General features: G+C 36.6%; 8 protein-coding genes and 1 non-coding gene across 10 annotated transcripts; 3 read left to right on the top strand and 6 right to left on the bottom strand.

Annotated features, from left to right (window-relative positions):
• Positions 1–9,895: 9,895 nt before the first annotated feature.
• On the top strand, positions 9,896–11,250 carry LOC106061584 (probable G-protein coupled receptor frpr-1). The gene has a single exon (XM_013219765.2). It carries the CDS (start codon positions 9,896–9,898, stop codon positions 11,003–11,005), a length of 1,110 nt encoding a protein of 369 aa, XP_013075219.2. The 3' UTR covers positions 11,006–11,250.
• Positions 11,251–16,618: 5,368 nt separating this feature from the next.
• Positions 16,619–25,626, bottom strand: LOC106061586 (cysteine and tyrosine-rich protein 1-like). The gene is made up of 4 exons (XM_056027330.1): positions 25,452–25,626; positions 21,494–21,596; positions 20,913–21,070; positions 16,619–19,569 (listed from the first exon to the last, which is right to left on the bottom strand). The coding sequence occupies exons 1-4, from the start codon at positions 25,519–25,521 to the stop codon at positions 19,328–19,330; spliced, it is 573 nt and encodes a 190-aa protein (XP_055883305.1). The 5' UTR covers positions 25,522–25,626; the 3' UTR covers positions 16,619–19,327.
• An 8,211-nt stretch (positions 25,627–33,837) lies between these two features.
• Positions 33,838–38,567, bottom strand: LOC106066793 (cysteine and tyrosine-rich protein 1-like). Its single transcript, XM_056027229.1, has 4 exons — positions 38,396–38,567; positions 37,325–37,421; positions 35,350–35,501; positions 33,838–34,595 (listed from the first exon to the last, which is right to left on the bottom strand). Exons 1-4 carry the CDS (start codon positions 38,463–38,465, stop codon positions 34,357–34,359), a joined length of 558 nt encoding a protein of 185 aa, XP_055883204.1. The 5' UTR covers positions 38,466–38,567; the 3' UTR covers positions 33,838–34,356.
• Positions 38,568–42,231: 3,664 nt separating this feature from the next.
• Positions 42,232–52,564, bottom strand: LOC106061583 (protein shisa-5-like). Its single transcript, XM_056027422.1, has 4 exons — positions 52,408–52,564; positions 50,598–50,703; positions 49,413–49,549; positions 42,232–46,631 (listed from the first exon to the last, which is right to left on the bottom strand). Exons 1-4 carry the CDS (start codon positions 52,463–52,465, stop codon positions 46,408–46,410), a joined length of 525 nt encoding a protein of 174 aa, XP_055883397.1. The 5' UTR covers positions 52,466–52,564; the 3' UTR covers positions 42,232–46,407.
• A 10,437-nt stretch (positions 52,565–63,001) lies between these two features.
• Positions 63,002–81,444, top strand: LOC106076601 (alpha-aminoadipic semialdehyde synthase, mitochondrial-like). The gene is made up of 10 exons (XM_056026446.1): positions 63,002–63,511; positions 64,859–65,035; positions 67,599–67,751; positions 70,108–70,254; positions 75,664–75,742; positions 75,907–76,034; positions 76,992–77,266; positions 78,742–78,853; positions 78,992–79,051; positions 81,238–81,444. The coding sequence occupies exons 1-10, from the start codon at positions 63,101–63,103 to the stop codon at positions 81,313–81,315; spliced, it is 1,620 nt and encodes a 539-aa protein (XP_055882421.1). The 5' UTR covers positions 63,002–63,100; the 3' UTR covers positions 81,316–81,444.
• Positions 81,445–84,921: 3,477 nt separating this feature from the next.
• Trnai-aau (transfer RNA isoleucine (anticodon AAU)) lies at positions 84,922–84,995 on the bottom strand. Its single transcript has one exon. It is a non-coding gene; the product is annotated as a tRNA-Ile (tRNA).
• A 1,065-nt stretch (positions 84,996–86,060) lies between these two features.
• On the top strand, positions 86,061–110,202 carry LOC106072931 (alpha-aminoadipic semialdehyde synthase, mitochondrial-like). 2 transcript variants are annotated; one of them, XM_056026444.1, is made up of 23 exons: positions 86,061–86,228; positions 87,513–87,896; positions 88,962–89,138; positions 89,548–89,700; positions 90,065–90,211; positions 91,151–91,229; positions 91,351–91,478; positions 92,590–92,864; positions 94,077–94,188; positions 94,508–94,567; positions 94,739–94,809; positions 96,269–96,390; positions 97,838–97,967; positions 100,422–100,532; positions 101,075–101,183; positions 101,971–102,047; positions 102,251–102,314; positions 102,583–102,750; positions 103,449–103,544; positions 103,825–103,940; positions 104,278–104,366; positions 105,368–105,544; positions 107,190–110,202. In XM_056026444.1, exons 2-23 carry the CDS (start codon positions 87,627–87,629, stop codon positions 107,303–107,305), a joined length of 2,847 nt encoding a protein of 948 aa, XP_055882419.1. In that variant the 5' UTR covers positions 86,061–86,228; positions 87,513–87,626; the 3' UTR covers positions 107,306–110,202. The 2 variants fall into 2 exon arrangements, with proteins under 2 accessions (XP_055882419.1, XP_055882420.1); XM_056026445.1 differs by lacking the exon at positions 86,061–86,228 and adding an exon at positions 86,343–86,430.
• Positions 110,145–119,661, bottom strand: LOC106072933 (MTRF1L release factor glutamine methyltransferase-like). Its single transcript, XM_056026447.1, has 10 exons — positions 119,513–119,661; positions 117,701–117,883; positions 115,343–115,425; positions 114,388–114,481; positions 113,825–113,947; positions 113,131–113,251; positions 111,475–111,577; positions 110,789–110,884; positions 110,375–110,485; positions 110,145–110,267 (listed from the first exon to the last, which is right to left on the bottom strand). The coding sequence occupies exons 1-10, from the start codon at positions 119,615–119,617 to the stop codon at positions 110,219–110,221; spliced, it is 1,068 nt and encodes a 355-aa protein (XP_055882422.1). The 5' UTR covers positions 119,618–119,661; the 3' UTR covers positions 110,145–110,218.
• A 721-nt stretch (positions 119,662–120,382) lies between these two features.
• LOC106063339 (uncharacterized) lies at positions 120,383–141,887 on the bottom strand. Its single transcript, XM_056027880.1, has 11 exons — positions 141,782–141,887; positions 140,581–140,782; positions 137,581–137,632; positions 135,532–135,696; positions 134,170–134,276; positions 132,294–132,447; positions 129,594–129,769; positions 128,098–128,184; positions 126,517–126,589; positions 123,982–124,347; positions 120,383–121,498 (listed from the first exon to the last, which is right to left on the bottom strand). Exons 2-11 carry the CDS (start codon positions 140,716–140,718, stop codon positions 121,476–121,478), a joined length of 1,341 nt encoding a protein of 446 aa, XP_055883855.1. The 5' UTR covers positions 140,719–140,782; positions 141,782–141,887; the 3' UTR covers positions 120,383–121,475.
• Positions 141,888–144,179: the final 2,292 nt, after the last annotated feature.

Here is a 144,179-nt window from a genome sequence, read left to right as displayed (position 1 = left end):
AAATAAATATGTGTGCTTGTATTTTTGCCTTGAATTAAAACCTTTAGAAAATAATGGTACTCTTTTTTTTTTAAATATATAATATTAACTTATTATATAACGGAAAATCTTACTTATAAAGTTTAAAATCTCATTAATTAACATATATCAGTAGTCCCAAATTTAAATCTAGTATCCCAAGAACTAGAAACGAAATCATTGTAGTTTTTAAAACATTTGGCCTGCATAACTATTTTATAGTGTGAAATACATGCTGGACTAACCATGCCGATGTGCTATTTTCTTGTCTGACCACTAAAAATACAACGAACACTATTGCATAACCGTTAAACGGCAAGGGAAAAAAAATGGGTGGTCTTGTCATTATGGAGTGCACACTCAGTACACTATATAGGCCTACATGTGTACGTCTATCTGGCCAGGTTGTTAAAATCAGTCGGACACACTGTCTATTTACTTTCTGGGCAGGGAGGGTGTATAAATATTTTAGTGTAAAGATATATTTACGAACATACTTGACTAGCCACGCCAGTGTGTTACTTTCTTGTCTGACCTCTCCACATTAAGCAAACACTATTGCATAACGCTTAATGCAGGGTAGTCTTACAGTATAATCGACTACACACGTACAGTACACTAGGCCTACATGTGGTCATGAGTATGTCTAGCTGACCAGGTTGTTAAAATCAGTTGGACACAGTCTATTTACTTTATGGTCAGAGAGGGTGTGGATTAAGATTTTTTTCTAGAGTTAGTTACCCTAATGCTTTTAGATCTATATAGGCCTAGCTGTTGATTTAGACTTAATAGATCTCAATAGTAAGTCTTAAGACTATAAAAGGATGTACTTGATGTTCCTGCAGTTAAAAAAATATTGTTTGCCGCAAATGAATTGATTAAAACTAAATATTGACCTAACTCACTAATCAGATTCCCAATAGAAACAGAAATTAAACACCTCCACGTGGCTCACAAAAAAATTCGGAACAACCCCATTCATATTACTGCATAGAGGCTTTTGGCAAAAAATGTTTAACATTTTATAATACTGCAAATATTTACTCCCATAACTTCTACCAGGATCTTACTTAATTACTTTACCCTCTTCAAATGCAGACTGTCTAAATAGTTGTTAACTGCATCATTTTGATAATTAAAGTTATTGATATCACATGACCAGAAAACAGGAAGTGCGTTTCAACCCTGACCACATGTTGAAAAGTTTTACAAATTTTAATTAAACTTTTTAGTTAGTAGCTAAAAAAAATTAATTAAACTACGATTTTAACTACACTTTTTTTTTTAGTTAAACAATGGCCTTAACTATTTTTTTTTTAGTTAAACTAAAAGTTTCTAACTTTTTAGACCTAAAATTTTTAGTTAACTTTTGCCCATCACTAGTTATGTGTTTAGCAGTGTTTACAGAAGGTCTGAGTAGGAGAGAGATCGTAACAATATATTCGTTTCAGGGCGTTTTAGGCATAGACAAAGTAGTCAATGGGTGCGCGCGGTGGATGATAGTGTAAGTGCTTGGCTTCCGAACCTGACGTCCCAGGTTCAAATCTCGGTGAGGATTGGGATTTTGAATTTCTGGATTTTTAGAGTCCACCCAAATCTAACGGGTGCCTGGCTTTAGTTTGGGAAAGTAAAGGAGGGTGGTCGTTGTGCTGGCCACATAACACCCTGGTCTTTAACCGTTGGCCAAAGAAACAGTTGAACTTAACATCATCTGCCTTATTGACCGCAAGGACTGAAAGAAAAATTAAACATATGTAGGCTGTTAAAAGTACAAAGACACACAAAACCAAATGGATAATTTACTACCTATTTGATCTATCCACAATTATATCCGGTTTATCGGACCTATCGTTTATTGGCACCAAATCTATAGAGACTTATAGAGACATATAGAGACCTATATATAGAGCCCTATAGAGACCTATATATAGAGACCTATAGAGACCTATATATTGAGACCTATATATAGAGACCTATAGAGACCTATATATAGAGACCTATAGAGACCTATATATAGAGACCTATGAAGACTTATATATAGAGACCTATAGAGACCTATATATAGAGACCTATAGAGACCTATATATAGAGACCTATAGAGACCTATATATAGAGACCTATAGAGACATATATAAAGAGATCTATAGAGACCTATATATAGAGACCTATATATAGAGACCTATATATAGAGACCTATATATAGAGACCTATATATAGAGACCTATAGAGACCTATATATAGAGACCTACAGAGACATATATATAGAGACCTATATATATAGACCTATAGAGACCTATATATATAGACCTATAGAGACCTATATATATAGACCTATAGAGACCTATATATAGAGACCTATAGAGACCTATATATAGAGACCTATATATAGAGACCTATAGAGACCTATAGAGACCTATAGAGACCTATATATAGAGACCTATAGAGACCTATATATAGAGACCTATAGAGACCTATATATAGAGACCTATATATAGAGACCTACAGAGACCTATATATAGAGACCTATAGAGACCTATATATAGAGACCTATATATAGAGACCTATAGAGACCTATATATAGAGACCTATAGAGACCTATAGTGCGGAAGGTCTGAAAGGAAAACTTTACTTTTCTTAAACCAGGCAATACACAACGGCCAGTTGACAGCTTGCATATACATGTCTTTGTGAAATATGATTTATCTTTTGCTGGTCGAAACAACTACATTCTACCAACCAGATTGATAGGGGTAGGCAACTCTAATAACCTCGCGATGATAAGCACATCTGATTCCAACTGAGGTGTCATTTGACCAGCACAGCAGCCAACAGTACACAAAGCGATTGCACCAATGGTCTTTAACATGAAAGTTGTGCTGTACTGTCTGTACAGAAACATTTTTCAACAACAAAAGCATATTTTCAAAAAGACAATATCTCCATTATTCTCCATTATCAAACTTCAAATATAATAAAATAATTAAAACGAATAATTAAAATTTTTTGGTTCAATTCGTTACACCGTTATCTGTTATAATCTGCTGCTTCGGCCAGAGATATTATTTATTGGCATGTTCATTATATGGACTGTAACACTTAGACTTTAGAAATCCAAAATATCTGGTATATATCTAGAATCTAGATGTAATGTACATTAGATTTACGTTAAAATACAAGCAACGGTTATAAACTTAAATTGATGCAACTTTAAATTGACTCAGTTTCACATAATTACGGTAATACGGCTGACGACTCTATGTTGGCTCTAGACCCAGATATAGTATCCAGACAAATTTGCAGACGATTGCATAATATATAGAACAATAAAAACAACACAAGATACAGAAATTTTACAAAGAGAATTAGATGAATTACAGAAATGGGAATCAAATTAGAGCATGTCTTTACACCCAGAAAAATGGCAGTTGTTAAGAGTAACAAACAAAAACTAAAACAAATTAATTCCACTTATCATATTCCTGGTAACCAGTAACACAGACTAAAAACGCAAAATACCTAGGTGTTATAATAAATGAAAAACTGTCATGGAATCCACATATTGATGAAACTGACAAAAAAATCAAGCAAAGCATTAGGATTTATTAAAAGAAATTTCTATAAATCAAATAAGAACATAAAACTAAAATGTTATTTAACCTTGGTTAGGCCAATAATAGAATATGCTTCCTCTTTCCTCAACTCATGAAAACATTAAGAAACTGGAACAAACACAAAATAGAGCAGTGAGATTCATAACAAACGAATATTCACATATAAATAGAGTAACACCTTTAGTAAAATCACTGAAAGATTCATAACAAACGAATATTCACATTTGACTAGAGTAACACCTTTAGTAAAATCACTAAATTTAGAAAGCATTCAGGACAGAAGACTCAAAAGTAAAGTAGCAATTATACATAAAACACGGAATCTTCAAATACAAAAACAAAATTTAATAAAATACTCAGAAAGAAACAAAGATAAAGGTACATACATTGTTCCATATGCTGGGATAAATTTGTACAAATGCTTTTTCTTCCCTAGTGCTATAAGGGCATGGAATGGGTGGCCTGAGCTAGCCAGGAAAACCAGTGACTTGGCAGAATTTAGGTCAGAATTTAGGTTAATATGCATGACTGAATGCATGACGCGTATGACGTAATCATCTTCTTTTTCATATAAGATAAGATATTTACATTTATTTATTTTTTTTACTTTTAAAATTATAACGGTCAAACTAGAGTTTTCCCCGTGTGGCCAACGCGCTAATAATTCTTTTCCCAGCGATATGCATCAACTGTTAAATCTCTAGGAAAATCGTTAGAGACTTTTCTGAGATCCGCTGTCCAGGTATTATAAAAAATTATCAGTCATGCATAGTCTCATGCCCACTCAATGTCCACACGGTGACCGTCGACTGACCATTCCTATGCCTGAACTGCTTGTTGGTACACACTAGAACTAGTGTTTCGAATCAAAACTAAACAAAACAGTAAACTCCATATAATTATGTTACTTTTAGTTAAAAATTATCCACACTGGGATTTGGTCTTCAGTTTTGTAACATTTTACCAGTTTGACACTCCATATCCCCATATCTGGGTTTGTGTTTTACCAGTTTGACACTCCATATCCCCATATCTGGGTTTGTGTTTTACCAGTTTGACACTCCATATCCCCATATCTGGGTTTGTGTTTTACCAGTTTGACACTCCATATCCCCATATCTGGGTTTGTAAAATGTTTTACATATCTTCTTTCAGATTTAGGCCTAAAGATAATCTACATCCTACTCCAAACCTCACAGGGTTTGAACCCGGGACTATCAAGACAACCGTCCAGCACTCATATCACACCACCAGGCAGCCATTGTCAACTATATTTTACGATTGCTTTCCTACCTGATAGTGTGATTAAACAGATTGGATTTTTTTAGAAAACTGTACATTCCTAATTATTATTTATGTCGAATTATTAATAACTGTCTAGTAACAAAACGTAAGCTTACCTTGTGCTTATTCCCTGACATAAGCGCCCCAAGATGTCAAAATCAATCTGTAAAAAGGAAAATTAACAAAATCTTTTAAAAAATCACATTGATAATTATCCTTTTGTATTTTCTGAATTTAGTTCAATTGGAAACAGTTATCTGACTTCAGCTATCATCCAGATCATTTAGGAATATATGTTTTGTAGCTAGCAGATGTGTCTTGTTTCATGTGCCTCTAACATGTTAGATTATCATGCTCTTCAAAAGAACTTAAATGTGGGATGGCTGCCTTCCTGGTCGTGTAGTATGCGCTCTGGGCTGTAGTTCTGTGGTTTCGATGGTCCCGGGTTCGAACCTTGACCACCGCCATCCACCCACCCCCCTCCCGTCCTGCTGGAAACTTGGGCTATGTTGTGATAACCTTCTGATATGAAGGAACATCCTAAGCATGTAGAAGTCAGAGACGCTAATCCAGGGAGTGCCAGAGCTCGATAACTGAATTGGATATCCTCCTTATGGCAGGTTTAAGTCAATTGACCGTTGGGTGTACTGACCAACTCGCCATGTAGGTGATATGAGATAAAACCATTCTTTTGCTTCTATTTTCATTTCACCCGCACGGCAAGATGGTCTAGCAAGAGCGTTATATTGAAAAGCGTGTCAAGAGGACTCTTCATCGTCGCAAGTAAGAAATAGCCGAGTGAGAGAAATGTTTTGACTGTGAAAATGTAGAAAGTACTCCATCTTCCCTTATAGTTTTTTATATCTTAATATATCTTGTCTTATTATATCTTGTCTTATAATATTTTATCTTATTATATCTTGTCTTATTATATCTTATCTTGTTGTATCTTGTCTTATTATATCTTGTCTTATTATATATTGTCTTATTATATATTGTCTTAGTATATATTGTCATATTATATCTTGTCTTATTACATATTTTCAGATCCAATTTTCTTGCATCAAACTTTTTTTGCATCCAATTTTTTTTGCATCAAACTTTCTTGCATCAAACTTTCTTGCATCCAATTTTCTTGCATCAAACTTTCTTGCATCCAAATTTTGCATCAAACTTTCTTGCATCAAACTTTCTTGCATCCAATTTTCTTGCATCAAACTTTCTTGCATCCAAATTTTGCATCAAACTTTCTTGCATCAAACTTTCTTGCATCCAATTTTCTTGCATCAAACTTTCTTGCATCCAAATTTTGCATCAAACTTTCTTGCATCAAACTTTCTTGCATCAAATTTTCTTGCATCAAATTTTCTTGCATCATATAACACGTACAACATCCTAAACACCATCCCAAACCAAACTCAACTACCTCTAGCCAGATCCACTCCTGTTAAATCTGCTAAAACTAATACAACACCCTCATGAAATAAACCTACTAAAGCATCAATAGCAACTTACCTTAAAACCCTAACAATAAGTTGTCAAAGCATTGGGAGCAAATCAGCAGACTTAGAAATCTTATTAGAATGTGAGAAGCCAGACATAATTGCAGGAACAGAAACTTGGCTACATCCTGAAATTTATAATGCAGGAATTTTCAATAGCAATTATGAAATTTTTAAACAAGATAAGACAAAGAATCACGGAGGATTTCTTTTAGCGATAAAAAAACATCTCTAGCAGAAGAAATTACCTACCTAACTCAGAAAATATAGAATCAAGATTTTGTAAAATTAACACCTCCTCAACATCCCTTATAATAGGCAGCAATTACAAACCATCAAATTTTAGTTTCTTATCAGAAAAAGACATTAACCAACCAGTCGATGACCTCTGGAATTTCATTAAAAACAATCTTAAAAACATTATAGAAAATCATATTTTCCATCTCAAACAAATATACACCTTGGCTAGTCCAATAATAGAATATGCATCCTCTGTTTGTGACACCTCAACTCAAGAAAGCATTAAGAAACTGGAACAGACACAAAATAGAGCAGTGAGATTCATAACAAACGAATATTCACATTTGACTAGAGCGAAAACTTTAGTGAAATCACTAAATTTAGAAAACCTTCAGTAAAGTAGCAATTATACATAAAACACTAAACCATAATCTTCAAATACAAAAACAAAATCTAATAAAATACTCAGAAAGACACAAAGATAAAGGCACATTCCTCGTCCCATATGCTAGGACAAATTTGTACAAATACTCCTTCTTCCCTAGTGCTATTAGAGCATGGAATGGGTTGCCTGAGCTAGCCAGGAAAACCAGTGACTTGGCAGAATTTAGGTCATTTGAAGAATATGCATGACTAAATGCATGACGCGTAGGACGTAAGATCTTTAAACAAAGTTTTATCAACTCACTATGTCTGTCTATCTGTCTGTCTGGTACAAACTTTGAACACGCTATTCTCCCCAACTTTACACAAATATGTGGGGGGTTTGTCCCCTTAGATAATTGTACACGTTATTTCTCCAATATCCATTCTTGGATCAATATAAAACTTTACAAGAATATTTACTGTACATAATAAAATATGACTTTAAAGTTAACAAATTAGTAAATTTATTATTGGTAACTATTAACTATTAATTATAAATTATTTGGTTTGATATCGAAAAAGAAACATTAATTCTACCTAATTGAGATTTATATAGCTGTCAATGTTGAGTTCTTCCCCTTAGATCACCTTTTTATTTTTGTAAAGTATTTTTCTCACTTTTTACATAGTTTCTTTAGCATCAGATATTTATACATAAGATCTTTTTGCAGAACATCTTTACACATCAGATCTTTAAACATCACAACTTTTATATCACAACTTTACACATCACAGTTTTTCACACCACATCTTTTCACATCACTCTTTAATGTATCTCAATTTGTTTTCAAAATTACCTCTTTCACAAATTACATCTTCTCATATTTTCACATCACATCTTTTCGTACTTTCTTTTATGATATCTTTTTACATCACATCTTTTTACATCGCAACTTTTCACATCACATCTTTTTACTTCACATCTTTTTACATCACAACTTTTTACATCACATCTTTTTACTTCGCATCATTTTACATCGAAACTTTTTACATCACATCTTTTTACATCACATCTTTTTACATCACATCTTTTTAAATCACAACTTTTTACATCACATCTTTTTACTTCACATCTTTTTACTTCACATCTTTTTACATCGAAACTTTTTACATCACATCTTTTTACATCACATCTTTTTACTTCACATCTTTTTACATCACATCTTTTTACTTCACATCTTTTTACATCACATCTTTTTACATCACAACTTTTTACATCACATCTTTTTACATCACATCTTTTTACATCACATCTTTTTACTTCACATCTTTTTACATCACATCTTTTTACATCACATCTTTTTACATCACATCTTTTTACATCACAACTTTTTACATCATAACTCTGCTCGAGTCGGGTGTCGAACCTCGAGTCCCCTTTATAGGTATACAAACCAGGTTCAAGCGTACTTAACCTCTAGACCACAAATTCTTAAAATAAGTTGGCAAGATTTTAAAAAAAAACAACAATGAGGGAAGTGCTGTGACGAGTAAGGTGCTAGGACAGCCTCGCTTTTATCAGTAGCAGACGCCTTAGCTGGCTTGGACAGAATTCCACAAGATCGATTTCCACAAGACATTCTGTATGATGATCTAATAGAAGGCACAGAGTCGCAGGTCGCTGACTTTAAAGGCATACTGACGTACGCTAGCACGACATGAAACTCTTCAATATCGTCACCATCAGTTGGGAGAAAGAAGCACTGGAGATCTTAACATGGAGAGCAAGCAAAAAGAAAGTCTACTTAATTGCAGATGGTGTACACACCAGAAGCAGAAAGAAGAGTAATAATGCAGCAGTGTCTGGTGTTACAGATGCCCAACCTGTGACTTGTGTATCCATGGCTGGCCTCTTTAGGCACATCAGAATTTGCAAAAGGAAACATCGTCCCTCGAGACGTAAAATGCCACAGACAGAGATATATGTAAAACATTTCAAGATCTTTAAAAGAAATGGCTCAATAATAATGATAATAATAAGACTTGTCTTTGATTCCCAAGATTCTTGAGGAATGCAGTATTTCCCGTGGCTATGCAGCCCCAGTTGCGACTTACATACTTTGCCACATCCAGCGCAGACATAACCATTTTCCGCCGGCGATCGATTGGGATTTTCTTTTCGACGTCTACGTGTTCGGTAGTGGATTCTCTTTGTGCTACAAATGTGTAGTCCACTACTAACTGAAGTCTATGAGGTCTTTAAATTTACTGGTATCTAGACCTATGTGTGTCAAGTGTGTGTGAGTTAAGAATCAAGCTCTATCGTAAAATTGGATGTAATATCTACTGAATCTTTGTTTTTTTTTAACTTTATGTTGATGGGTGAATTTAAACATCGTATATTAACAATCGTTTTACCAAAAGAATATATCGCTTTTGCTTTGGTTTGGCTTTCATCACCTACAATTAAGTTTTCCCTGGCCACTATTTATAGGTAATCGTCTGCTGACGATACTATGAAATAAATGGGACAACAAGTCGATTAGAATGTAGGTCAGCGACAAACTAATGCCTTGAATCTCATTTTTAATTCACGATTTGATGAAATGTCACAGAGTTCTTTTGTAGTAGCTATAAATTCTGGTGTAATGTATTACGATTTAGATGCAAGTATTTAATTATCTGTTTGAGAAACCACAATAATGCCATCTAAGGCATTGAAAACGTAGCCCTACTAGTCAATTAACACAGAGAATAGAGAAACGCTGAACACAGTTATAGAGCGCTCCCAGTGAGTCTGACAACGTTAATATGTCTGTCGTGCTTCTGATTTGGATTTGAACGGTGTTTGTTGTCTAATGTTAAACTAAGACAATGTATGCTAAAATTGCCGAACTGGGCTATCAGAACCAGAGTTATTTCTCGTGGGATGAGCTGAGTTATTTCCCTGTTTTTATTTTCAACTCTGACATCATCACACGTTTCAATAACGTTACAGTCTATGTCTTAATCCCAGCCATCTCTTGTATGGGCATCTTCGGCAATGTAATGAGCATCATCATCCTGTACCGTCACGGCCTGGAGAAATGCTCCAACATTCTTATCTGCGCTTTGGCCGTGGCCGACAGCATGTACCTGGTAGGAATCAACAACTTCTCTCTGTTCTTGTACCGTATCCTCAATCATTACGGCTACTTCTATACAGAGATCCTATCCGGCTTCATCTACGCTCTGTTCCTGAGCTTCGTCCTGCTGGAGACTGTCGGTAAAGTCGTCTCCATGATCTTACCGGCTCTGATCATCATCGAACGTTTCACTGCGGTCTTCTTTCCGCTTCACTTCTCCACCATCGTCACGGAAGGGAGGATCAAGGCTGCAGTGGTGCTCATGTATCCCCTGGGGCTTACGTCCTTCCTGTTTTACATCTCCACCCAGCAGTACGCCTACGTCTATGATGCCAGCATCAACGCCACTGTCGGCTACATTCTAAAATCAGAGTCGTATGTTAAAAGCTACCCGATATTCGGCAAGTCCACGCAGATCTACACGACTCTCTGCGGCCCTTTTTGCGTGGGATTCGTCGTGATGGGCTGCGTTCTAATATCAGTCAAACTTCAAGTGCAGTTACATATTCGAAAAAGAATGATTACAACAGGGAAAAGTAGGTCAATCGATAATACTAAGGATGAGGTGAAGAAAAAGCTCAACTCTCAGGTACAGACGAACAAAACGACCAAAATCCTTCTGTCCGTCTGCTTCGTGTACACCGTCACTGGCACGTTCAACTTCCTGTCTGACATGGTGTTCACAATGGAGAGTCTGGGCTTCGTGACAGGCTTCATCATCCACAGGAGCGGGATCATGTTCCTCTGCGTGAACAGCACGGCGAACTTCATCATCTATGTAGCGTTCAATCGGAACTTCAGGAAGACTTACCGGGACTTATTTCTCAAGTGCTGTCGTCCCGGTAAGAAAATGAAATAATGGAGACACATTGCTGCCAACTTTAATTGAGAGAGCGTAAAAAATAATTTATCATTGTTGCCAACTCTCATCCAACATTTATGGGTACCTGACATTATTTGGGAAAAGTTAACGCGATTAGTCGTCGTGCTGGCCTCATGACATCCAAATTAAAATTGGTCATAGAAACCTATGACCCTAACTTCATCCGCCCAATAAGATGACAAAGTCTGAAAGGGATTATTTTTTTTTTTAAATCAAGTTTAAGCTACTGGAAAGTAAATTACATAACTATCTTTAACACTCAGAATTGATTAGTGGATATATAATTTATTCATTTGATTCCTTATGTTTGACAAAAATATTTGACGGGAAAATGTCACCTAGTACAAACTTAAATCTAGTTTTGCTTAGCCATGTGAAACACTGCACTCATTCTTAATCTATGAAATCGAAGACATTGCCAAAGACTGAAATGAAGTATAATACATCTCTCTCTCTCTCTCTCTCTTTTTCTTTCTCTCCCTCTCTCTCTCTCTCTCTCTCTCTCTCTCTCTCTCTCAGATGCAATGTGGGCAAAAGCAAAATATAATAACCTTAAGTCGCTTTGACAGATGTTGAAGTAATTCCGTTTAAGGAGCCAGCCAGGAAAACCAGTGACTTGGCCGAATTTAGGTCATTGGTTAATATGCATGACTGAATGTATGACGCGTAGGACGTACTCATCTTCTTTTTTGAATTAACGTCTGTATCATATAAGATAAGAAGATACAATAGGGAAATACAGTCATCATCATCATCATCATCATCATCATCATCATCATCATCATCATCATCATCATCATCATCATCATCATCATCATCTTCATCACCATCACCATCATCATCATCATCATCATCATCATCATCACCATCATCATCATCATCATCATCATCATCATCTTCATCACCATCATCACCATCATCATCATCATCATCATCACCATCATCATCATCATCATCATCATCATCATCATCATCATCATCATCATCATCAAACTCCATTGGCCTGCTGTCTTACGTAGTGATTGTATGTCACCCACACAGATCAAGAATGTGGTAGCTTCCCAGACCATATCTGACTCTCACACTCGACTGCTGTAAATCTGCTGGTTTTGGGTTTGGGTTTGAGAAGTGCTGAGCTCTAGTTGACATGATTCTTGCATGCTTGTTTTTGTGTAGGGCATGCGACTGTTAGGGCCTAAAGCCAATGTTTAAACTGATCAACCGATGACATGGAGACTAGTGAAGGGTCAACCCAAATCTGTAAGGTCTAAACTGTTGGTTTCGAAAGATCTCCTGCGCCTCATTCCCCTTTCGTGGATTCAAACCTGCGCATACGGTTGAGTGGCTGAATTAACCAATCTTTGACCGTTTTATTCGCCATTGTTAACCCTTTCTCTCCGTTATTATTTGTCCACGTTTCGAAGATATTCTTAATTTTGTTCATTACTATTTCACTCACCTGTTATGATTAAGCTTCAATAGCTTTCTTATTTGTTATCAGAAAGTTTTTAATTTGGTATAGAATTAAATGGAAATGCATGCTTTTTTTATACAACACAAAGTCAGTTTAAAAAATTAAACATTAATTTAATTTAATGAGGTCAAATCCACGATGGAGGAGAGAAAGAGTTAATTTCTGGGCAGTCTCCACTTTCCCCCTCCCCCCCCCCCCCTTCCCAAATCTCCTACCTCTGGAGGAACCCATACTATGTCGAGAGAATATAACCAGACTGTTATTGTATTGTATTGCCCAAACTAGTTAGCGCGGGCCCCCATCCAGCACATTTGACATTTTGTCCAAAGTGCACAATCAAGTTGCTATACATGTTCCGGGCTCAACAATTTCCTGTGGTAATGTCTTGCCATGACGCACTATCGTAAATGGCAGAAGAAGATCGTCAGAGAGAAAAAAAGAGAGGGCATTGACACTGGCTCCAGTTGGAATAACCTGCCCAGTGTGCGGCCGAACATTCCGGCCTCACATAGGTCTCACCAGCCACATAGGGGAGGCATAAAACCCCAGTGCAAAGCCCTCAGCCACCTGGATGACAAAATTGGTCATCATCGAACCACGATGGACGAACTATACATCTACATATCGTAAATTTATAAGGCCTACGAGTTGAAAAAGGTGGAGCTCCACTGCTTTAAATCACTATTATTTTTTTTTTAATTATAAGTGTATGACGAATTAATCTTGGTATAGAGAAATACATCATTCCAGATTTTTATCTATCTCTGAAAAATGCTATTTAAAATTTATACAATACTTTTTGTTCACTTTTTAACGTAGCAGAATAAAATTTTCTAGGCTCCTCTGTTTGTTGCTAAATCTTTTTTTTATTCTGTTGGAAAGTTCAATTTAGTATCCTGGACATCGTTTAGTTTGTGTAGAAACACAAACTCAAAGTCGGCCCCCAAAGTGGTCCATCCTGGCAGGTAAAAATGCAGGTATCAATATATTATAGAAAGATCAGAATGAAATTCTTTCAAAGGCAAATGACAGAGAAGAATGGAGAAAGAAGGCTGACAGATCTTGTGTGGTGCCCGAACGATCCAGCAGATCAAGGTATAGGTGAAGGTGAAGCTAGGTGTGAACCTGGACTAAATGATGTCATATACAGATGATCTAATTGTTTTGTAAACGGTCGATCTCTTATTCAAAGCCTCGAGAAAAAATAAAACATTACCGTAAAAAAAACAACTTTAGTTAAGTGTCATATGGCCGAGAAGTGGCAAAGGCGAGCAACTGGCACCTAAACCAGTAAGCTTCGGGCAGGAGGGGCGCGTTAACCTTGGTTGGCTACCCATCTAGCAAAAGGAAAACTCCGAATCCAAACCTCCGCTGCCTTGCGGCTATACCCAAACACGGGGAAGGCTTCGAGAGACAACCCTGAGGAAAAATCAGGAGCTGGTGACCCTTAAGCAGATTGTGGCACACCGTGCTACAGCCTGGCAGAGCCTGCGGCGTTACTGATCCCAAACTGTATCGGATATTCCGTTCCTTTGGTCACATCAGCTGCGCCGTGAGGGGGGAACTGCTGTGTGGGCGACATCGTGCCGACCATAAACAATGCCCAGGCTTTCATCTCACTTTGTGCGAGATAAACCATAGTCGTTCTACGACTGAAGGAGGCCAACAAAACAATATGGCCGTGATGTCGTGCTGCAGTTCTCGCAATGATATGAGAAACTACTTATTAATTGTTTTTTTTTTAATTGTGTTCCACTTATATGCATACTAAATATATTTTTTTCTCTTTAAAAAAAGTAAACATTTTTTTTTAAATGTAGTAAATTAGTATGCAGAACCTATTTAAATTAGCAATACAATTGTTATGAACAATTTTATTAGAGAAAAAATCTAATTCGTTTGCATGAATGTGTTAAACATATGGTTAATACCCATCTCCTTTACTAAAAAGCCTCTCGTGTTTGTTACTATTAATAGTGAATAGTTGTAAAAAGTGTGTATTTTTTATGAAAAAAAAAACTGCTTGCATCAGAACTTTGAAAGGTCTAAAATATCTTGATGTCGAATTTTCAATATCTGTTCTAGTTTACGAGATATAAACGGGACGGACGGACGGACGAACAGACCATACAAAACGAAAAGGGTCTATTCCCTTTCGGGGGCCGCTAAAAATGAGTCGTTGGCTAGCTAACGTTCTTTTAACCCATTTGCAGTGAAGCAACGTCTGTGTTTTATAAGATAAGACAAGCCAGGAAATGCAAATGAACCAAAAAATTACAGACTTTAAGACTGTGAACAGGTTTCTTATGAACCTACAGAGATAAACAAGCCCATATTCATGAAACAGTTTTTTTTAAGGGCGCCCCTGAGTCTATACAACTTAGTTGGGGAAAGTAAAGGCGGTTGGTCGTTGTGTTGATCACATGACACCCTCGTTAACCATTGGCCATAGAAACAGGTCGCCTGCCCGATTGATTACAAGGCCTGAAAGGGAAACTTTACTTTTTTAAAACTCTTTATTAAGGGGTTACTGGAGTGCGAAATTTATTTTTTTTAATTTTGCTTTAACTTAATAACTTTTTTTATATAAAATCATATGACAACTCAATAAAAAAAAATATATATTGAATGTTGTCTAATGTTTGCGGGTTGCCATGGTAATGGCGGCCATCTTGAAAATAAACAAAAATTAGTTCATATAGGAAAATTCTAAAATGTTTCAAAATAGATAAATTTCAAAGCTAAAAATACTTACACCTTAAAGTATAAAGGTGGCTGGAAGGAGCTAGCTAGATTTTATACATTTTCCCTTAGTATTGTGCATTTTATGATTTTTCAAAAAAAAAGGGTGATTTTTTTTTCCTGTAAAATGCATCCACATTTTTTTTCCCAAAAGATCATATTTTAAAAACTTCTTCAGCTAAAGTCATTAAAACTAGCTGATTCTCTGTATTATTTATCTCTGAATATGTGTACCAAATTTGACACATTTATCTCTATTAGTTCTAGAGATTTTAGAAATATGTTACAGGGGGGAATCGCACGAAAATGCAATCACTCAAAAACAGTGAATTTGTATTAAGAAAAATATGGAAAATAGTGTTCACCATGCATCATTAAAATGCTTTTTTTCAATAAAAAATGCTATTTTTTAGAAAATTTTTGGTGCCGGTTTATAAAATACATGTCCACCTATTTAATTACACCAAAATTGAAAAATCGATTTTTTTTACCCAAAATCGACTCCAGTAACCCTTAAGCTTAGTCAAATGGTTTTGATTTTTATTCGGGACATACACCCATACATACAATACAATTATATATATTAAATGGAGAAAAATTTTTCCCAACAGTGGAGTCAGTAAGAGTACACCAACAAAGAAATCTAACGTGAGTATTCCATAAACATACATAAATATAGACTGGCCGAAGGAAGTAACTTCATGTAACTTGAAAACATGTATATCTATTGTATTCGGATTTCCGAATTATGAAAAATTGCATGATCTTCATTCTTAGAGATTAAACAAAACTACACTGCCTCCTTATTTACAATCATAGACATAAATAAATATAGACTGGCCGAAGGAAGTAACTTCATGTAACTTGAAAACATGTATATCTATTGTATTCGGATTTCCGAATTATGAAAAATTACATGATCTTCAGTCTGAGAGATTTAAAAAAAACACTAGTGAAAATAATGTAATACTTGTATAGGGGTGTGGCTGAAATAGATATGAATACTTAACTTTTATACTGCTCATAAATGCTGTATAATAAAGTACACAAAATTGCAAGTCACACATTTTCGTTTAATAAAACTCTTTAATCGGCCAGTCTATATTTATTTATGTCTATGTTTACAATATATATAAGTGTGTGGCTGAAATAGATATGAATACTTAACTTTTATACTGCTCATAAATGCTGTATAATAAAGTACACAAAATGGCAAGTCACAAATTTTCGTTTCATAAAACTCTTTAATCGGCCAGTCTATATTTATTTATGTCTATGGAGTATTCCTAAAGCTCTTCTCAAAATAGAACGCCATTACTTTCGGTAAACAGAAAATGTAACGCAAAACAAATAAATGTTACGAAACAAAACGATCATTACGACTATCACAAACAAACCATTTTATTATTGTCGTAACAATTGTGATTAAAAAAATTAATATTAAATAGCTACATATTTTATAGTGGATATTACACAGGTTTATTTACAAATTAATACACAATGTGAAATACCCACGATACATAAAAAAGTAATATTTAACAAAATTAAATCAATTCCTACGTTTTACAAATGGTATGGTAATCTAAACATTCATTGAAGATTCTTTTCTTTTTTATCATTGAAAAATAATGAAAAAAAAAATTGATCAATATGGGGATCGAACCTAGGACATTCGCGTTACGCTCAATCAACCTTAATAAACATACATACATGTGAGAAATCTCAGCTTGAAATAAATAATTCTTTTTTTTTTACATTTTTGACCACCTTCCACCATTTTACTCTCTTTTGACAATAAAGAAAGTATGAGCTTATAGTAACGGGTTAAGCTAAAGGATAAAAGTAAGTTTAACTCTTTCTCTCCGTAATATAATGAAATTTGGTTCTGTTCCAACGGAATTATTCATTTCGTTCATTTGAAGTTCCATTCCCTGTTATGATTAAACTTCTATAACTTTGTTATCAGAAAATATTTTATTTGCTATAGAGTTGAAAGGAAAGTAATCTCTTTTTATACAACACAAATTAGTGTTAATAAAAAAAAAACAAATGATGGGGTTAAATCAACGATGGTATCGTCGAATTGGAGAAAAAAAAGTCTGATGGGGTTAAATCAACGATGGTATCGTCAAATTGGAGAAAAAAAAGTCTGATGGGGTTAAATCAACGATGGTATCGTCAAATTGGAGAAAAAAAGTTTGATGGGGTTAAATCAACGATGGTATCGTCGAATTGGAGAAAAAAAAGTCTGATGGGGTTAAATCAACGATGGTATCGTCAAATTGGAGAAAAAAAAAGTCTGATGGGGTTAAATCAACGATGGTATCGTCAAATTGGAGAAAACAAGTCTGATGGGGTTAAATCAACGATGGTATCGTCAAATTGGAGAAAAAAAAAGTCTGATGGGGTTAAATCAACGATGGTATCGTCAAATTGGAGAAAAAAAGTCTGATGGGGTTAAATCAACGATGGTATCGTCAATTTGGAGAAAAAAAAGTCTGATGGGGTTAAATCAACGATGGTATCGTCAAATTGGAGAAAAAAAAGTCTGATGGGGTTAAATCAACGATGGTATCGTCAAATTGGAGAAAAAAAGTCTGATGGGGTTAAATCAACGATGGTATCGTCAATTTGGAGAAAAAAAAGTCTGATGGGGTTAAATCAACGATGGTATCGTCAAATTGGAGAAAAAAAAGTCTGATGGGGTTAAATCAACGATGGTATCGTCAAATTGGAGAAAAAAAAGTCTGATGGGGTTAAATCAACGATGGTATCGTCAATTTGGAGAAAAAAAGTCTGATGGGGTTAAATCAACGATGGTATCGTCAAATTGGAGAAACAAAATCTGATTGGGTTAAATCAACGATGGTATCGTCAAATAGGAGAGAAGGAGTGTTTTTTCTTAATCATCGTTATAACATCACTAAAACTAAACTGATGAAGATTTAAGTTTGAATTTCTAAAGGTCACCAGTTTGGTTAAAATTGTTGTTATAATTGCTTATAATCAATCTCTATAATAAAAGACCTGGCAGCTTCTCACAACTAGTTTATGCTAACGACGGTTTATTAAAGGGAAGCTACTTTAACATAACTTATACCATTCAAAATCCCTAAAGAAGAGAAGAGTTATGTTTTTTTTTACTCGCGATTGAAATTAATCTTGTAATACAGATACATGCCTCACATATAAACATTAAACCAGTTTATATTAATAATAACAAGTTTTATATACATATGCATTAAATGTGTACACTGTTCAGCCATGTATATAGTGTACAAACTCTGCCATGCGCACTGCCAATCTGAACAATAAAGCTCACGGTTTAGAACGGGGTAAGAACACACTAATTAGATGCAGGGTTTCCTTCTGCTGGAGTTAGGGAGCTGAGAAGTTTTGTGAAGGCGGACTGCCCTATTTGTTTCTGTAATTCATTTTGGTCTTTCATAGCTCTTATCATCTTTTAACTCCCATATGTTAAGTCGCTTGCCCTAGAGTTATTACAATATATGACAGGCAACACAATTGCAGACTCTTTGGCCCACCAGGGAGGGCAAATTCCACCCACTGAACAGGCTGTAAGCTTTCATCAAGCCCTGGCTATAATACAAAACAAAACAGAAATGGAAAAGTGGTTTGAGTGCTGGGACAAGTCCCAAAAAGCCCGTGGAGTCTGGGAGCGCATGAGGCGCACTTCCCCGTGGTGGAGGCTGTCCAGGCCTGAGCAAGCTATTATAGCATAGTGCAGGACAGGCCACTGTCCTGTTGGCTCATATTTCTCGCGGCTATGGCCAAATTGATTCACGGTTTCCCCGCTGCGTGGAAGAAGAGGAAACCGTGCCTCATATTCTGTTTGACTGCCCCAGACTTGCTGATCTCCGTCTCGACAGGTCTGGAAAACCCAAAATTCTCGACCTGTATGGCGACATTTATGCACTACGCAAGACAGCAGGGTTTCTGTCCAGGGCTTTTGCAAGAGAGGATTTGAGCCTCTCCAACCCTCACTCTAATGGAGTTTGATGATGATGATGATGATGATTACAATATATACACAAAAAAAGAATGAGCTATTGTCTTAAGTCTTAATGTTTGAAAGCTGCGTTGTCTACTCCGCCTTGATCGTGATAGACGTTCTCGGCAGGCGCACTGGGAAGGTAAGCTGGGGGAGACAGGTTGTCGTAGCTAGGGGGCGCCGGTTGATAATATGGGGGCGGCTGCATAATTTTGTCTGGTGGATATGGATATGCGCCATATGGTTGAGGTGGGTAGACAATCCCTGGAGGCATGTTGACTGTGTTGACTATTTCACCCTGAGTCGTGGTACCTGTGGGATCATTGACAAAAGATTTAGAAATCCAAAATAAAATAAAATGTTTATTACAGATTTAATGGGTACCTGACATTAGTTTGGATAAAGTAAAGGCGGTTGGTCGTTGTGCTGGCCACATGACACCCTCGTTAACCGTAAACCACAGAAACAGATGAAATTTACATCAACTGCCATACAGACCACAAGGTCTGAAAGGGTACTTTTATAACATATTTAGAATTTTCGTCACGCATTTATGAATAGTTTTCATCTAGATCTAGATCTACACCAAGTATTAATCTTATTCACTGACTCTACGCGATAAATCTGTTGTAAGGAAATTATATTTGCGGTTGAGGGACAGACTCGCTCTAAAACAGCGGTTCTCAACCGCTTATGCTCGGCGACCCCTTTTTACAATCCACCACTCTGCTGCGACCCCCACCCCCCTACACACACTGACACATACAGCAATAGAAGAGTAGATAATTTTCGATGGTCTTAGGCGACCCCTGGCAAATCGTCATTCGACCCCCCAAGGGGGTCGCGACCCACGTGTTGAGAACCCCTGCTCTAAAAACCTTGGTTGGTAGCCGTGTAGGAGATAGAAAGGCAAAACAAAAAACTACAGCGATATGTTGTCCACAGCCGTCTCAGACTATTGGGCCACTGTGGTCGGCATTAGGCCTTAATAACGGTTTAGGTCTACGCAATCCTCATTCTACTAAAAAGATACATAGTGCATGCTGGATGACTTACAGTGTTTCACTAGTCCTAAGTAATTACATCTACTACATAGATTAAATGCTGTCAAAACAAAGTTAAGTAAAAACTATTGATGATTTTCAGAAAATGGAGCAAATCCATAAAAATGAAGCTTCTTGTTGCATCCGGTGTACAGAATACGGAAGCCCCCAGATAAATTTTTACATCCTTATACACACGCTAAAATGCTAGCTATTTACACAAGTTATTTTCCTATATCGAAATCTCCAGTAGGGTAAACAGGTAATCCACAGACCTATTTACCGGCATTTATATATTATATCTAGACTGGACACACCGATCTTTTAACACTACACACAAATATCCTGAAACAGTTATAGTAGTTATAAGAAGCTTACGTTATACATGATAAAATATATAGTTCTGTGATTAATTGCGCATTCTATTTGAAATGGGAATGTATTATTTCTAAACTTTGAAAACTTTGAAAACTAAAGATCATTACTTTTCTGAGACAGGAGAGCGATTTCCAAGATTCATAAGAGTTACGTACATAACGATCTGATAGGAAATCTGGCTGTGTCTCCAGTCTAGACATAGTATATATAGGTAGGTCTGTGAGGGGAACTTACTTTGATGATAAACCATGGCAGTTGTCGCCCCTGAACTTTGTATGATAACTCCAGGTTGACGCCTTCTTCTGCGACACAGACAGATTGCAAGTATAATAATGAACAGAGCTATACCACCGCTGACCACGGCACCAATGATTGGTCCGAAATTGTAGGCTCTGATGATTAAAAAAAAATACATTATAATTTTAGTAAAGCAGCCAATAACGTAACTATTAAACAAAAGATAATAAAAATAATGTCAGTACAGTTGAGGTCAAAATATATAATAATAACGCATTATTCATTACACTGAGATTGGCCTATTTTGACCGGTGGCTTTTAATCAAACTGGTTTACTGTTTATTGACAAAAATGAAAAAAGAACGCTACTATTATTGACATTTTTTTTTTACGCTTTTCTTCTGTCAGCGCTGTTCGCTTGTCCTCTGCAACTTGTGCTCCAGTTGCTACGCCATGATGCTCTATCATGTGCCTCTGTGTTTTAATACCCAATTTCGATTGCACCCTTTCGCCTACCCCCCCCCCTCCATCGATACGCCACTACCTAAATTTTCTAAAGCACACTCGGAGATACTCACATGGCAGTTTCTTTAAAAGGGCAGCAGTAGTTATCACAGCAACCAAAATCACAGGTTTTGTATGGTGTATAGCTGTCAGGGAAATAGCAGATGTCTGCTTGGACTGGAGAAAAAATAATATAGTGTCATTATGATCCTAAATTTAGACTTTAGACCAGTGGTTCCCAAACTTTTTTGTCTCGTGGACCACTTGCCATATTTACCAGTTGTTTTTTTTTGTAGACCTCCTGCTTAGCTTATTATGCATTTTTTTTCAAAATTCATCAACTTCAAATGTGTATTCTTTTCTCAATTATATCTCTGTTGTGTATATCTATTATGGCAGTATTTCCTTTCGGAACACGCTGCACAATCTGGGCATTTAGCAGAATTTTTTTGAGAGGATAATTCACGTGGTGGCCTACTAGTCAATTATTCCAGTAGTTCGTGGAACACTTATTTAGGCTTCACGGAACGCTAGGGTTTCGCGGAACACAATTTGGGAAACACTATGTTAAGGAATATGAAATTTAATATGAAGCCAAATAAATAAAATTTGATATTTATGACATGAATTTACCAAACAAAACATTTACGCCTATTAGTGGGATGCTTTGATATTAGAATTATAAAATTAGGCATCAATTTTGGTTTAATAATAAAACTTCTTGGTTAGTGATGTCCAGTTTTTTTTTAATTATTATTAGAAGATTGGCAACCTTGCTGATACCCTTTTCCCACTAGATAAGAAGATGGAATAACAATTAGAAACTTTGTGATGATAGTCTGATAAGTATCAGGTATTATCTTAGTGAAGCTAGAAGAGCTAGTTTCTATTTTTTAAATAGTACTTTAAGCTCTTCATTAGTACTTATTCCAAACAGTTCTTGTACTGTTACATCCGTCGCTCCTATATCATCACATGGATTTATTATCTATCGAAGTATTACCGAATTTAGACTATCCTGAAATTTTAGCTGAAACTATAATTGAGGACGAAAAGAAAACTGAAATTGACCGTCGAGGGACAACGGCTTTTGTTTGCACGAGATCGGAAAAATATGTAGGTCGCAGCTGGGTTTGTGTTGCCATGTGACACACTGCACTCATCCTTAATCTTTGGACTCCAAGACATTGCCATTGTTATTATCGTCTCAAAGATCCCCATGGTTTCATAGCGTCATTTCTTTGTTGCATAATAGACACACGGGCAATGAAGATAGGAATGTAGTCAAATTTCAAATAACGAACGACTGTGCTGTCCACATTTCTTTTTGGATTCGGCCATGTTTCACAAAAAAAAAAAAAACTATTAAGATATTTAAATACGATGTTAACATTTACAAATTTAAAAATTCATTCGAATATCAGGGTTGAAATTCAGAGGATTAACTAAGGTATAAATTATATGTGTATATGAGCTAATTCCGTTAATAGAAAATATATAGAATCACTGCTCTAGACCAAACAAGAACATTAAAATTAAATGTTATTTAACCATGGTTAGACCAATTGTATAACTATCAACCACAGTTTTAGAATTTTCCAATTCAAGAAACTTTTCGTTTGTTAACCAGATTAATAAATGGCTTCCCAGACTGTAGACTCAAAGTCCAGGGCTCGAATCCCGACCATTGTTAATTTGGGGTTTAAGGGATTATCTATAAGATGATTAAATGAACAACAGGCTTATTATTAAAAGTTATAGAAAGATATGTGTTAAATTTTATCTCCAGTGTTACATTACGAATATAAATTTAATACGCCTACATTAAGTAGGGGCGCGGTGGCTGAGTGGTTAAGTGCTTGGCTTCCAAACATAGGGTCCTGGGTTCAAATCTTAGTGAAGACTGGGGTTTTGAATTCCGGGACTTTTAGGGGGCCCCTGAATTCTCCCTACGGTAACGGGTACCTGACTTTAGTTGGTGAAAGGTAGAGGTGGTTGACCGTTGGTCAAACAAACAGGTGATCTTAACATTATTAGATCGCAAGGTCTGAAAGGAGAACTTTACTTTACTACATCGAGTAAGCAACACCCTTCCCGCAACAATATATCTGTGCAATTAGAAATATTTTTATTAATTGTTTATGTTTAGCGCTAATTCACGCTTTTAGCTTTCTTCAGACGCTATGATCCTATCACTTTTCTGGACCAGTTGGAAAATGGGAAAAGGGGTGGGGTGGGGGAAGAAAAGGCTATCTGGGTGAATTTGATTTACCGTAATCACTTTTTAAAAGCATTTGTATTTTTTAAAAAAGGGTGGGGGGAGAACGACCTGAATTCGATTTAATCGCTCAAGCCTTACCAAGCCAACATACTAACCACTCTGCTAGGGAGGTGATTATGAAAATAGAAGATTGTTTACTTCAAACTTACTTTCAAGCGGCGACCTAAGGAGACTAATTAAGCTTCTACCACATCTTCAGTCAAGTACAATTTCTTTCCCATGTTCAAGATACCAAACTAAATAATTAATAACCAATAGTCAATTAATTAATTGTTTTTTGTTTTTGTTTTTTTTTATTCTTGTGTTGTCAGGTACAAGAAATAGTTGTGCGAAATTTCAGCTTGATCCGACATTGGGTGTCGGAGAAATAAGGTGTACAAACTTTTTACCAGACAGACAAACAGACAGACAGAATGAGTTGATATAAGCTTTGTAAAAAGATCCGAAATTTATGACGAGAAAGTTTTGATACTCTAATTATAGGCATACGTGATAACATGAGTGAACTATTAGGGAATAAACAGGTCAAGCTTTAAACAAAATTTATTATGCTGCATTAGACAACCAAAATAATAACAAGATTTATGTTTTGAAAGTAACTTGATATTTAAGCATTTATTGTGAACGGCAATTTTAAAAAGTTTACAGTAAAATAAGTCATATAAACATGCGCTGCTATTGCCAGGTATAACTGAATAAAGTGAGCCAATGATGCTATTGAGACTAAGATACCGACAAAGACTTGCTTAACTCTTTCTCTCCTAACTGACGATACCAACGTTGATTCCACCAGAACTGTGGTAAATAATTACGGAGAGAAAGAGTTAATTGATCCTAATTGGAAATTCGTTAAGGGTTACTTGGACACGTTTTCCGTTCAACCGAATCAACTTTCCTTTCAGCACCAGTTCAACCCCAGTTGTTTTACAGGAATGGAAAAAGACGTTCAGCGGATCAGGTGTGGTGCCCCCAAATGTTCAACAAACTAGGTGATAGGTGAAAGTCTACATCTAATAGGCTTGATGGATGTTACAATAGAAATGTATGTAGAATGCATTTGTGTTTATTTTTTTTATTGAATGTTCAAATGGTTTCACAAACAGAGTTGTTAGTCGTTGACTGTTGTAGGTTACTGTACCTATCTTATAGATTATAGACGTTAATTCAAAAAAAAAAATAAAAATAAAATAAAGATAATTAAATGAGGATACACTTTCTTTTTAACATATAATCATAGACATACCAGGGAAACAATTTAAAAATGGGCATCCTAAAAATCGTAAGTGGTAGGGTATTTTTTTTTTTTTTGAGAGTTAAGGACAATCTAGGGTTAAAATTATATTAAAAGACATTTAAAGTTATAATTTTATTAAAGGTATTCTAAAGTTTAAAATATATTAAGGCCATAAAGAGCAGTCAAAAGTTATATTTATATGAAGTAATATTCAAAATCTCTTAATTGTGTTAAAGGACATTCTAAAGTTACAGTTATATCAAGGATAATTGTAAAGATAAATTAGTCTTTTCTTATTTCGTCAGTCATGACAGTGTTACCTACTGTGATCATAATAAGAGTACAAATAAGTAATGTTTTTGTTTGATAACAAAGTGGTTAGTTTAGGACGGCATATATTTTTTTGTTGTTTAGGTTTGAGGCTAAAAATACTCTCCCACTTTACTTCTAGCTTAACTTAAAAACCTAACACCGAAATAAAAAAAAAATCCAACTGTTGCTTTGTTTACAGACTTACTTGGAACAAATATGTAGAGCAGAAAGGACAGAAATATGTTCCTCATGCTTTGAATTACACTAACAGCCATTTTGTTCCTTTTTTGTTTTTATCCCAGCTACTGTATGTCGTAAGTTGTCGCACCCTGAACTAATACCAAGGTGTGCTGGCTGACACGGTGATACCTTCGTGTACCCCACGATTAAAGATTTTATTGGTTATTCCCCCTTACACTTTCTGTCTCGCTTTTAAACGACAAAACGGTTCTCAAATTAGTAGCCATGGCATTGGACTCGGACGATGTGAATGGTCATTAAGAAATTAGGTTTCATTTTTCTTCAAATCAATTAAAACATTAATTACAAAGTGTTGGGAATGGAAAGATCGAGGAAGGGGGTCGAAATTTGAAACGGTAATCGCCTTTTTAAATCTCGTACAACTATTTGAGAATTGTCATGGATTTATTGAACATCCACTCATGACGGAATTATCCTGTCGATTTAAAAAGAAAGTTTTAGACCCGGATACTTTTACCGTTCAGGTAGACCCGGATACTTTAGTCCTTCAGGTAGACGCCATAAATTATTATAATGTGTAGTTGTTTTTTTTTCCGGTTTCGGAAGGGTCAAAGAATTTGACAGCTGCAATATTGTGTACACTATGTTTTTAAAGCGAATTATATTTCTGTTAGTAAATTTTACTTTAGCATTCTAGTTCTACTGAAGAGAATGTAGGCGCGTGGAAAGTAAAGGTTGTCTGTCTGGCCGTGTGGTATGCACGCTTGAGAGCCATCACGATAGTTTCGAGTTCAAACCCCACCACTTCCTGCAGGATGTATGTGCGTGTCGTCACATCAATTTTTATGGCCACATGAAAATGAAGTCACGTGGATATGTGGGAGATATGAACAGGATGACTGGCTGGTCTTGTGGTTTGCGCTCTGGGCTGTCGTCTTTATGGTCCTGGACCAATTGCCATAGGAGGCCTGAACACTGACCTGCAACGTCGCAACTTGTGGGCAGTGGATACAAATAGCTCTTTACCAGGTCACAGGCCTGTAGAACTGTCTACACTGCCCACGGGTTGTCCAGTCGCAGGTCAGTGTTGATGCCAACTATAACCAATGGTCGCGTATGATCCCGCATTCGAAGCTGCCGTCTTGGAAGATGTTTAGGTTAGATGTAATGATCTTCTGTGTTGAAAGGGAAAAAAAATTAAAAGCTACACTTCACGAAGATAGTACATTTGGTGAGCTTCAGTCAAACATAACAATTAACTGACGATAATTTAAGCGCATATATTTTAGAGTCTCGTAGAGCAGGTACTAATGGGTGTCCATGATCTTCTCAATAAATGTAAAGCTTTTTGAAAGATCATTTTATTGTATAAGGTTTGACTGTCAATAAGATGCTTGCCTGGTCGTGCGGTATGCTCGCTGGACTGTCGTTTGGACTTCTCGGTGGTTCCGGATTCAAACCCTGCCCGCTCCCATCCATTCTACGAGAGGTTTTAACTAGGAAGTAAGTTATTTTCAACTCTGAAGGAACATTCGAAACATGTTCAAACATTTTACAATAAAAATTTTAATACATGGAAATCAGCTAATTAAAATGTTTTATTTGTCGTTTACAATACAAATTTAACAAGTGTCATTGATACCCCGATTAGAAATATAACTTTTTAAAAATTATATTAAAATTCAAGTATTGACTCTGAACATCAGAGAACTTATACATTTAGCTATTTCAAAGTTTTCCTAGACTCCTGTAACCAATTCAGATTGAGGACCACTCTTTAGCCAAACTCCGTTCTTGGTGTGTACATTTCTACCTGACCTCAGCTGCTACTTGGAGCCACTGCGGCAATCGACTGGGTAGAAGGGGTTTGTATGTGTAGCTGTGTCACTGGGTGGAGCCTCCAGTCGACATGCATGGATGATTTTCGCCCCCTTTTGTATTCTACTTCGCTACAGCGGACAACTTTGTCTCAAATGAAAGACGATCTATTTTTAATCGCTTGTTGACATAATACTAATACTAATACTATTACTACTAATCTGTATTACCCTTAAGGAAATTTGCGTTGCATTTTGAGCATTAAATGCATAATTATAACTATAGAAACTAAAGTTAACATTAAAACTAGTTTCACTCAAACATTATATGAGAATTATTAATGTGGAGTGAGGATCGCCAGTGGAAGAAAGGAGTTTTTATGTCTGCTTATGTAAACCGTAACGGTATCTTGGTGTGATGCTAAAATCTTCTGCCTAACAGTCTAATCTTCAGTCCACAATTTGGCCTTAATATAATATACCGTATAAATCTAGGTATTGATTTAGAAAAGTCTTGAGTCCGCGATCCAAGGTAGGTGGGTGGGGGGCGAAAAAAAAGATTATAGAATTGCCTATTGATATGTTTGTTAACAGAGTTCTATACATTAAATTATTATTATTATATTGATTATAATTATAGCGCAATTCCTTTTTTTTTTTTAGTTGGCATCAGTGTACCCTTTAGAGCTGCGTGGACTCAGAGGCGCCCTATAAATTCAGAAATCTATATTCCAGACTTCACCAGGATTCGAACCCGGGACCCATCGTTTAGGAAACCAAGCGCTTTACCGCGCCTTTAAGTGGCAAAATTGCTTTTACCTAGATAGATACTATGGCGCCTCTAAAACTGAAAGTTTCTTTAGCGATGGAGCTGGTCAGCTTACACTGGTGATTCCTCTAGATACAGAAAGGAACTTCGATTCTAAGCATTCGCTGCTTTACTGTTAGAGTAAAAGCTTTAGGAGTTAACAATGTAAAAATCAAAAGGGAGACTATTTATTGAACTTCGGGTATATACACAGCGGTATCGATTGTTTTGTATTGGAGTTAATGATCTTTGTTATGAATGGTTCTCAAAACAGTAGACGCCTGTGGGGTCACGTTTAAACTGGTAAAAAAGCTTGTGTTGTTTTTTTCATTTGACAATGGTCAGAATGTTCGATCGCCATCTTCGTTCTGTTTTGTTCGGGTTTCCTCATTTGTGATACGGCCTTAGCGGCGACACATAGAATCCTAAAGTAGATGATAATATATATATATAATAGTTGTTGCTGGCCTCCTTGACCATATTGAAAATATAACCAAAACATCTGACTACATTCCAACAGAGCTCAAGAAAATAGCGAACTCATTTCTACAAACTCATTATCATCAATCTGTGGATCAGAGTTTACACGGATGGCTCATCTCATAAAGCCACCACAAATGGAGGAGCTGGAATTCTCATCAAATGGCCAGATGGAGAACAACTAGAAAAATCCATTGCAACTGGAGAGCTCTCTGACAGCCACAGAGCAGAAAGGGAAGCACTAGCACTAGCTGCTACCATACTAGCAAATCATCCAAGTACCCCACACAGTCAGATTGTCTTTCTAACCAATGCGAAAAAAAAATCCTCATAAGCTTGGAAAACTCGGATTCCTCCTATACAAAACAACTCAGGACAGCACTTATAAAGCTCAACAACACCAGAAAAAAAACTGTTATTCAGTGGATACCAGCTCTTATAGAACTAGAAGGGAATGTGAAAGCTGACACACTGGCTAAGAGTGGGAGAACAAACTCATAAAAAAAAAAACATTGCACTCTATCCAGAAGAAAAATAGAAACTAATAGTAAACAAAATAAATGAGAAATGGACGGGCTCTCACCCGAATCACAAGAAAGATGATGCCTCTTAAAAGCTATCCCGACAAGATCAACGTCTGATCTTTCGACTCAGGACCGGACACAACAGAATGAGACAACATATGTACCGAAAGCTCAAAATTGGAACCAGTGAAATCTGCCCATGTGGAGTGTCCCCAGAGAATGCCGACCATGTCTTTCAAAACTGTTCTCTTTACAAAAACACGGGCCCCAAAACACCCCAATAGAAAGAAAACTATATGGAGAGCTCCCTGATTTGGAAACCTCTGCGCAGTTCATCTCATATATTGGTCTAGTCATCTGAACGCTCCAACATAAAAATGAGAACGAGAAAGAAGAAACTGTCCTCCTTCAGTCATGTTGTCTCCCCTCATATTGCAATGTAAGGCAGTATTTCCCAAACTTTTTCCTTAACGGATTATTTAACAGAACATTGCTTTTTTTTTTTTTTACAGAGATTAATTCAGGTGGTGGCCTACTAGTTAATTATTGCAGTAGTTCGTGGAAAAACCTATTCAGGCCTCGTAGAACACTTGGGTTCCGCGGAACACAGTTTGGGAAACACTGGGTTATGTCTTCCTATTGAACATCAAACAATTTCTCTACTATCTCTGCTACTGAAGAAAAGTCATCCAGGAGCGAGCAATCTTTTATCAATCAACTGATAGTTGCAATACACAATCGTAACGTTTGTTGGTGGATACTGGTACAACTCTGGCACAACTCTGATACAACTCTGGTACAACTCTGGCACAACTCTGATACAACTGTGGCACAACTCTGGTACATCTCTGGCACAACTCTAGGGTACAACTCTGGCACAACTCTGGTTCAACTCTGACACAACTCTGGTACAACTCTGGCACAACTCTGGGGTACCTCTGGTACAACTCTGGTACAACTCTGGTACAAATCTGGCACAACTCTGGTACAACTCTGGCGCAACTCTGGTACAACTCTGGCTCAATTCTTGCACAACTCTGGTACAACTCTGGTACAACTCTGGCACAACTCTGGTACAACTCTGGTACAACTCTGGCACAACTCTGGTACAACTCTAGGGTACAACTCTGGCACAACTCTGGTACAACTCTGGCACAACTCTGGGGTACCTCTGGTACAGCTCTGGTACAAATCTGGCACAACTCTGGTACAACTCTGGTACAACTCTGGTACAACTCTGGCACAACTCTGGTACAACTCTGGCGCAACTCTGGTACAACTCTGGCTCAATTCTTGCACAACTCTGGTACAACTCTGGTACAACTCTAGCACAACTCTGGTACAACCAACTCTGGAACAACTCTGGCTCAATTCTTGCACAACTCTGGTACAACTCTGGTACAACTCTAGCACAACTCTGGTACAACCAACTCTGGAACAACTCTGGCTCAATTCTTGCACAACTCTGGTACAACTCTGGCTCAATTCTTGCACAACTCTGGTACAACTCTGGTACAACTCTGGCACAACTCTGGTACAACTCTGGTACAACTCTAGCACAACTCTGGTACAACCAACTCTGGAACAACTCTGGGGCACAACCCATTTATTTATTACATGTTGAATTTACTACTTAAAAACAAAGTGATGGACTTTATAGCAATAGGCATACAATACGTAACCATGTGACTTTGACAAACTAGGTCATTGTGAGTCAAGCTTGATCAAATCAGGTCACCATGTCAAATATGGTATATCTAGGTCATCGTAATTCAAACTTGATCGAACTAGGTCACCATATGACTATTGTGATATGATCTAACTTGGTAAACGAGTTTCCCCAACAAAATAGCGGAAGTCAAAATAGCGCAGACGAAATTGCTAAGACAAAATAGCGCGAGACAAATACAGGGCTTTTTTGTTTGTTTTGATATATAATAAGTAACGGATTTTAGTAACTGAAGGGCCTCGGCAGGATTTTCAGTAGAAGCCCCTACCCTGTTCAAGCTAGATAGATCTAAAAGTATGTTAGATTTATTACCTATAAGCTGATCAATCACTTCCTCGGAGAACAATACAAAACTATACAAAATCGCCTAACATACGGAATAACTTGTTGGCATCTAAACGGTTGCGCCACCTAGAAAACATTATAAATAGGACATCAAAAATCACACGCACAATATTTCCATATTTACAGGAACTTTTTGAATAGAAATGGCTAAGAAAAATCGCAAAAAAAAAATCTTGAAAGACAACAGCAACTCACTCCATCATAACTAGGTCAAGTCGTCGCGAAGTGGGCGACTTCTGTCAATCAAGACAAGAACGGAGCGGTACAAAAACTCGTTCGTGCCTCACTCGGTCAGACTATATCAAAGCCACCCTTCGATCAGGAAACATGAAAAGGACCAAGATGCCTGTGTGTAGTCGCTGAATGAGCTCTTTGTTGTGTCTGTTCTATTTATATGTATGTTTCTGTTGTGTTGTCTGTATATGAGAAAAACGTTCGTGTAATTGCAACCAATTTCCATAAGGATCAATAAAGCAGTCTTAGTCTTAGTCATAATATAGTTCGTCCATCGTGGTTCTATGATGACCACTTTGTCATCCAGGGGGCTGAGGGCTTTGCATTGGGGTTTTATGCCTCCTCATGTGGCTGGTGAGACCTATGTGAGCCCGGAATGTTCGGCCGCACACTGGGCAGGTTATTCCAGCTGGAGCTAGTGTCGTGGGCCTTGCTTTTCTTCTCTGGCGTTTTTCTTCTGCCAGCGATGTTCTCTTTTCCTCAGCAACCTGTGCGCCAGTTTTCACAGCGCGACGCCATGATGCTCTGTCATGTGCCTCTTGTCTCCCAGGTGCCTAGGTCTATGCTGAACGCCTTCAGAGAAGCTTTGAGGGTGTCCCTGAAGCGCTCATAATAAGAGTACACCGAAAACATGATTCTTGAATCTTGGATACAGTTCTGGATAACGGAGCCAACTGCGAGCCAGACAGGGTACCTCCAGCTTAACAGACGTCTGCCAGCTATATGGACAACGTATGGAAACAACCTTCTACATTTCCTTGCCTACACTTCGACCTTGTGATACTCCATTTGTAAATCTGACAAGTATGGAAGTATTATTTTATGTGCCATTTTGCTTGCTTGTTTTACAAGTGCATTTTTGGACTAGAAATGAATATGAAATACAATGTATTGTAATAACGTAAGTGAGGCAACTCAACGAGGACATAGATGTTTATTTACATAGAGACATGACAAACACAAAGGGGCATCTGCCTTGAGTACAGCATCTCCATATTGGCTCTCCACTTAGGCGGAAATCGTTAGTCTCTTATGTCAACATCCGACTTGTTTAGTCACAGATAGTGCGCACCTTCTTTCTGCACTATCTTGGATGGCGGTGCGCATGACAAAGTCATAATAGTATGTTTCATTTATTTATTTTTTGCCTATACTGAACTGTGTTCCGTTATGTTCGCCTATTAGTATTTGACAATAATTAGCATTAATGAAAAAGGACTGCAAAAATAAAGATAATTAATATAGGCGCTATTTTGTCGTTCGCTATTTTGTCAGCGCTCTCTTGTCGCTATTTTTTTTTCGTTCGCTATTTTGTCGGGTGTTTAAGACGGCCTAAGTTAGGTCAACATGGGTAAACTTAGGTGAGCCCAGTGATACTTGAGATACTAAGAGTTATTGTCTATAGTCTATAAAGTTTTAAATGGATATAAAAATTGTAATGGCAGTTAAATAAACATTGAACAACAAAAGAAAATGTTATTTTAAAAAAGTTATTTTGTTTTATAAAAACACGTTTTAAAATCTTGACAAAATTCCATCGTAGACAATGTTCATTCACTTACAATATGTTTTTTTTTTCTAAATATCAATGTTTGATTGTCAATGGAAAGTAAATTATTAGACCTAAATATAGAGGGTGTACAGTAAAATATATATATAATTAAAAGTAATCCTATTTTAACTCTATTTTTTCTTGGGTCGATATTTTTTAAGCGAATACAAACTGAAAGAAAAAAAAATACCGGTGTTAACACAAGTTTTGTTATAGGTAAAACCACACCGTAAACCTGAAATTATTAAACCTAAATATAGAGGGTGTACAGTAAAATATATATATAATTAAAAGTAATCCTATTTTAACTCTATTGTCTCTTGGGTCGATATTTTTTTAATGAATACAAACTGAAAAAGAAAAAAAATACCGGTGTTAACACAAGTTTTGTTATAAGTAAAATCACAACGTAAACTTGACATTATTAACAGGAATACGGCAGAGAATAGAAAAATTAGGCCTATACCCTAAACCTAAACATTTTATTATATAACTCTAGATTCGCTACAAGATCAAAATGAAATCACCAGCAAGTATTAAGTTCAAGAAGTAGGACTAAATGTCCAGACTCGGAGGACTATTCGGAAAATGTTCCCGAATGTCTGTTAAATTATTTCACTCTTTAAAGAAGACGTCTTATCTTTATATTATCTTATATATTACAGGCGTTACTTCAAAAAGGAGGATAATTACATCCAACAAATTTCATGTGTTTATCTAGCCATGCATGTTAATCAATCACTTAAACTCTGCCAAGTCGTTGATTTTCCTGGCAGCTTCAGGCAACCCGTTCCATTCTCTGATATCACTAGGGAAGAAAGCGCACTTGTAGGAATTTGTTCTAGCGTATGGAATAAGAAATGTGCCTCTATCTTTATGTCTTTCTTAGTATTTCATTAGGTTTTGTTTTTGTGGTAATGCTGTAATACCCGACCCTTTGACGTATGTTTGTTCAAGACAGTTCAAAATAAAGATGGTCTAGACCTCCAGGCAATATCTAATTATTATTATTATTATTATAATTTCCAATTAGCTAATAATTCGTTTCTCAAAGATTTCGAATTTTTAGGAAAATAGTTAGAGCCGTTTAAAAAATACGAATTTATGTTAGGATCATGACTGTAAGACGAAACTTTCTGTACGCCTAGATCTAGATTAGGGGTTCTCAGCCTATGGGTCGCGACCTCCTTGGGGGTCGATTGGCGATTTGCCAGGGGTCGTCTAAGACCATCGAAATTATGGATTGTTATTGTCTTCTAGTGCTGTATCTGTGTGTCTGGGGTGTGGGGTCGCTGCAGAGTGGGGGATTGTAAAAAGGGGTCGCCGAGTATAAAAGGTTGAGAACCGCTGATCTAGATGGTTTTGTTCACGAGAAATGATACAATGACATACAAATTCCAAAGTCACTATGTTTACTGTTTTAACTTTTAAAACCCAAATTATCAACTCCATCATTATAATAGGCAGTTCCTGTTGATGGACTTGCGGGGTATGCTGGAGGAGGCAGGTTGTCATAGCTTGGGGGCGGTTGTTGGTAATATGAGGGCGGCTGGACAGTCTTGTCAGGTGGATAGGGGTAGGCTCCGTACGGCTGTGGAGGGTACACACTCCCTGGAGGCATGCAAGCTGTGTTGACCATTGCAGATTGTGATGTTGAATCTGTGGACAAGTTTTCAAACATTTAATTTAAGTGTCTTGTTTAACCTCTGAATACTTCATCACCTGAAAATAACTTGCCATCTATAGTCGCAAAACAGGTAAAGCTTATCTATTTCTGTGCTAGAGGGTTGATGAAAGTGTCTTGTGGCTAGCTCATCGATTAGCCGCCTTTACTTCCCTTAGACTGACTTAGAGTTGAGTGGGACTCCTGGGCATCATAAACATACCGAAGTTAAACATTCTTCATCGGGTTTCAACAGAGCTTTAACTCTCAGCCTCTCGCCACTAATGTCAAAGGTCTTTTATAGAAACAAGCAAAATATAAAGTAAAAATACTTTTTAAAAAGGGGAAAGCTTATCTAGGGGAAGAACTCCACATTTACAACAATATATTTCAATACTGTAAGATTTATTTCCTTTTTCGTTGTCAAATCAAAATGAATGAATTGCCACTATTTAATTATCTAATTCGTTTTCTTTTAAATTCATGTTTTATTAGGAACAATGAAAAATTGGGCAAAGTTTCAACTTGATCCCAGAATATGAAATGGGAGACATAAAATGTTGGAAAATCGTACCAGACAGACAACAGACAGACAAATTTGATGTAAGCTTTGTTTAAAAAAAAAAGTGAAGTTTCCAGTTATGTTGGTCTATATAAGTCTATAAAGCTAACCTCCCTAGCTCACGTGATTAAAACTAAAGGGCGGGGAAGGAGTTGGTGAATAGGAAAACAAATCCATATAAGCCTTACTCTGACAAATCACTGTAGGGGGCGCTCCTGGGCTATGGATGATAACTCCTGGCTGACGACGTCTTCTGCGGCATATGCAAATAGCCAGAATAATGATGAAGAGGGCGATTCCTCCACTGACTACAGATCCAACGATAGGCCCAATGCTGTAGCTGTAAAAATACACAATTCAATAACAAACTGTTATGTTAATTAATAACAATATTTCCATTAGTACAAATATATTACTTTTAATCGTCTTCTTCCTCGTTCTCATTTTTATGTTGGAGCGTTCAGATGACTAGACCAATATACGAGATGAACTGTTGGAGCGTTAAGATGACTAGACCAATATATGAGATGAACTGTTGGGGTGTTCAGATGACTTGACCAATATACGAGATGAACTGTTGGAGCGTTCAGATGACTAGACCAATATACGAGATGAACTGTTGGAGCGTTCAGATGACTAGACCAATATATGAGATGAACTGTTGGAGCGTTCAGATGACTAGACCAATATATGAGATGAACTGTTGGAGTGTTCAGGTAACTAGACCAATATATGAGATGAACTGTTGGAGTGTTCAGGTAACTAGACCAATATATGAGATGAACTGTTGGGGTGTTCAGATGACTAGACCAATATATGAGATGAACTATTAAAGTGTACAGATGACTAGACCAATATATGAGATGAACTGTTGGGGTGTTCAGATGACAAGACCAATATATGAGATGAACTATTAAAGTGTACAGATGACTAGACCAATATATGAGATGAACTGTTGGGGTGTTCAGATGACTAGACCAATATATGAGATGAACTATTAAAGTGTACAGATGACTAGACCAATATATGAGATGAACTGTTGGGTTGTTCAGATGACTAGACCAATATATGAGATGAACTGTTGGAGTGTACAGATGACTAGACCAATATATGAGATGAACTATTAAAGTGTACAGATGACTAGACCAATATATGAGATGAACTATTAAAGTGTACAGATGACTAGACCAATACATGAAATGAACTGTTGGAGCGTTCAGATGACTAGATCAAAATATGAGATGAACTGTTGGAGAGTTCAGATGACTTGACCTATATATGATATGAAGTGGCAGTGGTTTCCAAATCAAGCAGCTCTCCATGTATTTTTCTTTCTATGGTTGTTTTGGGGCCAGTGTCTTGTTCGGGCCTTATGGTAAAGACAACAGTTTTGAAGGACATGGTCAGCATTTTCTGGTGACACTCCACGTAGGCAGATTTCACTGGTTCCAATTTTGAGCTTCCGGTACATATGTTGTCTCATTCTGTTGTGTCCGGTCCTGAGTCGAAAGATTAGACGTTGATCTTGTCGGGATAGCTTATAATAGGCATCATCTTTTTTGTAATTTGGATGAGAGCTTGTCCATTTCTCATTTAATTTATATACTATCAGTTTCTTCATTTCTTATGGATCGGGTGCAATGTTTAATTGTGAGTTTGTTCTCCCATTCTTGGCGAGTATGCCAGCCTTCTCATTTCCTTCTATATTTTTAGTCAAGATCTATTTTAAAAAGATACAAAATTGATTCAAAATAATTGATTTAGTTTCACTCAAGATAAGCGTTCTGCTTTGTTTGTTTTTTTAAAGTCTGTGTGTGTGCTTATTTTTTTCGTAACACCACTAGTAAAATCAATAAATTTAGAGACACTTTAAGACAGAAGAATCACAAGTAAAGTAATCGTCCTAGAAGGCCTAAACACTGTCTTGCAACGTCACAGCCTGTGGGCAGCGTAGACCAACAGCTCGTTGCCGCGTCACTGGCCTGCACGACGTGGAGACGAGCGTCTCGTTTCCGCTGCCCAGAGTTTGTGACGTAACTGGTCTGTAACGAATGGTCTCGCTGCACTTGCCACACAGGATGCGACGTGGTAGGTCAATGTTGAGGCCTGCTATGATGACTGGTCTCGAGCCAAACGGAAAATGTCTAATCTGAATTAACTCACAATGTTGTGGGTCTTGGACAACACGACTCTTTACAACAGCCGTAGTCACAGTAAATGCTATATCTCGAATCTTCACTACGACACATCTGTGTAGAAGCTAATGAACAAAACAAAACCAAAATTCATTAAGGCTCATTGAAAAAAAATAATTTAATTAATACTAAAAATAACGATCTTTAATTTTCCATATGAATTTCGTTTTAAAATTTACAATATGCACAGCACTTATGCATTGATTAAAACATTAGTGCATAGAATTGGTTGCCTGAATCAGCCAGGCAAAACCAATAGGATACGCGCAGGACGCAATTACCTTCTATTTAAAAAAAAAAACGCCTGAATTGAAAAGATAAGTCGATCTACATATTATACTATGAAACAGTGGCGTAGCTAGGGGAGGGAAAATAGGTATATAATGTTGCCAGGGAGTTGATTTTTTTCGCCTTATTGAGTCACAAATTAAATTCTTTTTACAACATTATAAAGCATAAATAAGTTGATATAAAATTAGAGCATAATTTTATTGAATAAAACAGAACTATGTTCAACATTTTTATTATTGGTGCTAAAATATGTAATCTAAAAGAACTCCATTGGCGAGGCCATCTTTAGATAATTGAAGACCCAAAATGAAATTTAAAAAAAAAAAAAAAAAAACAGTGAGAAAAAATAAAATTTAAAAAAACCTGCCCGTCTATATCTAAATCGACGAATAACCGAAATGTATATATCGCATATTTCCCAAGTAGAGATAGAGTTAGACTAGTAAACATTGAGTCATAGACAGTCATAGTTGTTTGTTTGAGATATGATCCAAGTTCTGCATTTTTTCTCTAAAATGTTCCTTTAGTCTCGCTTAGATACGCTAAGAGGCTGCCTAGTTTGCCTATGCCTAGATAAAAGCTAAACAAAACAACAACCAAATAAACAAATCAAATGTCAAAGCCTTTTACGATCAATACTATTTTTTAAAGAATCCTTCGCCAACTCCCTTAATAGCTGCGTAAATCTGAAATAAACTTTAGCATGTTCATCTTATAAGTCTAACAATTTGAATAGTAATCAATTTACCAGGCACGATAATGTGAAGCAGAAATAACAAAGCGATCTTCGTCATAATTCGATGCATTTGATCCGCCATTTTGGTTTTCTTTTCGATGTATATGTCCGCCTTGTCAATGAAGCACTATCATGAACTAGATCTCCTGTGTATTGGGTAACTTAAACGCGTCACTGAGCGCGAGGTGGAGGTGTATTCTTTTTACGTCTTTTATTATTTACCTTCGTCTCTGGGGATATGATTCTCAAAACTTTGATAGTAGACCCAATGACCCTTTCGATCCATATTATCCCTATGGCTCTTTTGATCCATATTGTCCAAATGGCTCTTTCGATCCATATTAGCCCAATGACTCTTTCGATCCATATTAGCCCAAGACTATCTTTACAGCCCATTAGCGAACATATTCTGAAATAAAGGGTTAGTCAAGATTTTATCTGGTTACCTTTTTAAGCTTCGTAGGCCGCGGTACACACGTACACACGAGACCAAAATGAATGCTGCTATGGAAGATGGGCGAACATGGTGAAAAGAGAACATTAATCGACCCAGGGAAGACAATGGCTTTTATATGTGGTTACGTGGCAAAATATGTAGGTCACAGCTGGGTCTCAGTAGAATCGTGAACTTGCACTTTTTAAATCTTCGGACTAGAAAACAATCCTTGATGTTATTGAATATTAGCTGTAGTAACTTTTAAACTGAATACAACTAAGGCGCCTAGTGATTACAAATGCCCAACCTGTGACCGCAACTGTGTATCAAGGATTGGCCTGTTTAGTCACACAAGAAGTTGCAAAGGGAGAATATTATCATTCGGTTTGCATCGATTTTATATTTTATTTGGGGCCAACTAATTCACTTTGCCTAGGGCCTCCTATTACACAAAGCCGGCACTGGTAGATGAATCATATTCAGTTACATCTATTGAAATCGTATTCGTAAAATGTTTGTTTTGTGTTTTACATGTTTCGGATGTTCCTTCAGAGTTGAAGATAATTACTTCCTAGTCCAAACCTCCCGCAGGACGACGGGGGATGGGAGCGGGCAGGGTTTGAACCCGGGACCATCGATAAATCTGAACGACAGTCCAGCATGCAAACCGCACGACCAGGCAGCCATCCTATTCGTTAACAATATCTCTTCGCCTTTTCTTCTGGGATTGTCTCAGTCTGATTTCCTAAAAGTTAAACTCATCCTATCTCCCAAGCAACCGTGTGTTATACGTGTATGTTGGGTTATTTCGGGCTGTCAACATTCTACGTTCCATGGTCGTGTGTACATTTGGTTCTAAAAATCTTGTTTAACTACCTCTGTTCAACATCACGATATTTCGGGGTACGACCCAATGAATGGAAGGGACCCCTGACTAGGAAACATTGGTGACAATTTTAGGAAAACAAGATTTGCACGGTAAGATAAATGTTTTGGTCTTGCATGGGTGCATTTTATATTTAGTCTTGACCTACTTACTCTTAAAGGACACATTCTATTCTAACAATACCTCTATTCAAGTCACACTTTCTCGTAGTGGAACTTTCCGGGTGGGTAAAACCTGGGTGGGTAGAAGCGATTCTCGAAAGCGGCTCTAAACTATTTTCCTAGAAATTTGACAGTTGATGGGTATCGTTGGGTAAAGAATTGCTAGCTCGTTGGCCACACTAAGAAAACTCTTTGTTTGACCGTTATAATTTTTCAAAGTATAAAACCAAATTAAGTTAAATTTGGCTAGAGAACTAAAATATTTATCTTTGAATTGACTACGTCTTCGGGTATTTCCGCAAGTAGGCCCTCTTCATTAAAGAGTTTCAAGGGCGTACTCGCTATACGGGCAGCTAGGCAAATACCCGGTGGTATCAGATGGGCTGGTGAAGTCACCGAACGGGCCACTTTGATTGATGAAAAGTACCGTAAATGTGATTGGCATTCTTATACCATTTATAAAAGAACTTTACAAGTTAAACTGTGTAATACTGAACACCTTTACCTATCCCTTAGTCTGTTTGACCGTTGGGGCACCATGCAAGATTTGTCGATCGTCTTTCTCCATTCTTCTTAGTCTTTTTCGCCTTAGATTTTCTTTTAATGCCCCTGTACCTTAACGAACTGATTACTCCATATGCCCTCCAGAGAGCCCTGCGCTCAATGGACTCAACGCTTTGAGTGGTGCCACGTTTCTCCCTCAAAAGCTACGGTCTGCGGGCTTTTTCAGTGCACGGACCAAAGGTTTGGAACTCACTCTCTATTGATTTCAGACAGACAACAGGCTACACCACTTTTAAGACGTATCTGTTTAAAACTTTTTTAGATTAATTGTCTAATCTTTTGGTTTGTGATGCGGTCTTTAGATGCGGTAAAAATACAAAACATTAAGTTAGACCTATCTGAACACATGCGTGCGTTCAATTTTCGATGCGTTATCAAAGCTTTAAATTATTATGAGGGCAAGTAACAATAGATGTCCTGGATGTCCATTATATGACAATAGATATCCTGGATGTCCATCATATGGCAATAGATGGATCCTGGATCATCTTCTTTTTTGAAGTAACGTCTGTATTATATAAGATATATATAAGATGTCAATCATATGGCAATAGATGTCCTGGATGTCCATCATATGGCAATAGATGTCCTGGATGTCAATCATATGGCAATAGATGTCCTGGATGTCAATCATATGGCAATAGATGTCCTGGATGTCAATCATATGGCAATAGATGTCCTGGATGTCAATCATATGGCAATAGATGTCCTGTATGTCAATCATATGGCAATAGATGTCCTGGATGTCAATCATATGGCAATAAATGTCATGGGTGTCCATCATATGAAGGCCGGATGGTATGGTAATGCCTAGGCCAATTAAGATACCCAGTCTCCCCCCTGGAGACTTAATTAAGTAATGTTCAAGAAAACTTTACGCGCCATCGTCCAAGTCTAAATCTAAATGACCATCATTAGAATATTATAAAGTGTACTACATTTATACATTTGCCTAGCCAGAATTTTTTCTCGGTGGTGGTGGGTTATAGATACACAGCGTGCACATTTTTAAGTGGTGGCCATAGACATAGATAAATATAGACTGGCCAATAAAAGAGTTTTATGAAACGAAAATTTGTGTACTTTATTATACAGCAGTCATAGACATAAATAAATAAAGACTGGCCGAAGGAAGTAACTTCATGTAACTTGAAAACATGTATATCTATTGTATTCGGATTTCCGAATTATGAAAAATTGCATGATCTTCATTCTTAGAGATTTAAAAAAAACACTAGTGAAAATAATGTAGTACTGATATAGGTGTGTGACTGAAATAGATATGACTACTTAACTTTTATACTGCTCGTAAATGCTGTATAATAACGTACACAAAATTGCAAGTCACAAATTTTCGTTTCATAAAACTCTATAATCGGCCAGTCTATATTTATTTATATGTAAGACAGCAGTGTAGTTTTGTTTAATCTCTAAGACTGAAGATCATGCAACTTTTCAGAATTCGGAAATCCGACAACAATAGATATACATGTTTTAAGTTACATGAAGTTACTTCCTTTTTCCAGTCTATATTTATTTATGTCTAAGGTGGTGGCCAATTTCTCTCTACAAAGTATAAAGCGGACTAATTCAACTTAAACCATCACAACAGTCAAGTGCAATTTCTTCCCCTTGTTTGATACCAAACCAAATAATTAATTACACAATAGTTTATTAACTAATTGTTTAATTTTTTTTATTGATTCATATTAAATAACTGTGCCAAATTTCAGCTTGAGCCGAGATTGGGCGTGGGGAAAGTACAAATTATAACAACCAAAAAAAAAAGAGCAAAAACTAATGAGGTAAAATTATTTTAATAAATCTCAAAGGCAAATGAGCCAATACAATCACTAGCATGAAATAGCTGCATCAAAAGTCTTTATAAAAAGTCATGGCATAATAGACAGAGCTTAGCAAGTAATACAGTCTGATGAGGTCAACCATAAGTGTATTAATGAGATTCTACAATTGTAAATCTGTTTAAAGAGTTTTAATCTGACAAATATAATTATAAATATTGTTCTGGGGTTTGCACTTTCGAGGTAAAAAAAAAATTTAAAAAAAAAACTGTAGTGGTGGTAAATAGAGAATAAAAAAAAAAAAAAAAAAATTTATTACCCCCCCCCCCCATACAGTTTTTTTTTTTGGTAATGTACTACTTGCATAAAATTGTTAAAATACACCAATACATGTGTTAATGCAAGCAAAGTACATTATGTGTGGTCGAGAGAGGTTTAAACCATGGCACGGCAACAGGTTGCAATGTCGTAGGTCAATGTTCAAGTCTTCTATTAAGATTGGTCTTGACGGAGCAATCTATAAGCCTAAAAGTTGTGCTATATGACAGCTATTAAAAACATGGAAAATAAATACACACTAGGCTTACACTAGGTGACAGAAGTGTGTCTGGACATAAAGAAACATTAGGGTCTTTTGATTTTGAAAGAGAGTTGGCTTGTCACTACAAAAAAATAAATATTCATTTTTAGTGTACCAGTAAATAAATAAAATAAAAAGGCAGCAGACTAGTTCACAGCAGTTTAAAATGTTATAAAACAAAAAACAAATTATAGAGTTGCAAAGTGTATCAGTGCGTCCATTATCATTAAATAAAAAGTCTTTACAGATTTAAATTTTCAATAAATAAATCTATGTATGCATGTCTGTGTCATTCTAGACTCTGTTCTTTCATGGACACACCTATTGGAACACTATGTCATGCTTAACAAAATTCATAGCAGTTTGTGCAGCAGTTAAATATTTAAAAAAGAAAAAAAAAAAAAAAAGACGTCAAAGATAAAACGAACATGAAAGTTGCTAATGCAATAAAAATATTTTTTATGCAAATTATTGCTTTATGGCTTCATATCATTTTCAAAGCTTCAGACTTTATTTCAGGGGAGACGATTATTACATCTTAGCCCAAGGTTACTTTGTTTCAGGGGAGACAATTATTACATCTTAGCCCAAACTGACTGTTTCAGAGGAGACGATTATTAAAATTTTAGCCCAAACTGACTTTCTTTCAGGGGAGACAATTATTACTTCTTAGCCCAAACTGACTTTCTCTCAGAGGAGACAATAATTACAATATATCTTAGCCCAAACTCCACCAATCAATCAAACTATCTTGACTCATCTGAACAGGGAGTGTCCTGTTGTGTTGACAACATAGATAATGTACAAAAGAACTCATCAACAAAAATTATAATCCCACTATTAGAAGTGAATTAGGTAAGAGAGAGTTTGACCTCCATTTTGTCTGAGCTTAGAGACCATGTGGCACACACCACAAGTCTGAATAGCTCAATGGTTGTGCGATAAGTGCTCTGGACTGTCGCTAACTTGTCTCAATGGTACCAGGTTCATATCCTGCCCATTGCCATTCCCGTCGTCCTGCAGGAGGTTTGGACTAGGAAGTGGATTATCTTCAACCTTGAAGGAATATCCGAAACACAGGAAAACATTTTACAAAACATTGTCATGTGGTATGCACTCCGGATTCTTTGTGATGGTCCTGTGATCAAACCCAAGCCACTTCCAGGAGGTCTTGGTTAGGATATAATAATCATCATTTGTGAAGGAGCGTCTGAAGCGTGAAAAAAAAAAACTAAAACAAAAAAAAAATGATTGAAAGACAACAAAATAAATACATAAAGGAAAACATTTTCCAACCAAGAAACAGGTCAAATAAAGTTTAACAACGACTGAGAAGGAGCACTAACAAGAGTTAAATTACCACCCCAGACCTTTTCCAGAAAAAAACACAACAAACTAATGGGTCAAAAAAGTAGGATGCATTTAAGAAAAAATTCAAATTGGAATCAAATAAAAATGAGTATTATACAGTCTTACATGGGTATAATATCAAGTTGACATTAAAGAATGTGCATACACGATTTGGACCAAAAATAAAACTAAATGTATATAAATATTCCATAAACAAAAAAAATAATATAAACCCAGGACTAGACACAAAATAAAATTAAATTGAACCATTTGTAGGACATTACATTAAACATGTCATTTTAACTGATTGTATGCTTTTCGATATTGTTTCTTCACCAAACTATTTCTTTTAAATGTTTTCCAAAAAAAGAAATCATGACGATGGTTTGAAGTAATTCTTAAGTTTAAAAAAAGTGATGAATAAGAAATGAACACTAGGAAATAGTTGTGGGAATAGATTGTCTATCAGGACAAAAGATGTTTTCTGGAAAACATCGAAACATCTACACATGATTAAGACTGGGATTCTGAATTTCTAGATTTCCGAGGACGCCCAAGAGTGTACCCAACTTTAAGGGTATCTAATATTCGTTGCAAAAGTAAAGGGGGTTGGCAATTATGCTGGCCACATGACACCCTCAATAACTATTGACCTTAGAAACAGATGAATTTTATATCATCTGCACCCAAGGATTGCATGTCTGAAAAGGGTACATTCACCATACTAGACTAATGAAAATATTATTGGTCAAACTTCACTTACTTTATGTTTATGTGTGTAGAACTTTGTATCCCTAGTTAATAAGTTTCAAATTCCCAATGTACATCAGCAGTCTTAAATTTAAAAATTATTTCATGAAAAATATAATAAAATTAAATCTCACTACATAAAATGTGAACAAATAACATTTACAAATAAAACAGTATTATGTTACAATTGTAAGTTGAATTATAAAAGTAGTATTTGAAAAGGTCTTTGTTAACATAAGGTAAGCCGATAAGTCAACACCACGACTACAAAAAGTATTTTTAAAATTAAAGCCCTTCTTTTCAGTATAAATAAAATTACTTAGTTATGTGTGTTTGAGTGGCCAAAACCACTTGGCTACCTATCAAGGGGGGTCAACTTCCTAACCCTACTTGAATTGTCTTTGCCGAGATTGGAAACCTTCTCTAAAATACCTCCTCCAACCCCCAAGTCCACAAAAGAGTGACCATAGTGCACTGAGCATGAAAGCTGTGCTATACAAAACCAGTTTTAAAAAAAAATTATGCCTTAAAAATAAAAATGAGATAATTGTAACATCATGAAAAAAAAATATATATATAATATTTATGTCAGTCAAAACATTGTTCTTTACAAACAAAAATTTGTTTAGTTGCATTTGTGATGAATAGTATTTACATGTTTTTGAGTCGCAATACATATTTTTTGTATCAAACTATATCAAATATCAAGTGACATGAATTGTTTTTAGACCAAACATTCAGAAAGAATTATGAACTACCAAGAGAAACTTTGAATGCTGCCAAATAAATTGTTTTATCAGATCTAAACAAAAAAGATTTATTGCTGATAATATAAACACCTATCTGACAGTATAAATCTTTTCTTTTAGCCTTTAAAACTACTACCAGATGCTCAGCTAATTAATGTTTCTGAAACGTGTAAGGTTAATTGTTATAAGTTTCCAACAAAACAAGGGTCAGTGTACATCAAACTTTATATCATAAGCATCGAGACGATAGTTTCCGAAAAAACAACAACTTTGTGATTTGTAATTTAAAACATTTTTCTTGATTTACTGATGAGTTCAAATGTAAACAAATATTTTGGTGACCATAAACAAAAGAGGTGTTGTGTGAAAATTAAAGCCAACAATTTTTTACCAGTAAAAAAAACATTTTAAGTACACTGTAGGTTTTTTCAATGGACAGAAGCAAATCATCTAGTACATAACATGCTACATGTTAGCAATTTCAATGTGAACCTTTCAACTGTACTTAAAGTAAGACAACACAAAGTCAAAGCAGTGTCTGTGTGCGTGTATCAATAAGTACACTGGTGCCCAACATGTGGGTTGTGCTCTGATAGGTCTAATAGAATAATAGTTGCTACAAGTACAGTTATTTATTTTTTTTATTTTTTGGAGTACATTTGAGACAAGCAAATCCAGTAGAGGCTCTATATAGTTAGTGACAAAAACAAAGTATGGTATTATGTCAACAAACACATAATCACAGTTTAGTTTTTAAAAGGTGCGTCTGCCATTGGTTGTTGGGCTGGGTTGTATTCATACGGTGGGGCGCTGCTTGTTGGGTAAGGCAGGGGATAGTTGGTCGGGTAATAGCCAGGCTGTGGGTATGCTCCGTATGGCTGAGGGGGACATCCATAGCCTTGTGGTGGGTAAACAACACCAGGCTGAGCTGCCCCTGGTACTAGTACTCCTCCTTGAGTCATCATAGTCGCTGAAAAGTCACAAGAAAATTGAATTATTGTTTTTTTTATTATAATTTAAAGTTAACTATACTATAAACATTTAAAATAAACTATACAATAGTATGGGAAATCCCAATTCCTAGATCATCATGACTTATTCAGTAGGTAATGAGAAATTGTGATATCATTAAGTTCTTGAATTTACAATACTATTATAAATGCAACTGGCAACAATGGTAGGGGTAGATAAGTACAGGCCAACACAGGTAACACATAGCAGTGTACTGAGAGTGGTCATTCTTGAATTCATTGTCATGCACATCTGCACAATTTAGCATTACCAACTCCTTTCTTATTGTTGTTATGTTTTGATTATGCAATGTATTCTTCCTTTTACCTTTGAAGTTGAAAGTCGCTGGCTGTTTTGTTATTGTGTGAGCCTTTTTGAGGCAGTACTGTTTTTGTTCCCAGTTCTCAAGTAAGTTTATAGAGAGTGAGAGTGATCATGTGGCTGCATGGTTTGATTCATCATAGTATTTTTTTTATTATTATAGCTTTTATATAGCGCTACTTTCATGCTTATAGCATGCTCAGAGCGCTTTTTGGTCCAATCTCATTTGTGGACCAGTGGGGGGGAGGGGGTATCTAGGAGTTGGTTTTCTGTGCTGCCTTTAGGTGCTCAGTAAACACAACTCTGCCCGAGTCGGGAGTCGAACCTTGAGCCCCCTTCTAGGTAGCCAAGCCAAGCCAAGTTCAAGCGCACTTGGCCTCTCGACCACGCTTCCCACCAGTAGTACTTTGAATAGTCTTCAGAAGGGTGACTTATGGGGGGCATTTGTCTGTATTGTTTTAGGGATCCAGGTTGGGGCCAACTGAGAGACTATGCAGAGTTGTGACTGTATCCACCAGTACAAACCAAAATGATTGCATGTTTGCCAGTTTATTAATTCATTGTGTAACCTATATTATATCATTTTAAATATTCATCATCAATTAAATGCTTGATAAGTGTCACCACCTCAAAGTTGGTGCCATAGAGTAGAAACCCTAATTCTGTATTGTGTATGTTAATTCCATATTGTGAATCTTATTCACAACCCATGTGGCACTAAGGTGAACACTTTTGACCTTAGGTGAACCAGGGAGTTAAAGGCAGTCAGTCCACATAGAGATCTTGTAGCAAGCACTTGTATTGAGTCACTTAAGATATAAGCAGTAGGGTTAGATGTTTAAAGTAGTTGGTTATAGAATAAGTACTAAGTTGTGATATTCGTATATTACTGTTGGATTAATACTGACCACTCCTGGGTCGAATTGTATGGTGTATTCACTATGTGGTGTTATATTAAACTTATTGTGTCTGCTACACCCAGCGTCATTTCATTATTCTGTGATTTGTAACAAGAACCCAATGTCACCACCACGCCTACATTGATAACCACAGCCACATTCATAACATATAAAATAACCCGGTGACAATAAGTTAACACTTGTTGTGCAGTGAGATAATTAATTAAATATTGCATTAACTGTTTATCCTAGTTAATAACTGTCAGGGGTGCCCGGGCAGATGAGGGAAGGCATAAAATACACCCCAGACAGTGTGGGCATCGTCCGTTACTCTTATGCCATAAGAATATTAGAAACTGTGTCACATAAATAGCAGTAGAACCTTCAGTTGACTGCTAAGACTAGTAGTTAATTATTCATTGATTTAATAAACATTACAAGCAACTAGCCTGTATGTTATTTACTTTGTGTTTATTTCAACTGTTTTAGGGTCTGAGGCATTATAGTATCACCTATTTATTTTGCTACAATATGTAAGCTGTACGTTTTGCCTAATTGGATGTGAGCATCTTTTGAAAGTCTTCCCACCTATTTATTGTCACAGTAGCGTATCTTGTGTTTACTATTTTGCTCAAGTACCCCCTTTTTTTTTTTCTAATTTATTTATGGTAAATCAATGTCGGAGTCCTCAGACATCAAGCAGCATTGAGTCAGAGTGTGTCTGGTCATGTGTTGATGGAGTCATCAGAAGTTATTGGACTGCGGTCATAGGCCAATGCTATTTGTGGCAATTCTCTCTTCTGCAAAGCCTGGAAGGAGGCTCTGTTCTTCTCACACAGGAAACTTCACAGATGGGTTATTACCCCTATTTTTGTAATTGTGCCTTTGTTTTAGTCCACTTTTGATTTAGTATATTTTTATATTATTTTGTCACATTGGGGTAGTGGTATTTGCTACTAGTGCAATAATATCATATATTGACTAGTGCAGTAATATCATATATAGTTTGCTAAGTATATCGCTGTTAAGGAAGTATCTAACACCTTTGTTCATCTCCCCTGGCACTCCAGATATTCAGTAAAAGCCCAGTCCAGTTGATTCCAGTACAGGTTCAAGACAAGAAAAAGCACTAACTATGGTTCAGTTCAGCACCACAGTACGTTTTAGAAAAGTCTCTACAGTGAAGTGATTGTGCAGTGTTTTGAGACGCCAATGGTAGTGTCTGGTAATTTATAATTAATAAAGTATATGACAATTTGATATTGAGTTTTCAAGTACTTTAGATAGTTTTGTCATGTTGTCGGGTGTTTGCAACAAGCCAGATAGACAGTCATAGCAAGACATACCAGCTTCGAAAATATGCAAATCATGAAGTCATAAAAATATTATAAGTGGAAATAACCACATGAAAAGAACATGAAAAGAATGCATCATTAAAGTTAAGTAATCTCAAAGACAAAGTGAAAGTTATTTTTCTACTGCTTGTATCATGTGGTCTGCATTCTTTTTGTCTTACTTACATTGTTGTATGACCATCCCAGGCTGGGAGTGAACCACAACACCAGCTGTCCGCCGTCTACGACAGATACAAACAATGACACAAATGATGACGATTAAAGTACCTACTCCGACACATACTCCAACTATCAGTCCAACGCTGGAAAAGAAAAAATCCTCCAAAATAAAATGGCATTTTGATAAAATATCTAGGCCTAAGCTTTACTCACTAAATAAATGCATCCTTTACAGTCCAACTTAGAGACTCAGAGGATGGGAAATAAGAAAACTCTTTTTTGTCTACTATGTGCTCCTTTCAGGTCTTGCAATCTATGGGGCCAATGGTAAACAAGGGTATCATGTGGCCAGCACAACAACCAACTGCCTTTACTTCCTTAGCATATGTAAAGTACTCATTAGAGTTGGGTGTTCTGAAAATCCTGGAATTCAAAATCCCAGTCTTTACTGGGGATCAAACTTGATACTCCTTGGCAAGGTCAAGAACCTACATGTGATGCTGGTTAGTGATACTGGTCTGTATCTTGAAACTAATGACTATTTTATTTTAAAGACTGAGTAACCTGACTGCTATGATTATATGGACAGCAATTCTACTAGTTAAGGGTCCACTTGAAATAGGCACATGAAAATCCTTCTTACCTGTTACAATAAGATTCACTGAAATTAATCTTTGGAATTTCGGCTCACATAATGTTCTTGCCTGTGATCTTTGACAATAAAACTATTATGATTATATTAAAGTTACTCTCTTTACATAGAAAATAGTCGGCACCTGTAAGTAAGCTCAATGTAATACCCCAAGGAAAGAGGAATCAGCTCACAAATACATGGCTCTAAGATGTATTGGATGAAAATGCCAAGCAGATAGGTACGATGTGAGGACAGTTAAAAGAGATCCACCCAGAAACGAGATGCCTAGAGAAAGCTGGTGGTTGGTCTATGCCCAAGATGATCATCAGGCAAAGAAGAGATGACGTCCCATAAAAACATTTTGTCTAAGTTAGTATCAAAATTCATTTTGCTCAAGTCTACAATAATATACAACATTTTTTTTCTTTCAACTCTGTATTAGCCATTCTTTTAGAATTCCTAGCTTCATCACAGGCTAGAACAATTTGGAAAAGAATTATTTGACCTTGAATCTATATAAGCTGTAATCGTGAAATGATATTAAATTTAGCACTTACAGATTAAATTGTCTGGTGCAGCAATGTGATCCACAGCAGCCATATCTACAGTTAGTGTAACGATTGCCAAATGCAGTAATGGAACAATCAGCCAAACTTGTTGTGACTAAGTCATGGCATAGAATAAAAACAAACATTATGGCATAGAATAAAAACAAACATTATCTCCAAAGTTTCAAACAAACATACATTATATATAAGCATATTTAGTAGAGTATACTCAGTCTTCAAGATAGACAGTACAGAGTATTTAGGGTTATATATAAATATAGGGTATCTTCTTCTTCTTCTTCTAGCCAGCTTTATTGCTGCTGAGCTGTGAGCAGAATGTGCCAAGGAAAAAAAGTGTGCTGTTTTCTTCAGCTGTTCAGCACTGCCATAAAGGGTGTTGGTTATGTTGGGCTGTATTGGAAGTAGGGTCTGCCTAAGGTGGATTAGGGAGTTGCATTCAAAGAGGATATGGTTTACGGTTTCAAAGGGGTGGGCGCAATGTCTGCAAAGGGGTAGTTGTGTGGAGTTTATTTTGTTCAGGTGGTAATTTAATAGTGGTGTGTGTCCTGTTCTTAGTTGGAAGATTGTAGATTGTTCTTTGCGGGGGAGGAAGTTAATACTGTCCAGTTTGTTAGGCGTAGTCATTTCTCTGTACATGGCTCTGCCTCTGTTTCCTGATGCCCATTGGTTGAGCCACTCCTCTTTGTGATTGTTGACTAACATTGACCTTAGGGTGAGGTAGTTAACAGGTCTATCTGGTTGTTCCATATATGAACCTGCCTTTGATAGCTTATCTGCCTTTTCATTTCCCATGATGCCAATGTGTCCAGGGATCCACTGTAGTGTAATATTGATATTTAATTTTGATATCATCTGGTGGATTATCACAATGAGTGTTGTCAACTCTCTTGGGCTGTTTGAGGTGCTGCTGTTAAGTGCTTGCAGAGTAGATTGGGAGTCTGTAAAGACAACAATATCTGATGGTGGTTGCACTCCTTCATATAATTTGTTTTCCACTGTCTGGAGTGCTATGGTAATTGCCTCAATTTCGGCTTGGAAGTTTGAGCAATAATCACCACAGGGTGCGCTTATCTCAAAGTGTTTATTTTTAGGGAAGACCAGGAAGGCACCAAGACCAGCATTGATGGTAGCTTTGAAAGCCGATCCGTCTGTATAAATATTGATAGCTGTTTTTTTGATAGCTTTCGATTGTTTCAAGCGTGCCTTCTTTGAGCTCCAGTGGATTTGATTCTTTTGTTAAGGTGTTATTTAGTAAATGTGTTTTGATGGTTGGTTGTTTGTAGTTTAGTCCGGGTGTAATGTTTGAAAACCTGGTAATTTTTTCTCTGTTATTGGGTAGGTGGTGTTTTAGGGCTAGTTCGTCAGTAAGTTGGATCACAGTCCTTTGCTTTTTTTGGTTGTATATAGTATAAAGTATAGACAGTAGATTTTCTAGACGGTCTTAGTCTATCTTAGACTTTAACTTTAGATGACTTATTAGAGTATGACATAGTCGACTAAGTCTAACTTTGTCTAAGTTATAATATGTTAATATTATTTTATATTATTATTTAAGTGTCTTAGACGGTCTTAATAAACTTAGTCTTAGTTAGTGACTTAGACTTAGTTACTAAGTTAGCAGTTATCAGTTAGACTCAGAGTTAAAGTTAGAGTACTTAAGTTAAGTTAGACTGTCTTAGACTAAATCTAGATTAGAAACTAGAAATCCAGTCCAGAATCTCTAGATCTAGTGATCTAGACCTCGATAGACTAATTTTTACTGTGTATGTCAACATTAGAAGAAAAAGGTCATGCTTACTCAAGTGGAAAATATAAACAACCAGAAATGTCAGAAAAACTGTACTGCCGGAAGCCATTTTTTGTTGTTGTCAATTTTCATTTCCTACTTCCGGAACTAGGCAGTTGTATTTATGAGTCTACACGAAAAATAAACGGGAGTAAAACTTCCATGATACACCGTCAGAACCGACCATTTGAATCTATTCTATATAGTCTGCCCAATACTTTCCAGGCCTTCCTTAATCAGGGCAGAGTACCAAGGGACTGGAAAGAAGCTAATGTCACCCCCCTCCTATTTAAAAAATGAGAAAAATCTGACCCATGAAACTACAGACCAGTATCACTTACCAGCATCACATGTAAAATCTTAGAACACATAATATGTTTAGGTATAGGTAGTATATATATATAGGCCTACACATAATACCTGCATTACCCACCAACTACACCCGTTAATTTTTGCCCAGGCGATATATTGCTAATTTCGACATGGGCGTCATTCCTTTTTTTTTTTCCTTACTAATAACAACATAATAGGCCTACTATAAAAACATCATGAACACAATAACTTCTGTTTGTTCTATAATCTATATAATCCTCCCCCCCCCCAACCCCATTTTCACCCCGCCCCTTATTTTTTTCAAATTTAGTTTCACTTACACTACAGCTACAATCTTACTAGATTTTTCCAAGGCTTTTGATAAAGTTCACCACCATAGTTTGCTTTAAAAAAATAAAATATTTTAGCATTGATGGTCCATATTATTGCATCAGTGGATTAAAGACTTTCTGATATGGATAGAACAAACTGTAATAATAAATGGCTCTAAATCAACACCGATAACAGTAAACTCAGGTGTGCCTCAAGGAACAGTCTTAATTAGGTCCACTACTATTTTTAATTTACATAAATGATTTACCAAATTGCATTACTTCAGGAATAAAAGTCAGATTATTTGCAGAGGATTGCATAATATATAGAACAATAAAAACAACACAAGATACAGAAATTTTACAAATAAAATTAGATGAATTACAGAAATGGGAATCAAATTGGAGCATGTCTTTCAACCCAGAAAAATGTCAGTTATTAAGAGTAACAAAAAAACTAAAACAAATTAATTTCACTTATCTTATTCATGGTAAACCAGTAACACAGACTAAAAACGCAAAATACCTAGGTGTTAAAATAAATGAAAAACTGTCATGGAATCCCCATATTGATGAAACTGTCAAAAAAAAAAAAAACAACATTAGGGTTTATTAAAAGAAATTTCTATAAATCAAATAAGAACATAAAACTAAAATGTTATTTAACCTTGGTTAGGCCAATAATAGAATATGCATCCTCCGTTTGGGACCCTTACACTCAAGAAAACATTAAGAAACTGGAACAGACACAAAATAGAGCAGTGAGATTCATAACAAATGAATATTCACATCTGACTAGATTAACACATTTAGTAAAATCACTAAATTTAGAAAGCCTTCAGGACAGAAGACTCAAAAGTAAAGTAGCAATCATACATAAAACACTGAACCATAATCTTCAAATACAAAAACAAAATTTAATAAAATACTTTGAAAGACACAAAGATAAAGGTACATTCCTCGTCCCATATGCTAGGACAAATTTGTACAAAAAATGCTCTTTCTTCCCTAGTGCTATTAGAGCATGGAATGGGTTGCCTGAGCTAGCCAGAAAAACCAGTGACTTGGCAGAATTTAAGTCATTGGTTAATATGCATGACTAAATGCATAACGCGTAGGACGTAATAATCTTTTATGAAGTAACGTCTGTATCATATAAGATAAGATAGATCTATCTGCCACTTTAAATTTTCTTCAAATGGTTATGCCTGAGATAGTTGTGGCAAAATATGTAGGTCACAGCTGGGGCTGCATAGCCACCGGAAATACTGCATTCCTCATTAATCTTCGGTAGCTTGGACTAGAAAACAAGCCTTATTATTATTAGTCAGGGTTGACACGGTTTATATATGACAATATATATTAGGGGAAGTGGTAAATAAAATAAGGTGACGCCTGCACGAGGGCATCTACATCCGGTTCCGGACCGATAGCAGGATTGGCAACATAATATTTAGCTTACTCGCTCTCCCGTACAAAAATTAAAGAAAAGAGATGATTGCTACTCAGCTGCTCTATGCGGACGATTGCGCCCTTCTTGCACACACCGAACAGTAACTTCAACTTGCCGTCCATAAGTTTGCCGAGGCTCTTGCTCGTTAGTTTGTCCATCAATTTAAAAAAATAAAACGCAGGTCATTAGGACTAAAACAGAAAGATTTAAAAACTCCTTTATCCCACTATTGGTCAGAGTGTTACAAGATCAGCTGTCGTCATCGAGAAGTACATAGAAGTCAAACTCATAAAGCGCTGGTTGTGAATGTGTATGTGTTTCGTGAGTGAATGTTGTTCGAATTATTCATCCACATTGTTTTTGTAACTTATAGTTACGCTGAGGTTGTCAATTGTAGTCAAACTGAATTTCCATTTCATTGGATCAATAAAATTATCTTATCTTATTCTTCAATTAGGAGCACTAATTATCATTCAACAGCAGCGTTGAGTCGGACACTTATCCCGCATGGGAGACGACCGCATACCAAAGGCACAAGACACAAAGATAAAGGGACATTCCTCGTCCCATATGCTAGGACAAATTTGTACAAATGCTCCTTCTTCCCTAGTGCTATTAGAGCATGGAATGGGTTGCCTGAGCTAGCCAGGAAAACCAGTGACTTGGCAGAATTTAAGTCATTGGTTAATATGAATAACTAAATGCATGACGCGTAGGACGTAATCATCTTCTATTTTGAAGTAACGTCTGTATTATATAAGATAAGATAAGATCTTCTTTGGCGAACGTAAAGGAGGGGGACGTAACAGAGGTTTCCCCCGTAAGCGCTATTAATGATCAACTTACGCGCCATTACGCCCCCACTGGCATACAGGAAAGTAGCTGGCAGTAGAAGGCACCCGAATGAGACAGTTGGAGAAATCTTTACAAAGGTCAAGGCCCTAAGAAAAACCCTTGCCGAAGACAGGTGCAGAAGACGAAAAAAAAAAACTTAAATATACCCCCAGCGGACAACGGCTTTGTCTACATCAGTTGTTGAAAAATATGTAGGTGTTACGTTTTCATATTGGATGAGACTCTTTAGACATGTAAACGACAAATCACAGTTTATAAATACTTTAATCTTTATTAACACTGGAAACACTTTCTTGTTCATAGTCCTCCATTTCGATTCTACTTTCCTTTCAACACGCAATCGCACCATTTCACATTCACACTAAGATGCGCACGTAACACCCCCCCTGTTTAACAAGTTCGATGCACATCGAACGTCCAAAATACAAATCACTGAATATATTATCAGACTATTCCAAGTTAAAACAAATCGGTAACATATAAAACCATAATGTAATACTAAACAAAATCAAACACAATGTCATGTTAATACCAATACAATCCCAACATGGAATAACAATTATATTCATCACAATAATAACTGTTATTATGAGCAATTGAAACCACTTCTGTTAACATATATCTATAAGTAATCATATTTCTATTAATACAACTCCCCACTCATAATTGTATGCCTGTACAAAACACCATCATTCCAGTGGCAATCAAATAGTTAACAAACAAAGTCTCTCTTGCTCCATGCATATTGTAACAACAATATTCAATTCATTACACATATATTTATTCATTGTAGAATAGAACAATAATTAATGTCCATCCTTCCTACCTTTTCTAATCATATCTATATAATTCTAACATTATTGACATGCCATCCTTTCCGCTTCCCTCCTTTGCAATGATGTCCCATTGTGATCCTACTACCTAATGATCTAGCTGTACTGTTTTCTAGGCTGCTAATATCCCTCTCTTTTCTCGTATACGCCTCTTCACTATTGTACCTTGAATCCTTAATTCTAATTAACTGTTGACACTGTCTTCTAATATGCCCCCTTCTCCCACAATTAAAGCATAAGATGTATGGACTTGTACGTCTATATGTGGGTTTAAATCGCTTTCCCTGTACCACTGATTGCCTTACTTTACTTTGATTTGGACCCATTCCTATTGCATTGCTTTCTACCTTATCTGTTAATTCTCTCTTCTCGTGCTCTCTGCTACCCATGTCATCTGATGTATGAGATCTTATGTCTTCTTCCACATCCCCATTTCTACCTCGCGTAAACCTTATCCCATAATATTTCTTCCAATTCTCAATCTCCCTTACTGAACATATTTTCACCCCATGAATATTCCCAATAATTAAATCTATCTCACCCTGATCTACAACACAAGCTTCCACTGTCCCCTTAAAATACGGTGTGTCTATACTAACTTTAGCAATCGGTAATTGTACAATATTCCCATTAAACATAACACACTTCCTAGATTCGCCTGTATATTCATGGTCTTCCACTAAATCCTTATTCACTCCAATAATAGTGCTCCCTGTATCCCTGATGGTCTTGGCTGCCTTGTTCCCTACGAATGTCTGAAAAATCTCCAATGTTCCAGTATCAGATGACAATGATAAGCCTTGCTCTATTCTACCTTTCTCCCAGTCCTTTCTTTCCTGTCTGTTTCCTTGATATCTTCCGTTGCGGCTATCATTTTGTCTTTCATATGTACCACTTCTATACTGTCTATCCTGTGTCTCCCTTGTTCTGTGAGAGTTATTCTGTGTCTCACATGTTCTGTTAAAGGCAACTATTTCTTCTATATCACTGCCTCTAGATAATTTCTTCTCGGGATGAGCCACTTTATTAGCCCTTATCAGTCTTACTATGTCTTCTATGGATTTCGGTTTCCTCTCCAACAGAAATATTTTTAATTCCTCCTGACACTCGTACATCACTTTGTCCAGCATGAGAAATGTCTTAAGACTGTCAAAGGTTTTTTCTACCTCAGCAGTTTCTATCCAGTTATCGAAATGGCTGCTCATTTTGTCCAAGAAGGTCTGTGGGTCATCCTCTGGTTCTATCTCACAATTAACAAACTGTTGGCGATAGAAAGCTTCTGTTTTCCCGAAAGTTCGAAGTAGTTGTTCTTTCACAATGCTGTAGTTACTCTGGTTCATACATATTTTTGAAGGCACCTCCGCTGTAAATGATCTCGACAATAAGAATGTCCATTTGTCTTCAGGGTACTCCAGTTCTCTCATTTCTATTTCGAACTTCTTCAAAAAAATGCCTATGTCCATTTTGTCTTCGTTGAATATCAAACCTTTATATTTTGCTAGTTTGTTCCCTGTAGTTTCCCCTTTTCTTTTATCACTCTCTTTTTCTTGGGTTGTTTTTAACTTTTTCTCGGCCGACTCTTTTTCGAACGCCAATCTCTCTCTTTCAATGGCAACTAATTCGTTTTTCTTCTCCCTTTCAATGGCTATCTTTTCTCTTTCTCTTTTGTCCTCCTTGTCTAATCTTTCCTTTTCTTTTTCTCTTTCCATCGCTAATCTCTCCTTTTCTTTTTCTCTTTCCATTGCTAATCTCTCCTTTTCTTTTTCTCTTTCCATTGCTAATCTCTCCTTTTCTTTTTCTCTTTCCATTGCTAATCTCTCCTTTTCTTTTTCTCTTTCCATTGCTAATCTCTCCCTCTCCATCAACCTTTCTTGTACGTACTTTCTTAGTTCTGCCCCTTCAAGCTCCAACAACCTTCCCTCTTCCTTCAACGCTGCTACCTCAGCCTTGTCCGCCATTTTCTATTAATATTAATCAAATTGGATAGTATCCTGTCACTAGATCTAGACTATATAATATGATATCTCTACTGTCTGTTGACAGGAGATCAACTGTGTATAAAGGACTACGTAGGTTTTACCTTTGCGTTGGGCGCCACTTGTTACGTTTTCATATTGGATGAGACTCTTTAGACATGTAAACGACAAATCACAGTTTATAAATACTTTAATCTTTATTAACACTGGAAACACTTTCTTGTTCATAGTCCTCCATTTCGATTCTACTTTCCTTTCAACACGCAATCGCACCATTTCACATTCACACTAAGATGCGCACGTAACAGTAGGTCGCAACTGGATTTGCTTAATGACGTAAAACACCGAAACAGAGTCGAAGAGATTACCATTATTATTGCAGTAGGACTAGATCTAGCTCATTTTCAATTTTTTTTCAAAGATGTCTAAATGAACGGCTTCTTCCACTTCGTTGAGTTCTCACACGTGAGACCAAATGTTGTTTTTTTTACAAATACTTCAGCAACAAGCGGGTCATTCCGGTCACTGCTTTCTCCATTCACGTGAGATGTGAATAATTTATTCAGTGTTCAGGCTGTCGATAATTACAATTTTAGACACTGCCCAACGTCTAAATGGACCTCATTCACCAATCGTAAACAAACAACATTTAGTCACGTGATCTTATTGATAAAACAACGAAAAAAAAAACTGTCACGTGATAACCACCATGAAATAAGCATTAGATCGTAAATTATATAGAAGAGATAGAGCACCACGTGGGTAAATGTTGTTTGTTTACGGTTGGTGAATGAGGTCCATTTAGGTCCCACTTTTAAATTGAGATGTGAATGACGCAGGGGGAGACTATTTGGTTGATGTTTTGGGCAGATTTAAATGTTAGTATTCCCTAGTTCAGACTAATAACTTTTTTTGGGCCTATTTGTTACAGATTTTCCGTATTGTTTCGAAATGATTCAGTTTCAGATTCAGTTTCACTTGGTTGCAATTTCAAACGTTTATCTCAGTAAAACAACGATTCTCAGATTACAGGTTCAGGAGAACGAGAAGGTGGGGGGCACGCGACGTTCTAGCGCGTCCGTATTTGCGCGAGTTGATTTTGGCGCAAGATTTTTTGACGATATTTTAGAACACACAACTTTTAAAAATAAAATAAAATAAAATAATTATTATAAACATTGTTTTGAACTATTCTATACTATAGTATGCCTATCTTAATATATAAAGTAGAATGTAAGGCGTATGTATGTATGTATGTATGTATGTCCCGCATAGGAATCAAAACCGTTTGACCAATCTTGATAAAACTTGGCATTAATGTTCCTTAGATAATGGCGGAGAGCGTAGTGTATGTGTAATACCCCAAACTACAAACGGAAGGCCCTAAAGATAAAAAATAAAAAAACTTAAATATGTCTTTATTAAAGGATGAAACTTTTTTAAAAATCGGGTAAACCCGTTTTCATAGTAGTTTATGTTTGATATCGATATTTCGGCTACTTTGGTAAACCCATTTTCATACTATACTTTCATTTTACTGGCAAAATATATCAAAAAATAAATGAGAAGGATCCATTCGCCATGTCTGACATAGATCTAACTCCAGTCCACTAGATCAGTAATACCCAAACTAAGCCTCGCAGGCCGCGGGTCATATCCGGCTAGTATATATATATATATATATATATATATATATATATATATATATATATATATATATATATATCCTGTGGTATGTGCTTGTGAGCAAAGTAAGCCTCGCAGGCCGCGGGTCATATCCGGCTAGTATATATATATATATATAAATATCCTGTGGTACGTGCTTGTGACCAAACTAAGGCTCGCAGGCCGCGGGTCATATCCAGCTAGTATATATATCCTGTGGTATGTGCTTGTGATCAAACTAAGGCTCGCAGGCCGCGGGTCATATCCGGCTAGTATATATATCCTGTGGTATTTGCTTGTGACCTTTCGTCTCGAGGGTAACGGGATTCAAACTCTGCCCGCCGCACTCTTACAGTGCTCCTCTATACCTGAGCATGCTAAGGGAGGGGTCGAAATTTTTTTCCCGTTTGGGGGACTGCCACTGCTAAAAGTTTGAGAAGCACTCCACTTAATGTGACACATCGCACCTGTTGGAAGCAGTATTTACGCATTTTACAAAAGTTTAACTTCTGTAGTGTCTTCACGTTTAACAACAAAACAATGTCCTTTCTTCCAGGCCCATGACATCACGAACTGCAGATGGCGCACGTAGGTATTTCAAAACACGTATTCAATGGCAATACACATCACGTGACCTCGACATTCTCCTAATGACAGCCTCACATTTATCTACTTCGAGACCATCTCATTAATAACAAAAGCGACTTAGGTTCACTTCCGCCACACACGAGTCTAGTTCACGTCTGCTGGTCCTTCCTCACACTTCAGGCACCCCCGCCTTACAACACCAATACCTCCCAGTATTGCTACCGGACCCGGAAGGCAGCCTACTTGGCAGGACGTAGGACGCTCCTGTTCCAGAACGCCAGGCTCTGTTTTTATCTTGTCATTTGTCACGTGTGCTTATTAAGGAAACTGTTCTTGTCGGGTGTAAAGTAGTGCGCGACGATATCAGTGCGCAGGACAGTTACAACAACATTGTACAATCAAAATACGTGTTCATTGAGAAAGGATTTAAAATATCCGTGCAAGTATTTTATAAACATGTTTTTAATATAATCAACATATCGGGTTACAATCATCTGGCTAGAAGCTTAATATTTCATAGTGTGTATTCATTTGTCTAATTACATGTACTGAAAATGACCGACTTCGCTAGAATTAGATTCTAGGGACATTTTAATTTGTTTGCATATTTTTCTGAACTATTATTAAAAGGCATCTTATCTTATAAATGTTTACGATATATTGATTTCTAGATGGCATGGACATGAATTTTATTCTGGTGTGATAGGTTGGGACATATTGAATGTGTAGGGTCTATCATGACTATCAATATATACTTGTTTTCTCTGTTATTTTAAAGGTAAGAAAAGAAATGTAAACAAAACATAGAGTTAAAAACGTGTTTTTGTTTTTTTAAATTAATTTTCAAGAAAAACATTATTTTAAGAATAAAGTAAAGTTAAGTTCCCCTTTCAGACCTTGCGGTTTATAGGGCAGTGGATGTAAAGGTCATCTGTTTCTGTGGCCCACTGTTAACGAGGATGCCATATGGCCAGCACAACGATCAGCCATTTAATTACAAATATTTTTATCAAATTTGTCAGTATGTCACGTTCGTGTGTAGATTTTCATGAAGGGGAGGAAAATACTTCAAGTAGCTAGCACTTTGGTCTATCCAGTGTACAGGATAAAGGCAGTGCTTCTTCTTCTTCTTCTTCTTCTTCTTCGTCTTTTTCTTCTTCTTCTTCATCGTTCTCATTGTTATGTTGGAGTGTTCAGATGACTAGACCAATACATGAGATGAACTGCGCAGTGGTTTCCAAATCAGGGAGCTCTCCATATAGTTTTCCTTTCTATTGGGGTGATTTGGGGCCAATGTCTTATACGGGACTCTTGGTAAAGAGAGCAGTTTTGGAGGACATGCATTCTCTGGTGATACTCCACATGGGCAGATTTTACTAGTTCCAATTTTGAGCTTCCGGAACATATGTTGTCGCATTCTGTTGTGTCCGGTCCTGAGTCGAAAGATTAGACGTTGGTCTTGTCTGGATAGCTTATAGTAAGCGTCATCTTTCTTGTGATTTGGATGAGAGCTCGTCCATTTCTCATTTATTTTGTTTACAATTAATTCCTTCAATTCTTCTGGATAGAGTGCAGAGTTTACTTGTGAGTTTGTTCTCCCACTCTTGGCGAGTGTGTCAGCCTTCTCATTTCCTGCTAGTTGGGCAGTGCTGATAAGCTATGTGTTTTTTTTTTAACTCTTTCTTTCCGTACTTATTTTTCCACGTTTCGGCGGAATTCTTCGATTTGCTCATGACTATTTCACTCCCCCTGTTATGATTAAGCTTTAATAACTTTGTCGTTTGCAATCAGAAAATATTTAATTTGATATAGAATTAAAGGGGAGTGCAGGCTCTTTTTATATAACACAAAGTCTGTGGCATTTTACGTCTCGAGAGACGATCTTTTCCCTTTGCAACTTCTTGTGTAACTAAAGAGGCCAATCCTTGATACACAGCTGCGATCGCAGGTTGGGCATATATAATCACCAGGCGCCGTTGCATTGTGTCCTGGCTTCAATAACACAAAGTAAAGCTTATAAAATCAGACAATTTAATTTAATGAGGTCAAATCAACGATGGTATCGTCAATTAGCAGAGAAAGAGTTAAAGTTAAAGGATAATTATTGTGCTTTTTTCTAGCACTGTAGAATAATTATTTTTTTTTGTAAACTCTTCCATTAGAATCTTAAACTTTTTGATTAATTTACGACATTGAAGTTTAATTTCATGTCTTTGAGAGTGTTTTGTTTATCGCGAAAATCTCCCAAAACTGGTTAAGTTTTAATATTAATGATCTTTTTTTTTTTTTGGTCTGATTTTCTTTTTGGTCACATACGTTTTATAATTATTACTATTATTAGCAGCCCCCGAAAGGGGAAAAGACGCTATTAGTTTTGTGCGAAATGTCTGTCCGTCTGTCCGTCCGTCCCGTTTAGATCTCGTAAACTAGAAAAGATATTGGGGAAGGGGGGGGGGGCAAGGGGACACGATGGCCAGGGTGCCACCCTTAGAAGCGCGCTACACGCAACCTATATTTCTTTTTAATGTTTATGGAAAATGGGGGGGGGGGGTATACGCCAATAATGTACCTTGCCCCTGGTCCACGTTTTACTCACTACGCCTCTGGTTAACACTACTACTAGACTTACTAAAAACAAATTTATGTAGACAAAAATAGACCTGTCATCAAAGGCAAAAAGTTGTATTGAAAATGTCTGACAATGCACAAACGAATGTCGAACATTTACCAACGAATGGCGAACATTTAGCAACGAATTGTGAACATTTACCAACGAATGGCGAACATTTAGCAACGAATTGTGAACATTTACCAACGAATGGCGAACATTTAGCAACGAATGTCGAGCATTTACCAACGAATGGCGAACATTTACCAACGAATGGCGAACATTTACCAACGAATGGCGAACATTTAGCAACGAATTGTGAACATTTACCAACGAATGGCGAACATTTGCAGCCTGTCGTAGCTATTCTCAGAGAAGCTGTCAATGTCTGGGAGCGGAGAGCTCCTCTGTCTCCCAAACAAGTTCTTAAACTCATCCAGAATGGTGTCAAAGTGATAGTCCAGCCTTCCAACAGAAGAGCTTACAGTATGAAGGTCAGTTAAGCTCATTCATTGTATCGCATTCTCTCAGATATCTCTCCACAAACTCCACGTAGGCAATACAAATCTGTCCCCCCCCCCCGCTCCAACCCCCATCCATTTCTGGGAAGCAACTATTTTTCTTCCCTCGCATGACCTCATATGGCTAATGAAAAAGATCGTTGAGTCACGCGTGTGGTAACAATGGGTACAAATCTAGCAGCTGCTGTTCCATGTTTTAAGGCTGCTTGCATACTACACGGTTTTGACAGAGTTATTTATAGTTTGACGAATCTTTCACGTTTCGTTGTAACGTTCACACTAGGCGGGAAATTGTCTGCCGTATCTATCTTTTCCTCCTTTTTTATTTGTTTCATTTCAAATCTTATCTTATAAATTCTAAACAGACAATAATTACGTCCACTTGTCATGTGTTTATCTAGTTGTGTATGTTGATTATTGACTTAAACATTGCTGATTAGGGAACCGGGCTCCATGCACTAGTGAAGAAGGTTACTCATACATATTTTGTCATATCATTTGGAATAAGAAATACACCTTTAAAAGAATATCTTATTGCACCAAAAATATAATTTTCTTGACATATAGGCCATAGACTTATAAATATTATATATAGACTGGAAATCGGAAACAAATTCTTATCCGCGATTGATCGATTCACAGACCTATAGCCTATAACAGTGGAAACTGTTAAAGGGACTACGTTGAATTTTGTTTCTCTTTAGCGAAACTCGACCCTGGCAGCGCCAGAGAATGACTACTCGTTCATTTCTAACATAATAATAATAATCAGGGCTTTTTTGTGACGGTACGCACTGGTACGTCATACTGTCACCTTTTAAAAAAAAATTATTACTTCTCTTGTATTTTAACGTATATTATTAATTTTTAGTAGTTAAAAGTTAGGCAATCAACTACTGAGTACCGGGACCTATTTTTTTTTTTTTTTTTTACAAAAAAAGCACTGATAATAATAATAATAATCTTTATTATCGGTAAGGAGATTTGTCTTATAATCTGTGCATTACACCAACACAACACATTATAACTGTATTTAAGAAAAAAACATACCTCCGCTTCCGTAACCATAGGATTATCACGAGTAAACCAAAATATAGGCCTAATCTAAACCACATGTTATACAAACATATATGCTCATATATATATATACATATTATACAAACTTCTATCAATGAACTCTAGTCCATGCCTGGTCTGATATTCATAAAACATTGTATGCATTTCGTATTTTTTTGTATTTATTTCAGCATAAGTCTATTTTTATCCAAAGGTTATGTCTATTCTAGATATTTGATTAGCTCATTTTTTTTTTCACAAAAGGAATATTCAGATGTCGGTGCGGTCATAAAAGAAGATCTGTCAGAGGCGTCCCTTATGATTGGCGTAAAGGCAGTGCCTGTGGAATCTCTGATAAGAGAAAAGACGTATGCTTTCTTTTCTCATACCATCAAGGCCCAAGAGGACAACATGCCTCTCCTGGATGCTATCCTTGAGAAGGTTTATTTTAGAAACATCATCACTGTTAGAAGGTTTAATTCAGATACATCATTCATCACTGTTAGAAGGTTTACTTTAGAAACATCATTCGTCCCTGTTAGAAAGTTTAATTAACATACCTCATTCATAACTGTTAGAAAGTTTAATTAAGATACCTCATTCATAACTGTTAGAAAGTTTACTTTAGAAACATCATTCATCACTGTTAGAAAGTTTACTTTAGAAACATCATTCGTCCCTGTTAGAAAGTTTACTTTAGAAACATCATTCGTCACTGTTAGAAAGTTTACTTTAGAAACATCATTCATCACTGTTAGAAATGTTTCTAAGTGAGGGTAGAGGAGAGCTGCAATGGCGTCTCTAAGAATCGATTTCACCAATTTCAGCTAGTAGAGGCATGGTGGCCGAGTGATAAAGCGCTTGGCTTCCGAACCGAGGGTTCCTAGTTAGAAAGTTTACTTTAGAAACATCATTTGTCCCTGTTAGCAAGTTTACTTTAGAAACATCATTCGTTCCTGTTAGAAAGTTTACTTTAGAAACATCATTTGTCACTGTTAGAAAGTTTACTTTAGAAACATCATTCATCACTGTTAGAAAGTTTACTTTAGAAACATCATTCGTCACTGTTAGAAAGTTTACTTTAGAAACATCATTCATCACTGTTAGAAAGTTTACTTTAGAAACATCATTCATCACTGTTAGAAAGTTTACTTTAGAAACATCATTCGTCCCTGTTAGAAAGTTTACTTTAGAAACATCATTCATCACTGTTAGAAAGTTTACTTTAGAAACATCATTCGTCCCTGTTAGAAAGTTTACTTTAGAAACATCATTCATCACTGTTAGAAAGTTTACTTTAGAAACATCATTCGTCACTGTTAGAAAGTTTACTTTAGAAACATCATTCATCACTGTTAGAAAGTTTACTTTAGAAACATCATTCGTCCCTGTTAGAAAGTTTACTTTAGAAACATCATTCGTCCCTGTTAGAAAGTTTACTTTAAAAAAATCATTCATCACTGTTAGAAAGTTTACTTTAGAAACATCATTCGTCCCTGTTAGAAAGTTTACTTTAGAAACATCATTCATCACTGTTAGAAAGTTTACTTTAGAAACATCATTCGTCACTGTTAGAAAGTTTACTTTAGAAACATCATTCGTCCCTGTTAGAAAGTTTACTTTAGAAACATCATTCGTCCCTGTTAGAAAGTTTACTTTAGAAACATCATTCGTCCCTGTTAGAAAGTTTACTTTAGAAACATCATTCGTCCCTGTTAGAAAATTTACTTTAGAAACATCATTCATCACTGTTAGAAATGTTTCTAAGTGAGGGTAGAGGAGAGCTGCAATGGCGTCTCTAAGAATCGATTTCGCCAATTTCAGCTAGTAGAGGCATGGTGGCCGAGTGATAAAGCGCTTGGCTTCCGAACCGAGGGTTCCTAGTGAAGACTGATATTTTTATGTTTGGGATCTTTAGTGCACCTCTGATTCCACCCATCTCTACCTGAAGGAGATTGGTCGTTGTGCTGACCACATGACACCCTTGTTTACCTAAACAGATAACCTTCACATCATGTGCCCTATAGATCGCAAGTTCTGAATGGAAACTTTAAGTGCGGCCCACAATCCGCACCGCCTAGTGACGCTACTGGAGAACTGCATTAACTAATACAAAATATAAGTGTGCATGGATATAGATAGATAGATAGATAGATAGATAGATAGATAGATAGATAGATAGATAGATAGATAGATAGATAGAAAAAATGAAGTTCCCGTTTCAGACCTTTTGGTCATCTATTTCTATGGCCAACGGTTAGAGAGCAGGGTGTTATGTGGCCAGCACAAAGACCAACCAACTTTACTAATGCCCCTCACTCAGGGGCGCCCTAAAAATCCCAAAATTCAAAATTTCAGTCCTCACCGAGATTCGAACCCAGGACCCCAGGTTCGGAAGCCGAGCGCTTAACCACTCAGCCATCACGACCCTAATAAATAGATAAATTGGTAAGTATTTAAACATTAACCTCATGTGACAGAAGACGCACTTGATTCCACGCCCCTGATACATAGATAAATTGGTAAGCATTAAAACATTAACCTCATGTGACAGAAGACGCAATTATTTCGTAATTTCATGGAGGCGAGTTAGTTTTATTTAGCATCTAGACTGTTTCGCAAAGCTCATCTCTTTCTACCAATCATAGCATGACATAGCTTGGGAGAGTAGCCATACTCAATTAATGACAGAATGGTTTCTTCAACTAATATTTAAAAGTTCTTATCTCGCAAAAAAAAAATAAAATGTACTAATTCTTTTAACTAGGATTTTGAGCCAAAAATTGTTACGTTAAATTTTATTCAACTGAAAAGACTATGTCTTACGACTCAATAGGATTTTGGGCGCCTTAGTTCTTATGCTTTTTCAGACAGTTAAAAAAACAGCTTTCAAAAATTTGCTTAAACTTATTATAATGCTATTGAATTACTTTAAAAAATATATATTGGAGTGGGAAAAAAAAGGTAGACACTAGATATTTGAAAGCTCCTTCATGATCCCCAGGACATTCGACTGATTGATTATGAGAAGATGGTAGATGATAAAGGCGTCCGCATGGTTGCTTTCGGTAAATACGCAGGTGTGTCTGGGATGATAAATATTCTTCATGGTTTGGGTCTCAGACTATTAGCCCTTGGTCACCATACACCATTCATGGTAAGTATTAATAGTTAAGGGTCAAAGGTTACCACTTGTTGTTAATATAAACATTATGTTTCTATATTAGGCCTACTTTTGTTTATTATTACTTTGTTTATTATATTTCTTTTTGATTAATTAATACATTTTTTATTTAAAAAGCAACAGAATTATTTTTTTTTACTCTATTTTTTTTAATCTTTCAAACCACAGCTTCAAAAGTTCCTACTGTCTTGCAATGATAAGAAATACATATCAATATCGTTCACAGTTTTATACATTAGGCTACTCTTTCCAATCATAGAAATATATTTTTCAAAACCCTTGTAGGCCTATATACTCACTCATCACTAAATCTCTCACTCGCCGAGGACGAAAAACTACGAAAAATGTAACCTGTTATTACCTACCCTTGGCCTACGACACAACTGAGATATTTTCATGATCGATACCTCAACGGTTAAATTGACTAATAACGATTTTTATTACAATTTCAACCCAATAAGTTTGTTTTTTGTTTTATTTGGAAGCCGACATATTGAAAAGTACAAGATTATACGCTCTTTACTTTTTATACGTAGTTTCTTCCTATAAATAATAATCTGTTAGCTCAGCCTTTAGAGCAGGGGTTCTCAACCTGTGAGTCGCGACCCCCCTTGGGGGTCGATTGACCATTTGCCAGGGGTCGCCTAAGACCATCGAAACTATGGATTGTTATTATCTATTCTTCTATTGCTGTATGTGTGTGTGTGTGTGTGGGGGGGGGGGGGGTTCGCGGCAGAGTGGGGGATTGTAAAAAGGGGTCGCCGAACTTAAAAGGTTGAGAACCGCTGCTTTAGAGCATCATGGTCAAGGACTGAAGTCCAAAATCACGCATTACCTTTTTTTTTAAAAAAATATTAAATAGTGCTTTCTGCGCAATTCAATTTTAATAATGATATATATATATAATATAAAATAATATAATATAGGCTATAATATCTATATATAAGTTGAAATGGAATATATAACTCAATTCCAGTACAGTTCATATGATTGTTAACTCTTTATTAAAAAACTGATGGTGTTTGTAAACATCAGAGAACCTTTCAAGTATTTCGATAAAAAGCTAAAAAGTCGGAATACTCATAGATTATATGCAGGACTATTTTCTAAAGCGTAGGATGTGTGTCCTGGTGGGCGGGAGGGGGGGGGGATAAGCGATACGGTAATCTAATTCACGGGTAATAAGTATGTATTTGGGAGGGGTGGAGTTATAAAGCGTGATGTGCCTAATAGTTGTAAGACTGTAAGAGAAACTAAATTTAAAAAATGTAAAGGGGGGGGGGGCGGGGAGAAAATGGGGGGGGGGGGGATTATATAGAATACACAGAAGCTATTGTGTGCTTAATGTGAGTGTTTATAGTATTATGTTGTTATTAGTAAGGGAAAAAAAATATGTACGTGTCGAAATTAGCAATATATCGCCTGGGCAAAAATCAACAGGTGTAGTTGGGTAATATTATGTGTTACAAGATTTTACATGTGATGCTGGTTAGTGATACTGGTCTGTAGTTTCCTGGGTCAGATTTTTCTTCTTTTTTAAATAGGGGGGGGGGGGTGACATTAGCTTCTTTCCAGTCCCATGGTACTCTGCCCTGGTTAAGAGATGCCTGAAAAAAGTATTTTGAACACTGGTCAGGGCCGGTCCTAGCGATTGCGGGGCCCTATGCGAAACTGATTGCGCGGGGCCTAGTCTGGGTGGGAATAAGGATAGTAAGTGAAAATTAAGATTTTGTATTAGAAAAAAAATTCGACTTTGCATTTTATTCATTCTTTTCTAAGTACAAAATTGCGATCATATTAACTTTACTTTACTAACCTTGCAACCTATGGCATATTCATATGCCAGTGACAATAAAAGTAAATACGTATTGGAACTTTCGGTTAAGGGGAAAATTTGTCCGATCATTACATTTTATTACATGAAAGCTGACAATGTCTTTTTTATCGCGCGTAGGAATGGCGTTTCCCATAATGACTGACACACACAAATGGTAATTTTGTCTATTTGTCAATAGATTTTTATGAGTTTTCAGGAAATTTTAATAAGTGCAGGTTATTTCCAGTAATTTTTCGTATATATTTTGCAATTAATAATTACACATAAAATTAGCGCGGGGCCTGTGAAAGCGCGGGGCCCAGTGCGACAGCATAGGTTGCAGTGGCTTAAGACCGGCCCTGACACTGGTGCTAGCTCATTGCTTAGCTCTTTGAGTAATCTATGACAAATCATAAATGAAGGGGTAGTTGGTGTAGTTGGTGGGTCATGCAGGTCAGGCTTATAAAGTTGTAAACGTCTGAATAAGCGCATTGAAGCATTCATTTTATACAGCTGATTGGTCCAAGTCACAGTTATAGAAACACAGCAATGGCCAGGCAAGCCGTACGTGATGCGGGCTATGAAATAGCTTTGGGCCACATGCCAAAATCCATTGGTGCATTAACTTTTGTGTTCACCGGCTCTGGGAATGTTTCACAGGTAAATCTGTTTTTTTTTAAACAAAATTCTTGAAGAATTCTCAGTCGAAATATTGAGTCCATGTCCTAGAATATGTTGTAAACTTAAGGCAAGGGAGGCAACTCAACGAAAGGTTCACTAAAAAATTATGGCAGTTTCACTAGTTTCACTGTCGCTTCCTCTGTCTTCACTTATCTACAACGCTCACTGTCGCCGACTATGTCTATCCTGCACTAGGGACATGCGTAGGACGTAATTATCTTCTTTTTTTTTTGAAGTACGGTAACGTCAGTATTTTATAAGATAAGATATACTGTCACAGGCTCACGGATTGTATTCCAATCAGTGTTTCTCAGACACCTTCTTGTCAAGACAACTTGAGAGAACCCACACTATCACAGGCTCACGGATTGTATTCCAATCAGTGTTTCTCAGACACCTTCTTGTCAAGACAACTTGAGAGAACCCACACTATCACAGGCTCACGGATTGTATTCCAATCAGTGTTTCTCAGACACCTTCTTGTCAAGACAACTTGAGAGAACCCACACTATCACAGGCTCACGGATTGTATTCCAATCAGTGTTTCTCAGACACTTTCTTGTCAAGACAACTTGAGAGAACCCGCACTATCACAGGCTCACGGATTGTATTCCAATCAGTGTTTCTCAGACACCTTCTTGTCAAGACAACTTGAGAGAACCCACACTATCACAGGCTCACGGATTGTTTTCCAATCAGTGTTTCTCAGACACCTTCTTGTCAAGACAACTTGAGAGAACCCACACTATCACAGGCTCACGGATTGTTTTCCAATCAGTGTTTCTCAGACACTTTCTTGTCAAGACAACTTGAGAGAACCCACACTATCACAGGCTCACGGATTGTTTTCCAATCAGTGTTTCTCAGACACCTTCTTGTCAAGACAACTTGAGAGAACCCACACTATCACAGGCTCACGGATTGTTTTCCAATCAGTGTTTCTCAGACACCTTCTTGTCAAGACAACTTGAGAGAACCCGCACTATCACAGGCTCACGGATTGTATTCCAATCAGTGTTTCTCAGACACCTTCTTGTCAAGACAACTTGAGAGAACCCGCACTATCACAGGCTCACGGATTGTATTCCAATCAGTGTTTCTCAGACACCTTCTTGTTAAAACAACTTGAGAAAACCCACACTATCACAGGCTCGCGGATTGTTTTCCAATCAGTGTTTCTCAGACACCTTCTTGTCAAGACAACTTGAGAGAACCTACACTGTCACAGGCTCACGGATTGTATTCCAATCAGTGTTTCTCAGACACCTTCTTGTCAAGACAACTTGAGAGAACCTACAGTATCACAGGCTCACGGATTGTATTCCAATCAGTGTTTCTCAGACACCTTCTTGTCAAGACAACTTGAGAGAACCTACACTATCACAGGCTCACGGATTGTATTCCAATCAGTGTTTCTCAGACACCTTCTTGTCAAGACAACTTGAGAGAACCTACAGTATCACAGGCTCACGGATTGTATTCCAATCAGTGTTTCTCAGACACCTTCTTGTCAAGACAACTTGAGAGAACCTACACTGTCACAGGCTCACGAGCCTTGTCTCTCTCCCTATCTCCTTTGGCTGTCCCAAGAACAGTTGCCTAATGCCTTCTCAAAACATCTGTTTGGGATGTCTTCCTTTCACAGGAATGGCCCTTGTTTCTCAGGCACTTTCTTGTCCAGACTACCCCACAGAGCATCTCAACTGTCCCTCGCCTCTCTAGCCTGTCTTAGCGCCCCCCAATGCCCCTCCATTCCCCCAGAAATATTAAGCACAGACATATTTGGATTTATACAAAGCCCCAAAACGGAATCAGAAATGTATCTTTGTCTTTATTGTCCCTCTGTCTTATTTTCCCTCGGTCTTATTTTCCCTCGGTCTTATTTTCCCTCGGTCTTATTTTCCCTCGGTCTTATTTTTCCTCGGTCTTATTTTCCCTCGGTCTTATTTTTCCTCAGTCTTATTTTCCCTCAGTTTTATTTTCCCTCGGTCTTATTTTTCCTCAGTCTTATTTTCCCTCAGTTTTATTTTCCCTCGGTCTTATTTTTCCTCAGTCTTATTTTCCCTCAGTTTTATTTTCCCTCGGTCTTATTTTCCCTCGGTTTTATTTTTCCTCGGTCTTATTTTTCCTCTGTCTTATTTTCCCTCTGTTTTATTTTCCCTCGGTCTTATTTTCCCTCGGTCTTATTGTCCCTCAATCTTATTGTCCCTCGGTCTTATTTTCCCTCAGTCTTATTTTCCCTCGCTCTTATTTTCCCTCAATCTTATTGTCCCTCGGTCTTATTGTCCCTCGGTCTTATTGTCCCTCGGTCTTATTTTCCCTCAGTCTTATTTTCCCTCGTCTTATTTTCCCTCAGTCTTATTTTCCCTCGTCTTATTTTCCCTCGTCTTATTTTCCCTCAGTCTTATTTTCCCTCAGTCTTATTTTCCCTCGGTCTTATTGTCCCTCGGTCTTATTTTCCCTCAGTCTTATTTTCCCTCAGTCTTATTTTCCCTCGGTCTTATTTTCCCTCAGTCTTATTTTCCCTCAGTCTTATTGTCCCTCAGTCTTATTTTCCCTCGGTCTTATTGTCCCTCGGTCTTATTTTCCCTCAGTCTTATTTTCCCTCAGTCTTATTTTCCCTCAATCTTATTTTCCCTCGGTCTTATTTTCCCTCGTCTTATTTTCCCTCAGTCTTATTTTCCCTCGGTCTTATTTTTCCTCAATCTTATTTTCCCTCAGTCTTATTTTCCCTCGGTCTTATTTTCCCTCAATCTTATTTTCCCTAGGTCTTATTTTCCCTCGTCTTATTTTCCCTCAATCTTATTTTCCCTCGGTCTTATTTTCCCTCAGTCTTATTTTCCCTCGTCTTATTTCCCTCGGTCTTATTTTCCCTCGTCTTATTTTCCCTCGGTCTTATTTTCCCTCGGTCTTATTTTCCCTCGCTCTTATTTTCCCTCGGTCTTATTTTCCCTCGGTCTTATTTTCCCTCGCTCTTATTTTCCCTCAATCTTATTTTCCCTCGGTCTTATTTTCCCTCGCTCTTATTTTCCCTCAATCTTATTTTCCCTCGCTCTTATTTTCCCTCAATCTTATTTTCCCTCGGTCTTATTTTCCCTCGCTCTTATTTTCCCTCGCTCTTATTTTCCCTCGGTCTTATTTTCCCTCGCTCTTATTTTCCCTCGGTCTTATTTTCCCTCGGTCTTATTTTCCCTCGTCTTATTTTCCCTCAGTCTTATTTTCCCTCAGTCTTATTTTCCCTCAGTCTTATTTTCCCTCAGTCTTATTTTCCCTCGGTCTTATTTTCCCTTGGTCTTATTTTCCCTCGGTCTTATTTTCCCTCAGTCTTATTTTCCCTTGGTCTTATTTTCCCTCAGTCTTATTTTCCCTCGTCTTATTTTCCCTCAGTCTTATTTTCCCTCAGTCTTATTTTCCCTCAGTCTTATTTTCCCTCGGTCTTATTTTCCCTCGTCTTATTTTCCCTCAGTCTTATTTTCCCTCAGTCTTATTTTCCCTCAGTCTTATTTTCCCTCAGTCTTATTTTCCCTCGTCTTATTTTCCCTCTGTCTTATTTTCCCTCGGTCTTATTTTCCCTCGTCTTATTTTCCCTCGGTCTTATTTTCCCTCGGTCTTTTTTTCCCTCGGTCTTATTTTCCCTTGGTCTTATTTTCCCTCGTCTTATTTTCCCTCAGTCTTATTTTCCCTCAGTCTTATTTTCCCTCGGTCTTATTTTCCCTCGTCTTATTTTCCCTCAGTCTTATTTTCCCTCAGTCTTATTTTCCCTCAGTCTTATTTTCCCTCAGTCTTATTTTCCCTCGTCTTATTTTCCCTCTGTCTTATTTTCCCTCGGTCTTATTTTCCCTCAGTCTTATTTTCCCTCAGTCTTATTTTCCCTCAGTCTTATTTTCCCTCAGTCTTATTTTCCCTCAGTCTTATTTTCCCTCGGTCTTATTTTCCCTTGGTCTTATTTTCCCTCGGTCTTATTTTCCCTCAGTCTTATTTTCCCTTGGTCTTATTTTCCCTCAGTCTTATTTTCCCTCGTCTTATTTTCCCTCAGTCTTATTTTCCCTCAGTCTTATTTTCCCTCGGTCTTATTTTCCCTCGTCTTATTTTCCCTCAGTCTTATTTTCCCTCAGTCTTATTTTCCCTCTGTCTTATTTTCCCTCGGTCTTATTTTCCCTCGTCTTATTTTCCCTCAGTCTTATTTTCCCTCAGTCTTATTTTCCCTCAGTCTTATTTTCCCTTGGTCTTATTTTCCCTCAGTCTTATTTTCCCTCGTCTTATTTTCCCTCAGTCTTATTTTCCCTCAGTCTTATTTTCCCTCAGTCTTATTTTCCCTCAGTCTTATTTTCCCTCAGTCTTATTTTCCCTCGTCTTATTTTCCCTCTGTCTTATTTTCCCTCGGTCTTATTTTCCCTCGTCTTATTTTCCCTCGGTCTTATTTTCCCTCGGTCTTTTTTTCCCTCGGTCTTATTTTCCCTTGGTCTTATTTTCCCTCGTCTTATTTTCCCTCGGTCTTATTTTCCCTCAGTCTTATTTTCCCTCTGTCTTATTTTCCCTCGGTCTTATTTTCCCTCGTCTTATTTTCCCTCGGTCTTATTTTCCCTCGGTCTTTTTTTCCCTCGGTCTTATTTTCCCTTGGTCTTATTTTCCCTCGTCTTATTTTCCCTCGGTCTTATTTTCCCTCAGTCTTATTTTCCCTCTGTCTTATTTTCCCTCTGTCTTATTTTCCCTCGGTCTAGATTATATTTTTGTTTTTGTTAAATATATAGGCTACTTGTTTTTTATAATAGGCCTGAATTATTAATTTAAAAAAGGAAAGTTCCCTTTCAAATCTTGTGGTCCATAGGGCAGTTGATGTAAAGGTCATCTGTTTCTGTGGCCTACGGTTAACAAGCGTGTCATGTGGCCAGCACAACGACTAGCCTCTTTTACTTTCCCCAACTAATGTCAGGTACCCATTAGAGCTGGGTGGACTCAGAGGCTCCTAAAGATTCCGAAATTAAAAATCCCAGGATTCGAACCCGGGACCCCCGTTTCGGAAGAAAAGCGCTTTACCGCTCAGCCACCGTGCATCCTCCTGTATTTTCGCTAATTTACATTTTGTTCTTCTGAGCTGGGATGCCTATAATTATTATTATAGTTACTGAAATGTGTATCTTATTTTTATAAGTCAACACCGACTTTAACAAAGTACGAATGAAAAAAAAAAAAGGAGGGGGGGTTGTCCCTATAACATAGTATGTTTATTCTAGCATAGCGTCTCCTATTGTTAAATGGCATTAGTAAGTTAAAAATTCTTGTTTGATTAGTAAAAAAAATTCTTTACAAAAAAATTAATGGTGTCTTGATTTCCTAATTACTTTAATATATTAATTATAACATCCGTAACACGTTAAAATGTTCCAGGGAGCTCAAGAAGTGTTCCAGGAACTTCCCCACGAATATGTTCAACCAGAACATTTACCAAAAGTCTCAGTCCAAGGGTGTAAGTTATTTATTTGCATTGAGTTCATAGACCCAAAGAGCTATTTTATGGTACTTTCATATTGCATTGAAAGGGTCTATTTTTTAAAAAATTATGTAGTTTTCTCCCCATGCTGTGATGATCACTTCTAACGTTATGTACTTTTCTCCCCATGCTGTGACCAGCCACAAGTCAACTGTACGCATGCGTTGTACGTCGTGGTGACCACTATAAGAGAAAAGATGGCGGCAAGTTCGATGCTGAAGAGTTTGAGAACCATCCAGAAAGATACATCTCCACTTTTAGCCACGACGTGAACAAATTTTGTTATTCTTTTTTAGTTATAGACTTTATCTTTTGGTTGTTAGATATGTAAAAAAAAAATATGTAAAAATAAAATGGCTTTTGTATAGCGTTACTTTCATGCTTATAGCATGCTCAGAGCGCTTTGGTCCAATCTCAGTAGTGGACCAGTTGGGCGGGGGGGGGGGGGGGGGGAGGGGGTATCTAGGAAAAGTTTTTTTCCGTACTGCCTTCAGTAAACACAACTCTGCCCGAGTCGGGTGTCGAACCTCGAGCTCCCTTCATAGGTAGCCAAGCCATTTAAAAATAGATAGATTTCGTTATATAGACATATTTCTTTGTTGATTTAGACTATATCTTTTTATGTAATAGACTACATTTTGTTGTTGTTATCGACTATAATATATTTTTTGTTGTTGTTATCGACTATGATATATTTTTTGTTGTTGTTATCGACTATAATATATTTTTTGTTGTTGTTATCGACTATAATATATTTTTTGTTGTTGTTATCGACTATAATATATTTTTTGTTGTTGTTATCGATTATTTTTCTTTGTTATATAGACTTATATTTCTTTGTTGTAGACTTTATTTCTTTGTTGTTATAGACTTAATTGCTTTGTTGTTATAGCCTTTTTTTTTTCGCAATAGAATTATTTTTTTGTTATTATAGATTTTACTTCTTTGTTGTTATAGACTAATATAAACTTTATCTCTGTGTTGTTCTAGACTAGTAAAGACTATATTTTGTATTGTTATGGACTATATTTCTCTTATAGACTATATACTTCTTAGTTGTTATAGACTATTTTTTGTTATAGACTCTTTTTTGGTGATTTTATATTATTTTATATTATATGCATGACTAAATGCATGACGCGTAGGACGTAATCATCTTCTTTTTTGAAGTAACGTCTGTATTATATAAGATAAGATAAGATAAGATTTGATGCTTCAAATTTAGATCGCTCCTTATGCCTCTTGTATCATCAATGGAATTTACTGGGCCCCTGGAGCCCCGCGCCTGATGACAGTTCTAGATGCCAAGACAGCTCTGCAGCCCACATATGCCCCCTGGCTGCCGTCATCTCCTGGATGCCCTACACTCCCCCACCGCCTTCTCGCAATCTGTGATATCTCTGCTGACCCCAGGGGCTCTATCGAGTTCATGAGAGAATGCACCACCATTGACAAGCCTTTCTGTCTGTACGATGCACGGAAGGATATAAACACATATAGGTAAGTGATACATCTCCACCCGCATCAGGAAAACTGGTCCAAGAACAGATGAATAATTGACGACCATTTAAAAAAACAAACAAATCAGAAACACACGAGATGAAGCCATTGATTACACATGTGCAGTTTGTCTGGTTTCACTCGCAGCCGTTATTTTTAGATCCGCCAAACATTTAAAGATCTTCTCAAAGTTTTGAATTGAAGCACGAATGGATTTGTATTTCTCAGTCCATTGTGTCTCACACAAAAGAGGTAAATTTAGCATACACACTGTCTACACCAGCGGTTCTCAACCTTTTATGCTCGGCGACCCCTTTTTACAATCCCCCACTTAGCCGCGACCCCCCCCCCCCCTTCCCCCGCACACACACAGCAACTGAAGAATAGACAATAAAAATCCATTTTTTTTCAATGGTTTTTGGCGACCCCTGGCAAATTGTCAATCGACCCCCAAGGGGGTCGCGACCCACAGGTTGAGAACCCCTGGTCTACACTGTACATAATATATTCGTTAAAACACAAAAGAGGTAAATTTAGCACAAACACTGCCTAGACTGTACCTAATATATTCGTTAGACACAGACAGCGCGTCTCTCTTAACAACTAGGACAAAACCAATGAAGTCTTCTCGAGGAAAAAAAAGAGCAAAAAAAAAAAAAAAAAAACATGTATCCTATTCTAGGCCTTATTTAAATATAGAAAACTATAGCTATATAAACTATAATTATGTGCAAATAAAAACATACCGCCACGACTAACGCGCTATAGTATATTGAATTGCAAACCTACAATAAAGCTTACATGGTTGGACATGAATTACAAATTAACCTAGTCTAGTTTGTTACAATAATAGCATATCGTTATAGCTGAAATTCAGTGGAAGCTAAACTCGTTAAGCTGCTACTTAGTGGAAATTAATTGATATGAAGGTGTAAAAAAAAAAATGGGCTGAAATTTGACTATTTAGAATTCAGAGGGATGCATGTAGATCAGCGGTTCTCAACCTTTTATGCTCGGCGACCCCCTTTTTAGAATCCCCCACTCTTCCGCGACCCCCGCACACACACACACATACAGCAATAGAAGAATAGACAATAACAATCCTTATTTTCGATGGTCTTAGGCGACCCCTGGCAAATCGTCAATCGACCCCCAAGGGGGTCGCGACCCACAGGTTGAGAACCCCTGATGTAGATGGTCGGTGATCGATTTCTGATAAGCCCCTAGGCTTTTGGCTACTCAGAATCCCGGGGGGGGGGTGCATGTGCACCACCTTGCACCCCCTTGCGGGCGCCCATGGATGTTCGCTATCAAATCACGTTTCAGTTTGTTCGGCTTTATAGATTCGACTATTACGGCTTTGTAATTAAAGATTCATTAGGGGGGTCCTAAGTTCTATAACAAATGTTGGATGCATTTCGTGTGTATATGTGTTGTAATAATTAGCTCTAGTTGTCGGCTGTATTCATTTTCAGTTTTGCTGGTGACGGTGTTCTGATTTGCTCCATCGATAACATGCCAGCACAGATTCCAAGAGAGGCCACAGAATACTTTGGCAGCCTCTTGTTACCTTACATTGATGAAATGGTGAGAGCACTGACCTAAATATATATTTTGTGAATTATTTGTTTACGTTATTAATTGACATGAATGTTACGTTGACCAAGTGACGCCATGTATACCAAGTGGTTTAAAATGAATGTTTATATCTATCTTTGTTTACAGTTGAAGTCCAACGCAAAGACACCATTCGCTGAATATGACTGCAGTCCTGTAATAAGAAATGTAACATTGTGTTTGTTTTTTTGTTTTGTTTTTGTTATTACTGTATTAATAAAATGTCACTCACTGAAAAGATGGTGTTTTGTAGCAAGATGGTGCATAGGTCAGTTAAAGGGAAACTCTGTTTTTTTTTTTTGGGGGGGGGGGGGGGGTGTTTTGTTTTTTTCAAATTTCGGTTATTGACATGTTTGAATTCTGCGTAAAAAGTTATAATAGTAAGGATTTTACCCCTTTTTTTTATTTAAATGCTTAAAAACAATTTTTTAAAATAAATTAGAAAGTAAATTCTTGACCAAAATAAAAAGGTTCTTTCGGTTTTAGGTTAAGCATACGTCACTTTCCTCAAGAATAGGCCCTACTGACGGCGAATCTATATCTAACCAATCGCATATAGCTTTATTCTTACAGTAGCTGTTAAGCTTATTGACTGCCTATAGTCTATAGGCCTAGCTATCATAGTCACTGCTACAGTTAAATAGATCTCAAAGCATCGAGTAGTATAACCAACTCGAGAAAAAAAGTAACATTTTCATTCACACTCATCTATGTCTCAAAAAAGTAGATAGACCGTGCGAACGACTGATTCTAACAAACTGGTCATTGTAAGGCTAGCCTAGAGCTATATTAGGCTACGTGTCATGACAAGACGGTCACGCGATAGTGTTTGTTGTATGTTGAGTGGTCAGGCGAGAAAATACACACTGCCATATAGTCAAGCATGTAGATCTACTCTTAAAACGTATAGGCCTAATCTATTCTTTGCTTAAAAGATCTTGGTCTCACTGCACAGACCTAGATCTATTTCTTTTAACTTTACTAAATGGTTTTCGATGTACAGTGAGTCGATAATATGAAAATAAAAATGAATGTAGGCCTTGACAGTTTTCTGGAGATTTTAATCGAAAAAGGGGGGGGGGAATTAAACGTATATAAATACATCTTTTTTCTTTTTAATTGTGCAATAATGTTAGTAACACATGTTTCATAGATGTGTGGTCACGTGGTGCCGAAGCGTATAATAGATACCATCATACTAGTCGGTACTACTGAGATCTAGGTCTGCATCTACAATCAAATAGGTTTAGATCTACTCAAAGCATTATAATAACTACCTCTAGGGGGAAAAGGGCATTTTCATCCACACCCCTCCCTGCCGAAATAGTACCGTAAATGGGCTGCGAGTCCAACTGATGTTAACGACCAGGTCAGATCTACGTATAGCCTACACATTTAGGCAGCAGCGTAGCTAGGGTGGTGGAGAATGTGAAAATTCCTCCGGGCCCCAATTTGAGGCCCCCCCCCCAAAAGAGTGTTTTTTTTTCATTAAATATTAAATATCAAGCAAAATGCAGGGGCCCCCAAAGAGGTCGAGCCCCCGGGGCCCTTCTATGATGGCAAATTCCTAGCTACGCCCCTGCATTTAGGCCATGCTGATGTCACATAGAAACTCGTTAAAGATCTTAACGTTTTGGATGCGCAGAAAAAATACGTCAGAAAAAAACATCAATGACTAAGTTATTATTGAACATAAAATGAAAAGAATAATATATTCCTTATCTGTAATTTATAACATATCAAAAACTTGCCAAACCATCGGATGTTCCCTTTAAAGTTTATCTACTGGATTTCCAGAGGCGGCTTTAGCAGTGTGCGCAACAGGCACCTTCGATATGGGCCACGGTAGGTCACGGCGCAACCCTGGTCGAGTGTCATATCAGGGCCACGAATAATACGATGGGGTGACTTTATTGCTGAGGCCCACTAAGACGAGGTCCTGGATGGTTTGCCCCACTCGCTACCCTCTATAATAAGTTCGCTTCTGGCGCTATCTCTTGTAAACTTGCGCTAAATCTGGCTATCCAAGCAATTAAATCAACTTCCTTTAAAAAAAAAAACAACTTAATATAACTTTAATTAATGTTTTCGATTCCGAAGATTTAGGATGAGAGCAGTATATCACGTGACCACGCAAACCCAGTTGTGACCTGCACATTTTCCCGCATTTCATGCTGACAAAGCCATTGACTATTAACATTGCACAGTGTCTTTGCTATTTATCACCTAAACATATGCAAACTACTTTAGTGTGTAAAGAAATAAGTTTATGTTTTTATGAATATAACATCGCACAATGTAACAAAATGCAATCTCTGAATCATATGCAAATCTCACTTCTGCAAACTTTTCAGGCGATCATCGCAAGCAATGGGGAGTTAACTCCGAACTTCAAATATATTCAACATTTGCGTAGAAAAAGAAAGGAATGAGGCTCTATTTCAACTGAGTTATATTCCTGAGTTATGTTCAAATCTTGACCTTATTCTCTGATGAATAATCAATGTATTTAAATTATTTATTCAAATATTGTGTATGACACTTTCAATAAAGATTTAATGTAATAATTATAAGGCTTGTCTTTGACCTACATACTTTGCCACATCCGGCTCAGACTTAACCATTTTTCGACGGTGGTCGATCTCAATGGACCCCATTCACCAATCGTAAATAAACATATTTAGCCATGTCATAATATTGATAAAACAATGGAAAAATGCGTATCACGTGACAGCCATTATTGATTACATAATTTGTATAGAAGATATATAGAATCACGCGGCTAAATGTTGTTTGTTTACGACTGGTGAATGAGGTCCATTCTACACTGTATCTACGTCTGTTCTCGGCAGTGGATTTTCTTTAGGCCTCAAATGTGTTTCCCACGGCCTTTGTAAGTGATCTCCTGCTGTCTCATTCCGAAGCCGCCTGCAGGTGCTCTCTCCTATGTCAGGTAAAACAAGTAGGCGCCTAAGCTGGTCTTTTTAATTAGGCCCATTGATCTTGTCCAGCTCTAGCATTGTGCTGATTTAGGGCGTAGTTTACATGATGTGTGGGGCCTAGGGCGAAGGTTACATGCTGTGCCGGGGGGGGGGGGTTGTGTGGAAACTGTACGCAACACTAGCCACTACACTTCACATATCCATTAGTCTGTAGAACTGATCCGGCACCACGCATGATCTGTCGACCATCTTTCTCCATTCCTCTCTTGCATTCCTCTACTTGCATGGCGGCGCCAATCCCCTTAATGCCTGACCACGGTCTAGTAGCTCCAATTAGGTGGTTCGCCTTGGTCCAGAAGCTGTGTCCGTTGCCGGACCATCAAAGGTGCTATTCTGCTCCAAACTGTATCCCCCTCGCTACACTACTTATTATACCTGAGCGATGCCGGTATTCCTATTTTTCATAACACCCAAGACTCGATTAACAGATTATGTACTTTTTTTTTTAAAGTAACGTCTATAATTTATAAGATGAAGCGTCAGTTTAAAACATATTTAAGACAACATTTGTCATGGACAAGGTTCAGTTTAGTGGTTGTTCATGATTTTACAGTTTCGTACTTGAAGTATTTGATGACATCAGCTCCCTTTGATGCCCTCAAAAATAAAATAAAATAAAACACCGAAAATTTATTTTAAAGGGTGTATTTCAGAATTCAGTGTGTTTCTCAAACTTTTACTTGTGACACTGTCATACATTTCGGGTTCAAATAGTTAATAGATTCTGGTGGAAAGTTTGAAAACCCACCACTTGATGATTAGTGCTGCCCGCACTACCTGCACATTGCTAGGCACGTCTCTGTGCTTTTGGATCAATGTACGTGTCCCTACCTGGGACCACAGTGAATGAACATTCTGCCCTATAGATTTCTGTCTCCGCCAAGTCAAGCTGTGAGATTAAACAACAACAGAATATAATGGTTACGTTGATCGTCGGGTGAAAGACACTGGTAGCCCAGCACTTAACCGCCTGTCACATCTGGTCAGACCCTGGATAAAGCCGTGACACCGGTTATACCTACCCGGAGGTCATGCTTAGTAATTAGCGCATATGGACTTAAGAACTTGTTGCTGTATATTGACCACGCATTCCCTCACATCCCCCCACCCACCCCCGCACACACACACCCGCCCACACACGTTTCTTAACAAAAGTTCATTGTGTACATGCCAGAAAGGCCTTCTTTCAGATTTTGCAATGTATAGAGTAGAATATGTAAAGGTCATCTGTTTCTGTTGCCCACGGTTAACGAGGGTGCCATGTGGCCAGCACCACGACCAACCGCCTTTACTTTTTCCCAACTCATGTCGGGTATCCAGATCAGAAAACGCTCTCCCTTCCTTGTGGGAAATACAATTTGACTAAAAAAAAAATGACTTGAGAACCAGGTGTTAACGCCAAACTGGCAAGCAACAACTAAAAATAAAAAAGTCTAAATATACTTTCGTTTCTAGATGGAAAAACATAGGAACTGGGGAAATAATGGTAAACTCGAGAAAAAAGAAATACACACGATTACTCTTTGTTAGTTAGCGGATAGCAAAAGAAAGAGTAGGCTATCCTATAATTATAGCATACCCGGTACCGCAGTTTGCAAAGAACTGAAAGGCCACTAGATCTGTAACTTTTAATATCCCCTGGATGACAAAGTGGTCATCATCGAACCACTATGGACGAACTATATATATAACTTTTAATAGTGTTGATCTTCAAAAAAGAAGATGCTTACGTATATAGCGTCATGCAATCTAGTCATGCATAATATGTTAATTAAGCAATGACTTAAATTCTGCCAAGTCATTTGTTTTCAAGACTGGCTTAGGCAAACTATTCCATGCTCTAATAGCATTAAGGAAGTAAGATATTGATCCATTTCAACTGCAGGTCAATGTTTGGTGTATCGAATGTTATTCCACGAAACTTTTTTTTTTTATATAAAATAAATGGTTGGATATTATTACTCTTTGCTAGCGGATAGCAAAAGAAAGAGTAGGCTATCCTATAATTATAGCATACCCGGTACCGCAGTTTGCAAAGAACTGAAAGGCCACTAGATCTGTAACTTTTAATAGTGTTGGTCTCCAAAAAAAAGAAGATGCTTACGTCCTTAGCGTCATGCATTTAGTCATGCATAATATTTTAATTAAGCAATGACTTAAATTCTGCCAAGTCATTGGTTTTCCTGACTGGCTTAGGCAAACTATTCCATGCTCTAATAGCATTAAGGAAGTAAGATATTGATCCATTTCAACTGCAGGTCAATGTTTGGTGTATCGAATGTTATTCCACGAAACTTTTTTTTTTTATATAAAATAAATGGTTGGATATTAAAATATGCGTCATCTGTTTAGGACCCATCCACTCAAGAAAACATAGAGAAACTATAACAGACGCAAAATAGAGCCGTGAGATCTATAAAAAACGAATATTCATATTTGATTTGAGAAACATATTCAAGTCGCTACTGGGTTTACATAGTCACGTGAAACACTGCACAGTCTGCACTCATTCTTATCTTCGCTGCAGTTATTTGACAGTTGGAGAGCTCTCACAAAGGCCGCCGGACACACATTAGAGTCTCAAAGAAAAGACCTTAGTGAAGACATGCGCAGAAGACGAAATGAAAACATACGACTGACGGTGGACAACGGCTTTGTCTGCAAGAGATGCGGAAAAAATGTACAGATCGCAACTAAGACTAAGACTGCTTTATTGATCCTTACGGAAATTTGTTGTGATTACAAGGACTCGTTTCTCATATAAAGACAACACGTCGAAGACATTGCCATAATTAGTCAAATCACACAATTTAGAGACCCTTCAGGACAGCGAAGAGTAAAACATAGTGAAGCAATAATACATCAAACATAAATTCACAAATACAAAACTTAATAAAATGCTCAGAAAGACACATTTGTAGACCAATACATATATATATATATATATATATATATATTTGTCTATTCCTACTGAAAGTTGAAATAATTTCATAATTTCAAAAGAAATATGGGGGAAAAAAGCGAAAAAATAGTAATTGGCCAGTATGGGGATCGAACCCACGACATTCGCGTTATTAGCACGACGCTCTAACCAACTGAGCTAACCGGCCACGTCCGTGTGATGTAACATAAGTATAAACTATAGATCTAAATAAAATTTTTAAAAAATTAAATAGAAATGGCATTAAAAAATGATGTATTATTTCCATATTGCGTAAAAATGATAAAATTATCAATTTAGTAATTAATGAAGTGATCTTTCTGAAATTTTTTTAGTGAGTTGTCACGCAGCACGAATGAAACGTCACATTAATTGAACATATTAATTATTATTCAAATTTTTGGCTGTGAACTTGTGCATAATGACATTAATGAAATGAAAGCTAATTTTAGCTAACAAAATAGAGCTAGATTAGTTACATTGGAATTTTTTTTAAATCTAGACAAAGACAAATGATAGACTAGAATATAGATAAGCTCGATCGTGCCAGTTAAATATAAGATATTTTTTTTTTTACAGCTTTTCTTCAATAAATCCAGATAATTAAGATCGGCCATTCCTATACTATACAATATTTATAGTTCATAGATCTACATTTAGATCAATTTTCTAAACTTTAATGACTTGATAGCTCTCAGAGTAATGAGATAACTATATATCGGTACAATTATGCTCTTTCTTCCCTAGCGCTATTAAATTAGAGCATGGAATGGGTTGCCTGAGTTAGCCAGGAAAACCAGTGACTTGGCAGAATTTAGGTCATATTGGTTACTATGCATAACTAAACTAAATGCATGACGCGTAACGTAGGACGTAATAATTTTTGTTTGTTTGAAGTAACGTACGTCTGTATCATATAATAAGTCAATAAGAAATTAACTATATATATTAGTTCTAATTCGAAGTAATTTTTTTTTAAATTCATTTATCTTTTTCAGCTTATATCAATCTATAGACATACTTTTCTCGATCTATATAATATAGTATCTAGTCTTTTTTTTTTCTTTCCCCTAATACACAATTAAACTACCGGACACACGTTTGCTGGTGTAAATACTGGTGATGAAATAGTCCAGCAAACAAATTGTTGACCTACTTTACACAAGAGAACGTGAAGGTGTGTCTAAAACTAAGCTGCTTATTGGCTATTCTACTTCTTGACTTACGATTCTGATTGGCTTAGATTCTATGTGTGAAAACAAGAATGTTTTTGTAGCACGTCAGATAACACACTCGATTAGTAGAGTTGTACTGAATGAAAGATTATCTTTTCCCAAACGATAGTGGTAACGGTAACACTGTGAAGGTTAACTGTATGTTACAACTTATGACAAACACAGAGGTAAGTAAATTAGCTATTCTTAACTGTTTTAGATGTAGAATTCTTAGAGAAATGTACCCGACCCGTTGACCTTCACCCTAAATCTATATTTTGGACACATCGACACCGAATCTACGTTAGTCTTTACTGTTACTGTGCCTCGAATCCACCACTGTACATGTTTTGCGACCGATAATACATCTATTTTATTTCAATAATATCGGTATAATCTGGATACGATAATTAGAATACGATTTATATTTTCAAGCATTCAGTTGATAGATCTAGATGCAGCTGTAATTTAAGCGTTGACACCGATTCGCAAGCTAAAAAAATTTTAGCATTTAAACTGTAACAGTCATTTTTAACGTGACCTTATTTTTTTATAGTTCGTCCGCTAGCCTAAAATTCAAGCTAAAGTGTTTTGAAAACGTTTAAAAACAAATAATTTGGTTATCTTACTGCGTCTTATCAGGCTTTCTTCATCATACTTTCAAAAATATTTTGATTGCTTGAATTTTTTTTTTAGTTATGAATGATCATGGTATGATTACGATGATTGTATGTTTAAATGTTAATGTTAAGATTGTATGTGTTTCACTGTTTGTGTAGGCCTACATATAAAGCCCAATATAGATCTAGGTACTAATAATGACTAATAGACTGTATATATTTAATATAGTATTATATTAAATATTAGTATATATATATACGTAGTAGAATGCAGACATCCAGGCTAGATTTAGATTTTAGATTATTCTAGATATAGAATATTATATAGACATAGATTAGATCTAAATGTAGATAATCTAGTTACTAGTAATACCTGTACAGTGAATATTATATTGTGCAAAATTTCAAATAGAATCTAGATATTCTGAATCTAGATAATAGCTATAGATTTCTAGTCTATAATACTTTTGCAACAATACATTCTACTTTATAGCCTCTAGAGTCTAGATTTAGATCTATACTCTAAAGGGATATATATCTGTGACTGGCACTAATTAATTTACTTTAAATTTTCTAAAATTATAGCCATGGAAAATACATCTAAATAAATTTTAGTTAGATCTCAAAATAAGATTGCATTCATTTGTTGAAGTCTCAATTATAAAATATTATTCATATTACTAATTTAATTAGACCTAGATCTGTCTATCTATCTATATACTAAATATTAAATTTATACATACATAGTACATATTATATAATATTTTGTAGATTATAAACTATAAAAAATGTATTTACTCTCTAAGTGGTCCGGTAATCTAATATTTAAACAATGTATCTATATGATTACAGGACAGGAAGTAAACGAATGTTGAGGTAACTAGAAGAACAAGTTTAACTATTCAGAAATAGGCTGCTGTAAAGATTGAAATCGACAATTCGATTGTCAAGTAGAACTGCTCCAACATGGCTTGGTGTGTGAAAGCTAAAAGTGCCAAGAACTTTGTACAGAATCTCAATTATGCCAGACACTGTGCTAGAAACATTCCTGCAATTTTCTCAGCTCAGGTTAGATTTTCAAGTGACCAATCACAAAAGATCATGGCGATTCGAAGAGAAACTGTCAATGTATGGGAACGAAGAGCACCGCTCTCCCCCTTGCAAGTGCGTAAACTGGTGAAGTCAGGAGTCAAAGTGATTGTACAGCCATCAGACAGGAGAGCTTACAGTATGAAGGTTGGTATTGGTCATATTAGCTCCTTCTTCTTTTGTCTTGAAAAACAATGGTAACACTTAGATGAATTTCAGTGTTAAGTTCTCCTTGAATCAGGGCAGAGTATGCTATGACTTAAAAAGCTATTTCTGAGTTTGCAAACTTTGTCACAGTTCGTGTATGTGAATGTATCTGCTTTAGAGCTCTTGAAAAGGGCAGCTTTCTTTCTCGTCTAAGGGCACCCTGTCCTTTTGCTCTTCGCAAGGGTCATACCACCATGCTGTCTAAACTTTAGACGTTTCATCGCACATACTTTTATTGATGTCTGTCGTCCTAACATCAAGCTTACATAAACTCTGTAAATTAATATTCGGCGTCCCTTAGTTCTGACTTCCACCGCAAAATCTTAATTAACCCTTAACAATTCCTTGGAAATTTTTCCATCTGGCATGCGGGCGACATGTCTAAGCCAACCTAGTTATCTCTGTGTCAGTAGAGTATAGACACTATGCATATTAGCTTTGACAATTGAAAAAAAAAAAATTATGTAGCCTAAAGAGTGAAAATTGTCAATAAGTTGTTTACTGAAAATATATTAATTAGTTCTTTGTTATCTTCTTGTTTGAACACACAAACTGATAAATAAAAGAAAGATAATTTTTTTGACAACTTCCTTTATCAGGAAATGCATTGAGTTCCATAAACTATGTGTGTATGCAAAAAATGATGTACTGAAAAAATGTCACTTCTTCTGAGCATATATAGTAAACTAATGTTTTATTGACATATCTTTACTGGTACTCAGCACATTGCAAGCTTACTTTATAATTGACCTTTTTTACATCTTTTTTTTTGTCCTCCTTTGTAAGGCTTTGTTTTTCTTTTTGTCCTCCTATAAGCTTGTAGTGTCTGGTAACCTTCGGTGTAGTGGATTTTGCTTTACTTGTTTTTTATCAGATTTTCTACACAACACTATTTCCTTAGTTTTCTCCCTTGCACATTTATAATTAGATTTTACTAACAATGTCAAAAGTCTCACTGTTTTTCTGTTCTCTGTTCAACATGTACATTTTAATTTCTCTCAAAAGGAGTATGCAGATATGGGTGCTGTGATCCAAGAAGACATGTCAGAAGCCTCCCTCATCATAGGTGTGAAAGTGGTGCCTGTCGATTCTCTGATGCGGGAAAAGACGTATGCTTTCTTCTCTCATACCATCAAAGCCCAAGAAGACAACATGCCTCTTCTTGATGCCATATTTGAAAAGGTAGGTTTAAGTGCTGGCATAGTTTTTAAAAAAATTTACAATGAACATAAATATATATATGAAAATCTGGTGTACAGAAGTGAAAACAAAGGATAAAGCTTTTAGTATCTTATAAGAGAAATAAATAAAAATAGTCTACACTAGACATAAGACATTTTAAATATGAATACCAAAATTATCCTAACTGCTTTATAAGGTTTTATTTATTTATTTTTAATTTTAGATAAGGACTAAAAGTGCTGGTCTAAGTAAGATATAAATTATTAACTCAAGTGATCAATATCACACTTTTTATTAGTTAAAATTTTAGGATCAATAATATGCCTAAAATGATTTATCTTGTAATAGTTTTTTTAAAGTTTTAAAAGTTTAGATATTTATGAGTCAATGTTAAATTTCTGACCTTTAGCACATTCGACTGATTGATTACGAGAAAATGGTGGACGATAAAGGAGCCAGAGTAGTTGCATTTGGTAAATATGCAGGTGTTTCTGGGATGATAAACATTCTTCATGGAATGGGACTCAGACTATTGGCCCTCGGCCATCATACACCATTCATGGTGAGTTTTAGTAGTTATTTTATAAGTGGTATAGTTTCAGAAGTTAGCCAGATTACATTTTATTTAATAGTTTCATTGACAAAGTGGTGCCCCAGATGGGACCACCAGCAGATATGAAATAATGAAGTGAATTTTAGTTTTAAGATTATTGGATTTTAGCATACTAAAGTGAATTTCATGAAGTAGATAATTATTAAAAAAACTATGATAATAAGATTTATTATTTATATATTCTCTTAAAAGTATATAATGATAAAGTTCAAGTAATTTGCTAATATTTTTCTTTTTTATTGTTAACATTTAATATAGTATTTAATAAAAGAGTTTTGAACTTATAAAATATTATCTTATTGCATTTTTACAGCACATTGGTCCAAGCCACAATTATAGAAACACTGAAATGGCCAGGCAAGCTGTTCGTGATGCAGGCTATGAGATAGCTTTGGGCCGCATGCCTAAGTCGATTGGGCCATTAACATTTGTCTTCACTGGCTCTGGGAATGTTTCGCAGGTAAATTTGTGGTGGTGGTAGTTGTCATGTGTGAATGGTTGACACCTGTGATCAAACGTGACAAGGGAATGGACACTCAGAAATATGCTTTTGTACAGTCTTCATATAACCTGCGATATGATAACAAACTGTAGATAGGCTCATGGTGTTTCTACCAGTCTCTACAAAGGGCTTGTAAAATCTATACAAGGAGAGAGTTAGTTGTAAACTGAGATCAAAATAATTCAGGAAATGTACAGTCAGTATTTTGAGATACCATTGCATGTTGTTCATTTTTTAATTAATATAGCTAATAAAGACAAAGCATGTTGAATTTGTCATGTTGAGTTCTTATGTCAACATGTAGTTTAAGAAAGAGAGTCAGCTGACATAACAATACCAAAGTCTGATGATTTCACAAACATAGCCTAAAAATTGTTTTAACTCTTTCTCTCCTTAATTATTTTTCCACGTATCGACAGAATTATTCATTTTGCTCATTACTATTTCACTACCCTGTTATGATTAAGCTTCAATAACTTTTTTGTTTGTTATCAAAAGTTTTACTTGGTATAGAAGTAAAGGGGAATACATGCTCTAAAACAAAAAGTTAAGTTTATAACACTAAACAATAATTTAATTTAAGGAGGTCAAATCAACGAAGGTATTGTCATTTAGGAGAGAAAGAGTTAAATATATTTAATTATCTACTTGTCATAAAAATCTAGTAATTAGATCTGACAGCTGTTCTGGTCAGTCATATTAAGTAATCCTTTTAATTATCATTTCCTGCTCTTTATCAAGCTGTAGATTTTAAAAAAAATCTTTATATGCATTTTTGTTAAAGCTATATTATGTTTCTTCTAATAATAATGCAATCCTAGTTACCAGTTCAGTGCTAAAATAATCTACAATATAGTTTTGAACTCAAAGTAATCATAATTTTGTTTCCTCTTCTAGGGTGCTCAGGAAGTGTTCCAGGAACTTCCTCACGAATACATTGAACCAGAGCATCTACCAAAAGTCTCAGTACAAGGATGTAAGTGGTTTTACGTTCTAAATTCCTATCTTTTGGTTTAGACTAGTATGCTTAATATCATTTGGTCATTGCCCATGAAATGATAGTTTGTTTTGTTGTCTCCCTTCCCCGCTGTCACCAGCTACAAGTAAACTCTATGCCTGTGTTGTGAGTCGGGATGACCATTATAAAAGGAAGGATGGCGGCAAGTTTGATGCTGAAGAATTTGAGAAACATCCAGAAAGATATGCCTCAAGCTTCAGCCATGATGTAAGAAGAATGGTTAATATAAATGTTTGTAAAATGTTTGTTGTTTGTCAAATGTTTGACATGTTTCGGATGTTCCTTCAGAGTTGAAGATAGTTTACTTCCTAGTCCAAACCTCCCGCAGGACGACGGGGGATGGGAGCGGGCAGGGTTTGAACCCTCGACCGTCGATAAATCCGAACGACAGTCCAGCGCACATACCGCACGACCAGGCAGCCATCCTAATATAGCAATTAACTCAAATTGATTATTAATATACTTTAACATTAACATATTTTAAGTGCATGAATGTTTTTTTTCCCCCTGAACAAAGAAACTTTAATAATCATGAAGATTTTTTACTTTTTATTAATGACAACTTATATTAATAAGATTAAACCTTATTTTTACTTCACTGTGTCTATATATTATTGTTCAAGTTTTAACAAAACATCTATAGTTTTGATTCAATTACAACATAATTATAACAAACAATATTCACATTTGATTAGAGTAACACCTTTAGTAAAATCACTAAATGTAGGATAGAAGACTTAAAAGTAAAGTAGCAATTAAACATAGGGCACTAAACCATAAGCTTCAAAAATACAAAGAAAAAACTAAAAATACTCAGAAAGACACAAAGATAAAGTCACATTCCTCGTTCTATATGCTTGGACAAATTTGTACAAATATTCCTTCTTCCCTGGTGCTATTAAAACATGGAATGGGTTGCCTGAATCAGCCAGGAAAACCGACAACTTGGTAGAGTTTATGTCATTAATTAACATGTAAAATGACTAGCTTGACCGAGGGACATGCGTAGGATGTAATCATCTTCCTTTTTGAAGTAACGTCTGTTTATAAGATAAGTTTGATAATAGAGTCTTTGTATTTAAGAAAGAGCCAAGAAAGAAAACAAGACCATATTGCCATAAGTTAAATAAAGCTGGGAAATAAAATAAAATGTTTTACTTCTTATGTAGACCACACATTTATAATTACATTAAGCTTGTTTTCCAGGAATATCTAGGTCATTATTAAAAGTAAAGTTTTTAGTTTCTTTGTTGGATGTTTTTTCGATCATCTTAAGCCTGTTTATCCTGAAAAAAACTTGTTCTTTTTTCACATTTAGATTGCTCCTTATGCCTCCTGTATCATCAACGGCATTTATTGGGCCCCCGGAGCTCCCCGCCTGATCACCATTCCAGATGCCAAGACACTTTTGCAGCCCACAGTTGCCCCCTGGCTGCCGTCATCTCCTGGATGCCCAACACTCCCTCACCGCCTTCTGGCTATCTGTGATATCTCTGCTGACCCCGGGGGCTCTATCGAGTTCATGAGAGAATGTACCACCATAGACAGGCCATTCTCTCTGTATGATGCTGAACAGAATGTTGATACAGAAAGGTAAATGGTCTGACATGGGAGATGAATTTAGTTGTTGTTTTTTTTTAAATGGAACATTTTTTTTATTCATTATTTTAAATAAGTTTTGTTTCAACATAAGATACATAATACTTAGGCATAGTGCAGATACATATCTGAAGCTGAAGAACTGGTTGAAATGTCACCCTTCCGCTAGTAGTTTGTTTCAATGTTGGTTAGAGTTTATCTTTCCTTAATAAATTTAAAGTAAAAAAGTAAAGATACCCCTTTTAGACCTTGCGATTTATGGAGTCAGATATATCAATATCACACTACAGTGGATCCCTGGACACATTGGCATCATGGGAAATGAAAAGGCAGATAAGCTATCAAAGGCAGGTTCATCTATGGAACAACCAGATAGACCTGTTAACTACCTCACCCTAAGGTCAATGTTAGTCAACAACCACAAGAGGAGTGGCTCAACCAATGGGCATCAGGAAACCCAATGGGCATCAGGAAACAGGCAGAGCCATGTACAAAGAAATGACTATGCCTAACAAACTGGACAGTATTAACTTCCTCCCCCGTAAAGAACAATCTACAATTTGCCAACTAAGAACAGGACACACACCTCTATTAAATTACTATCTGAACAAAATAAACTCCACACAACTCCCCCTTTGCAGACACTCACATTATGAAACCGTAAACCATATCCTTTTTGAATGCCTCTTCCTAATCCACCTTAGGCAGACCCTACTACCACTCCAGCCCAACATAGCCAACACCCTGTACGGCAGTGCTGAACAACTGAAGAAAACAGCACACTATTTTTCCTTGGCACAGTCTGCAAAAGAGCTCACAGCTCAGCAGCAATAAAGCTGGCTAGAAGAAGAAGAAGAAGAATGGAGTCAGATGATGTAAAGATTCTGTGGCCCATGGTTAATGAGGGAGTCATGTGGCAAGCATAATGACCAATTACCTTTTCTTTTCCCCAACTAATGTTAGATATCTATTAGATTTGGGTAGACTCAAAGAGGTGCTGTAAAAATCCCTGAATTCAAAATCCCAGTCTTCATCAAGATTTGAAACAGACAGCCCTCAGTTTAGAATCCAAGGTTCTTTGCCTCTCACCAACCACACCCCTCAATTTACTCAATTTAGGGGTTTAAAACTAATGTCAATCCCATAGTTAATTTAATGCCGACCTATCTCATATGTGTAATGTATGATCAACACTTTTATTTTCAGTTTTGCTGGTGACGGTGTTCTGATTTGTTCCATCGATAACATGCCAGCACAGATTCCAAGAGAGGCCACAGAATACTTTGGCAGCCTCTTGTTACCTTACATTGATGAAATGGTGAGAGCACTGGGCTGTATAAATATATCACAAGATTTGTTAATAAACAAGCAATGTCAATACGCATACGCATATATATTTACAATTCACTGCTGAGATTGTTAATAGCTCTTTTAATATTTGAATAGCAATGTTTATGATGTTATCATGGCTAGTTAAGATGGCTGCCTGGTTGTGTGGTATTGGCGCTGGACTGTCATTCAGCCCCCTTCAATTTTCTGCCATCCTTCGGGATGTTTGGACTAAGAAGTAGAACATATGAAACGTGTAAAACATTTGACAAATAAACATCATTTATGAAACTATTTTCTTTTCTCAGTTGAAGTCAAATGCCAAGTCTCCATTTGATCAATATGACTGCTGTCCAGTGGTTAGAAATGTAAGATATTATAGTGTTATTTGTAAAGTTTAATGCTTAAACTTAGTCATTTATGTACAATCCAATAATCACTGTGTGTCTTTTATGTGCTTAAGTTATAAACATTATTGTTATAAACATATATATGTATATGTTATATGTATATATTGTAATAAATTCATTCATTCATAGGCTGTTATCACAAGTAATGGGGAACTTACTCCTAACTTCAAATATATCCAAGAGTTGCGTGCTAAAAAAGCGTAAGTAAAAATGTTTTACATGTTTCGGATGTTCCTTCAGAGTTGAAGATAATTACTTCCTAGTCCAAACCTCCCGCAGGACGACGGGGGATGGGAGCGGGCAGGGTTTGAACCCGGGACCATCTATAAATCTGAACGACAGTCCAGCGTGCAAACCGCACGACCAGGCAGCCAAGTATTATTTTTTATTTAAAGTTTCTCGATGGTACAAGAAATTTCTATATAAGTATAGGCATGCATACACACAAAATAAGTGCTAGTTGATTCATAACACATAAAAACAAGTAAAATGTATATAAAAAATATAAGATGTGTTGGCTGAGTAGTAAAACACTTGGATTCCAAACTGAGGGATCCCAGGTTCAGATCCTGGTGAAGACTGGGATTTTTTTTACTTTTGGGATCTTTAGGGCATCTCTGAGTCCACCCCCAGCTCTAATGGGTACCTGACAATAGTTGGGTAAAAGTTAAGGCGGTTGGTCGTTGTGCTGGCCAAATGACACCCTCCTAACAGTTGGCCACAGAAACAGATGACCTTTTTACATCATCTGCCCCATAGAAGGCAAGGTCTGAGAGGGGAACTTTACAAAATACAAAAAAAGACGATGCCGCCTTTATGAAGCTGATGACTGTTTCGTAAGAGCGATTATTTTACTCTTAATAACTAATGAATGAATGAATAATAATGCGTATGACGTAATCATCTTCTTTTTTGAAGTAAAGTCTGTATTATATAAGATAATTGAATTAAACAAAAATGGAATATTTTTTACCCTGCCTGATTTCCCCCTACCAATGAAAAAAAATCCTGGTCTATCAAATGTATAAATCTACTCAGAGGATACAAAATTCTTATGATAGGCCTATAGATCCAGACTGAGAAGACAGTGTGCGCAAAATGTTTCTATACATCTATTTATTTATTAAACTATTTAATGAATGAGGCCTACAAGCCCCTTGACGTATGTCTGTTCAAGATAACAATTGTCTAGAAGTCTAGCCAAATTTATATTACTTTTTGTTTATTATACTTTGAAAAATTATAATGGTCAAGAGTTTCCCAGTGTGGCCAATTAATTAGTAATTCTTTTACCAAAGATTTACATCAACTGTCAAATTTCTAGCTAGCTCCATTTTCGATCGAGAACCATGTCCTCCCATGTTCAATGCTTTTTTTTTTTTTCAGTGAAGAGTTAGAAACCGGCATAGAGGAATTGTAATAATAAAAACTGAGTCCTTAACCACTACTGACTGCTATATTTTCTTCAACAATGAAATTTTAATTTGATTTAAGATGCATATATAAACTATTTCAATCATATTTCTTTCTGTGTTCTGTTGCTAGTTTTGTGTTTCACTTTTATATTTGTAAACGGCATTGAATTCAGATTTAGGGAATGAATATAATATTAAATTCTTTGCTTTTTTCTCATAATTATTTTGTATACTTTGTCTGCAGCTCCGCCCACAAAGCCAAACTTCGTCAAGCCACAGAGAGAATCCTTGTCCTAGGTGCAGGCTATGTGTCTGGTCCAGCAGTGGAATATCTTTCTCGTGGGGCTAACACCTGCGTGACAGTTGGTCAGTGGTAAAACATTTAACAATAGGCTTAATTAGGTTTCACTAGTCTCCTTTTTTCTGATCTTGCTTTAACTCTTTCTCTCCGTAATTATTTACCACATTCTGGTGGAATAAACGCTGGCATCGTCAGTTTGGAGAGAAAGAGTTAACAGTTCATTGCATCTCCCATTATTTATTCTAAATCATAAGGACTCTTATGGGTTTGCTTCAATTCTTTTGGGCAAGATAATTTTTAAACCATTCAATTGTTGACATTCACTTTTTCCCAGTATAGAAATTTGGATTCTATTCCAGTAATGTTTTGCACTGGTTTGTTATATATGTTACTGTCAGCACACTCATTAACTCCTTACTAATATTTCTAGAACTAATAATAAGATAAGATAATTTGTATTGGTCCAATCTGTAAATGACGTTAAATGCTGTAATGTTGATGAATGCAAGTGTCATGGAATGCTGGGTTCATGCTTCCTGGAGTACTCTTGACATGTGACAAACATAGACACTACAAACTGACTTAAGTCTGTTTCAGCAGACAAATATAAAGTTTATTTTACAACATAATAATACTGCACTCCTTGTTAGTGCTACAAGTCAAGAAATAATAAACAATCCTATCCGCATAACAGCGGTATCAAATGTATCCAATATGTTAAACTCTCTAGAGTATATTGCAAATCACGTCCGCATCTCAGCGGGTAACACTGTACAGAATAATCCAGAATAACTAATAAAATTACATGTCTCAAAAGACCACTGGCAACAACTGCCCACAAGTTACTATCTAACTGAAATTACTACTCGACTTTTCTAAGTCGCTACTGTCCGTCCCGGACCAAAAATATACTAGACTGCCTGGTACAGAGGATAACACTTGACTTGACCACCCGGTCCAAAGTATACCACTTGATTGACTTGACTGAACTCAAAGTCAACTTTATTCATTCTACTTCCTGTTTTCTACATCAGGAATTCCACTTGTCTTTTAACCTCTTAACATTAAATCAGGCAATGTTGACTGAGACTGTGACACAATCAAATGGAAATTCAGTTTGACTACAATTGACAACCTCATAGAACTTTCTATGAATGTATAAAGCAGTGTTGGCTGATACAATAACTTTAACATACAAACATACATATTGTTGACTCTAAGTGAATTTGAATCTATTAGTAAAAAAAATGTAGAGAATGTTGTCGCACTTAATCGAAACTATCATAATGATGAGTGGCTTAAATTTTCCACTTAACTTTGCTTGCAATGCAATAATACATTGAAACTAATTAGTTGAAACAGAGATAAAGATTTTGATAACAACAGTTGACTTTCTTGAAGATTAAAATGTGATTTTGTAGTTCATTATTTAAAACTACAGTTAGAATCAATCATAATAATTAAAGAAATTTTATGTTTGTAATGTTATACAATGTGCTTTGTGTTGGTTAGCTGCCCAGTATCAACAAGAGTTGGACAACACTACCCGCCTTTGTCCTGGTGTAGACACCATACTAATGGACCTAAATGCTGGCTACTCTGAATTGGAGCGACAACTTGGGGACCATGATCTTGTCATTAGGTAAGGACATTGTTTTACAGTTTTATATCCAGCCTGTGACCTTTGCAATGAAATCAATATCTGTTCAGTCGAAAAGTTTTTATCAACCAAAGTAAAGGAACATTCATGTAACTTATGGGCTTATTTATATAAATATTGTAACGAATCTCACTATCCAGGCTCTCTGCAAACTGCACCACACGACACCACCAACTTAAAGAACTTGACAACTCAGGGCTCCAAAATAACATACTACTTTAATGTTCGATAAATCACAGCCAATACTGTACAATTGGCAACAGGTTACACAGACTGTACAAATATCTCTCTGTTAACAACCATACTGGCGTATCAACTCTTTGCACTGGCCTCTCCGTCTCGTTTCGGACCTGTACTGAGTCGTATTAAACTCTGTCCTGACTGTGACACCTCCGCTCTTTATATAGGATCCCTGTTGGCCTTCTACAACCTGACGGAACATCGCTCGACACTTCTGGTTAATCACATGACCACATTTCTCATGACGCTCCTGAGCTCTACTCACAACTCAGAGCTTTCCCAAACTGTCTTTTGGCTGACCAGTGTAACTCATCACGATTGACCACTCTTCTAGCACTGGCCTGGGGCGATTTGCGTTGGCTGACCACACACATACCACTACCCCCACCCATCTGTGTCACCACCAGGTTTATTACAATATAAAAGAAAATATTTTTGTGTCGTGGTTAAAATGTCACACTTGACTGCACATAGAAATGGCTGACCAGCTGGAAGTCCATTGCTAGTATTCAGGTCACATTACATGTGCAGGTGAAACTAAAGCAGGCCATTCCAGATACCTTGATTTGCATAAATAAGATGTAGGGGTCAAAGGTTGTAGAATCTATGATCAATGATTTAAAGGATCTAGATTAAGAGCGAATATCTAACTATCGCTAGTCATTGTTCATAGTTGGTCTCTAGTCATTGTTCACGGTCATTGTTTCAAGTAGCTATTGTTACAAGTATTCTGCATCAGATTATTATTATTCTATTACGGATCATCTGTATCTCGACTGGGTCATATTTCTATATTATTTTTTCTGCCAATTTATCATTGTGATTTATATTTTTAATTCATTATTTTGTTGAACGGAGTTTAAAAGCAGTAAGCTCAAGAAATACATATTGGCCGCTGTGTTTCTTCAGTGTATTCAATAGATTTATAGGCACTTCCCAATCCGCTTATCTACTATAAATGTGGAGTAAATACAAAATTCAAATTGGGACATTCAGTATTTTTTCTTAAAACTATTTTCTTAAATTTGTTTTCATTAACAAGTCAATGAGAGTTACCATTATCTTTTTAAAAAAAAAAACACAGCTTATGTTATGTAAGGCTGACTGGTCATGCGGTATGTGCCGTGGACTGTCATTTGGTTGTCTTGATGGTCCTGGGTTCATACCCTGCCTGCTGCCATTCTCTGTCCTCTTGTAGGAAGTTTTGACTAGGAAGTAGATTATCTTAAACTCTGAAGGAACACCCAAACATGTCAAAAAGTTTACAAACATGATAAACATCAAAATGTTATCCTTGCTCATTTATTTTAAAAGAGAAATGGTTTAAAATATAGATCGCTGTTACCAAACAGAATGTAAGTTACAATTAGTTTTCAAAACAAAAATATCAATAAGATTGAAACAGCTTTTAAATGAAAAAAAAAGGATTACATGTAAACGGATGAAGTTAAGTATTAGACATCAAATAGTCCTTGAAAGCTTGTTTTTTCCTTATGGGAAACTTCTTCATTCTTATTATTACGTTGAAGTGTTCTGATGATTTGGTCAATCTCTGAGATGAACTGCGCAGTGTTTTCCAGATAAGGCATCTCTCCATATAGTTTCTCTTCTATGGGTTTTTTTGTGTTTTTTTTGGGGTCCAGTGTCTTGTTCTGGCCTTTTGATGAATGCAGTTTTGACGGACATGATTAGTATTCTCTGGTGCAACAAGGGCGAATTTCACTAGTCCCAATGGTCTCATTTTATTGTGTCCAGTTTTGAGGTAAAAAATTTAGACATTGGTCGTATTGGAAACAAGACTTTTTTAGACCAAATATATTTATTACAATATGATGGGAATAGTAACTGTAGATTAGCTATTAATAACATTAGTTGTACAAAAATTTATAGCACCTATAGTATTGTGAGTTAATCCTTACTCTAAATTGTACAAATACTCCTTCTTCCCTGGTGCCATTAGAGCATGGAATGGGTTGCCTGAGCTAGCCAGGAAAACCAGTGACTTGGCAGAATTTAAGGTTAATATGCATGACTAAATGCATGACGCGTAGGACGTAATCATCGTCTTTTTTGAAGTAACGTCTGTATTATATAAGATAAAATTGTTTACCCAAGTAATTTATCTGTACTAAATTTTTTTTTACAATTGTTAATGTCCTCAAGTTACTTACCCAACTTTCCAACTCAAATGTACAGCTTGCTGCCGTACTCTTTCCATCCTGACGTCGCCAAGCTGTGCATCAAACACAAGAAGAACATGGTTACAGCAAGCTACATCAGTCCAGCCATGAGAGACCTACATGAAACGTATGTATAGCCAGTCTTTCTTATCAAAACATTTTTCTTTAGTGTAGACCAAAATATAATTCTGACTGTGGATTACAATTTTAATTATAATGGTTAGGGAGAAGGGGAAGCTACTATCATGTTCAATAAATATTTAAGCTACATCAGTCCAGCCATGAGAGGCCTACATGAATCGTATGTATAGCCAGTCTTTCTTATCAAAACATTTTTCTAAGGGGTTTAACAGAGTATAATAGGAAAACTAGAATTATTTGGACCACATTTTTCTCTTTAGTGTAGACCAAAATATTATTCTGACTGAGGATTACAATTTTAATTATAATGCTTAGGGAGAAGGGGAAGCTACTATCATGCTCAATAAATATTTAAATTATTGCAACTAGGGCATAACATGTTATATGTTATAATCTAAGATAGTAACAAACAGTTTTAGTATTGAGTCTAATGGGAAGCTTATAAGTTTGATGAAGGTTAGTGATATAGGTACAAAGAATACTGTAGTTTTGATATTAAATGCTCTCAAATTGTTTCTATGTGAACAGTGCTAAGGAAGCAGGCATCACAATCATGAACGAGGTAGGGGTTGACCCTGGTATTGACCACATGCTAGCCATGCAGTGTTTCGATGAAGTCAGGAGAGCAGGGGGAAAGGTAAAAGTTCTTCACAAATATTACAAGGGGCTTAACGGCTTTAATTTCATTGTCTTAAAAATGTACCTTTTTTTTTTTACAAAATGTTGTACCAACTAAGAACAGGACACACACCACTATTAAATTACCATCTGATCAAAATAAACTCCACACAACTCCCCCTTTGCAGACACTGTGCCACCCCTTTGAAACCGTAAACCATATCCTCTTTGAATGCCCCTTCCTAATCCAACTTAGGCAGACCCTACTACCACTCCAGCCCAACATAGCCAGCACCCTCTACGGCAGTGCTGAACAACTGAAGAAAACAGCACACTTTTTTCCTTGGCACAGTCTGCAAAAGAGCTCACAGCTCAGCAGCAATAAAGCTGGCTAGAAGAAGAAGTAGTATCAAATGAAATCATGAGGGGGAGACAAACATTCTTTTTAGAAAATGTTCTATTGGACTTGTGTGAGATTTTGAGTAAACAGTATTTTGATGCTTTTAGAATATATTGAGACTTTTACTAATACTTTTGAAATTCTGAAGAAAAGAAATTTATTGAAAAATTATAATTCATAAGAATATAATTGAAACATTCATTCATTCAAAGAAAACTGTATATGAAAAGTGCATGTTTATGGACAACAACAGGTATCTGATTAAAATTTCAGTTGTATAATAAATATAAGAAAACAGGTTGTTTTTTTAAAACTTAAAAACAGATTTGTTATCTGCCATATTATTCTGTTAGCCACTATTTAACAAAAGTATAGATAACTCTCAATGTATACTATTCTCCCTTAGATCACATCATATGTTTCTTACTGTGGAGGTATACCTGCACCTGAAGACTCAGACACGCCATTACTGTACAAGTTCAGGTAATTTGACTCATTGTAATTATTATGCATTTTATTGATACATTGGTTTAATTTTAATTTTTTTTTTCCCCAGAATAAATATAATTAAAAAAATTAATATCAAAGTTGTGTCCAGGTCAATTTTATTTTAGATCTAATGTTTGTGTAAAGAAATTTATTTTAGATACTTTTGTTTCAAGAAATATTTGTTTCTCTCTTGCCAGTTGGTACCCTAAAGGTGTCTTGATGAATGTTTTGGCTAGTGCCAAGTATTTGAAAAATGGCAAGGTTAGGAACTCTTCGAATTTCTCTAAGCTTAGTTTAGTTAACAGAATTTCAAAATTGTTCCAGAATTTATGTTTTGTTACATACCGGTATTTACCGAAACGTTTTTTTTTTTAACTCCAACATTCAGTTGCTCTATACTTGTAGTTTTATAAATATTTATTTTATGTAAAATTACAGACGTTTTTGAGATAGAACTTACAAAATATTTCATTAACTACTGCCATAAAACAGAATTTCAATAGAGAAATGTTGGATTGATTTGCAACAGGTTGTTGAAATCCCAGGTCAAGGGGGTCTACTGAACGCTACAGAAGAGTTGACCTTTATGCCAGGGTTCAACCTTGAGGGTTTCCCAAACCGAGACTCCACCATTTATGCATCGGAATATGGCATCCAAACAGCTGACACCATCATCAGAGGGACCATCAGATACAAAGTAGGTAACACGATGTAAAACATGGGTGAACAAGAAATATTTTTTTTTGTATGCATTTTAAAAGCGATCACAGTAACATTCACACAGGTATCCCATTGTTCCCCTCCTTTTTTTTTTTTTTTACCAACTAGTCCAGGCATGTGTCAAGATCATAGTGCATTGTGAAAGTTAAAACCATGAAATTGCACTAAACTAAAACAATTGATAACAATATTTCTAATCACACAGATTTATTGTTGTTGGTCTAGATCTATTACAAATTTAATTACATGACTGATCCAAACTAATTGATACAATTACATTTAATTTAAGCTTTGTTTTATTTTTTAAGTATTTTTTGAGTTGTTGTTTTTTTGTAACATTGGTCAGCAATCTTTACCTTCAGTAGTATGAGCCAGATACTGACAGGTTTTTGAAACTTTTTTTTTTTTGGTCAAAACTCCTCAGATATTTTTTTTTTTAAATATGAAAAAGAAAAAAAAAAACAACCTCTGAGCTATTATTAAGTTAATCCTTATAAACTATCAATGCCATGCTTGACCTATTATTATTGTGAGAAATTGTGACAAAAAAAACAAGCTTTACATTATATACCTTATGGCCTAACCTGAAGTGTGGCCATTTCACTAATTAGCTAGCCAGTTTCAAGTCTTTGAATGATGCTACTTATAATAAAAGAATTTTATCTTCTTGTCTAGGGGTTCATTGAAGCAGTTAGAAGCTTGATCATAATGGGTCTGTTTGGCACAGAACCAGACTCAAGACTTCATCCTAATGGACCAGAAATAACTTGGGTAATTAGTTCTTTAAATGGCTATATAAAAAAAAAACAATTACATAAACATTTTTCTGAAGACAAATTTTAATAAATTGCTAATTAGTATTATATTTTGTTTTAAGAAATTTTTTTTTTTTAAATGCTAACATTTTTCATTTTGCAAAGTTATGACAACTAATTCCCCATAGTTTGGATTGAAAAAATATTTGACCTTTGCGATAATACTAGCAGAAGACTCAATATTTGCAAGAAACCATAAATTATTGAATGTGAAATATTTTCTCATCGTGTTACAGAAAGAATATCTATGCAGTAAATTTGACAAGTCTGGTGATATTCTGACTGACTCACTCAAAGATCTCATCTTTGACAGATGTGGCCAGGATCAGAAAAAACTGGATGTCATTGTAAAGTAAGTTTGCTAACTTATTCTTAAAGATTGTGTTTTTTCAGGGGGCTCTTTTGTTTAATGCGTGGGTGGGGGGCCAAAGAAACAACATAGAGCCTATTAGATATTTTAAGAAAAGTCAAGAGATGTATATGGACGACACATTTTTTTGGTGTGTGTGTGTCTGAGGGGGAGGGGGAATACAATTTACTGGCCAAAATGATGTGTGCATAGGAGGTGTTATAAAAAGGAGGGGTTCCAGAGAGAGTTAGAAGAAGAGAAAGAAGAAGAGAGGGAGAGAAAGAAAGAGCTGGATGTTCCCATTCTTATACCTGTATATTTTTATGTTTGATGTCCCTAGGCTTGGATTAGTGGATGATGACCCAATTGATAAAAAAGGAACTCCCATTGACACTTTGTCTAATTATTTGGCCAAGAGACTCGCTTATGGTGAGTGTTTTTATTCTGTAGTTTTCATAGTAGTTAGTGAGCAAAAGTTTTGATTATTATGGATTAAAACATTTCCTTATATCTTTTTTTTTGCCAATTACAAAAATTTACTGTTAACTGACTATCTTCTTAATACATCGGACTTACTTACTTAGATCCTACTTATGCCTTTTGGCATGCTCAGTCCACAGAGATTCATCTCTAGCACCGTTCACAGCTACTTTCCGTTTCCATGTCTACGCTTTTTCGGTCTTCTAAAGAATATATGACCCCATTTTACACAGGGACGTCCCTGTTTCTCTTTTTGTCCATTATATTATATTCCTGAGTTAGACATATGCATGTGAGACATGGAAGTCATCTGTCAAAATTGAGAAAAGACTAAATGTGGCTCAACAGAGATGGCTGAGACGGATTTTGGGAGTCAGTTACACAGACCGGATCTCAAACAAGGAAATCCTATGCCAAACTGGGAATCGAACACTTAGTGAGTTTGTGACTGAGCGTCGCATGAGGTTTGCGGGACATGTTCTACATCAAAATGAATTACGCACACCAAGAGTTGCGATAACATGGAAGCCAAAACGAGGAAAGCGCAAACAGGGACGTCCTCATATTACCTGGCGACACACCTTCATGGAGGACCTCAGAACAGTGGACACCAGGTGGGAGGAGGCTTCAGACATTGCCAGTGACAGATCATTATGGAGACAGCTTGCCGCCCAATGCGCCGAACGGCGCGGGAGGACCTAAGTCTAAGTCATAATTGTTTCATAAATGTTTTGACTACAGACTGCTAGAGACGAAATAACCTGGAGCTGAGCACTGAGATTATATGGTTATAAAAGTCCTCCTTGTAGCATGACCTTTTTTTTTTAAATAGGTTAATAGGCAAGTTGGTAGAACAGACCTTGTTAACATTCAAAAATATTTTCATATTCAGTTTCAATAGCACACTTCCTCAAAGAACCTTGTTAGTGATATTTTTGTTTTATTTTCAGCTGCCAATGAGCGTGACCTAATTCTGATGAGGCACGATATCGGCATCCAATGGGGAGATGGGAAGAAAGAGAAACGCAGCATTGACCTGGTCAGCTATGGAGATGTTGGTGGGTTCTCTGCGATGGCCAAAACTGTTGGACTTCCAACCGGTATTGCAGCACGTATGATTTTGACAGGTAACTGAATCTTATCTATAAAAATAAAAAAGGAGATGTACTTTCAGACCTTGTGATCCCTGGGGGAAGATGATACAAAGCTCATCAGATTCTGTGGCTGATGGTTTTAGAAAGTGTCATGTGACTAGCTCAATGACCAACTGCCTTACTTCCCTCAATGTATTTCAATTTACCCATTAGAGTTAGGTGAACTTTGGGGCATCCTAAAAATCACAAATTTCAAAATGTCTACTTCAGCTGATATTTAAACATTTTACCATTCAGCCACTATGCCTAGCCCACTCCCTATACAGATACCTGAATCCTAACTATGGAAAGTTATATATAAAGTCATCTAAAATTCAGAGACTTTAATGAAGTCCATAATTGCATTATTTATACACCAGCAGAGATTCATAGTTGTTCCAAAATATCATTTCAAAGCAGATCTTTTCATAAACTTCTTGACAATGGTCCTTTTTTATTTTTTTAAATTTAAAATTCATAGACTATATTAAACCGGTGTGTTTTTACTAACGGTGGCCCACAACTCAAACAAAAAAATTTTCAAGTGGTTCATAAGTATTCACCTTCACCTATCCCTTAGTCTGTTGGACCAATGGGGCACCACACCAGATTTGTTGACTGTCTTTATCCATTCATCTCTGTCTTTTGCCTTGGATAGAACCTCTTTCAATTGAAGGCCTGCCCATTCTTTTATGTTGTCTTCCCATCACTTTCTCAGTCTGACTTTTTTTTCCTGGTACTGTTCCCTGAAGGAAGGTCTTTGTGAGCCATGCAAATCGTTGAAGCTGTGTTCACCAATAAATGAAGCCAGTACTAGGATATTTTAAAAGTCTTTGAGAATAGTTCAAAAAGAGTGACCAATATAAGACTAAGACTGCTTTATTGATCCTTACGGAAATTTGTTGTGATTACAAGGACTCGTTTCTCATATAAAGACAACACAACAGAAAAATACACATAAATACAACAGACAACATAAAGAGTTCATTCAGCGACTACAAACAGGTATCTTGGTGCATTTCATGTTCCCTGATCAATGAGTGGCGGTGATCTGAGTGAGGTACGAACGAGTTTTTGTACCGCTCCGTTCTTGTTTTGATTGACAGCAGTCGCCCACTTCGCGACGACCTGGCGTAGTTCTGATGGAGCGGGTGGCCGTTGTCTTCCAAGATTTTTTCGATTTTTCTTAGGCACGTTTGTTCAAAAAGTTCCTTTAAATGTGTTAATGTTGTGAGTGTAATTTTTGATGCATTTTTAATGATGTTTTCTAGACGTTGCAACAGTTTAGATGAGGCGTTGCCTTGCCAACAACTTATTCCGTATGTTAGCAGATTTTGTACAGTTGCGCCGTAAAATGTCTCAAGGATCTTCTTGTTTAATTTAAAACTGTTGAGTTTGTATAAAAAAAAGAGTCGCTGGGCTGTTTTCTTTGTCAGAGTTCCAAGGTGGTCTTCCCATGAAAGCTTGTTGTTGATGATAACGCCTAGATATTTATATGTCTTTACTTGCTCTATAGATGTAGTGTTTATTTGCAGTTCACGTATAGTTTGTTTTTTCTTTCTAAAATCTATTATAAGTTCTTTAGTTTTTGTTAAGAATTTTGATCACAATTTTTAAAGGCATATTTATTCTTAACCAGGCGAGATACAGACAAAAGGAGTTTGTGGACCAACAGCTATGGAAACGTACCAGCCAATTCTACAGCGACTCAGAAAGGAGGGCATCACAGCTGTGGAGAAAATTGAATTGCTATAAATGTGACACTCTCTGAATCGCTCGGTCAAAATGTCAGGATTAAACTTTGTTGGTAGCATTCCCTTTGGTTCTAGTGTGGTGGCAAAGGCATGCTTCATTCTATCAATTTCCAGGCTCGGTAAAGATCATCAAGACTTAATTAAACACACAGCATAGTAATCCTCGGGATGTCTTATACATCTTATATACTGTCAATAATATTACTCTGGAAAGGTATTTTATTTGTAATGTAACAATGGATAGTTTTTAAATATGATCTCAGAGCACTAACTGATTTGTGTGTGTGTGTGTGAATTATCTTTTCTAATAACGACAATATAGTTACTAAATATTATATTTGCTGATAATTAATTAATTTTATTCGTATCAAAATTACATAATAATTATTAATTTGAACTTCTGAGTCACAAAATAGACTGTTAGGTCATTACATATTTTTTTTCTTATCATTACATTACTATTAATCAGTTGTACTTCAGAGTCACAGTAAACGATGATACAAGAAACATTTTATTGTAAGTGTTAATACAGTCTAAAAATAGATGCATGTTTGTTTTTTCCTTAAAATGACAAAAGTTGTTTGTTTTTTTTATTTAAAAATACTTCCTTGGCATAGAGATGTAATTATTATTGGGAATGAACTTTATTGTTTTATTTTGTCAGTATTTAAACCAGATTGCATTTCAGGACAATGATATTTTATTTGTTGGGTACTTATACTGAACACTCCCTTGAGCATTTGTGGGCTCAATTGAAAATAAATAATTTCTATGAAATTTCAAGCAATATATCTATATAGACAAGTGCCACAAAGCAATGTAAATAGATCACCATACTTGTTGCAACTAGCAGAAGGAGAAGTATTACATGTTGTGAATTCACTGTTAATGATCTGCAATGTGTTTTTCTGTTTGCTTTGATGTATATTGGTTTGCATGGTGAAAAAACAATTTTTAGTGAAGAATTGGATTTGTTTAAATTAATAGTTAGTTGACCAAGTATTTACATTGATGTGTTCCAGTGCAAGTAGTATTCAGCTATTTACTACTTGACTTCACAAGTGATTCCAGAGCGCACGCCTCAATGGTTGTTTCATAGGCTTAGTGATTTGTTATCATTTTGCAAGCTTCGTGAGTTGTTTGATGAATTAGTTTTCCCATTTTTGATGGAGCACACATCTTTGCAGATTATGTGTTCTTAGCACTGATCCCTTTCTCTTGTTCTTTATATAATATATATATATATGTAGAGGCTGATTCCTTGCTTTAGAGATTGGACTTCTGGGTAACAAGAATTCTTTTAATATTCAAATGATCCCATTTGATAATTTTGTAAATTCAAACCATTTACAGCTAGAACATGATGTGTAAGCATAACTGACCTATACAATAAATGTTGCAAGATTTATGGCATTCATAGTGGATTGCTGTATTGGGTTATTATCAAGTGTCTCCTATTTGTATACTGTTTGGTAATATTAAAAGTGCTACACAAAATAGCAATTCTTCATATATATATATATATATATATATATATATATATATAAATATATATAATATATATATCTTTATCGGTTCTTAGGGCTTAGTGCACACATCCACTTGTTATAATGGATTGTGCATTTCTATTTTATTATTTGCATAGCCTAGTATTGCATACTCCTTTATACCCAGATTAAAACTTATCTTTTCTCTTGCCAAAACTTTCAATTTGTCTCCCTTACAATTTTTTTTTTTTCAGATTTTTAAATTGATGAATTAAAATGTTAACCATTCTATTATTACCATGGTAACCCTGGCCTAGTCCATACCTTTCCTGAACGATGACATTGTTATGACACTGTTCAAGCTTGTTTCTCAACAAGCTAGCTAGATCTGGGTATTTAGTTCATCATAGTAAAATTTTCTGTGTTTTTTTTTTCTAATGACTTGAACTTGAATGATACTCATAGATCGATTTATAGCATTGCTGTTATGTTTTATCCTGATTTTATTTTTAGTATGCCATGTCTGAGTTCTAAAACATTTAAAAGATCAATTTTTTTTTTATAGATCAATTTTGAATCTCATATGTGTACAGAAACTTACATTTGATAATAGCCTGGTCATAATTATGTGCATGTCTTTCAGCTGTAGGAAGAGTAAGGAGATGAAATGCTCTAAATTTTGTTTTCACTCAAGTATTATTGTGTGTAAGAATCTCTGCACTGACGTAAATGTTTACACTTTTTGTTTTCTCAGCTTGTACATTTTATATTTTGAAAAATACTTTTTTTTTTTAACCAAACAAAAATTGTTTCGTATTCAAATTGATATTAATTTTTATAACTTTGTGTTTGAACATGAATGTTATGACAATGTCTTAATTTCATTTCCTGATAATTATACTGGTTTAAAGGGGAGATAAAAATGTACTTTAAACTTATATTCGAGTAAAGGGGCCTCCCCTCATGACTCTCCATGGACTTGACATTCTTTTAAAACATAATCCAAACAAATAATGTTTCTTTTTTGTCGATATTGTATAACATGTACACTTGATATGGAATGAGTTTGGGTTTTTGAGTGAAGTCACATATTTTATCTTGTTGAAAACTAGTGCCTTATAGCTCAATGTATAACCAAGGATCACTTCTGCCGCGTGATTTAAATATTGTCCTTTCTTTGTGTGAACAAGATTTGACTTCGACATTTATTGTTCTATGTTCTTATAATGTTGTTCTATGTGAAAGAAAAAGCTATAGCTTAACTTGAACAGCAGCTAACGTTAGAAACAATGAATTGTTTTTTTTAAATTAAGGCAGAAATGGTGGCTAGAACGATATTGAACAATATCACAGTACCTTTTGGAGATGTTTATATTCATGTATAAATAAATAAATATTTTAACCAATCGTATCAGATGTATCAAATTTTATTTCCTTTTTCCTGTTTCTTTCTTTTGAAAATGACAAATCCTGTCTCTGTAGAAAATCCACACAAAAAAAAAAAGTTTTAAATATAAACATTACTGTTTTAAATAAGAAATTCATACAGAAAATATAAAATTATTGTACTTGAAGAGACTTACTTTCCAAATAAATCTTTAACAACTTCAATCAGGCAAATATCATTGTGACTGTCTTGTACAAGTTTGGCAATCAGAGGTGGTTGCTGGTGAGAGACTTCCATCCATAAATGTCTGCAAAGAAATAGAATGAGGGTTTCAAGAGACGAACGAAGAAATAAAACTACCCACAGTAATATGAACTATTTAGCACTATGAACTTTGAGTCATATAAACTATTTAGCACTATGAAATTTGAGTCATAAACTATTTAGCACTATGAACTTTGAGTCATATGAACTATTTAGCACTATGAACTTTGAGTCATATGAACTATTTAGCACTATGAACTTTAAGTCATATAAAATATTCAGCACTATGAAATTTGAGTCATTTGAACTATTTAGCACTATGAACTTTGAGTAATATGAACTTTACCCATTGGTCATTAGTAAATCTGGAGCCTTTAAAATGATCTCTTTGATAATATCCAAACCATCAAGTCCACCATCTAAAGCTGTTGGATCTTCAAAACTAGGATCATAAAACAAAACATTAGACAGTTGATTAGAGGAAAGACCAATCTTAATGTGATTTGAGAAGAGCGTAGAGTGAATGTGGAATGGTGCAGGATGCGTGTTGAAAGAGGAAGAAAAAAGATTAGAAAAAGGAGTAATGTAAAAAAAATTAAAGTTCCCCTTTCAGACTGTGTGGTCTATAGGTCAGATGATGTAAAGGTCATCTGGTTCTGTGGCCTACGGTTAACAAGAGTGTCATGTGGTCAGCACAACGACCAACCACCTTTACTTTTCCCCAACTAATGTCAGGTACCCATTAGAGCTGGGTGAACTCAGAGGCGCCCAAAGATCCCGAAATTAAAAATCCCAGGATTTGAATCCCGGACCCTGGTTTGTAAGCAAAGCGCTTTACCTCTCAGCCAACCCACCGCACCTTCTGGAGTAATGTAAATAAGGTTATTATTGACACATAATTATTTGTTGAACCAAGATTAAAGTTCTCATATTCTACTACTGCTGCTTTGGTGTGGGATTGAGTCTCTCATCTGCTAGTGGTCGTTACAGCTACATTCAAAACATTAATGTCAAACTGTACTTGAAACAGACCATTTGATTTCAGACTGTAGACCAGTGAGTTCATCTGTTGTTAGATAGGGTGGGTTGCTGACAATTAAAGGGAAAGCACTTAATCTGCTCAACTCAAGCTGAACTGAAAATAAAACAATCGAGATACAAAGCAATCAGCAATAAGGAAACTGAAAAAAAACAATAAGAAATCTGATAAAAACATTAAGGAATCTGATAAAAACAATAAGGAATCTGATAAAAACATTAAGGAATCTGATAAAAACATTAAGGAATCTGATAAAAACATTAAGGAATCTGATAAAAACAATAAGAAATCTGATAAAAACAATAAGAAATCTGATAAAAACATTAAGGAATCTGATAAAAACAATAAGAAATCTGATAAAAACAATAAGGAATCTGATAAAAACAATAAGAAATCTGATAAAAACATTAAGGAATCTGATAAAAACATTAAGGAATCTGATAAAAACATTAAGGAATCTGATAAAAACAATAAGGAATCTGATAAAAACATTAAGGAATCTGATAAAAACATTAAGGAATCTGATAAAAACATTAAGGAATCTGATAAAAACATTAAGGAATCTGATAAAAATACCCCAACTGAAATATTCTTAACCATCTCTAGCAGAATGAAAGAAAGAATATACAAAAATATTGTTCATAAGTAAATGTATGAAAAGAAAAAATATATAAAGATCTTTCTGTGTGAGTTGATGTGTGTCTTAAATACATTTATCTGTTAGATGATTGATAATACAAATAATTTCATATACAAAGCATAGTTGTTTGTTTGTTTTACGTGTTTTGGAAGTTCCTTCAGAATTGAAGATTATTACTTCCTAACCCAAACATGACACAGGATGGTTGGGGATTGTGGCTGGCTGGATTTGAACCCAAGAACATATCAAAATGACCATCCAGAGCACATACCACTAAACCAGGCTGCCATTACATTTACAAACATAATCTAGGCTTAAGGTGATTATGAGAACACAATATACAAGAACAAGATTTGAAAAGGAAAACTAAATTAGTTTTGAACTGGTAAGTCTTCATGTTCTTGTTAAAAGTAGTGAAACATTATTTCACTAAGCTGAATGGACAGCCATTCTGTACTGAAAGGTCCAAAAACTGTACATTTTGGGGGAAATGTGTCCCAATAAGAAGAATGAAATACATAGAGCGCAGGGCTCTCTGAGGGACATTCGGAGTCATCAGTTCACCAAGGTATGAAGTTGTGTGAAACAGGGTTGGTAATACTCTTTTAAAACTTGTTATAAATGAGCATAAACTGTGTACATCCATCTCTAATCTTTTCACTTTTTAAATGCAAAGTAGAAAAAAAAATTTCAAACACAAAGATTACGTAGTTAACAACTTTTAAGAATACTCTGAGTTAACAAAGCCAAGTCTGCGTATTTTTTGTGACACAGTGAAAGAAAGAAGAAATAACAAGCACAAAACAAAATACAATGATCAAATAAACATGAATCATGGCCTTCTTCATCTTTGACTTAAAAGTGCTGACAAGTGCTACAAAGCAACAACAATGCATTTAGCATCGTAACTAATAGGACTATTGGTATTGAAAAAAAATGTATGTGCAACAAATATTTGTTAATTGATTTTGAATTATCTGAATTGCAGAAATCGATATAAAAAACTGACCTTTGTCTGAAGTGAAGTCCCCCTGGATGACACATATTCTATCCATTAATCCCAGCGATCGTGCATTTTCTTGAGTCAAAGAGCAAGCAGTTGGTGAGATATCCACAGCCACAACTTGCAACTTAAAATCAGCACAAAACAATAAGGAGTCATGACAATTTTTCTAGACTTAATATTGTTGTAACTCTAAGGCAAGCACTCCAACAAAAGGAAGGAGATAATAACAGACGATGTATTTATTTACAGCTAGTATAAACAAATACTTAGACATGGACTTCAGCTATCAAGTCCCAGAGTGTCTTATCTTAATTGACACCAGTCCTTTTCTATCTAAATACTTGGACAGACCACGACACACTTCCCAGTGCCGCCCCAGGTCCTCAATACAGTTCACAGATAGCACAAAGGACGGCTCTTGAGCCAAGACAGCTCAGACTCTAATAACTTGCAGATCACTTCAGCAGATCTACATCAGTCCTTCTTCCTAGTACTGCTTGTGCTGAATGCTGCTGTGATGCAGCACCATCAGTGTGGCACAGGATCGGAGTTACAACAATATTATTAAGACCTCTTAGAAAAAATGTTTCAAAACTTTTCTGCTTAACAGCATACAAGACAAACTAATACAGTAACTGTTTAGTAATAAGGCAACTTAAACACGGTGCAAGACCCCCTCACCAGTTAAAACCCTTACCTTTGGACATTTTTTAAGCAGGGACAAAGACAATGCCCCAGAGCCACAACCTATTTCTAAAACAGTCGGACGCTCAATCTCAATGTCGTTCAGTAGTGTTTCAATACACAGCAAAGCCAATTCCTGTGGTTAGAGATTGAAAATAAGAGAAACTAAATGAAGGAACAAAATGTATTTAAAGTTTATTTTAATTGTAAATAAAGTGATTGGAATGTGAAAAAGGAGAAATATAAACAAACATAAAAACTTGAAGTCTTGACAGATGAGGTAAAGAACATCTGTTTCTATGGCCGACAATTAACATGGCTGTCATGTGGACTGCACAATGACCAACAGCCCTTACATGTAAGGTACCCACTAGAGTTGGGTGAATTGTCCTAAATATCCAGAAGTTCATAAGTCCATTCCTAACCGGGATTCAAACTCGAGACCCCTGGGTTAGGAAGCCAAGTGCTTTACCATTCAGCCACCACACCGCTAATAATTACAAAAGGGGAAGCAATTAGGAAGTCACAACACTATACAAAAGTCAAATGTATAAGCATATGAATTGCGATACCTACTTCTGTCTCGGGTCTAGGTATCAAGACTGGAGGCCTCATTGTTAAGGTCAAATCCAGGAAATCCCATTCTCCAAGAACATACTGCACAGGCATGCTGGCAAGGTATACAAATATTTTGTGTTTAAATACTTGTGTCAAGTAAATTAGTTAACGGTAGCTCAGTCTAGAGTTGTTTTAACTAGGAATTGGAGGACTGAAGCGCTGACCATCTTGATCACATTTAAGTGATGTTTTCAAGTATCCAAATCAGAATTAAAGTAAGGATAGGCTGACATCTCAAACCTATAGGTTAACATTTGTTTTTGATGTTCCTTCAGAAATGAAGATTATTACGTCCTACATCCTGCAAGACAGCAGGAGATGAGGCAGGAAGAGTTTGAACTCAGGATTATCTTGTGACTGTCGGTAGTGCACACCACATGACCAGGCAGCCACAATAGCTGATATATTTAAAGACAAGCATTAGCCATTAATGTGTTTTACAAAAACTCGTTTAAAATTATGTTTCAGACAGAGGTAGGAGACCAAACTGATGACAGGATTTATTGAAATCCTTACTTACCACATTAAAAAAATAAATATATATAAAAAAAAGAGCTTATCTATTGGGAAGAAGCCACATATCTCAATACTGTATGATTTTTCCCTTTTTCAAATACAAAAAAAAAAAAAGAACTGCCATTCATTTAGGTACAGTGAATAATTGTGTAAAGCTTCAACTTGATCCTAGTATGGGAAATGGAAGAAATAACATAATGTACAAATAATGTACCTGACAGACAGTGACGTCATATAAGATTCGTAAAAAATAAAAATTAGCATAATTCAAAAAAAGTTTAAGTCCTATACATATTATCCTCATGGATAATAAAGATATGATCATTATTATTATATCTATTTCACATTTTAGACATAAGCTCAATATTTTATTTGTGTTGGTTTAAGAGGAACTTACCCTGTTAATCTCAGATGACACAACTCATTGATTTTATCCACTTGAGTTTGGTTCAATAATGTGTGAGCATCCAGATTATAAATCTGATCAAATAAAACCATAAACAATTTCTAGAATTATAGTCAATTAGGCAGTCAGATTGTATTCAGTTAATTAATAATAAACATACTTATACTATGATTTAGGCAGTACTAGAGAAAGAAAAATAAATGAAGATTTTATTGGGATGTGTGTCCTGCGTGGTGTAAACCACTTGGCTATCTACCAAGTGGGTTTGAGTTTGAATACCGACATGAGATGAGTTGTGCTTGCCGAGTGCCTAAAAACAGTAATGAAACCATCCTCCAGATACCCTTTCTCCCTAACAGGTCTTGAAAGAGATAAGGACCATAGTGCACTGAGCATGCTAGAGCATGGAGGTTGTGATACAAAAGTAAATCCCAGAAAAAGAAAACAGTAAAACGCTTCATTATCATACACATACAAGTTTGGTCGTCCTATTCTTTTGGTTTAGAAAGCACTTCGACATAGCACCAACAGTAAAATCTTTTAAAGCTTGATTACTAAATAAATAAAAAGGGAAAAAACTTCTGTCCCAGGTTCGAATCCTGGTGAAGACTAAGATTTTTAATTTTGGGATCTGTAGTCGCCCCTGAGTCCACCCAGCTCTAATGGGTACCTGACATTAGTTGTGGAAAAGTGAAGGCAGTTGGTCGTTGTGCTGGTCCATGATACCCTCGTTGACCATGGACCACAGAGACAGATGACTTTTGCATCATCTGCCCTATAGACCACAAGGTCTGAAAGGAAAACTTTATTTTTCTGTCTATAAAAAGCAAATACAAGATGGAAGCAGATATCTGGGATAGTGGAATTATAGTATCTTAAAAAAGAATAATAATAATAAGGCTTGTCTTTGAGGCTAAGATTAATGAGGAATGCAGTATTTCCTGTGGCTACACAGCCCCAGCCACATCCAAGGCATCCAAAAAAAAAAATAACAAGGGGAGAAACAGTTCCATGCCTGAAAACATCAAGCCTATAACCTGTTTAGACAGAGGTATTCTAGAGAATGCTTCAATGTCCTTCTTCACAGTTAACACGTATTTATAAATGTTGTTAGGTAGTTGATAGTCTAGATGAGTGATGGAGGTGTACAATCTGTTGACTTGAGATGTTATCTGTGAGTTCTTAAATACTAATCACCAACAGAATTGTTATACTCCTTCAGTTGTAGAGTGACTATGGTTCATCTCGAAATAAGCGAGATGAAAGCCTGGGCATTGTTTATGGTTGGAACAATGTCGCCCACACAGCAGCTCCTTCTCTGCACGCAGCTGATGTGACCAACAGAATACACAATAAAGAATAAAATAATCCAGCCTTTTTATAAACAAAACACCTACTAACAGAAAATAAGGAAACAGTCGACCTTGTCAAGATTCACTATAAGCAGTCTCTTTGTTGCTCATCCGTTATTCATCTGTTACCTCTTCGCGTTCTTTTTAATGTACTGTCGTGTCACTAGTTAACCCAATTAAGCCCAACGTCTATTAATTCATTACAATATTCATTTCTAACGTTTTATTTGTAAATTTTTTGGTCTTTGTTCTTAACAATTGTGTCTATGTCAAAAAAATTCAAGTTTCAACTAAATGTTTACATCAAACTCATTTGATTTCTTGCCATGGGACCCCAGACTTTATATAGTCCTGATTGAATATGTATTATTAATACCAACAGTTTCTTTGGCAACTTCATAGCATTAAACTCAGTTTTCGTTTTAGATAAGATAATTTTTAATGGTCCAATCACATGGAAATTCAGTTTGACTATCATTGACCACCTCAGCATAACTAAAGTAACAATATTATTATAGCTTTTATATGGCGCTACTTTCATGCTTAAAGCATGCTCAGAGCGCTTTGGTCCAATCTCATTTGTGAACCAACAATAACAATAACAATATTGTTGCAAATACAAACAACATTCACAAACGACACTAATACACAATCACAACCAGCACTTAATGAATAAAGCTTCCATGTACTTCTCGATGGTAACGGATGACCTTGTAACACTCTGACCGAAAAAGGGATAAAGGAGTTTTAAATCTTTCTGTTTTAGTCCTAATGGAAAGGAGACAACATCTTCATTCAGATCTGATATAACAGTGGTTTAATTGGGGCGGTTGTCTTTAAGAACTGTGTGTGCTATGGAAAGGCATTTTTCATGAAAAAATTCTTCAAGAGATGGTAGCTATGTTCGAGTGATATACAATGCTTTTTTAATTAAAAGTCTATTTATTTGGCAATTATATTAGTAAAATGGAAGTTAACAAAATTCTCATCTACCTACAGTCTTATGCCCCAAGACATGAGCCACAATGTAGTTTGCGCTGACATCTGCTTCTCCAATGTTGTGAGACAGAAACTTGTTGCTCCAGTATTTGTAAACATCTTCCAGTTTCTGAGTTGCACTTTCAGTTAAACATGATGAGAACCCTACACTTCTTGGTGGCTGGTAACATCTTGTAAAATACTAAAGAAATGAATTTTTTAATTACTAGATATAGATATTTAGACACACTTAAGAGTTGGTGTTTTATTTTTTTTTTTAATGGATATCTAGTTTAATTAAAATTTTTTAGATGACACTACAAATATACATCTCTAGTCTTTAAATCGACTAGGTTCTACGCCTATCCATAATCCATAAATTATTAAATTTTGTTAATCAGATCATGCATAAGATTTAAGATAAAAACAACTAGACCTATCAGTCATCTCTAGATATCTATGTCTATACTTTTACTTTTACTTAAATCTAGAATATTCTAGAATCTAGGTCTAGATCTAAATCTAGTAGTAGTAAGTAGATGTAGTTATCTAGAATTAGATCTAAATTATAAAAAATATTAGATCTAGGCTATAAGATATCTCTATAAATCTATATTTATCTTCTTTTATCTTATAAAATACAGATGTTACTTCAAAAAAGAAGATGATTATTACGTCCTACACATGTTCCTAGGTCAATGTAGTCATGCATATAGTAGATCTTAGATATAATCATAATGTAATATAAAAAAAATATAATATTATTTAATATAATATATTTTAATTTTCTGTCACATTTTAGTAATTTTATGTCTTGAGAGAATCTTTTGCCTTTGCAACTTCTCTGTGACTATACTGTACATCTATATCATCTAATGATTTATATTTTAAAAAACATAAATAGTATAGATCTATAATAGATCTGCTGAAATGTCTAAAACATAAAACTTATTACACTGTCACTGACTTTGAGTCTGTTTCTGAAGTCTGAAACAACACCAACCCAACAGGAACACTGACAGCAGTGATACAATACTGTCAAAGTGACTGACACTGTGTGTGTGTGACTGTATCTGAGTTATCACTGCCAGTGATATTATTAATTTATTATCAGTCTTCTTATTATCTTAGTCTAAATTCTAAATCTAGAGATCTAAATCATCTAGTCTAGATCTCCATCTTAAAATTTAAGGCATCTCGTTCTTCTAATGACTAACTAATGAGACTATTTATAATTTTATTTACTATGCCAACTATGGTCACCATGGAATGTCTAGAGTTTAGATCTAGAGTCTATAATTATAGTTATAGTATCTATAGCTACTGCCTACTTTTTAGTAAAGACAAATACTTCTAAGACTAATCATGTAATAGTATAGATCTAGACTAGTGTCACTAAGACTAAGTTAATATTCCATTAATAGCTAAAGTCTAAAGTAAAAAGTTAGTAAGCAAGCCCAGCAAGGGCAAGGGCCTACTTTAGTACTTATACTATAGATACTCTATAGTAACTTATAGTACTACTAATAATAATATAATAAGTAACTAGAGACTATAATAGACTACTACATTTACATAGTACTACTAGATCATAGATCTATCGTCTTGTACTAGAGTCTAGACTAGAGACAGTTGTTACTAGGCCGCTAGTCGGCGCTAGCTAGGTCAGGTAGGCTTAGAATCCTTAGGCCTTATTAATATTTATAATATTAGTGACTTATAGTCTGCCTTAGAATAGATTCTAGACTAGATCTAATCTAGATTTATAATGATAATGGGTGCAGTGAATGACACTTTTGGGTAAGCTTTAAGGCACTTTAGACAAAGTTACCAAAGACACTCGCTTTTGGAATGTAGATCTATATCTAGACCTAGATCCACGTAGAATAGCCTTGGTTATTTGTTTACATGCCCAGATACATGAGAAGTGAGACATTTTTTTTTTGTAAAGTTATCCAGATTGATCTCCCTTGTTTGAGTAGACCTTTACTATTTTTTTGTTTTTAAAGAGCGAGTTTGTCCCACAGACCTATATATAATTATTAAACAAATATTTTCCGTGCGGTGTACACCTTTCTATCCTAACCCATAGCCAGTGGTCACCAGTCCTTCGAGTATGTTGGACCGTTGGGGCAACAAACAAGATCTGTTGAGTGTTGATAGTCTTTCTCCATTCCTCTGTGCCTTGGATATGATCTCTTTCAACGGCAGGCCTGTCCATGTTTGTAAAATGTTTTACATGTTTCGGATGTTCCTTCAGAGTTGAAGATAGTTTACTTCCTAGTCCAAACCTGCCGCAGGACGACGGGGGATGGGAGCGGGCAGGGTTTGAACCGGGGACCATCGATAAATCCGAACGACAGTCCAGCGCGCAAACCGCACGAACAGGTAGCCATCCATGCTCTTACTGTCTGCCTCTTCTTCTTTTTCCTGGTAGGCCTACTGTTCATATTCTTTATGGTAGGACTAATTCGCACAAGTACTCCTTCCTCCATAGTGCAATAAGAGCAAGGAACGGGTTTCTTAAATCAAACTGGAATACCAATGACTTATCAGAGTTTAACACACGATTAGATGAGCGCGTCTATGACTATGACATGATTGTCGTATATATTGAAAGCACGTCTATAATTTATAAGTTTAGAAAAGACAAAAGACAAAGACAGACACACACACATACAACGAAAAAGGCTAAGAAAAATAGAGTTATGCTTCTTTATTTCACATTTAGTAAGTAATTGTCTACAATACTGCGAGATTGAATTCATTTATAAGTTACTTTTGAAAAAAACAAAATCAGTGGTTAGGTCAAGAGCATTCTTGAAGCTTTCAGAAGTTAATACAAAAAATGCAAAGAAAATAAAATTCCCTCCCCTTGCTACTCATAATCTACATAATCATTTACATAAGCAGAAGCACTAGCTCTCTCTCTCTCTCTCTCTCTCTCTCTCTCTCTCTTTCACTCCTTCTCTATCCCCACTCGTCACTCTTTTCTCTCTTCTTTCTCCTTCTCGCTCTTTTTTCCTCTCTCTGACCTTCTCTCCACCTCTCTCTCTCTCTCTCTCTTCGTCTCTTTTCTTTCTCTCTCCCTTTCTCTATATCGTTTCTTTCTCTCTCCCTTTATATCTTTTCTTTCTCTCTCCCTTTCTATATATCTCTCTTTCTCTTTATGTCCATGTCTCCACCTCTCTCTCTCACTCTCTCTCTCTTCATCTCCATTTTCTCCTTTTCTATTTCCCATTCTCTACTCACTCTCTCTCCGCATCTCTTCCACTCTTTATCATTCTTTCTCTCTCAACCCTTCTCTCTTTCCTTCTCTCTCTCTCTCTTCTCTATGTCCTTTTCTTCATCTCTCTCTCCCCGTTTCTCTCTTCTTTCTCTTCCCATTCCCATTTTCTCCCCCCCCCTCCTTCTCTTTCTCTTTCTCTCGCACGAAAAAAAAAGAAAGTCTAATGTGAAAAACAACCCAATATAGTTCCCATGTAACAGAATGTTTCAAACTAAAGTGAACACGGGACAATATACATTGTGGCACTGAACTATATACACATACATTTGAGTGAGAAACATCTTCTCTCACTTTTACTCTAGTATCCGCCTCTCAATCTCTCATTTCTAAAAAAAAAAAAAAAAAATTGATGATCAAATAGTTTTGAGGAATGAAAACACAGAAAGGAACATTCCATATTGAACGTGTCTCCAAAGTTGATTTGATTGTAAACTTGATGAATGCTTGTGTTGACCTGATTGAACCGTTCCTCTTTCGAAGTAATTGTTCTTCTTTGGTACCACCTTTATTGCGGAAGTTTGCCGGATTCTGAAAGGTTGGCGGGAAAATATTAAATATAATAATAATAGATGGTAAAAATAATAATAAATATAAATAACAATGATAACTAAAATAGCAATAACATTTCCTGATAAGCGAGCAGAATAGGAAAGGCAGGGAGCATTTTCCAAAAGGCTGCAGCCTAGTTGGACAAGCCAAGCCATTGGACTCGAGACAAAAATACACCTTCTCAACACAATCGTCATCCCAACAGCAATATATGCATGTGAGACATGGAAGTCATCCGTCAAAATTGAGAGTAGACTAAATGTGTCTCAACAAAAAAGGCTGAGACGGATTTTGGGAGTCAGTTGCACAGATCGGGTCTCAAACAAGGAAACCCTATGCCGAACAGGGAGTTAGAGAGGTTGTAACAGAGCGTCGCATGAGGTTTGCGGGACATGTTCTCCGACGAAATGAAATACGCATACCAAGAGTTGCGATGACATGGAGGCCAATACGAGGAAAGCGCAAACAGGGACGTCCTCGTATAACATAGCGCCACACCTTCACGGAGGACCTCAGAACAATAAAATGATAAAATGACTACGATGAATTTTGTTTCCCTTTAACAAAACTCGACCCTGGTAGTGCCAGAGAAGGAATACTCATTTGTTTCTAACATAGTAATAATAATATAAATTTAAAGAGGTTCTAACTAAGGCAAAAGACAGGAATGGAGAAAGAAGGTCGGCAAGTCTTGATGGTGCCCCAACGGTCCAATAGACTAAGTGATAGGTAAAGGTAATTAATACTTAAAAAATAATAATAAGGGCGGTTGGTCATTGTGCTGGCCACAAGACACAGTCGTAAACAGATGACCTTTAAATTATCTACCCAGTCAGATCACAAGGTCTGAAAGGGACACATTTAACCACCATTCGCTGGTAAATAACGGGAGTGTTCTGTAATTAAGATTAGCGAGAATATAGAGGGAGAACACATTGTACAGAATTTTAGCACGTTTGAATTAAATAGTCTGTTTCAATATTTTAGTAACTAATTACTACCTTTGCTTCATTTCCGGTGTCACATTCATTTTGTATATTTATTTTTAGTGTGTATTTGCATTTTGATTATCACACTTGTATATAGGTACCTCCAAGATCTGGGTGCTCTAGTTTAGCATTCGGGGATCTCAAATATAAGTTTTTCTCCACTTATATAGATTTTTTTTTACAATTACAAACATCTCATACCTGATAATACGTAATAACTTTCATTTCTGATCAACGCCCTTTTCATTCCACACTCTTCTCTTTCAAAATGCTCTTGAGATCAATGTCCAAGTAAAAATCCTGTTTAGATATCTCTTGAGACCTTGATGCGTACATTACGTAACAGTTACACAGATCTAGTTATAAATACCCAGCTCTTGCAGCGCTGGTTAGTAACCAAAGATGAATAACTTAGCGTACTCACTTTTCGATTTAGGAACACTCCTGTCGGTCACAGCGAAGAGAATCACGAGATCTAGTTATAAATACCCAGCTCTTGCAGCGCTGGTTAGTAACCAAGATGAATAACTTAGCGTACTCACTTTTCGATTTAGGAACACTCCTGTCGGTCACAGCGAAGAGAATCACGAGATCTAGTTATAAATACCCAGCTCTTGCAGCGCTGGTTAGTAACCAAGATGAATAACTTAGCGTACTCACTTTTCGATTTAGGAACACTCCTGTCGCTCACAGCAAAGAGAATCACGAGATCTAGTTATAAATACCCAGCTCTTGCAGCGCTGGTTAGTAACCAAAGATGAATAACTTAGCGTACTCACTTTTCGATTTAGGAACACTCCTGTCGGTCACAGCGAAGAGAATCACGAGATCTAGTTATAAATACCCAGCTCTTGCAGCGCTGGTTAGTAACCAAAGATGAATAACTTAGCGTACTCACTTTTCGATTTAGGAACACTCCTGTCGCTCACAGCAAAGAGAATCACGAGATCTAGTTATAAATACCCAGCTCTTGCAGCGCTGGTTAGTAACCAAAGATGAATAACTTAGCGTACTCACTTTTCGATTTAGGAACACTCCTGTCGGTCACAGCGAAGAGAATCACGAGATCTAGTTATAAATACCCAGCTCTTGCAGCGCTGGTTAGTAACCAAAGATGAATAACTTAGCGTACTCACTTTTCGATTTAGGAACACTCCTGTCGGTCACAGCGAAGAGAATCACGAGATCTAGTTATAAATACCCAGCTCTTGCAGCGCTGGTTAGTAACCAAAGATGAATAACTTAGCGTACTCACTTTTCGATTTAGGAACACTCCTGTCGGTCACAGCGAAGAGAATCACGAGATCTAGTTATAAATACCCAGCTCTTGCAGCGCTGGTTAGTAACCAAGATGAATAACTCACTTTTCGATTTAGGAACACTCCTGTCGCTCACAGCAAAGAGAATCACGAGATCTAGTTATAAATACCCAGCTCTTGCAGCGCTGGTTAGTAACCAAGATGAATAACTCACTTTTCGTTTTAGGAACACTCCTGTCGCTCACAGCGAAGAGAATCACGAGAGCTGTAAATAGACTGGCAGCAATGGCGCCTCCGATGAGACCCCACGTGACATTCTTCTTGGTCTCCATTTTGCGCTCCTCACCGCTAGCTACCTGCGCAAAGTCGTCGTCTAGAAAGGGGCCGGTGTCCTCGGTGGAACCAGCAGAAGACACGGCTTTGCTATGTTTGGATGGCTCTTCCTCTCTATCAATAGCGTCTTGGTAACCCGTGGCGGTGTTATCGAAGATCTGTGATGTAGTTAAGGGCGATCCGGTCCAGGTAGAGCTTACAGATGGCGTCGGTTGTGTGCTGGTACTATCGGTCCTTGCTTGGGATACTTAGAGAGAATAGATGACATTTATCTGGTTAAATAATTGTTTATAAGATAAAAAATATAATTAACAGACGTAAACGATAAGAGTAACACGTCCTACGCCAGGGGTTCACAATCTGTGGCTCGCGACCCATTTTGGGGTGGAATGACGATTTGCAAGGGTCGCCTATGACCCATAGTGGAATTTTTAATTTTTTTTTTTTGTCTAAAAAGAAATTTGACAATGTAAAAAAAATTCATTGGAAGTTACTATTTTGTTTACCAGCATTGTCATTCGATGATAAATGTTACAAATAATTGAATCAGAATTATTTCAACCATTTTTATCGTCACTGCAATAACGTCTAGTTGTAACGGTTTCAATGACTGTCCATCAAACGGCGCGGCAAAATGCATTGTTGAGCCATTGCAGGATCAGAGGTACTGATTTTATGATGAAGATTTACCCACGTTAGTAAAAAAAGTTCACCCGTTTATTACCCAGTAATATGCCATCTAATTTTTATTGTGGATTATTATCTTTATAATGGAACAACCCATTGAACTGGATCTTTATAACATTAGCGAAACACTGATAGCTTTACGGTTGGGGGGGGTCGCCTCATAGTGAGAAATAGTAAAAAGGGGTCGGGGAAGTAAAAAGGTTGAGAATCGCTGCCCTAAGCGTATTCATGTGTGAATAGTGTCGTGCGTGTTAAATAAAGTCTTAAACTTTACTGAGTCATTTGTTTTTTTGGCTGATACAGGCAACCCAAACTGTCACAGCAGCCCTACGATAAACGTCAAGGGACAGGTGAAAGAGAGACGTCATAACCTGTAACCTGTGGGCGGCTTAGACCAATAGCTCGTTGCCACGTCGCAGATACTCTAGAAACGTCATAACCTTTGGGCAGTTAAGACCAATAGCTCCTTGCCTCGTCGCAGATCTGATGTCAGATCTGCGACATGGCAACGAGCTATTGGCTTACACCTAGAGCTTTCGTCATAGATGGCCTCACCACTGACCATCGACGTGACAATCTGTGGGCTGCAGAGAAAAAAATAGTACATTGCCACGTGGTACAGGTCTGTGACGTGGCAACACGCTATTGGTCTAAACTGCCTACAGGTTGCGACGTCGTAGGTCCGTGTCCAGGCCTACTAATATAACGATAGGTCTCGACTGCAGAGCAAAAAACGAATTCACAATTTTGTTGTGACACTTTTTTTTCACCAAATTTATGTGCGCTGGGCATGACAATACTACAGTCAGAAGGCATTCAAAAGTCCAACTAAGCTTTTACCAACTAACCTTTTACCAACTAACCTTTTATCAACTAACCTTTTATCAACTAACCTTTTATCAACTAACCTTTTATCAACTAACCTTTTACCAACTAACCTTTTACCAACTAACCTTTTATCAACTAACCTTTTATCAATTAACCTTTTACCAACTAACCTTTTATCAACTAACCTTTACCAACTAACCTTTTATCAACTAACCTTTTACCAACTAACCTTTTATCAACTAACCTTTTATCAACCAACCTTTTATCAACTAACCTTTTACCAACTAACTAACCTTTTATCAACTAACCTTTTATCAACTAACCTTTTACCAACTAACCTTTTATCAACTAACCTTTACCAACTAACCTTTTATCAACTAACCTTTTACCAACTAACCTTTTATCAACTAACCTTTTACCAACTAACCTTTTATCAACTAACCTTTTATCAACTAACCTTTTACCAACTAACCTTTTACCAACTAACCTTTTACCAACTAACCTTTTATCAACTAACCTTTTATCAACCAACCTTTTATCAACTAACCTTTTACCAACTAACTAACCTTTTATCAACTAACCTTTTATCAACTAACCTTTTACCAACTAACCTTTTATCAACTAACCTTTACCAACTAACCTTTTATCAACTAACCTTTTACCAACTAACCTTTTATCAACTAACCTTTTACCAACTAACCTTTTATCAACTAACCTTTTATCAACTAACCTTTTACCAACTAACCTTTTACCAACTAACCTTTTACCAACTAACCTTTTACCAACTAACCTTTTACCAACTAACCTTTTACCAACTAACCTTTTAACAACTAACCTTTTAACAACTAACCTTTTAACAACTAACCTTTACAATCATTACTTCAGTAGTGTGTTGACTTACCCACTTCATTGGCCAAGGTGTACACTGCAAAAGTTCTATTACACTGAGAGTTCACGCAGTTCCTAGCAGAAATCTGAGGAGCGAATTGACCAAGATTTTCCTAAGCCAAACACTAGTAAATAGCCACAATGTGTCCTACTGTAGGTGTGACAAACTGACCGTGTCCTACTGTAGGTGTGACAAACTGACTGTGTCCTACTGCATGTGTGACAAACTGACTGTGTCCTACTGTAGGTGTGACAAACTGACTGTGTCCTACTGTAGGTGTGACAAACTGATTGTGTCCTACTGTAGGTGTGACAAACTGATTGTGTCCTACTGTAGGTGTGACAAACTGACCGTGTCCTACTGCATGTGTGACAAACTGACTGTGTCCTACTGCATCTGTGACCTAATGATTGTGTCCTACTGTAGGTGTGACAAACTGACTGTGTCCTACTGTATGTGTGACAAACTGACTGTGTCCTACTGTATGTGTGACCTAATGATTGTGTCCTGATGTATGTATGACCTACTTATTGTGACCTGATGTATGCGTGACCTACTTATTGTGTCCTGATGTGTGTGTGACCTACTTATTGTGACCTGATGTATGTGTGACCTACTTATTGTGACCTGATGTGTGTGTGACCTACTTATTGTGACCTGATGTATGTGTGACCTACTTAGTGTGACCTGATGTATGTATGACCTACTTATTGTGACCACATGTATGTGTGACCTACTTAGTGTGACCTGATGTGTGTGACCTACTTATTGTGACCACATGTATGTGTGACCTACTTAGTGTGACCTGATGTGTGTGACCTACTTATTGTGTCATGATGTATGTGTGACCTAATTATTGTGACCTGATGTATGTGTGACCTACTTATTGTGTCCTGATGTATGTGTGACCTACTTATTATGTCCTGATGTATGTGTGACCTACTTATTGTGACCTGATGTATGTGTGACCTACTTATTGTGTCCTGATGTATGTGTGACCTAATTATTGTGACCTGATGTATGTGTGACCTTCTGATTGTGTGTCCTACCTTATGTGTAACCCACTGAATGTCCTACTGTACGTAGGACCGATTGGCTGTGTTTTTTTCAATTGAAAAAAAAAACGGTTTTACGGAAATCATGAATTCGTTTAGGAATCATGGACGATCTCAATCTTTTAGGCTCGGCGACCCCTTTTTACACCCCCCCCCCAACTCTGCCGCGACCCCCCCCCCCCCCCCAGCACAGACACACAGCAATAGAAGAATGGACAAAAACAATCCATTTTTTCGATGGTCTTAGGCGACCCCTGTAAAATCGTCAATCGACCCCCCAAAGGTGTCGCGACCCACAGGTTGAGAACCACTGATCTACGGCTACATTCAATGATGATGATTTCCCTTCATCCTGGAAGGCATCAACGAGCCCAGATCTTAAAACTCATAGAAGACTCCTAGTCACACTCGGAAGAAACTGCAGGACTTTTACCAGTGATCGATCTTTATAGAAAGCTTGGCGCCCAAAGCACTGATCGGCGCTGGGGGACCTAGGTCTAAGTAAGTAAACCAAAAAGAAAAAAAAAGTGTTACTGACCTGAACTAATACTAGCTGCACTAGCTCCAACTGCGATAGATACATAATGTTACAACTCTGTTCGTCCTCAGAAGTGATACAACTGTCCTATAAAAGACATTTTAAAATCCCATAAGACATGTTCAGATTCTGAGTACACCCCTTCTTGCCCTGCCTCCGGCCCTCAAAAAAAAAAAAAAACATTCAGTGGCGTAGCTACGGTGGGGGAGGAGGAGGGAGAATTTGACAACCCCCCCCCCCCCCGGGACCCCAAATAATGGAAAAAAAAATTATCTACGCTCCTGAACACAAGCAAGTTACTTAAACGTATAAAATTACTCAGTCCACTAGTGATAACAGGCTGTCTGGTTGTGTGGTATGGGTTCTGGACTATCGTTCGATGGTCTTGCTGGTCCCGGGTTCAAACCCAGCCTGACACCATTTCCCACCATTCCCATCATTCCCCACCGCCCTAGGGGAAGCATGAACATGTGAAACAATATTTTTTACATCTATATTGCAGATTATGTAAAGGTCATCTGTTTCTATGGCCGACGGTTAACGAGAATGTCATGTGGCCAGGACAACGACCAATCACGTTTACTTTCCCCCAACCAAATTTCAGGTAGCCATTAAAGTTGGGTGGACTCAGGTACCCATTCAAGTTGGGTGGACTCAGGTACCCATTAAAGTTGGGTGGACTCAGGTACCCATTAAAGTTGGGTGGACTCAGGTAGCCATAAAAGTTGGGTGGACTCAGGTAGCCATTAAAGTTGGGTGGACTCAGGTACCCATTAAAGTTGGGTGGACTAAGGTAGCCATTAAAGTTGGGTGGACTCAGGTACCCATTAAAGTTGGGTGGACTCAGGTAGCCATTAAAGTTGGGTGGACTCAGGTACCCATTAAAGTTGGGTGGACTCAGGTACCAATTAAAGTTGGGTGGACTCAGGTAGCCATAAAAGTTGGGTGGACTCAGGTAGCCATATAAGTTGGGTGGACCAAGGTATCCATTAAAGTTGGGTGGACTCAGGTACCCATTAAAGTTGGGTGGACTCAGGTAGCCATTAAAGTTGGGTGGACTCAGGTAGCCATTAAAGTTGGGTGGACTCAGGTACCCATTAAAGTTGGGTGGACTCAGGTACCCATTAAAGTTGGGTGGACTAAGGTAGCCATTAAAGTTGGGTGGACTCAGGTACCCATTAAAGTTGGGTGGACTCAGGTAGCCATTTAAGTTGGGTGGACTCAGGTAGCCACTAAAGTTGGGGTGGACTCAGGTAGCCATTAAAGTTGGGTGGACCCAGGTAGCCATTTAAGTTGGGTGGACTCAGGTAGCCATTTAAGTTGTGTGGACTCAGGTAGCCATTAAAGTTGGGTGGACTCATGTACCCATTAAAGTTGGGTGGACTCAGAGGCCCCATAAAAATCTCTTAATTCAAAATCCAAGTCTTCACTACACTTCGTTTAAGCTTTGCTGGGTTTTTTTAAGTATTTTTTAAAACGCTTTTGTTGTTACTTACATTAATTTTGTATACCATTTGCTCTCTGGTAACATTGTCTCCTAGATGTTTCTCAATATGGATGTCGTACGTACGATCGGGGACGAAATCCTTATTTTCTGTAAACTTCATTTCCAGCAACGCGTTCTTCATACGTAGGACAACATTGGGGCTCCAGTTGACTATCTGGGAGTCATCTTTAAGAAAATAGCAAAAATAACAAAATACAAAACAAGGAAATTAAAAAATATTAATCGGAGATTCGCTCGGACAAATTTAAACAAATGCTCCTTCTTCCCTAGTGTTATTAGAGCATCTAATGGGTTGCCTGAGTAAGCCATGAAAACCAGTGCTTGCAGAATTTAGGTCATTGGTTAACTAGCATGACTAGATGCATGTCTCGTAGGACGTAATCATCTTCTTTTTTTGAAGTAACGTCTGTATTATATAAGAAGATAATAAGATAATAAATTACGTAACATTCTGTTTGGGGCACACAGACGGATATCACTTGTGTAATTTTAATTGAAGCTTTCAAAACAAGAAAAACATTTAAAATACTTTTTTCAAAGGCAGTACCTCCTTTATGCAACTTTATACAGCTTTATGCAACTTTAGACAACTTTATGCAACTTTATACAACTTTATGCAACTTTATACAACTTTATGCAACTTTATACAACTTTATACAACTTTACACAATTTTATACAACTTTATACAATTTTATGCAACTTTATACAACTTTATACAACTTTACACAGCTTTATACAACTTTACACAACTTTATACAGCTTTACATAACTTTATAGAACTTTACACAACTTAACACAACTTTAGACAACTTTAGACAACTTTACATAACTTTATACAACTTTACATAACTTTATACAACTTTACATAACTTTATACAACTTTACATAACTTTACACGTTTTTATATGCTTGCAAGTCTTGGACGCTGAATGCAGAGTTAGAGAGGAGGATCCTAGCAATGGAATTGAGATGCTACAGAAGGATCCTAGGTATCACATTCAAAGACCACATAGCAAACCAAGAGATTAGAGACAAGATTACAGCATGCGATTAGACCCCAAGATGACCTTCAGGGAACAGTACCAGGAAAAAGAAGAAGAGGCAGACAGAGAAAGCGATGGGAGGACAACATAAAAGAATGGACAGGCCTGCAATTGAAAGAGCTTCTAACTAAGGCAAAAGACAGAGAGGAATGGAGAAAGACGGTCGACGAATCTAGCATGGTGCCCCAACGGTCCAATAGACTGAGGGACAGGTAAAGGTCAGGTATTATCCGTATCACAAGAAAGACTACACCTATTACCAGAGGCTATCGCGACATAACCAACGTCTAATTGTTCGCCTCAGAACCGGACACAACATTATATGTTCCAGAAGCTAAAAATTGGGACTAGCGAAATCCGCCCCTGTCAAGTGCCGACAGAGAATGCTGACCATGTCCTTCAAAAATGCTTTTTTTTTATCAAAGGGGCCCAACAAGACACTGGCCACAAAACACCCCAATACAAAGAAAACTATATGGAGAGCTCGCTGATTTGGAAACCACTGCGCAGTTCATCTCTTATATTAATCTAGTCATCTAAACGCTCCAACATGGTAATGAGAACGAGGAAGAAGAAGAGGAACAAATTAATGAGAACGAGGAAGAAGAAGATTGACAATTTAATGAGAACTAGGAAGAATAAGATGGACAATTTAATGAGAACTAGGAAGAAGAAAATGGACAATTTAATGAGAACTAGGAAGAAGAAGATGGACAATTTAATGAGAACTAGGAAGAAGAAGATTGACAATTTAATGAGAACTAGGAAGAAGAAGATGATGGACAAATTAATGAGAACTAGGAAGAAGAAGATGATGGACAAATTAATGAGAACTAGGAAGAAGAAGATGATGGACAAATTAAGGAGAACTAGGAAGAAGAAGAAGATGGACAAATTAATGAGAACTAAGAAGAAGAAGATGGACAAATAATGAGAACTAGGAAGAAGAAGATGAGCAAATTAATGAGAACTAGGAAGAAGAAGAAGATGAGCTAATTAACGAGAACGAGGAAGAAGAAGATGAACAAATTAATGAGAACTAGGAAGAAGAAGAAGATGTACAAATAATGAGAACTAGGAAGAAGAAGATGAGCAAATTAATGAGAACTAGGAAGAAGAAGAAGATGAGCAAATTAATGAGAACGAGGAAGAAGAAGATGAACAAATTAATGAGAACTAGGAAGAAGAAAAAGATGAGCAAATTAATGAGAACGATGAAGAAGAAGATGACCAGAAATAATGACGCAAACTATTCCATCGTCGTCGATTCAAAACTAGGAAAAAGGGATACCCACATACACACATACGCACACATACACACATAGATACGCACATACACAGACACACACACAGCGCTATTCCTTCTATTGTGTCATTAGTTCAAGGCCATGTTTTAGGGGCGTCACGTTTACGTCGGCCATCTTTCTCTTTCGCTGTTAGCAGAAGTCCAATAATCTAACTGCTTACATCAGTGTTTCCCAAACTGTGTTCCGCTTAACCGTAGTGTTCCTGGAGGCGTTCCGTGTAACTACTGGAACAATTAACTAACAAAATAAGCAAAGTGTTTCTCAAAATATTCAGAATGTGCGAAGTGTTCCGTTAAGGAAAAAGCTTGGGAAACACTGTCTTAGATGATATTACTCACTTCCGCCGGATGTTATCAGTGAGCCAGTGAATACTTTTGGGAAAAACGTCCCAGGCAGGAATGGCTTTTCGTTTGGCGCCGGTATGCTGACGACATTCACCGTGTATTGTGTGGTATGGTTCAGCACCACTTGGAAGTCATGGGATAAAGTCATCTATTTTGGTAAAAAAAAAAATTTTAAAAAAATATTACAAGCATGGCGCATCTTATTAAGAAGTAAAAGTAACCATTTCAGACAATGCGATTAGGAAGCAGATGATGTTAAAAGTTATCTGTTTCTATGACCGACAGTTCACGAGGGTGTCGGGATGGCTGCCTGGTCGTGCGGTATGCGCACTGGACTGTCGTTCGTTGGTTTCCATGGTAACGGATTCAACCCCTGCCATCTGTAATCCCCATCGTCGTGTGGGGAGAATCGGGGTAGGATGGTAATTATCTTCAAATCTGAAAAAATGTTCGAAATGTGTAAAAGATTTTTACAATTATATCTTCTGTGACCAGTACAATGATGCTATGGAGTGTGAAAGTGTATCCATGGTGACGGTGGGAAGAGGTTAGCGATTGGTTGTGAATGATGCAAGATAAGCGTCATTGTCGTCATCGGTCTTAGGTAGGACAGACGTCTCCAGAACGCCAGGCTGAAAAGACGTGTTATTGTAGCGAGTTTGATTTGGTTAAAAGTACCATTTTATATTATTACTAAAGACTACAACATTTTTTTTTTTCATTTTATCTCAAGATTATTTTGTCTATATTGTAATAAAAGCTCTATACAGTTTTGTTCACAATGAAGTTATTCCATATATTTTAAATTTTAAAAGTTATAATGTAATACGCCTACAGTTTGGCGCTACAAGTCAACGGCCGTCCACAACAAATGACCACCTGGCGTTCTGGAGACGTCTGTCCAAGGATTCTATCCAAGGCAAAATACATAGAGAAATGGAGAAAGACGGTGGACAGATCTTGTGTGGTGCGGTCAACATGCTGAGGGGTAGGTGAAAGTAAACAACGGACATTAACGCAGTGGCTCTCACATTTTAGAGTTCTATTCTTCTGATTGTCTTAGGCGACCTCTGGCAAATCGTCATTGGACCCCGAAGAGTGTTGCGACTGTAACGGATGCATGTGTGATCAAATGTAACTGAAGTATTTCTAAAGATGATTATGTATCCTAGATGCATGCGTACCTTGTTGAGTGTATTATAGTTGCAAGTTCGGTACATAACATCCACCACAACAGTAACAGGTATCACAGACTCAATGACCAAGACGACTCAAGGTGAACTTCAAACAAACGTTTATTACAGAATGGGCCACAGTCTAGTCTGTCACTATAAAACGATGTTATCCCCTCAAGAGTCTAGCAGTAACTGATTTTCTACAAGTCAATCTTCACCTCTAACCCCAAAGTCTATGTCGTCATTCTAAAATATACTGTCAGTACATTAAAGTGCGCCACCCAACTAACTAAACTAGCTATCTAACAGTTCCTCTGTCAGTACATTAAAGTGCGCCACCCAACTAACTAAACTAGCTATCTAATAGTTCCTCTGTCAGTACATTAAAGTGCGCCACCCAACTAACTAAACTAGCTATCTAACAGTTCCTCTGTCAGTACATTAAAGTGCGCCACCCAACTAACTAAACTAGCTATCTAACAGTTCCTCTGTCAGTACATTAAAGTGCGCCACCCAACTATCTAAACTAGCTATCTAACAGTTCCTCTGTCAGTACATTAAAGTGCGCCACCCAACTATCTAAACTAGCTATCTAACAGTTCCTCTGTCAGTACATTAAAGTGCGCCACCCAACTAACTAAACTAGCTATCTAACATGACACACAGTTTGAGAATGGTAGGTTAAAAACACTCACGTTGTGAGGAGGATTTGTGTAATTCTCAGACAACAGGGCCACATAGCAGTCCACTACCGTCTCTGTATTCTCTAAGTAGACCATAAATCCTTTCGGGTTGTTTACGTCTGCCGGGCATGAATAAAAATGTGGAATGCATGAATTAACGAATCAAACATAAATAAATTACTTGAAACCTAGAACAGTGATTATGATCTACCAACGTAGAGCCATGGAATTTTTTCAAATTTAGAAGTGCGTAAAAAAAATGTTTACTACATATATGTATTATAACAGTTTTCATTTAAACATAGAAATGCAATTATTATATACCAAGCTAAAGTTTTTTGCATGTAAATTTTCCCACTTCTAAAAGTACACACATTTTTTTTAATGAATACAATAAATGAAAGAAAAAATTTTCCCGTCACGAAACTTAGACGTCAAAGTCATTTGTTTAAAAATAGCTTTTTTTTTTTAGCTTATCTTATATAATACAGACGTTACTTCAAAAAAGAAGATGATTACGTCCTACGCGTCATGCATTTAGTCATGCATATTAACCAATGACTTAAATTCTGCCAAGTCACTGGTTTTCCTGTGTTTATCATCGTAGTGTTTTCAAGCTTTGGAATTAATGTTTTGCATTTATTTAAAAAGTATTTCTGCCTGAGTTACTTTAAATTAGTATCTCCGGCATTACGATGTTGTTTGAGTGATCAGATATACTTCTGTAATCACACACAATTACATCACAATGTCAATCATAAACTATGCAATCCCATCTTATGATCTACACAAACCCATAGTCACACTCCGTCAGAACAGCAAATAAAAAAAATAAAATTATGCATGTCTGGAAATTGTGCTTCCTCGTTAGTGCTGGCTCACATGCTGTAAGATCTTTTGAAGCAGTGATGCTCAACTTTATTCGGTCGGCGGGCCATTTTAATTTCCGAGGCCACATTAACAAAAAGTTTAAAAAAAAAAAAAGGAAATAGACAATGAACCATTTTTTATTAAAAAACCCATGAATCTAGCTAGTACTTACATTAATTTATGGGTTTCATAAAGCTGTTGAATGTTATGTTCTTTAAAAAAAGACACACTTTCTTTATAAAACAAATGCGTTGGCCTATTATCGTTACCAATCTATTTACCATCCCCTAGGGGAGGATGTTTTATTCAAACTTTTTTTTTGTGTGTGGAGAGGGATTTTCTACACTTTGTGCCAACGTTATGGTGGGCCGGATTGAATCACCTCGCGGGACGGATTTGGTCCGCGGACCGTATTTTGGGCATCACTTTTTTAAAGCCAAATTCCTTTTCCAGTCTAAAATGGCGTAAACTCATTTTTTCATTTAAAAAAAAAAAATGACTCACTTTTTGTAGGATATTCCCACCAGAGTTTAACATACATGTATTTGCTTGTTTTGTTCTCAAAAGTGACTCGGACATTCTCAGGTTCATCTGCTTCTTCTTGACCCGCTTCAGCGACCTCGGCTGGCAAATCCGTTAAATCCCAGCTCGACACAAAGGAAGAACAGCCTACGAGGTAAAGTTAGGACATTAAAACACAGCTAGTATCAACATTTCTCGAATAACCAAGTAAATCGAGACCAGTTTTAGGACTTTATTTTGTGGCATTTTACTTCTTGAGAGACGATCTTTTCTTTTTTTTTTTTTTTTGGCTGCTTTTCATTTCACTTAAGCAGTGTTTCCCAACCTGCGTTTAGCGGGGACCCTAGTGTTCCGCGAGACCTGAATAGATGTTCCACAAACTAATGGAATTATTAACTATTTCACTTAAGCAGTGCTTCCCAACCTGTGTTTAGCGGGGACCCTAGTGTTCCGCGAGACCTGAATAGATGTTCCACAAACTAATGGAATTATTAACTATTTCACTTAAGCAGTGTTTCCCAACCTGTGTTTAGCGGGGACCCTAGTGTTCCGCGAGACCTGAATAGATGTTCCACAAACTTATGGAATTATTAAGCCACCACTTGAATTGATCTCTCTAAAAAAAAATGTGTTCCGCTAAATACTCAGAATGTGCGATGCGTTTCATTGAAAGAAAAGTTTGGGAACCACTGCACTAAAGAGCCAGATCCTCGATAGTATACATCTACGACCACAAATTGGGCTTCTACTTACTGACTGTGTCTACGCCATCTGCCATCAAGAACCTTTTTTTTTCTTATTTTGTTCTTGCCCTCCCTGTGCCTCTATCTATTGGACAGTGTACAGAAAACATGCAAAGAAACCGAACCACTTCTATGTCTAAGAAAAATACTGAATGTCAAATGGCAAGAAAAAATACCAGACACTGGGATCGGCCTGAAAGCGGGCCTGCAAAGTATCCTGTATTTTTAATTTTAGGTGCCTCTGAATCCTCCCAGCTCTACCTGACATTAGTTTGGGAAACGTCAAGGCGGTTGGTCGTTGTGCTGGCCACATGAGACCCTCGCAAACCGTGGGTCACAGAAACAGACGACCCTTACATCACCTGCCCCGTAGATCGCAAGGTCTATAAGTGCAGGGCCGGCTTAAGGCATAGGCAAACTAGGCAGCCTAGGGCCTCCGATTGGCGGAGGCTTCACACAAGACTCAATTTTTTTAAGAGATAAAAAAAGCGTGAATCTAGTTCCCAATGTTATTGTTGTAGCACATTACGTTTTTAATAACTTAGGTAATTTTGTTGTTTCGCTGTTTATTTATTTATTTTCCCATTTAATTTTGGGCCACCTAATTCACTTCGACTAGGGTCTCCAATCATCCAAGGCTATTCCACTATTCTAAGTGGAATACCTAAGCGCTTGGCTGCTTCACAATGAATCTAGTGAGATCTTATTGGAATGAGTCTCTGGATGAGTCTAGGATCTCCATGGTTGCGTGACATTTGCATGAGAACGCAAACGGAAGAAAGGTGTTATGCTAGCTACACGATATCCTAGCTGATTGTTGACCTCAGAGACAACTCGACGCTCTAGTGCGAGACTTCGTAGTAAAACTCTTGGTCTTGGGTTCGAATCTTAGTGAAGACTGGGATTTTAAATTTTCGATATCTTTCGGACGCCCAACTCTAATAGGTACATGACATTAATTGGGATAAAATTAAAGGCGTAGGATCGTTGTGCTGGCCACATGACACCCTCGTTAACCTTGGCCCATAGATACAGATGACCATTACTTATCCGCCATGTAAGTTGCAAGGTCCTAAAGAGGTAACATTGCGTTACTTTACTTTGTACTTTATCTGCTACGATTCGACTGCCACTATCTTTGGGGGAAACATCTGCACATAGAGGCAGTGGCATACCGCGGGTGGTAGGTGCATGGGGCGGCAGTCCTCTCAGCCATCACCCTGTCAGGGTGCTAGGTCGTAAAGGGAATTTCTGTTGTGCTGTAAAACGCTACAAATTGTCAACTCACCTTCTTTAGTGAACTTGTCATCAATGAAATTTTGGTCAGTTATTTCGGTTTGCTGAAAATACAAAATCAGTTATTTCCCTTTCTGAAAGTACAAAATCAGTTATTTCCCTTTCTAAAAATACAAAATCAGTTATTTCTCTTTCTGAAAATACAAAATCAGTTCTTTCCCTTTCTGAAAGTACAAAATCAGTTATTTCCCTTTCTGAAAGTACAAAATCAGTTATTTCTCTTTCTGAAAATACAAAATCAGTTCTTTCCCTTTCTGAAAGTACAAAATCAGTTATTTCCCTTTCTGAAAGTACAAAATCAGTTATTTCTCTTTCTGAAAAATACAAAATCAATTATTTCCCTTTCTACAAAAAACAAAATCAGTTATTTCCCTTTCTGTTCCCTTTTCTGAAAATACAAAATGTCTTTTAAACCTGAAATATTTTATAAAGCAGCACAGTGTGGTTTAAAAAAAAAACAACAAAACAACCAACAATCAATTTTCCGATCTCCAGAGATATAAAATCGAATTGAAAATTGAAAATCTGAAACTCCGGCAAGTAGCTATAGATAGCAAGCGATTTTCATTACTATTGTTTGATGTTTCTGGCACTAAGAAGTGTTGTTAGATTGTGTATTTTAAAAATTAATCATTTGTGTGTGTGTGTGTGTGCGTTTTTTAACAATTGAAGTAAATAACCTAACTACCTCAAAGCATGGAAGAAATAACACAATACAAGGTAATAACAATAGATGCTTTACTGAGGAAAAGGATGTGATAAGATGATGGACGGAATACTGCTCAGAGTTGTAGAACTTTGAAATCTCAGGGAAAATCCAGAGCTACTAAATTTCCCGGCAGTATTCAACATCGACGGATATCCAATTCTTCGATTGGAAGTAGGATCAGCAGTGAAAGCCCTAGAAAGGGGATAATCAGTTGGAGTTGACAACATTCCTGGTGAACTGGCGGGAGGAGAAGCCATGATAAACCAGGATGGCTGCCTGGTCGTGCGGTTTGTACGCTGGACTGTCATTCAGATTCATCGATGGTCCCGGGTTCAAACCCTGCCCGCTCCCATCCTCCGTCGTCCTGCGGGAGGTTTGGACTAGGAAATAATTATCTTCAACTCTGAAGGAACATCCGAAACATATAAAACAAAACAAAACAAAACCCACTTTAAAAATATACAAGATATGGCAGTCGGAAAATGTCCCAAAATCTTGGACTAATCACTCATCATCACTCTTGCAAAGAAAGGCAAATTACAACTTCTGCACCACCAGCCCCATAAGCCATCCCAGCAGAGTCCTGTTAAAAATTATATTAAACGATAAAACCGATAGCAGCCAAAATTATATCAGTAGAACACAGGGGCGTAGCTAGGAACTTTCAATCATTTGGGGGCCCGGGGGGGGGGGCTTGACCTCTTTGGGGGACCCCTGCATTTTGCGTAATATCTAATATTTCAAATTCTCCCTCCCCTCCTCCCTCACCCTAGCTACGCCACTGGAAGAACAAGGTCGGAGCACAATAGAAGGCTAGGTAGGCTACTCAGTGAGACATACCTTCAACACATAAAAAAAACAAAAAAATAAAAACTTTGAATCTTATTCATAGTAGTGAAGTTACACAGACAAATACTTTCCAATATTTTAAATAATTTTATTATAAATGATTAGCCATCACAGAATCCCTATATTGACAAAATTATTTAAAAATCAAACAAAGCATTAGGATTTATTTAAAGAAGTTTATACGAATCAAGAATATAAAACAGAAATGTTTTTGACCTTAGGTCAATAGTAGGCTACCTACACTCAGCCTGTGACGCCTCAACTCACGAAAACTTAATGAAACCAGAACACACGCAAAATATCCCCGGCTTAATTATGTGCAGTGCTTCCCTATCCCCTGTAAGACACTTAGTTAGTATTGTTAGATATTTAGTTAGTATAGACACGCACCATAGTTGACGGACTTTGAACGCGGCATTTAGTGATGTCACGGCGTAGTGGGCTATAGTCCATTGATGTCATTATTGGTCAGTAGGTGTTAGGAATTCAAGGGGACAACTTCGTATTACCGACAGAGACTGGACTGTGGCTTTTTCAAAATTAAATTTCATACAAGTTTATAACGGTATGGACTTAGTTCTTTAACCTTGTTACATGTGTAGCATCTGATACACCCGTATAAAAAAACCCAGACATCTCCAGAGTAATCTGCCGAAATCAGACAGCCATCAACTACAAGGGCAAGGCCTATCACCCCCCCCCCCCAAGCTGGCTAAGGAGGGTGAAAACTTATTATTTTCGGTTAGGAGGGTTTCACTAGTAAATAAATATGTGAATCACTGGGTTAAAGATGGTTAACCCACACAAAGCATTAGGATTTATTAAAAGAAATTTCTATAAATCAAATAAGAACATAAAACTAAAATGTTATTTAACCTTGGTTAGGCCAATAATAGAATATGCATCCTCCGTTTGGAACCCCTCAACTCAAGAAAACATTAAGAAACTGGAACAGACACAAAATAGAGCAGTGCGATTCATAACAAACGAATATTCACATTTGACTAGAGTAACACCTTTAGTAAAATCACTAAATTTAGAAAGCCTTCAGGATAGAAGGCTCAAAAGTAAAGTAGCAATCATACATAAAACACTGAACCATAATCTTCAAATACAAAAAAAACAAAATCTAATAAAATACTCTGAAAGACACAAAGATAAAGGCACATTCCTCGTCCCATATGCTAGGACAAATTTGTACAAACACTCCTTCTTCCCTAGTGCTATTAGAGCATGGAATGGGATGCCTGAGCTAGCCAGGAAAACCAGTGACTTGGCAGAATTTAAGTCATTGGTTAATATGCATGACTAAATGCATGACGCGTAGGACGTAATCATCTTCTTTTTTGAAGTAACGTCTGTATTATATAAGATAAGATAACATAGTGATACTTTCGTAGCTATGATTGAGATTTAAAAAAAAAGTATACAGACCGTTGCATTGGTTTTGTTGGGAGTTTGTTCAGTTGCCGGCATAGTAGTCTGTTCATCGTCTCCAAGAGTACTTGACCAAAAGAGAAGGGACATCACCGCCATGAGACAATGAAGTAGGCTTAGGTGCTTGGTAGACATTTCTTAAAGATGGTTTGAGGCCTCGATCTAGCTCTGTCAAGCCAACCTCCTTATGACGCTGGTCCTAATCAAGAAAGATTGTTTTTATATGATCACGACCTAAAAAGTTTATTATGAAAAGTCCTGGCCTCAATTTGTGTATCTGATATATTAATATGGCATCCAGAGCCGGCTTTACAAATTGCGTGGCCCAATTTAACGGAGGCTTGCGAGGCCCCTCTTCTATTTTTTTAAAAAAATAACAACTATTACTATTAATTAGAACATTTTATCAATATGTATTATATAACAAAGCCAAGGGCGCCAGTGGGTTAGTAAAAGTTACGCCAACCCTACGATACACTAAATATGTTAACCCTCTAAATCCTACATCTTTAAAAAGCCTGTGACAAGAGCCACGACTGGTAATGATAAGCTTAATGTAAACTGATGCTCTGGTGGCGTGGGGCCTAATTTGGAGCAATCGGTCAAATCGGCTTAAGACCGGCCCTGATGGCAGCTTTGAAGCATAGTTGCTGGATTTCAAAATTAAAACAATTAAAATATATTTTACAATCCCTTAAAAAAAAGCTAATATTAAGTCTAATTGTATCAATTAGTTTGGATCAGTCATGCAATTAACTTTATCGGCACTCGGTTTTGTTTTTTTTGACACATCAGCAGCGTGGAAAGGTTGGAAATGTTGTGTGGGCGACTTTGTTCATACCGTAGGCTCATAGCTAATGCCCAGGCAGTAATGATTAATCGAAATTCTATGAGATAATCCATACTCGCCTTGCGACTGAAGAAGGCCTTGATATAATGATAAATGCTTAGTCCAAGTTTATTATAGTTTATACTTATTTATAGAAATCTCTAATACTAATATTAGATCTATTACTTTACTAGTCACTAGATGATAGTTACGATAGTAGATCTACTGATCTAGATCTAGTCTAGTAAGTGTTCTCTTAGGCCCCTTTTGAGTTACCCATATTACGTTGGTGTTAATTGCTGTGTAATTGTCACAGGTAATTAAAAACAAGATGTTTAGATTGTAAATACATGTTTGTATTTAATTAACCTTTCCAAAGGCTCCATAGTAGATCTACTGATCTAGATCTAGTCTAGTAAGTGTTCTCTTAGGCCCCTTTTGAGTTACCCATATTACGTTGGTGTTAATTGCTGTGTAATTGTCACAGGTAATTAAAAACAAGATGTTTAGATTGTAAATACATGTTTGTATTTAATTAACCTTTCCAAAGGCTCCATAGTAGATCTACTGATCTAGATCTAGTCTAGTAAGTGTTCTCTTAGGCCCCTTTTGAGTTACCCATATTACGTTGGTGTTAATTGCTGTGTAATTGTCACAGGTAATTAAAAACAAGATGTTTAGATTGTAAATACATGTTTGTATTTAATTAACCTTTCCAAAGGCTCCATAGTAGATCTACTGATCTAGATCTAGTCTAGTAAGTGTTCTCTTAGGCCCCTTTTGAGTTACCCATATTACGTTGGTGTTAATTGCTGTGTAATTGTCACAGGTAATTAAAAACAAGATGTTTAGATTGTAAATACATGTTTGTATTTAATTAACCTTTCCAAAGGCTCCATAGTAGATCTACTGATCTAGATCTAGTCTAGTAAGTGTTCTCTTAGGCCCCTTTTGAGTTACCCATATTACGTTGGTGTTAATTGCTGTGTAATTGTCACAGGTAATTAAAAACAAGATGTTTAGATTGTAAATACATGTTTGTCTTTAATTAACCTTTCCAAAGGCTCCATAGTAGATCTACTGATCTAGATCTAGTCTAGTAAGTGTTCTCTTAGGCCCCTTTTGAGTTACCCATATTACGTTGGTGTTAATTGCTGTGTAATTGTCACAGGTAATTAAAAACAAGATGTTTAGATTGTAAATAAATGTTTGTCTTTAATAAATCTTTCCAAAGGCTCCACATTCGAGTTAGACATCTCCCTCGCTCAAATGTTCAATGCTAGCATCTAGGCGACCATTAGGCAATCCGTTCACTACGCAGATATACAAGAGAGAGTGCGGGAAAATCCGATTACAGTCGTACTTTGAAGTTAAAAATAACCATAATATAAATGATACTAGAAAGTGCCAGAGAATGAATATAAGTTCGTTTTTTTCACATAATTATAATAAGCTATCTCGCAAACCCCCGTGTGAAATACTCATAGCACTGCATTCATCCTTAATCTTCGGAATCGAAGGCATTGCCATTATTAAAAAGCTATCCATAGTCTTCGGGGCTCGCAAAGACCTTCCTTCAGGGAACAGTACCAGGAAAAAGAAGAAGAGGCAGCTATGGGAAGACAATATAAAAGAATTGACGTGCCTGCCATTGGGCAGTACTGCTGCAGACATGCCACATCCATATTGCTTGTCAAAGGGACAGTACTGCAGCAGACATGCCACATCCATATTGGTTGTCAAAGGGGCAGTACTGCAGCAGACATACCACTTCAATAGAAAATTTCTAAGTGGTTACCGTTAAAGAGACTACAATGAATTTTTTTTTCCCTTTAACGAAGCTCGACCCTGGCAGAACCAGAGAATGAAAACTTATTCCTTTCAATAATAATTATTATTGTCCTGTCATTATATCAACCGAGGGGATAATGACAACTGACCTCACAGATATCTTCAATGCCTTTGGATAGGTAAAGGTAAACTATCAAAGCCCTTAGGATAGGGATAGAAAAAGGTAAAATATCAAACTCAGTAGAGGATATAATCAGAGGCATTTAATCTTTAAGGCAATTTGTCATATTGTTAACAGCATACCTGGCATGGCATCCACTGATCGAATGTCCGAAATTATATGATATTTGATATTTTGGATTATCTTATCTTATAAAATACAGACGTTACTTCAAAAAAGAAGATGGGACGAGGAATATACCTCTATCTTTGTGTCTTTCTGAGTAGTTTATAAAATTTTGTTTTTGTATTTGAAGATTATGGTTCAGTGTTTTATGTATGATTGCTACTTTACTTTTGAGCCTTCTGTCCTGAAGGCTTTCTAAATTTAGTGATTTTACTAAAGGTGTTACTCTAGTCAAATGTAAATATTCGTTTGTTATGAATCTTATTGCTCTATTTTATGTCTGTTCCAGTTTCTCAATGTTTTCTTGAGATGAGGGGTCCCAAACGGAGGATGCATATTCTATTATTGGTCTAACCAAGGTTAAATAACATTTTAGTTTTATGTTCTTATTTGATTTATAGAAATTTCTTTTAATAAATCCTAATGCTTTGTTTGATTTTTTTGTAGTTTCATCAATATGTGGATTCCATGACAGTTTTTCATTTATTATTATATCATTTTTGACACATAGTCACTTTTTTTAGGCCATGTCTTGCCTATAATCCCTCAAGGGTTGCTTCCCCTTTATAGCTCAAGATCTAAATGTTATACAGCGAAGTTCTTAAAAATAAGGTTCATTTAAAGTTTAAA

Source organism: Biomphalaria glabrata, chromosome 4, assembly GCF_947242115.1.
Source record: "Biomphalaria glabrata chromosome 4, xgBioGlab47.1, whole genome shotgun sequence".
Taxonomy (NCBI): domain Eukaryota; kingdom Metazoa; phylum Mollusca; class Gastropoda; family Planorbidae; genus Biomphalaria; species Biomphalaria glabrata.
This window is presented reverse-complemented; position numbering and strand designations above follow the sequence as displayed.

Bases quoted from the DNA above. Each gene is read 5' to 3' on its own strand.
- LOC106061584 (XM_013219765.2), top strand. From the start codon at position 9,896: ATGTATGCTAAAATTGCCGAACTGGGCTATCAGAACCAGAGTTATTTC.
- LOC106061586 (XM_056027330.1), bottom strand. From the start codon at position 25,521: ATGGCTGTTAGTGTAATTCAAAGCATGAGGAACATATTTCTGTCCTTT. The intron at 21,597-25,451 runs GTAAGTCTGTAA...TTTTTTCTCCAG, and splicing joins GCTCTACATATTTGTTCCAA to TCCAAGCAGACATCTGCTAT. The intron at 21,071-21,493 runs GTGAGTATCTCC...TTTAATCATCAG, and splicing joins CCTTTTAAAGAAACTGCCAT to AGCCTACAATTTCGGACCAA.
- LOC106066793 (XM_056027229.1), bottom strand. From the start codon at position 38,465: ATGGCGGATCAAATGCATCGAATTATGACGAAGATCGCTTTGTTATTT. The intron at 37,422-38,395 runs GTAAATTGATTA...TTTGTTCATTAG, and splicing joins GCTTCACATTATCGTGCCTG to CTTCTACACAGATGTGTCGT. The intron at 35,502-37,324 runs GTGAGTTAATTC...GTATTTTTACAG, and splicing joins TGTCCAAGACCCACAACATT to CTACAGCATTGGGCCTATCG.
- LOC106061583 (XM_056027422.1), bottom strand. From the start codon at position 52,465: ATGGCTTCCGGCAGTACAGTTTTTCTGACATTTCTGGTTGTTTATATT. The intron at 50,704-52,407 runs GTAAGCATGACC...GCCATGACTTAG, and splicing joins TGTTTATATTTTCCACTTGA to TCACAACAAGTTTGGCTGAT. The intron at 46,632-49,412 runs GTAAGTAAGACA...GTGACTTTTCAG, and splicing joins TGGGATGGTCATACAACAAT to CGACTATGATGACTCAAGGA.
- LOC106076601 (XM_056026446.1), top strand. From the start codon at position 63,101: ATGTCTGACAATGCACAAACGAATGTCGAACATTTACCAACGAATGGC. The intron at 67,752-70,107 runs GTAAGTATTAAT...CATTTTATACAG, and splicing joins GTCACCATACACCATTCATG to CTGATTGGTCCAAGTCACAG. The intron at 78,854-78,991 runs GTGAGAGCACTG...CTTTGTTTACAG, and splicing joins TACCTTACATTGATGAAATG to TTGAAGTCCAACGCAAAGAC.
- LOC106072931 (XM_056026444.1), top strand. From the start codon at position 87,627: ATGGCTTGGTGTGTGAAAGCTAAAAGTGCCAAGAACTTTGTACAGAAT. The intron at 89,701-90,064 runs GTGAGTTTTAGT...GCATTTTTACAG, and splicing joins GCCATCATACACCATTCATG to CACATTGGTCCAAGCCACAA. The intron at 94,189-94,507 runs GTGAGAGCACTG...TTCTTTTCTCAG, and splicing joins TACCTTACATTGATGAAATG to TTGAAGTCAAATGCCAAGTC.
- LOC106072933 (XM_056026447.1), bottom strand. From the start codon at position 119,617: ATGTCTCACTTCTCATGTATCTGGGCATGTAAACAAATAACCAAGGCT. The intron at 115,426-117,700 runs GTAGGTAGATGA...TTATTTGATCAG, and splicing joins ATGTCTTGGGGCATAAGACT to ATTTATAATCTGGATGCTCA. The intron at 110,885-111,474 runs GTCTGTTTCAAG...TTATGATCCTAG, and splicing joins CTACAGTCTGAAATCAAATG to TTTTGAAGATCCAACAGCTT.
- LOC106063339 (XM_056027880.1), bottom strand. From the start codon at position 140,718: ATGTCTACCAAGCACCTAAGCCTACTTCATTGTCTCATGGCGGTGATG. The intron at 132,448-134,169 runs GTGAGTGTTTTT...TTACCAAAATAG, and splicing joins ACACAAATCCTCCTCACAAC to ATGACTTTATCCCATGACTT. The intron at 126,590-128,097 runs GTCAGTAACACT...TTCGCTCCTCAG, and splicing joins TGCAGCTAGTATTAGTTCAG to ATTTCTGCTAGGAACTGCGT.